The sequence below is a fragment of the Diadema antillarum genome, unplaced genomic scaffold (assembly GCF_040938485.1).
Source record: "Diadema antillarum isolate AM-2024a unplaced genomic scaffold, OU_Dant_1.0 seq00001289_RagTag, whole genome shotgun sequence".
NCBI classification, from domain to species: domain Eukaryota; kingdom Metazoa; phylum Echinodermata; class Echinoidea; order Diadematoida; family Diadematidae; genus Diadema; species Diadema antillarum.
This window is the reverse complement of record NW_027272068.1, coordinates 1-130,000: the sequence shown is the minus strand read 5'-3', so window position 1 is coordinate 130,000 and position 130,000 is coordinate 1. Positions and strand designations below refer to the sequence as shown.

The following is a 130,000-nucleotide window of genomic DNA, read 5'->3' as shown; positions in this document are numbered from 1 at the left end:
TTTCACAGTAATTATGTTATATAGTAATAATTATTATAAATATGGATGTGCTTGTGTGTGGGGATGTATATGATTTCTATGAATATACGAGCATATTTTTCTCTTATTTTTCATTTTTACTGTGCGGCTATGGGCTCATGCAGTCGAAGGATTGAATACATAATTACATTTGAAATACTAAATACACCCCTTCATCAGTGAACCTATCAAACTCTTCCTTCATATTATAGGGTATGCCCTTTTCCAGACCACATGTGCTTTGTGCCAGAATTTCATTTCAATAAAGTGCGCTGTGAAGACGGACTTCGCTCAAACTTTGGCCTAAAGCGCACATTGTGCCAACTTGACTGGTGACTTATTGTGTAGTAGGAAAAACATCAATAAAAGCCATGAGATTTCATCTCCTTATTACGAATCAGCACAATGTGACGTACCCTGCTGTACGTGACTGCATTCAGGATGATTAAAGTCGAAGACGATACACATGGACTTCGTTTCATAAAGTTCTTTGCAAAATTGTATAAAAGCAGTTTCTATGACAGCAGCCATGAAGCAACACTAATCAAATACTATAATGTGAGTGTTGGCGTCATTACTGAATGGATTATGAAATACAGTATTACAGTGACTTTAATTCAGTTATTGTAAACCCCTCTATAAAATCGGAACCACATTATTTTTTTCCTATAGGAGGGTGTTGCTGTTCTGTTTTCATGATCCTCAGGTTTAAACATGTTAGATAGGACTCCGTGCGAAGCTGTAGCAAATTAAGTTTGTGCCGTCATGTTGGATGTAATAATGTGTCAACGAGGCCGTACCCACAACTAATTATGTTTCAACGTAAATTAGCATTATTGTCTACCAACTCACACAACCATCGTACAATCAGTCTAAAATAGGCAACATCCAGGGTGTTCCCATGCGTATTGGGGTTAATGGTTTAACATTGCACGTTTATCGCTGAGAAAAAAAAATCAACACAGACAATGTCTTCTGCAAGGTCATCTCCCTACTACAAGCAAGTAGCAATGTGAGAAAAAAAAAATGTCTGCTGTCGAGATATCTGGCACGTCTGGGTTTCGTTTTTTTTTTTTCTCTCTCTCTCTTTCAGATGTGAATTTATGTTGAAATGCAAGGATGAGTGAATGATGTTGGTACCTGCAGTAGGCCCCATGTCAAACGAATTTCAGTTTAGCATGTATCATTACCAAAGAGGCAATGAACATCAACATTTACAAGAAGGAAAATAGGCAGACAGCCAGAAATGAAGAAAGTACCCCCTAACTCTTCATCATCGATAATGGTGTAACCCTTCACTCGCAAAGGTATCGTTGCAGCCAGAGAAAGACGAAATTGTGAATTTGAATGAGGAATCCAGCCATGACGCCAACAGTATCACAACATTGAGACATCATAATCTGCATTACACATCATAAATTTACCCTTTTGAACTTAAAGGCATGTGTGTATACAATCAAGAAGGCAGGACGTGCTTCAATATTCGTTCCTATGGCAACCCTCCTGAACACATTCATGCGTACTATAGCTGAAATTTGACACACCCAGAAAGCAACATGTATTGGAGAAGCAAATGCGACTTTTGTAGACAAAATACTAGCAAGTCAAGGAAGGGCTGGAAAAGGTATTGAGGGCTTACGATACCTTTACGATGTAAGCCTACATTATACACCACGATATGCACAGCCCCACATACATATACACGCACTCTATTTGTTTGTAGGCCTATTATGTACTTGTTTTTACTTATTTCGTTTGTACTATTGTATGTATTTGTTCCGATACTAGAATGTACAAATATTTTGTGTGCCAAATTAGCTGTAGCTCTATAGACATTGAAATGTTACCGAATACCCGTCAATCATTTTTAAAGCACATAATGCAGTCACAATGATTGCTTTAATAATAAAAGGTCGGAGAATCGGCTCATATCCCTATCATAATACGACTGAGGATGACCATGCGCGTCATTGTAGAATCATTCCCAGCAAAACGAGGTTATCAATTTCACTATTGTTTAATTATAATAGATACGCTTTAATGCAAATGCCTAACTAAAAATTCTGAAGGATGGTCCATACAGAGAGGGTATATTTAGTTTTATTTGCTGTCGCACTGAAACATGTAATAGGACTACAATGCAGCTAAAGAAATCAACCTTATACGTTTACAAAGGGAATGACTATTGTGTATGCGTCAGACGTTCTTTTGTGGGAGACAAGGGCAAAAGAGTTCTAATAATATTTCTATTCAGGATACATGAACCGTGCGGGAAAGGAATTTGGTGCTGAAAATATCGAGTCAACATGAGGGTAAAATTGAGTGAGTTCATTCCGGTGTCAAAAGTAGTTACACTTACAGCAGAAATTATGAACAGCCTTTCAAGTTACACTCATAATTCTCGCAGAACAGGCGAGTCCCAATACCCAATACCTCCTCGATCTGTAGTTCATATTCCACGGATACACCGATATCATTTGGTGGATATATTTCAGGACTTATGGCGTCCAACTCTTTAAGAAAAAGCCAAAACAATGGCAACAACGCACATGTCACGCTCACGTCACCAAGCCACTGTTTCACGACAAGATTCTCATGGTTCACGATACACAGGCCTACGATTTCCTTTCCAGTCAAACTCATTCAGGTTTAAAAATAAGACAAGTCTATTAACCAATTATGTTTGTGAAGAATATGTTAATCAATGAGCATGAGTACCCTTTACAAGGAGTCTACTTTATTTCATGTCATTTAGTTGTCTTGTGAACAATGTTACATTTCGCTAACCATCGTGCCTATTCAATTCAATTCAATTCAATTCAATTCAATTCAATTCAATTCAATTCAATTCAATTCAATTCAATTCAATTCAATTCAATAATGGTTCATAAGTTAAACATTTTAGCCTCTTGAGAAAGCTATATAAAATGGTAACGCCGTACGTTCATGTCAAGATACTATCACGTGGGTAACAAGAGAGAACATGCTATGAAATATAACCCGAAACTTACCTTTCCGAGTTTCCATGTTTGCTGTTCTCCGTTCGACTTGTTTCTAGAAGGCGGTTCGACAGAAGACGTTTTGCACGTATATCCAGGGCAAGGTGCGATACCCGTGTGAACCGAGACGCCGACAGGGCGATGTAATATCTATCAAAATATGAGCGTTGGAGTCACGTGACATCTAGACTTTTTTTCTGATTTATTGTTCCCACTTTTTTTTCAAACCATAGCTGAAGTCGACAGAACTCGAGAGGTAAAAGAACTCGAGAGTGCTCAAGCATATCTCCAAACAAAGAAGACGGAGAGACAACACACTTGTTTGACTGACGAGTTATGGGTGACCCGATAGCGCTAGGTCGACATAGGTGACGAGAGTAGTAAGCACCGGTATTGTATTTTGACCGGCCGATTGTTATGTCATTATCTTGAAGACTATACTGTTTGTACTCTTCTGAACGAATGTCAACGAAAGCAGTGTGAAGGAGTGACGTTGCCAAAGTTCGCGTTGTGAGTGCTCTGGAACACCATCGAGTCCCCGGATATCATCCATACACAGTATGATTGCCAATTTTGATGCCGACTCCGATTACCAGCGGGGCTTTCGTCAACTTTTCGCCCACTCGGACGTCTGCGAAGCAACCAAGCAAGCAAGAAAAAAAAGTGCTTCGCACGAACGTCTGGCAGCTAAAAAACAGAAACGCAAGGACAGTAACAAGAGCAGCCCTTATCTTGTGGGGCAGGAAATACTTTTTTTTTTCGAAATGAAATCTTTTTTCTAATAACACATTTCTGTTGTCGTACAAATTCAACGAAAACAAAACGTGCAATGTATTACAAAAATGGCATATATTATGGAACTAATAATAATTATTGTTCAAAATAATTACTTTCATGGAAAAGAGGAACCCACGTGAAAGACAAGACTAGCTCTATGGATGGGGTTTGAGAGAGAGGGGAGGGGCAGGAAAAGTACACTTTATACCAGGACTAAGAAAGTCGACGGATTTTGAAATGACATGGTTTTGCGAACAACGGCGAAGGGCGCGGCTGATTGCTCAAATCGTGACGTATAGCACGTAACAACATACATGACAGTATAGACATCATGAAATGTAACTCTAAAGAGACGAAACGGTTCCCGCAGACGAAATCTTATGTTGTGGGACGATCCTATCGTATAGTTTGCAGTGCACTTACCAATGTGACAAAGAATATAAGAAATACGATAGGCGAGAAATATTTTCATTTTCATGTTCATGTTGTCACTCACGCCACGTGACACAATAACAGTCACACCATCGAGGGGTAGTCATGGTGACAGTTATAATTGAGTATACACGATTGCTGTTGCGACGTTAGTCTCGCATGCATGAAAAAAAAAGTAAATTGCCAGGTCGATGACGCTCGAAGATGATGGCAAGTTCTTTAATGTTTTAATAGGCCAAGTGAAAATTTACCCCCTAATGTGTTTACCTGGCAAGATTTCACGGTGTGACGGTATTGTTGTTGTTGTTGTTGTTGTTGTTGTTGTTGTTGTGTGTGTGTGTGTGTGTGTGTGTGTGTGTGCTCTTTTTACATTAGATGTCTAGTTAGTTGACAAGTAAGTTTCAACAACTTGAGCGGAATTTCACTTTAAGGGGAAGTGGAAGATAGCACACACTCCGCCTTTATCGTCAGCACAGCTTCCTGAAGTATAGCACCATGTCACGAGACAGCGTTACTTTTCAGCGACAGAACGCCTTTTCCTGGTTCTCTTGTGAAAGACGGGATAAACAAAAAGATCAGGAAGCAGAACACACTGTCAGGATAGTCTTCTCATCTCCTGTTCTCACTCTTGTCTATCATGTAGAGAGGATTCCCGAGCAGGAAAATGTCGGAGAAGAGAAACGTGACAGATCAATCTGTCTCCACGGAGATACATGGGATTGATTTGAACCGTTGCCTCTAAGTGTATAAACATAATACAGGGTTTCAACACGCTTCCTCGTATTACTGTATAAGCCATGAGTTAGATTTCGGTGAATGTAAAAGGATGCGTGATAGCTGACTGTTGATAAATGTTCTTGTTGTCTGTCACGAACAGAAATCGCCTCGGAGGGCATAGAGGGAATAACAATTTTGGTTGTCACATGGGTTAAAGGACCCTTTTATCATTCGGTGTAGGGGCGGATTCAGGAATTCCGTAAAAAAGGGGGGCGTACGCACTCCCTCCATTTTTCTTTTTATTTCTCTTGTTTTAACAAAAAAGCTAAAAAAATAAAAAAAATAAATAAAGGGAGGGGCGCGCCCGGTACGCCCCATCTGTCGTCCGCCACTCCGGCGTCCCGCAGCGGCCTGTACAGACGAACCTCGACAGCACCAAGAATCATAACCCCCACTGTGTCGTTGGGGCAAATCAACATTAATGTGTTTGTATCGACAGCTTACTTTGCAACATACCGAGACTCTCAAAATACAGTTTAAAAAAGTAACAGAAACAGGCAGAAAGAGAGATAGAGAGAGAGAGACCGGGGGGGGGGGGGGGAGATTATCGTGAAAGTTTGAACCCTTTAATCGGCGCCCTACAATGAGCAGATTAATCACATTTTTCGATCTCCAAAGATGCAAGGCGCGATATGATTGAATTCCAAATCGCCCACACCTTTTGTAACAATAGGTCACCCACGACTATTAGCACAATGGCACAGCGGTGTAGATTTCTTCGTCTTCTCCCTTGTCTGACGGATCACGATCTAGAACAGAAATATCAATAAAGCTGTCCTCACGATATTCAACGATCTATGCTGAAATGAAGTTAGATGACTCATAATCACGTTGTGTGTGTGTGTGCGCGTGTGTGTGTGTGAATATATATGTATTATTGTATACATATGCCTCTAGGCATTATAATTACGTGTGTGCTAGTGGATTGTGCTTATAAGTTTGGTATATTAATTACGCATACGGATACATAACTTTTAGCGTATTACTTACAGTCCACAACATTAGAGGAGCTGCGCACTACATGCGTTGATGTTGATGTGAGATGCTTAACACACACAAAAAACCCACTAAAACTAAAACAACAACAACAACAACAACAACAACACCCCCCCCCCCCCAAAAAAAAAAAAAAAAAAAAAAAACCAGGGAATTTGACAATAGTCAGGAACAACTAATGTGATTGGTTGGTAACTGTGAATATCATAATATTTTGATCTATAGCTTCTCTTTTTCCCAACCTTATCCGTTCTCTGTCCCCCTTTTCCGCGTACATATAATAATTACAGCATGCGTGACAACATTGAGTAAATGATCACTAGGCAGCGATAAGCCCGTTGAGATACCATCGAATGATTCAGTTTGTCAACATTAGGACGAACCTTGTGACGCTACAGCATCTCATCATGACTAACAATGGACCTTTGACCATGCCAAGGCAAATCATACACGCGTTTTGGCCATAGTGTGCTTTAACCGCTATTAACCAAAGAAGTTCTGAGTGGAATATTGCTGCGGGCTTTAGTGCCTATCAGTTAGTTCTCTTTAAGTGATCAGTTATAACTGTATAGAGATTAGGAAGCTTTTGATACTTCTGCAACCGAAATAAAAAAATGACGTTTATTTCCAAACGTGGAGCTCAATGTATATTGAATATCATGTCAGAAAAGATACAGCACAAACATTGACAAAGCAACACGATGTGGTGTGGGGGTCTTGATGTGTTACGCAAGCGTTCGCAGGCTGACCTGGCTCTGCTTTATAAATTACGGTCAATCATTATCTTCAATGGTAAACAAAATGTAATCTATTACAGAGGTCATGATAATACTTCATACCGTGTATCGGCATCAGGAAAGAGACATTCTATGTATACTCCTCGAACATCCTATCGGTCAACATGCCGGTGTTGATAGCTATAGGCAGTATCTCGACTCTTCTTCTGTATACTAATGAAACTGCCTATAATACCTCAGTAAGTGTGGCAATTAAACTTTCATATAGTTGACACACTCAAGTCACGTAAAAAACCACGTGTAATGATTATAATGATAATAGTCATGGTAGTAATGATATAAAACTAATTAAACTACAATGATAATCAAAAGTGGTAATGATGGTGATGATGGCAATAATCATACTATCATCGCAAATATTTAGTACCACCATCATCACTATCATCACTGTCAAAATGATGAGTTAAAAATCACCTATCAAACGCACGTAATTTTTCCATCAAGATACTTAACCCTATAAAGCCCAAGGGGGGGGGGGGGGCACATTGTGCCCCCCACCAGATTTTCATTTGCCACTCTTTAGCCCTTTGATCCGATTTCAACCAAATTTGGTGACTCTTCCTATATTCTTATTGCAAACATTTTGATGTATAATTTAGCTATATTTGATGTTGCTGGTTGCCATGGCAACCATAAACTGATAACCATGTCAGTCAGATTTTGCATCTTTTTTCTGTTCCCATTTCATTTAACAGCATTACAGTGTATGAAATGGATATTTCTTGGCTGAAATTTGTTGAAGGAGCAAAATTTGAAGTAATTATGGACCTGGAAAGTTTTTCTTATTATTTCCTTTGTTTTTATGTGACAAAGGCATAAAACAATAGATATAGAAGAGATAATTGAAAACAACAATATTTTCTAAAGATTGCCCTTCTTTTTTGTGTGTTATTTTCATTCCTTCACCCAAGTTATGCCTCTAATATTATTAGTTTATCGTATTATTAATTGGCAATCTCAAAATTCCATTATTATGCAAATGTGAAATGTCTTAACTCAGAGCTACCAAGTCTCACGCATTCTGCGTGAGATTCAAGCATTTAGGGTCTGTCTCACGATCTCACGCATGGCACCCATTTTTCTCACGCATCTGGTGAAATCTGCAATTTGGGTCAAAAATAAGGAGCATAGCTCAAAGGATTAAAATGATAGTTGCAATTGAAGGTATATTTCCCTTTTGTCTTTCTAAATTAGTAAAAAATAGTCACTTAAGTATGCACCAGATCGCATCATTAAGAGTTAATAATTTAAAAAAGCTCCCTACCATGGGGGGGGGGGGGGGATACCCCCCTCGTTCGCGTGCGCATGCGCGCGAGCGCCGAGACGCCGAGTCATAGAAATCTCACTCATAAAAGTTTTTTGAACTTGGCATCTCTGCATAACTGCATGTACCCATCTCAAACATTTCATCTCAGGTCTCATAATGTATCCGATGTTGATATGAATAGTGCCCCCATGTGGTGACCGTGAGAAATTTCAAACATAACAAATAATAAAATTCCACTTGCTTATCATTTGTGGCAAATATGAAAATGATTGATCTATAATAAGACATATATAATGGGGATAAAGAAATTATAAAGAAAAATCATGTTTTTAGCATATTTCCTATGTATTTCTTTATATCTTGGTAAATAGCGCCCTCCATGGGTGACCTTGAGAAAGTTCAAATGTACGGTCATGTAGAGTATGAGTTACTCTACCCATGTACCAAATATGACGATGATACACCAAATAATAAAAAAAGTTATATCGGAGGGCACAATGTGCCCCCCCCCCCTCCCCCCCCCCCCCCTCCCCCCCCCCCCCCCCCCCCTTTGGGCCTGCGAGGGGTCAAAATAGCTTGGGCTTAATAGGGTTAAGCGAGCTAGGGATAGATAGATAGATAGATAGATAGATAGATAGATAGATAGATAAATAAATAAATAAATAGATAAATAGATAGATAGATCGAGAAAGAGAGAGAGGGAGAGAGAGAGAGAAGAAGGAAGGGGAGGGAGGGAGAGAGAAGAATCAGCATATACATTCGTGAAAGGTTTATAACACTACAGAACTACTGAAAATATATGAATGCTCAGAGACATGTTGATGCCTATACTAGACGCTGTGATGAGTGCAAAATTGTCATTAAATCGGTTGACTCAATGTTTGCTTACGAATCTTTAATCAACATTAAATTGTTACTACGTGATCTTACTACGTGAGTTTAAAGGAAATAGGAAGCCTGAACAGGTCTACCTTCATGTACACAATGTAGTTCTAGTCATGTCAGCTAAATTATCGTCTTGGCGGCCACCTTTTAACTATATCCTTCTCAGTTACCAACTATATCATAATTATGGAGCCGAACCAAGAGCCAAACGGTTTCATCACGTTTGACCAAGATGTGACTTCGCTGTCATTGTTATGAGCTGGCTATGACTTTAAGAGATTTCATAAGCTGTTATTTTCGCGTGCAGATATTTTCGCGAATGAGGAGGTCACAGACGTTTTCGCGAGATGTTGTTTTCGCGATGTGACACCGAGGCTATCATGAGTGCATTATTTTCATGGCGTATGGCGACATTTTGTGTGTTGTTATATTCGCGGTCCAACAGTGATTCTATAATAAATATACCCTCGCGAAAATTACGCCTTATACACGTAGCTGGCGGTTGAAAGCAATTTTCGCTTTAAATTGTCCCAGTCTATATTTGTCACTGCAGAGACTAACCCATTTGCCTTTGACATGGAGGGTAAAGGTACCTACTCAATCACTTTTATGTCAATAGAATATTTCTATATACAAGAAACTAGAAGAAGAGAAGGTGGGAAATCGATGACCAACAACACAAAGGACTTGTTAGCCGATTCAAAAAAAAAAATCTCATCGTTGTGAGGAGAAAGGAACAGAAGGACCAAATTTACTTTGAAGGAACAAAAACCATGTACTCTTTCCTTGCCACGGGGACCAGAATGAAGTGGTATATTGTGTCATTTATTTGTTGTAACTCTTGAGTGTATAATATTCTGTTTGAATATCGTATTTTCTCACGCTCAGTTTTTCACTCGCCATTCTCTCGTCTTGATCTACAATAATCTCATCCGCAACTTGTACGCGCTCTCGCAAAATAAATATAGGCGTCTTGTATAGTTTAAGAAGTGGTGCTTCAGGTGTACATTTATTTTGTGCTAAGCGTGTTGGTACATGTATTCAAGTTTAGTTGTGAAAGCAGACTCACGACTGTTTGAACATTCTTAGTCAAACATTGTGAGCAGGAAAGTGCAGTTTGTCAGTAACATTGTAAGAACTTTAAAGGGAAGGACGGTCTTTGATGCGTCTTGTGCTGCGCCTTTTGTCAGGTCTGTTGCCATGCAACTACACTAGTCTGCGATCAAGGCGTATTATGCAATTACTAACAGACACATTTACACACACGATTACGTCAATAGAATATCTATGTGTTAATCTATCTGTCTATGTAGGCTATATAATAGTATACCGATATCTACCTACGTACATGTATACCTATCCTCCAATTTCCCAAATATTTCCCAAATTTTTATGGCTTTTTCCCGGCAATATCTCATTCCTTCAATAGGGGACCTACTCCGCCCACTCTGGGGGCTGGTGGAGTAGTTTCCTTGTAACAAACAAAATAAAAGAAAGGGGAAAAAAACAGAAGACCGTTGCAATTTTTACATGCAAAGTGCAAATCGTATTAGCGATAGAAATGATGATCTACTCTATATCAGACAGACGAAACATGAACATTACACAGGATGTTGATATGCCCCGGTGTTTCGACTAAGGAAACTCAACACACCTGATCGAAAAAAAAGTCACCAATAAGAGCGGGACTAAAATCATTATATCCTACGCTGGAAAAACACAAATAAACTATAAAAACACGACATCTAAACACTTCATTAGATTTCCTTTCATTCAAGAAATCCGGGATTGATGGAGCAGGGAAATGCTTTGACATAATAGTGCTAAGCAAAACAATTTCCTTTTCTCACAATGACCCGTTTGAGATTTAACGAAAATTAGAATACGGCTGCAATGAATGGATTCTAGAAGTTGCACTTTAATACAAAAACAAATGAAAACACAATATAGAAAAGGAGGCCTACTTCTCTGCCCCAAATAGCGATTATGAGGCTCATAAATCATGAATCATATCTGAAAGTGAAGAGAGAGATTAAAAAAAAAAAAAAAACCCGGAGCGTAACAATATTGTAATGCTGCCACCGGGAGAAACCGTCAAACCTTTCACAAAATTGATGTTCATCGTAGATTGTTGGGTCATGTCCGATTAACTTTGTTATTCCTAGTCGTACATGGACTGAAATGAAGACCAGAAGTACAACGATGGGTTACCCATATAAATCCCAACAAGTTAAATCCAGTGTGATGTTATAATCTATTCACCTTCAGCTGTTTTGCCAAGTCCTGCGAGCACCGATTGCGACATCAGAATTTGTATCATAATATTGAAATATATATCAAAGTTCACTGCCCGATATAACTCAAGAAAAATGATATATTTGGCGTAGCTAGAGCTACGAGAACAAGGACAAAAAGAACAAGAAAAACAAGAACACAACACGCACACCACAATAATAACAAAGCCTTATGAAAATTCAGATGAGAACCACATGGGTGGGTTATTTTGTATATCAAAGGCAAGGTGATTGCGACCAAAACCCTAGGGAAAATATCAAGCAAAGTATTTCTTGAAAGTATACATGAATACCACAGGAGGGCGATAACATCTGCGAATAACATTACGTCACATTGCGATATTTACACGGCATCCATGACCAGATAAATCAGGTTTCCTACCCTTGTGAAGTACAGGCAGTTTGCTACCTTTGAACAGAATGATACCAAGGAGGTCGGTGTAGTAATCACTCTCTTTCAATTCATCCAAAACAAACTTCGCATGCATCCACACAAATCAAAGCAGAGCACAGCAAGCAAAACAGAAATCTTAGATACGGCTTGCACCTGCGACTCCACATTTTTTGAACGTACGTGTTCATACTGTCAGAAATTATTGTTCTCTGCTCTGGATTTAAGTCAAGAAATAGGAGAGGACCATTTAATAGATCTAAACCTGTGTATATACATGTATTACAAGGGGGCTCACATTGACCTTCAAACACAAGAAGGACACAAATGAGTTTGAGTATAATTTGAGCACTTGTTTTATTACAAGCATAAACTAATTCACCCCACGGACAATGACATAAATCCCATCACAAGCTAAAGAATAACAAAAGAAAACAAAAGAAAACAAAACTAAATCCCAAAACAACCACATGTGTATCTATTGCACATTTGAAAAATTACAATACAAATACTTTGTACCAACGTAACCATGACAACTGCTCTCACTTAAATACTCTGAACACCACTTGACTTCCTATAAGTTATTCAAAAAAAGAAGCATTATTATGACATTTCCATTTACTGCCAAGTACACGATACAATGATCGACCAACAAATATCTGGCTTCAGGGATTCTAAGTACACAATTACATACACAATAATTCCTCCACCATTCAAAACTACTTGGGAGTTTCTAACCACGGTATCGTAATGTGATGCATGCCATCGACCTTTCATCATACACAATCTATAATCACTAAATTGTACCGGGGCCTCCAGTACATTTTTGTGGTGAGTTGTAATTCATTTAATGCTTTAGCCAATTTGCTGGAGGGAGCCAATACACAATGCCTTTAGGTAACTTAGATAGATTCCATTAACACAGGTGGGTTCTTAACAATGCATTTCATTTCTCCTCCTCCTGTAGGCTATGTTGGTGTGCTGTGAGCACCTTGTCGTCTGTTATGTGTCTATTCTTGAAGAAAATACTGGACTTCCACCTGTACCTACTGTGACCCCTGTATTTATTAGAACCACATGCAGTATGTAGGGCTGCCAACCTCTGCACATCTAAAAAGACTACGGATGCACTATGACAAAAAAAGAAGGAAAAGAAATAAAAGCCAAAAATAATATTTTGTCGAAAAAGGGGAAAATTATGCACACTACGCATGCTAAATGGAATTACAGGAAGAACTATATTAACAAAACATTTACAAAATGAATAATATACCAAATAATATAAAATAGATAAATAAATACATGGAAAAGATATTAAATAATGTAAAAACATGCATGTTGGCTGATATGCTCTGCAGTCATGTATTGTGAAAAAAAGCACATTCAAAAAGTTAATCCCAACAACTGGTGCATTTCAGTCTATGAGTCGTGTCTGCTTTCTCTCTTCTCAGAAAACATTTTTAGTAGAAATGTTGTACACCCATTAACGTGCCACATTTAGCAACACATTTCGTGCCACAAAGGCTTACAAATCTACACATAGCCTGGGCATTCTGCTTAGTGACTGACTGACTGAATGAATACATACATTAATTCATACATAAATAAACGAATATAAACACCAATGAAGAAACTGCCTAGCACACTTTTTAATGACACACCAGCACCACAGATCCAATATGGCATGAACACGGCAATTAGGGACCTAACTGTTCAGCACATTAAATGCAATTCATTCATCATGCTCTGTAATTTAATTTGATGAATGGCATAAAACTTCAGAACAAGGACTTCTTAAGGGCATGGAGAGTGAAATTTATTACATAAAATAAAATGTTCTTCACACATCAACATTCATTACTTTCAATAGAATTGCATCATGATCTATTCAGATTTTATCAGCTCCTATATTAAATTTACAGCATACAGTGGAAATCAAGGCTAAAAGAGTTTGGATAGACAAATCCTGTTAGAGCAAGATAATTGGGACTGTAAGAATTTTCTCATTATATCAAAATCCCATTAAAAGTATTTAAGTGCGATGAAGACAGTGTTACTGGACAAATCCACTCATTATAACAGAATCTTGTATCCATTATACCAAGGTACACCTGTCATGAAATATCTCATACAAGAAAGTTTAGTTTTCTTTGCTCCTAATGGAACCAATTGATTCATCTCTTTCTGATTGGTGACTGAAATAACCAAATATCTGTTAAAATTAACAAATTAGCAAATTCCTAAAACCCCTTTACCCTGACATTCCACTGAAAACTATAACTCTAGAAAACACAGTCAAATGGACACATTAGAAAGATTTGGTGATACAATGTAGTGCACTATATTATAGCTCAAATTTAGAAAAAAAAAATAGAATACATTGTATGAACTTTTCTCTCATAATATATATATACAAACTTCATAACTTTCAAAAAAAACCCCAACAATTACACTACAAGCAATGCAATCTGAACAAAAATATCACACTAGTACTGCCATTAGTATTGTGTCTTTTATAAACAATTAAAATAACAGTTGATTATATTACATTGCACAAATATCAGAACAAAAATTGCAAATAATCTCATTATTTCCTTGCAAGTATTTATCTCAAGTGTTTGGAAAAAGGAGTCTGACACACTATATGCACTCTCTGTGGAATACAGTAAAGACAACAGAACAGCCAAATAAATGGATAGGAATGTATACACTTGCCATTTTTTTCTTAAAATGGTAAGACATACAATTTACCAATAACACACATGATACTTGCATTAATTTTACTGATCTTTAAGTCTAATTGATCATCTTGCTATGCACAATATGAAAGACACTTAGCAACTACAAGTACCACAAACTTGCAATACTTGTAAAGCACTAAACCTACAACACCCTCAAAAAATGCAGCTTCTTTAAATAAGAAATACTCAGTACTTTGATTGACACTGTCCATCATCTTTGACAGACACACATTTATTTTACAGTATTTTGTTTTGTTCAATGACATTATTCTCAATGCTTCACTGCACTACCCTTATCAGGGAATATCCTCAACATAAAGAGTCTTTAGTTTTCAACGCATAATGCCCCAAGTTCATGAATCTATTGAGAAAAACATAAATGAAACCAGTAATGCAGTAATATTTATACTAAGGATGAACTATGTTCCCCAGGCAACTTTTAATGGAAACAATCTTTGTCATATTTATCAGTAAATGTGGTATTGTGATGAGATTAAAATATTGTAGGAGACCTTAAATTCATAACAATTTCTTCTACTGCAATGAAAATATGTAGCTAGCAAAACACATGTTTATTCACAAGGATATATTCTAGTTCCTGGATTCTTCATTTGTCACTGATCGTCTTTAAATATCCCTTTCAACAAAGACATCGATAAAATCAGTATGAAACATATTCAGCAAATTATACAGCCAGTATCAAGTTACACAATGCAATTCCACTCAATGTACAGATATATAGTGCATTGTAGCATTTAGGTGAAAAGTACACATGTAATCAAAGGCTGCTGAAAGAGTACAAAATAAGTAAGAGCATGTGAAAATTTGGCACAATTAGTGAAAGCACACTAAAGTTAACACTTCTTTCTGCATGTGAGAAGGCAAGTTACTTATGTATATTATATACAATAATCATATGCCAACCTTGATGTCCATTATGTAATCAAAATCTACAAGAAAGTGACTTTACATGGTGCAAACAAGACATTATTCCTTGACCCTAAAAAGACTGGGGGGGGGGGGGGGCCTAAAAGCTCCCCCTCAACATTTCGCGCGATTACTCTGCAACATGCAATGCTCTCGCCGCGATGCTCCATAAGTTTCCCGCACATTTTGACACCAAATTTGTGACGCCCGGGGGTACGGTTCTAAAGTTACATAACATTTGTACATGCATGTGAGGCCGAAAATGGCTAAAAAATGTGATTTTGTGTACAAAGTCAATGCAAATTGAGTTTTTTCACATGGTTCATATAAATATACTTATTTTTACTCTCAATGGCTAAAATTAATTAGTTTTAGGAGTATTATGCTTCAAAAAGTGTCTGCCACAAATTTTTTTTTTTAAAAAGGTCGAAAAAACAAAGAAATACATAAGAAATTCATGAAACAATAAAATAAATAAGAAATTAATTTTGATACCAAATTTTTTTTTAAAAGTGCATTTGCTAAGAATGCCACATAGAATATTTAGACCAAAAAAGAGCACTTTTGGAGCTTTATTTACTGATTTAGATCAAAGAGTCTGATTTCTCGCATGAATTAGCATAATTAATCAAAATAAAATAAAAGAAGACTATTTTGGAAAATTTAAACATATGATCTTGTAGATTACATCGCACACTACCATTGTGCAAATTTTCGCGGCGATCGAGCGATCCACAGACGAGATCTTTGGGGGGGCCCTTTAGGTCCCCCCCCCCCCCCCCCAGTCTTTCGAGCTACTAAAATAGCCCAGTCTTTTTGATAACTTCCAGATATATCAAACCAAAACACACACACACATACACACATAAATAAAAACAAAAACAGAACATACATAAACCCAACACCTGATATAAAAAAACCAAAACAAACAAACAAACAAACAAACAAGAGAGCATTTATACAGTAAAGGTTTGGCTCATATGACCTTTAACCTCCTCTGAGCCACCATCTCAAAGAGGCACTGGGTTTCTACACAGAGAGGTTGCTACCGGTAATGATGAGCTTAATGTCAGAAGTACAAATCATTACAAGTGAGAAAAGTGTGCTGAATCAATGATACTAACTGAGATGGGGGAATGCCGATGTGAAACATACCAATGGTAATGTAGATCATGCACTCTACCATCCTACGAACTTGTTATTCGATGGTGGCATCAACATCCAACTCTGGTTGCCTAGACGACACCAGAGTCTGCTTTGGAAGAGGTTTCCTCCTCCTCCTCCTCTTCCTCATCCCCTGCATCCCCACCGCTCTTCTCTCTGACGACGGAGCTCCCTGCCTCCCCGTTAGCCCCCAAACTGTCCAGCTCCTCTGATGTGATCTTGGCACTCTCCAGACTAGACAAGGAATAGGGCACAAGACAATACAAGATGATCTAAGAACTTTACCAACAAAAATCTGAGAATGAAATTGGTAAAGCATTTCATTCTTCACTTAAGCTATACTTGCAAGCTTGTTTTGACATATCAAATATTCTACCTTTACTTCATAAGTGGAAATATGAATTACCCATGTATCAAACTACTTGATACTTCTTCTCTTTCATACATTTCTCTTTTCACTTGGCATACCTAATCTTGTATTGTAGTTCTCATTTCAATTGAGACATACTCTCATAGTCATAAAGACAGCAATTGGGAAAACTAATGGAATACAGAACAAAGTTCTATTAATGAGCACTGTGAAATTACTGCATTTGTATCACACATCTTTTCAAACAAATGGACAATATTCTCAAGAATGAAAATTACATTTAATGATGTTGCATGCATGGTGGAACATACTGAAGTGACACATGCTTTTTTTTATCAATCATTCCGTAAAAAGTCAGTCAATGTGATATGTGTATGTCAATACAAGAACATAATGTTCAATTATGCATCTTTAATAAAAAAAAAGAAATATTGCCATAGCACAGCAGCTCATTTCAAACCAGGGAAATATAATCTAGTGCAAACCCAATAAAGTTGAGTTCAGCCTCTCATACACCAGACAAAGCCTCGTGTGGACCGAATAGCGCCCTCTCTCTAGGTAAAACTCACACTTTCTCCTTCCAATGGTTGCATTCCATAGTGAGTTCATCGACCTGGTGCCTCAGCTGGTTCCTCTCAATGTTCATCTGGGCGAGGTGTTCAGTAAAGTCAGCAAACTGCGGGAAAGAAGGATATTTATATCATATACGGTGACCCAAACTTACGCCTTAGAAAACTGCTATGTGCTGGGCACCCAAATAAGGTCTACATAACTACAATGTTGCAACACTAAAGCATGGATCCTCCCTGACTAAACTTAGCTTTCAGCAACATTTTAAGTTGTAAAAGATCAAACTCAAGAGAAGAAATTGAAGTGAAAACTTTCCATCTAAATCTCATGTATTTCTTTCAGATGTATTAATTAAGTAAACTAAAAAAGTTTACAAACATCATCCACCTTGGGGAAAAAAATCATCATACACCTTTGGTAACTATATATATGTTTAGAGACAAGAGAAATCAAGTGACATTTTAAAGTCTAAAATATGTACACATAGATGTTTGAGTTGCTATCATTAGTCAACAGAAAAAGAACGTTTATGTCATTATGTTAAATAAAATGTACAACGAATATTAAGCTTCCTTTATCCCACATATACAATGGGCTTGAGATAAATTTGCCTTCATGCATATCCCAATGCTTATCAAAAATTCATGCCAGTGATTTGAACATGTGCTGGTATCAGCCTGGTGCTTCAAAAACAGACCTTGTAATGGGATCAAAAGTGCTTCAGCCTTTACATTAGGTATCTTTATCTTGGTACACTCTTGAGCCTTATGAGGCATCGACTGGCTAGTCTCTATTGACATTTGCTGCAGTACAGATGCCAGCATTAGCAAAAGAGTTAAGAGCTAAATCCTGCTTTGTAAAGGATTACAACCATTACTTCAAACATAATGCCGACTCGAATGAAATAAAAAAAAATGAAGAAATTGTCTCATTTACAAAGACAAGTCACAATGAAGTACTGAATGAATATAATAATGGCATAACAAATTGCATTCAAGTCCAAGAGCATATCATATTTCATGAACAATAAACCTACAAGAGTGTGCATGACCACAAATATCCACATACAATATTGCACCAATCATGCTTTTTGTTTATCACTAGGTAGAGATAGAAAGGAGATATATACCATAATGTAAATGAAAATAAAATGCAACAGACTAAACATATAAATATGAGAAGGTCTCCAAGTGGTGTGGGGACAGAGACTGAAGTTGAGAATCTAAGCAGGTGAAAATGTCTTCCTCATGACAACAGGCAACGTACAAAGACAGAGGTGAAATGGAATACTATGAATCACGGAAAAAGTTGAGCTCTCCATACAAATCTGCATTTGCACTGTTTGTGTTCTCACATGATTTAACACTTTCTGAAGAAAAAAAAGCTGAACTCACTTTATAATACAGGTGTTTTGAAATGGGATATCAACATTTTCTCTCGGACAAATCTTATTAATGGGTGCAGTTCTTAAGAATCCCCAAATATCTCTGTATCTATGCAAAATTGGAGCTCTTTAACATCCCAACATTTGAGGGTAGAACAATAAAAATATTGAACCACAAAAAAAAAAAAAATTACACAGGTTCAATTTCTTTCACTAGTCATAGTAAGCTGCTGCATAAATTCTTTCACATAGTTCACGTAATGGAGGAATCTAAAATTCAGTCAAATTATATGTCCTATGGAACTTTTTTCTGGGCCTATGTGCATAGTAAATTGAAGAGTCTAGCAGATACCCATGAACAGACAGCATGGACTGACACAGAGAAAGCATGCAAGATTGCCCAAACTCATGATTGGAAATATCATGATGCAGAAAAGATGGCAAGATAGAAGTCAAGGTTGCGAGTGGCGATATACTAGCTGCATCCAAGAAGTCAGCATGTATGTAACAGAGATAACAAAGTGTAACTGCAATGCAATATTATATGAAAATATGCATAATGACCGTAGGACACTGGCTTACAAGAGGACAAAAATCCGGGACAAAGTAACTTTTAAGAAACTTGTGTACCTCATGCCAAACAACACAACATGTGCTGTTTATGTTTTATAACAGGCTATGTTTTTCAGACATTTCCTAATGGAATCAGTGTAGTGGTGATCATACAAGGTCTGGTAGGAAAAATGATGCACTGCCAGAGATGTACATGTGTATCAAATTAATGACATATTTTATGACTTACTGAACAAGAATATTCCTTTTTCTCAATACCTGTTTGACATGCCCCCCCACCCACACACTCTTCATTTTGCTCCATTGTTTCATTCCAATTACTCAATCTTCAACTTGAATATAAAACAAATCAAACATAACAAAAACCAGACAGAGACTCAAACAGTGGCAGTAACTCACAGGATTATACATACAACTGTAAGTCCAGGGTTTCAGAAGAAATGAAAAAGAACCTATATGTGCTCCATCAACTCATTCAGTGTATGAATTGTACTAGTTGTAACAGCAGTAACATTTAAAGGGGGACATCAGTCTGCTAAATTGTGAACAAGGATTTATAAATTATAAACTCCATAACAATATGAGAGTTGTGAGGCAATAGTTAAATCTATCTCATCTCAGAGAGTCTGGATATATGACTGTGAGTAGCACCACTTTTGATTGAAAATTAATCAGAATTAAAATTCTCTCTTTTTTTTGAGGGGGTGGGGGGTGATTCAATTGTACAAAAAACTTATGATTTTGTTTATTTGACATTATTCCTTCTTAATTCAAGATGTCAGCTTGAGTATATTGTGGAGTCTCCCTTTGAGTAGGGTTGTGCAATCTTCAAATATTCAACAAAATATGAATATTCTATAATTGCATTCTTTAACAAATGGCATTCATCAACTCTGAATGAAGTGCAACGAATGAAACCAAAACCTTATTAACCACAGAATTGGTTGCACTCTCCACAGCCGATAAAGGCACGGCACATCTATGCTTGACATGAAGTTTGAGATACATCCTTCCTCTTTCACTTCCCAACAGAAGGACATCATGTGCTCTTGTCATAACAAACCACAAAGCGGCTCAATTTGTTGATAATGTTACATCTAGAGGAAGTGGTATCATATTATAATAGGCACAGTATGGTATCATATTATTATAGGCACAGTATTATTCCTTTTTATAGAATCAGGACAATGCCAAGTCTTAAAACCTGAAACTTAATCTACACTGGTAACATAGTGACACCACGAGGGACTTTCAAATTTGTGACAGTAGATGGCGTTCTGTGCTTTCATGTATACATCCATCTACTGATCTTACTAAGGGGGAGGGGGGCTGTTATTGCGTGTCTTACAATTCAAGAGTTATGTTTATGGTCCTTACATGTATTTTTGGAAGTAAGGGTGCTACTTGCAGAACCTTTAATTCTACAGAAATACAGTTGTATTGAATTATAATCTTAAATGTTTGACAATGCTCATTGTCAAAAATGAACTTCCAGTATGGAGTGGACCTTCCGTTAAATGTTCACATATGAATCAGCCAAAACTGGGGTGCTGAATACACCTGACTCTTTGCACGAAGTTTATAAAAGGATGTCATTTAAATCCATTACGAATAGCAAGTATTTTTTACAGTACATTGAATCCTTCTGGAATGCATGTACACATTCTGCTGGGCAAATCTTTGATATGTTGGGTTTCATTTGGCCCTCACTAATTTTTGTTTGCGGAGTGACATATCCTTTGCCAAAACTCCCCTATCCTAAAATTGTCCTGACCTCTTTTCTCAATAAATATGGATTTAATAATCTCTTTAATTCACAGGCACCACCACAATCTTTGTGCAGGACTGTCACATTTGACACATCGTAGAATGTTTGTTTGGTCTCATTTCATGTCCAAGCTAATAAGGAGGAAGGTATTTGAATGACAACCTAAATCTTGGCAGGTTATGCAAAAAAACAAAAAAAGACAAGAAAAAAGAAAGAAAAAAAACCTACACAAATGCATGAAAGATTAAGTTGCCATAACATGTTCATACAACCCATTCAATAGTCCTGTCCATTCACATAAGTCTTCCAAGACACACGATGCATTAAACAAATACTAACAGTGATGAATATTCAGAGGTTAATGTCAATAGAAAGTCAATGCATGCTCGATCCAGTAGCACATGAGATATATGACTGGAAAATAACTTAGAGCTGGGATTCCCCATAAATTTTTGAATGTTAGAGAAATAAGTTACAGAAGATAGAAAGAGGTATTAGGTCAGTAAACCAGTACACATGAAAGGGTGCTCTAAGTTAGATGCTGAATATTGCCATGGAAAGATGATACGTCATTCTAGAATAAAGTCATACTTGCATAGACTGTAATGAAACTAAAAAAAAGAAGATTTTATGTTCTAAATCAATGTTAACTCAAATATAATGTAGAGAAAAAGAGATATTGCAGCTACATTCCATATATGACATGCTTTGAGGTACAGCTCAATATAGGGTCTTGTGATGGGAGTGATACGGTAGATAATGGATGGAAAAGAACATACAATATAGTACTGTATAAGCTGTTATTTTTGTGTAAAGAATTTTTTCATGAATAAGGAGGTCAGAGACATTTTCGCCAGATGTTGTTTTCGCGAGATGTTGTTTTCGTGAATTGACACCAACTGTATTGCACATGCAGTATATCGTAACACGACATTTTCGCCTGTTGTTAAATTCGCGATCTGACCGACCAGTGTGATTCACAAGATTCACGAAAATTAAACCTTCGCAAAAATAACAGTTTATACAGTAATCTATTTGATTGGGGGGTACTAGGATTCTATTTATTAAAAGCCTTATATGGTTGTTGTTGTTTCTATTCGATTTATGGATATGGTTGTTGTTGTTTCTATTCGATTTAAGACCAGTAAACTGTGGGTTGGGGGGGGGGGGGGGGACACAAACACCCACAATGCTAAAAGGTAAAAAAAAAAAGGGGGGGGGGGCAAGGAGAACCGTTTGTAGACTTGTGTCAATTTATCAACCCAAAAATTGGATTATTGATAGATGGGTGCAAAAATATTCAGTCAGACAAACAATGATATCTGAGGCTGAGAAGTTATGATCACATAATAATTGTTGGACAAGTTATCAAGAGCATAATAATGGACTGTTGTTATCAGCATTTGTGTGTGTGTGTGTGTGTGTGTGTGTCAGGGGTGAGTCTTCTATCAAAGTTTTGGGGATTATTAATATTTTTTTTTTCAATCTACTCACTATCAAGCATACAGTTTGTAGAGTCCTTCATTTTTTAGTGATTTTGAATAGAAGACAAACTACATATTTTTTTTTTTCAATACTGAATAAAGTGTTGACTTTGTAACTGATCAATACCCTATATTGAGCTGTACTCTGTGTCTTAATATATTATCAGTTTACACACAAGCAGAAATTGATTTAAATATGAGTAGATAAAGGCAAACATTGTGATATAATTCAATATACAACATTGTTTAATATATAGATATAAGTATAGTAAATACAGAAAAATAAAAATCATTCATCATTTCTCAAGATGCTGAAAAAAAGAAATACAAGCTGTGTGACGAAATACCATGCTTCCACTAGCAGGAGAAATCAGGCAGAAAAGGCATTTTAAATCATCTCAGTCATAGGTAGAGTTAAAATGCTAGAATGGAACTTACAAGTGATTAAATGAGATGTAAGTGATCATCACAAGTCCAAAGGGTGAAAGAAATCGATTGAATACTGAATTATCTCTTGGTTAAGAATCACTATTATTCATGACATGAAGAAGTTATCCCGACAAACAATACAACTGTAGATAAGATGTATGTGTCAAAGAATTTCCAAAAAAAAAAAAAAAAAAAAAAAGAGGAAAAATATATATCTGTCAAATAAGAACTCACTAAAACTCGCAAATTTTTCAAGAAGTAAATATTGGTGTCATTATATCCTTCAACTATAACAGAACTGGCAAGTAACTGCAATACAATGAAAGGTGATAATTCCACATGAATCACAGGTGCACAATGCCGCTATAATCTGTATCTCGTGTACAGATGTAGCACTTGAAGCAAATTACCTGTACGTAGTGAGCACTATTCCCGTATGCAGAGTGCAACTCAATATAGCTAACATAACAATGACACCTCCTAATGAAATGTCAAGACTGCAATGGATTTCAGAGACCCAATCAACTACAAACATGCTAGAGTCAAGGAGGTGTTTAAGAGATTAAGGAAAAGAAAGAAGAATATCTCCTTTGTACCCATGCTCTGTGCCACAGACAAATTATGTTCTCTTTTGCAGGTATCAATAGACTGCTTTGACAAAAGACAGCTGAGGATTTAAAATGTTTAAGTATGCATCATTCCATTTCCAATAAAAATACCACATACTGTCAAAGACAAGTAACAATTATACTTGGGCAAGTGTCTACGGGGAAATGGTGTCATAACAAAATGAGCTTGTCCCCAACAGGTTCATGACAGACTTTATTCTTTAATGGGGACCTACACACAAAAAGAAAGAAAATGATTTTGATTATGACAATGAATAAATGAATAAATAATAATAATAATAATGATAATAATAATAATAATAATAATAACAATAACAATAATGATGATAATAATAATAATAACAATAATAAAAGAATTGTGAAATTTTAATAACATGACTGCTCCTGACTACAGCCATGAAATAAGATGGACTTCACATTATACTAAAATTCAATGGAGGCACTCTTTGTGATGTTTAAATTTTTGTACACGAAAATTGTGACTTAAACTGGAGGTTAGGACATACCTTTACAGATGTGTCCCACTTTCTTTAATCATCACACTTTAACAATTATTCCATTATTTAATTTAACTATTGTCACTATGTTGTTTATATTTCTACTATCATATTATCATCATCGTTCCCAACATCATTATCATCAGCATCAGGAAGGTCATCAACATCAATTACTGGACAGCACCAACCTAAATGATTAACCAGAAGGCATTTCATAACAATTCAAACTGAATGGTACATAGTAACAAAAACTCACCCAGCAAAACAAATAATTGAAGAAATTACAAGCAAACAAGAATGGTTGCACAGTGATTGTACATATTTCTGTCAATGTCAACGTTTAAATTCAAGATAATACACAAAATCATCTTTAAGCTGCTCATGACTATCATGTCAATATCCTAATTAGCATTTTCTTATATGGCAAGAAATGTTGACTGGGATGACATCACAATGACAGAACATGTATGATGACAACAATGACACAGAAACAACGTCACATAACAATACTGTAAAACAAGGAATTTTCGCGTGCACTTTAATTTCGCGAATTTCGCGAATTTCGCAAGCGCCAAGATTCGCGAAATTAAAATGCACGCGAAAGTCCATGTTTACATTATATGCATTGAATGCCAGTGGCACTTCGCGAAAATTTCATGCCACGAAAAAGGCTGTCGGCTCCAATTCGCGAAAAATTCATGCCGCGAATATATCATGTTTTACAGTATCACTCGGCACAATGCAACATGAGTGACATTACATGTATGTCAGTTCTGAAATTATTGCTGCAATTCATCGTCAGAGATGGATTTGCAGCATGTATTCCTTAGGATATCATTAAAGAGAGTTCTACTAGGGTGGAGCTTTACAGCATTAACGGTACCTTCTTTTTTTTTGACAGGGAAAATACCAATACTAACATTTGGGGATAGTATGTATCTGCCTAGCTTTATCAAATACTGAACTGCATGCCCAAAAGGGCATGGGTTTTGCTTGGATACTACGTGTGAATAAGCACAAACTACATCCTCATAACAGCTGCTACAGTAAGAATAGGAGAGTAATAACCAGAATACTTGTAGTTAGAACATGATGGCTGCAACAAAGATTACAGAGACAATAATAATAATAACAGCTCAAAAAGTTATCATAATATGTAGCCTAGCTTTATTGTTACTAAATTACATGGCCATAAAAGCTTGATTCTGGCTTGGATACTGATAAACATGTAAGCACAGATTACACCATAATTATAACAGCTGTTATGGTGAGAATACCAGGGTAATATCCGAATAATGGTAGTTACGTGATGGCTACAGCATAGATTATAGAGACAACAATAATCTAAGCTAATATGACTTAAAAGTTATTCAAATAATCTACGTTACCTAGGAGTAATCATTACTATTCTAAATTACATGCCTGCAGGGGCATAAATGAGAGTCTTACTTGGATATGAAACAATACACCATAATGAAAGCTGTTTTAGTAAGAATATGAGAGTAATATGAGAATACTGGTAGCTAAAACATGATAGCTACAACACAGATCAAAAATACAACTTACATTAATTACAGCTTAACAAGTCATTTAAATATGTCTTCCTTATCAGTGCAAGTTTTCCATAACATTTCTTTCTCACTTGATGGAGGCCCCTGATTTCCAAAGCTATGATACATTCTGAAAATATGGGATCACCCAAAACAAAAACAGAAACGAAAAAACGTTTGGAAAACACCACAAGGTACTCAATTCTACCTCTGGATCTAACTACAGTGTACAAGTATATGGGATGTGTGTTATATGTATCTATCTAAACTTGTCAATGACATTCTATGGTTGACATGGCAACAGAGTATACCACCAGGAATCCCACAAGAAAATTGGGAGAATGTGAATATAATGTTATCAGCTGGCACCGAATGGACTTACTTGAACTCCGCAGCTTCTCCTATCAGCTTTCAATTTATCCTGGATTCAATTGATTCATGATTTTTTTTTTTTTAGTTTGGAAAAGGATGGCAAGGGAAGTACAAAAGTAGAATTGCACCTTTAAAACAAATCATACACTCCAAAATCACATGTAAAAATACACACTATAATATAAAAAAATACTTTAAACATATGTAATTACCATGTACTATAATCATTGACAAGTGAATGATACTTGTAAAAATGGGTCAACAATAGAAATTATTATGGTAACAAGAGTTAGCTGGGGGTGGGGGGAACTGTTTATTCAAGAGCTCTATTAGACCTATGTTTTTACATGGCTCGTGGTCATAATCACTTAGCACATAAAACAGTACTTAGTTCTGACGCAGTATTTTGAGTAATTTTCCTAACATTTCTAGAACCTGCTGCTAGTACTCCAGCTAGTATCATTACAACCACCACCACTCCTAAATCACTACAGTTACTATTACTATCACTACCCCTTGTGCACTACCATCACCTACTACTACAAAACTACTACTACTACTACTACTACTACTACTACTACTACTACTACTACTACTACTACTACTACTACCTACTACCTACTACCTACTACTACTACTTCCACTACTTCTTCTTTTACTACTACTACTGCAACTACTTAATCTACTATTAATACTACTTCTACTTCTCCTACTACAAACTACTACAACTACTATTACTAGTACTACTACTGCTACTCTTATTGCTACTGCAACTACTACTACAAATTTACTGTAATTGCTGCAACTGTTACAACTATTATTGCTATTCTTGCTATTACAGTGGACCCAGCTTAATCTGGAGGGATCAGGAACACGCTATTCTCTTGTTGTAAACCACATCAATGGCAGAATCTATCTGGCAAGTTTGATTTGAAAAAAGCACTTCTGGTAATGGGCTTTAATCCCTGCAACTATTTCTCTGTATTCATTTATCAGTTTTTTGACATCAAGGACGGACGTCGGAAGTATTTCAGTCAAATATATCCCAAATAAGTGGATTCTGGTTTTGAACAAGCGGTGAAAAGAACACACAAAAAACACACTGAATTTATATTGCATTTCATTGCACTTATACAGTGTTCCTGCTAAAATGTGAGCATTATACCATAACCATTTCTACTACTACCCCTACTACTGTAACTACATCTACTGCTTATTCTATTTATTACTACTTCACTTTTTAGAAACTGCTTCAACTGCTGCCAGTTCTGCACCCACTATGATCCTCTCTACTTTTACTATCACCACTGCCACACTTCTTCTACTATCCAAATTTCTACTACAGTCACCACTTTGTCCAACACCAATGCCAACACCACCATCAGCATCACTACCACCATGACCATCACTGTTGCTACCACTATCACTATTGCTACCACTATCACCTTCACTATCTTATCACCACCACGACCATTACTACCAACACTTTTTCCAAAACTACCACTATAAACACCACCACTACAACTGCTTACGGTAACACTACCCAGGGCTGCACACTACCCATTTTTTTCTATTGGTCCAATCTGTCTGTTGGACCAGTAGGTATCCAGTTTTTCCATTTGTTACTGGTCCATTCCTGAAAAAGTTACTGGTCCGACAGGGATTTTTACTGGTCCCCGACCGTTGGACCAGTGCCAGTTTGCAGCATTGCATTACCACTTCAACCACCACCACTACAACTTCTCACACTACCACTATAACCACCACTACAACTTCTCACACTACCACTAAGAACTGCTTACAGGAACACTACCACTTTAACCACCACCACTACAACTTCTCACACTACCACTATAACCACCACTACAACTTCTCACACTACCACTAAGAACTGCTTACAGGAACACTACAACTTCTCACGCTACCACAATAACCACCACCACCACTGATGCAGAGTGTAAGTAAAGGAAGAGGAGACTGTGAGTACATACATGGATGGCCTGCCTGGCGCCCTGCTGAGCAGTGTCCTCCAGTCGCTGCAGCTGGTGTTCTTCCACACCGGTCTCCACCAAAGTCTCCTTGATGCGGTCCCTCTCCTGCTCGTAGTCCTGCGTCAGCTGCACCAACTCTTGCTTATGTCTGATGGTTGAAAATTTCAAGGTATTGTTCACCATCAGGAGCTATGATTTATAAAATTTTTGAGTTATCACATTTGATGCATATATGCACTGGTTAGTTGTATCCCAAAACATCCCACCATATATAAATTTCCCAATAATGCCTAAAATAGAAGGAGATAGCACTATTTTTCTCACTAAACCATACTGTAAAACACGATATATTCGCGGCATGAAAACTTTGCGAATTGGAGCTGACGGCCTTTCTCGCAGCATGAAATTTTCGCGACTTGCCACTGGCATCCAATGCAAATGGTGTAGGCAAGAACTTTCGCGTGAATTTTAATATTACGAATGTTGGCGCTCGCGAAATTAAAATGCACACGAACATTCCTCGTTTTACAGTAACTGTAGACAGTTTAGTCTAAAAACAGTTTTATTATAATACTATTGTTCACATCTTGTACTTAGCATTGATTACACTGATCTAACATTTGCACATTGATTATTTCTATCCCTGACTAACATTTTAGAACTATTGTGAAACTGCGTTTTGTTTCTTCTGCATAATAGTATGGTAAATAATGCCTTTAATTGCACACCTAGCAATGAGCTAATGAGAGATAGAGCGAAAAGCCAGTATGTTGTTTTGTAGCTCATGTGTATGTTGGAACAAACGACCTTTCTTTCTTTTCTCAGATGGTTTATAGGCACTTCACTTGTTTTCAAAGCGACACATAAGCTTGCCTAACATAATAATTTGTTGAATTCATGTTCAAACAAAGAATGAATTACTTGTGTAGGGCAGGTGACCAGAATGGGCAATCACTTAACACTTGGGGAAGTTCTCATTTCATTGCATTGAATGCATTAACAACCTTTTTCTATTGATATTGCCAAATACCAGTCTCGCTGCTAGGTGTTTTGCTAGCAAGCACCATGTATAAAGATCACATAAATACAATAATTATAATATCACACATACTTATCTCAGTGAATTAAAAAGCCAATATGCCAGATGGTACAAATTGGAATTACAAACTGGTCTATTCAAACCAAGAGAATGGTTGTGGTTTCATCAATATGGACTCACATTATTACAAAAAGAATGTAATGAAATTCTTAAGCTTCCACATGTCTTTATAGAATAGTCATATATTAGTCACATCATCCACTTGTGTAGTTCAAGATGATGATGTCACCAACTCACACCTCTCCCACTGGTTTGCACACAAAAAATATCATATAAACCCTAATTTCATGACAGTATGGCAATTATAACCCTTTTATGTGTGAAGGTCTTCACTGATTTGTTATCGAAACATAGAAAAAATCTGATGGCAAGGGATTTCATTTTCTTACAAAGGCCAACCAGCATGCGATAACACGATCATAACCTTAGTAAAAGACTGGCACCCATTTCCACAACTGTGCTGAAGGGGACATTGAGTACCTTCAGAGCCCTCTCGTCCAATAATGTACACGTTAGGCAGGATTTGAACCTTTGATTTCCTGATTAAGCGTCAAGAGCCTTATCCACTACACTAGGGAATGAACGCCATGTTAATCAAGACCAACTCACTGTTTCTCTATCTCATGGAGCTGCTCATACATCTCATCAGCCTTGGAGACAGCCTCATCCCTGACCCTCTCCGCCTCCCTCAGCTCCCGCTCCAGCCGACCAAGCTCCTCCAGGAAGGCATCGATGGCATCGGTGTCCTCGTCATCACTGGCTGATGATGCTCCGCTGTCGTGATCGCTGTCAGCGTGGTAGGAGCTGGAGCGTCCTGGCAGTCGTGACCCTGGAGCACCATTACTCTGAGATGGAAAAATTAAAATTGCATTTCCATATTGTTCATTTGCACAAACACACAAAGTAAAAAATTAAATGAGGGATAGTTAAGGAAAAAACCCAACAACCCAGAAATTGTCGCAGTCATGTTTCTGGGTGAACTACTGAATAGAACGAGTAAACATAAGAATCAATGGGATAGTTTAAGTCATTTCACTTTCAGGACACAATAAGAAGCACTTACTAGTGACTTTGAGAGCAAAGGGATTGTTAGTAGTTGTTCAAATTATTAATCAAAAACAGGATTTCTGAACACGTCTTGTAAAGCTGATACTTTTTTTCATCTATCTGTTTGCTTGAAATTGGAAATGAAGTGGTATTTTGTTTGAAGAGGTTGAAGTGAACAGTAATGGCCAGTGCCACCAAGGCCACTGTCAACATACTCAGCTCAACAATAAGGAGAAATAAGGTTGTATCAATGGAAGCATCAATAAGCAGTCTTTCTGAAGAATATATGATTCCTTTAATAGTAATAACACATTGCATTTGGCCAGTATCACTGTTATTCACATCAGTGCATTCTACAACAAGTAGGAATACACAACTTGCGCATTCCTTGTTTGCCATAATAATCTGGTAAGGAAATGTATCTAAACATTGAATGGTAGTCTTTCTACTGGATGACAGGTTACCACGTAGTAAATGTTTTGTGGAAAGTACTGGACAATCTTGAAGTGGGAATATTGATTGGTCAAGCTTTTATGTGTGATACTACATGTAGGATTTGGGAAATGATTTCATGATCTGGAGGATGTTCAATGGATGAAAAGGCTTTGTAGTGGAACATAGTGTGTGTAACCCAAGGTACCCCACCACACAAAGCACAGTACAGCTCCTCACATGAGCGAAGGAATGCCATTACATTACTACAGCGCTTTTGCAGACTGACATTAGACCTTTCCAATCACCCAGCTTCCCAAGGATGATTGGGGGGGGGGGGGGAGGTTGAGAGGTATGGATAACGGCTGGGGATTGGTGATAACTACCAGTTTAATTCCTCTTGCACATAACTACTGTATTTGACCTACTGTAATCATGACCTATTGTCAAGATTACCTATTGTCAACAAAGTTCTGCTACTCTAAAACCATGGAACAGACCCTCCTCATCTGCAATCTTTGTACAATTCACACAAAGTTTAAACATGTATATTAACCCTAACTAGGCCGGGCTATTTAGGTAGATGATAGAGCTGGCCGTCGACTGCGCGATTGCGACGAACATTGGCACACACATTACCTATGATGTAATCTAAAGTACCATGAAGTAATCTTTCAAAAAAATTATCATTTATGCTAAATTATGTTAACCTGTTGAGGACGAGTCCCGAGTATACTCGGGCAGGTGTCTATGGGAAATGCGTGTTGTAGCAAAATCAAACCGTCCTCAACGGCTTAATCTATGCATAGTGATGCATGAAATCAGACAATTTGGTGTGAATCGCTAAATAAAGCTCAAAACAGGCACATTTTTTGTGTAAATATTCATTTTAGTGTCCTTAACAAATGTATATAAGAGAAAAGAATTGTGCCTTCAGAAAAATTTCTTAGGTATTTGTTTTTTTTTTATTTCTTATGTATTTCGTTGTTTTTTCAACTTTATGCTTTTCATTGTTTTTTTTATGAAACTTGTCCGAGACATTGTTCCGAACAAGAAGATATGTTATTAATTGATTTTAATCAATAAAACCCTACAATAATCATGCGTTTATGAATTTGCCAGTAAGCACAGTTTGCATTGAAATTGTGCACGAATTCACATTTTTGAGCAATTTTCAGTCTGACATACACGTACATATTTATGCGCAACTTCAGAACCGCGCGCCCGGGCATCGCAAATTTGGTGTCAAAAGATGCGGGAGACTCGAAAGAAAAAAGTCATGAAACATTGGCGATTGCGATACATTGCGCGGAACGTCTAGCCCCCCCCCCCCCCCGGCCTAGTTAGAGTTAAAACCTAGTGGAAAAATGAGCAAAGAAAATGGGATTCCATCGAGATTCGAACCCGAGACCTCCGGATTGCTGGCCCTGTGCTCTACCAACTGAGCTATAGAAAGCCCTAGTTCAGTGTTCATCCCAGAAACCCTAAATTCTCAATGCTAACAGCATTAACCTCACAGAATCTCGTACACCTGTGTACCACAATGACAATGTATGTACCATGCTCTACAGGATATGAGTAACATCAAACAACATGACCACTGGGTCATGAAGGAAGGTGGTAGGATTATCACTGCAGAATCTTAACAATATCAGGGATCCATTTCGTGAAGTCATCACATAAAAGTGTTCACATAAATCTTGGAATAGCCAAAGTCTCTTTTAAGATTCTCATGAAACAGACCCCAGGTTGTCACATCAGCTCTTTTAATAATTCATTACAGATCACTAAACCCATGAAACACAGGACAGTTGTTCAGTTACAAGTGTTTGTTAAAGCACATTTGAGATTAGTTTAGCTTAGTTTTAGTGTTGACCATTTGCACCCCTTGACAAGCAAGATTAAATACTGACTGTTTAAAAAAAAAAAAGCACACATGAGCTTTGAGATATAATTACTAGAAATAAAAGGGACAGCCAAAATCCCAGAACACAAATAGTGCATTGTTGAGAATAGAAACATGATAACTTTTTGAATGTATTAATATGAAAAACACGTATAGGACCATTGCATTTTGCTTTTTCTCACCACTGCAGGCAATATCAATACAAATATATTGAGCATAAGGTATACAGCATGTTAAAGTTTTATAATTACAGTGTATGAATGGAATGTCAGGCACATAAGGTAGATTGGAAAAAAAGAAGAAATTTCTGTGTACTCCATTTTCAGGACAATGGTTCATTACTTGATCACTGTGAACCTAGGAGGTGCTAAAATAGCTACACAGTGAGGGAGGCATCATAGATCTGGAAGTACTCATCATTTACCAGAACTTGATAATTGAGATATTACATAATAAGATCAGTTTTCTGGCATCAAAAGATGAATATGGCATATCAATGACCACTGCCACTTCCTTGCAATCTGGTAAAAACTGTTATCTGTTAAGGTAGTATTAAAATACACTAATCTCGGCAACAGAGAGGGAAAAAGGAGAAAGAGAAAGAAGTCCATGGATAAAAAAATGGACATCTCAGCATCTTAGAGGGAAACAAATACTGTACACTCTCACCCTATGAAATACCTCCAGCCTAAACTGCTTCACTGATGTGCAGTTTGACTCTGTAATCGCTTTAGGACTATTTCTATGAAACTCAATGCAATGGGGGTATGATGACACAGTACACACAAAAAAGAATGCCCGGCATGAAGCTAGGTCACATATTGAGTAACTGAGCAATGTACATATTTGCTTTACTATGACAAAAGGGAACACATGACAGATTTGTTACAAATAACTGAAATTATTTTCTTTAATCAAATACACATTAGCACCAGTCTGCTTCCTCATTTTCAGTTATGATATTCACACATTTAGAAGAACATAAATTTGTTCGTTCTTTGCCAGACAAAGCGCAATCACTGATTGGAAAGTTTTTTAAATGGACTCAAAATCTGTAGTTTACTGTATTCTACTGTTACTTGCTCCCTTTTGTCACAGAAGAAAGGCACTTGGACCATATGACTCTATTATGACATATGTGTATTTGTAAGCTAAACTTGATGGAGCAGGAATTAGTTATCACTGCAAACAGAAGAAGATAAAAAGAAGGAACATTACCGAAACCTCAAACACTGCATTTCTCCTGCCTCTGTACTACATGGGTAAGAAAGTACATAAATGTGTGATGCATACGTATGTAGCATTTCATGAAATTCAGTGGTACAGTGGAATACAGAATCACACACATAAATATTCTAGCACAATGCATTCCTTGTGTGTGTGTGTGCGCAACTTTATAAAAGAGTTCATTATTCTCACTGTGTGCATCCGTTGCCCTGAAATACTGTAATTCCATGCACAGTTCATGCAATGCAAATCTGCTTCCTGGAAGTATATCCGTCTGTAGTAATCTGTCAAGCCTACACTTAAAATCACAATACCAGGCACAAACCTGAATGTTTTCAGTGGTTTCAGCCTGTGTGAAATACAGGCTCCTCAATGGATTGCTACAGGATGCAAAAGAAGCTCGTGGCAAATGGCCTTTACACACCAACAGTTGATGGGATAAGGGAGTGGACATCTCTACTAAAAACACTATGATACATCCATGGCATTGGTAAGAAGTTTATCTGAGGTTTTGTTTTGTTTTGTTTTGTCTTTTCTTCATTTTGCCATGGACTGTGGGCAAGGGTATACGAATTTGAACACATTTCCCAAGATATTTTTTTCCATACTATTTCAATGTACCTAGTACATTTGGCATTCTATTGAAGTGGAGATCATTTGAAGAAAAAGATATGCCATGATCTGAATGCTTGGACAAGGGCATGAAACAAATCACAACTTTGAATGATGGCTTATGTAAAGCACTAAAAATAATCTCATCCTGGAGATACAGGAAGATGCCTAAAGTTGCACTAAAAAAAAAAAATCACAAACATTCAAAGCAACAAAAGTATTTGGATGCCTTACTTATCATTGATAACATAAAGATAGAAATAACAGCACAAGAAAACATGAATATCTAATGCATGCTTGCAAACACACTGGCTCCCACATTAATGTTTAGATTAGGGATTTTTCTTACTCTGTCACCAGACCCGCTGGCAGAAACTGTGTTGAGAGTGGAGGATAGTCCTGGGATTCTCAGAGTCGACTGGCGGATATTGCGCTCTGGTCGGAACAGGACGATCCAGATCTTGGGTGCAAACATGCACATGATGCCTGGAAGAGAGGCAAAATTACTCTGAAAGTGAAAATCCACACCATGCTCAAGTTCCCTTACACAAACAGAGTAAATGTGACAACTTGGTCGGAGTTTCAACAAAGCGGATTCTATTCTAAGAAAGCTATGAATTCTTTCAGCCTAATACATTTTACTAAAAGGGAAACTGGTTGCAACTTAATATGCAAATCAGAGGAAGTGATGAAATCACTGGCTCACAAGGATAATGAAATACGCAACATTTTCACTAGAGTTCTTGTATGACCCGTAGAAGACGAGTCCCAAGAATATTTAGGCAGGTGTCTATGGGAAATGTGTGTTATAGCAAAATCAGTCCATCTTCAACGGGTTAAAGGGAAAAAATCCAAAAGGAATCTTTTTCCACACCATAAGATAACTGTAGAGTTGCAATATCTTAATGGCAATAAGTTTTAGGGGATAGACGGTTGTACCTGCTCAGGTTTCAACGTTTGTGTTCTAAGCCAATAAAGAGCAGTGACGCAATGACATTGTCACTAGTTTATAGCGTCATTTGTATTAACATGAAGCTTCAATCTTCAATGCTTTCCTTCATTCACACCAAAGTGCAATAACATCCCTCATGTCTGAGGGTCAATTTTTCTCCTAACTAAGCCCTATGAACATCATTGCTATGATGACACGTCACTAGCCCTTTTACACCTAGTTCCGTCAAAAACCAACTACTGCATTATAGTGGTGTGGTATTTTGTGAAGTTTGTGCTCTACAAAAACTAAAGAACTTACATATTTCTGAGTGATGTCAAAACATGTGTAAAAATACTTTCATCTTGAAAATCATAATCAACCAAAGTTCACTGTGATTCACTAAGTGCAGAAAACTTGTGTGAATGTATGCACTTATCCAGTTGAAGACTAGTCCCAAGTATAGTTAGGCAGGTGCCTATGTGGAAAATGTGTATTATAGCGAAATCAGCTCATTCTCAGTGGGTTAAACTACTAACCGGTTGAGGATAGGCTGATTTTGCTACAACATGCATTTCCCATTGACACTTGCCTGAGTATACTCGGCACTTGTCCTCAACGTATGAATGTGCTCTTACCTGAAAATCCACATGCCAGACAAGAGAGGGCACTAATCATAGACTTGGTCCTACCAGCAGTGGTGAAGGTAGTAGCAATGAAGATGAAGGCAAGTAGAGAGAAGGTGAGCATGGAGAAGCAGATGCCTCGGGAGTCATTGAACTGCCCCGGCAGCTTGCGGATGCGGAAAGCCTGGAAACTGCACAGGAGCGCCAGCAGGAGGTTGTAGACTAGGTGGCATGGAAGGAGAATCGTTATCAACTTTCATTTTGTATCTATCTTTCCTTTTTAAAATCTGAGAGATTGTTATTTTAGTGAGAAGCAACTTCATCATCACTTTCATCATCATCATCACCACCATCACTATTGGCTATAACTGACTGCCAAGATTAAAAAAAAAACTAGATATATCGCTACGGCTACTGATATGCCTCCGCCTTAATGCATGGTTCTCCTAATAGGTCTATAGTACAATGTCTTGACAATGTGTGATGACAGTTTCACACAATTGGCAAAATATTAAAATGACAGGTTTGACACAAATGTGCTGAATGTTCACTTTCCTAGAACTAGGTTCAATTGGATGAATGATTAAAATGTCAGAGTACAGGTATTTGGGGAACTGATGATTTTTACTTGACTTTTGACCCTTTTATAAGTTTATGCATTGAGTAATTTTCAAGGTATTGAGAAAAAGTATAATTTCAGTATCAAATGGGAAAATAGCATTATCTAAACCTGGCCTTTGACCTTTGACCTCACAGTTCCAAAGAGAATCACTGTTAGGTTGAACATGCATAAATATGTAAGTTTCATGATGATACCTTGACTTACTTTCGAGCTATGGAGGAAAAAGTGCAATTTAGCACTTTCACTTGACCTTTGACCTTTTGACCTTTGACCTTTTGGCAAGAAACTTCCCCAAAAATATCTATTGGGTAATACATGCCATACATCAAGTTTTAGAAAAAAAAAAAACCTTCAGGCATATTGCATTTTAAGGAAAGTAGTGATATTTTGAGGAGTTGACCTTGACCTTTGACCCCCCTGACCTTTGACCCATGACCCCCAACTTCCCTAGATAATCACTGCCCATCGGTACAAGCATATATACTAAGTTCCATGAAGATACCTTGAACCATTGCGAGATATGGAGAAAAACATGAAATTTCAATTTTTTTTTCACAAAATAAGCTGTGACCTTTGACCTTTGACCCTGTGACCCTAAAATCCATACAAAGTATTATCCCCCAAGGATATACCCTCATACCAAGTTTGTTGTAAAACCACCACACGGTTCTTGAGATATCGACAAAAACAAAACGGGACGGACGGACGTACGGATGGACGTACGTACAGACGTACGGACGGACGTACGTACAGACGTACGTACGGACGGACGGACGGACGGACGGACGGACGGACGGACGGACGGACGACCCGAAAACATAATGCCTCCGGCCACTTCGTTGCGGAGGCACAAAAACACCTCCACCTAACTGACAGCTTTAACTAAAGGAGTCCTCATGGAATTTGCTGAAGAAAATGTCGTCCTAAAATTGGCACATTTTAAATTTTTTTACCGCATAATGTATGGGCCTACTTGAGAAAGATAAGATGAAACTGGTTAAATCCATCACATAAGTGCAAAGTCGGAAATAGTAATACAAACATTTGCCCCTTTGAGAGAAATACACTTATTGTAGGCTTCTAAAATATGTTGCCGATTTGAGGGTCAGTTATATATTTAGCGATACAGTCTTTTAAAACTCTTCAACTGAAAGAAAGAAGGGTACATGAGCAAAATATGGCTTATATGAGGGGCTTTCTTGGGTTTGTTTGTTTTTTAAACTTAATTTACCTATTTCATTTCATTGGCTACCTTCACAACCTGTACAAGAAAATTTTCAACAAAAACAAGCAGTGAATAGTTGCTGGATTTACCTACAGTTATCAGTCATCACACAAGCAATACACTACAATGTCATCCAGTGACACTTCCAACATCTAAGAGTTGAACAAGACACTCACTGAAAGCGAGAATGGAGCTAAGGATTGAGTTCTGGCACACCAGGTTAGTGACATCGGGCGATGAGAAGTCATACACTGCCCTGGGGGGAAACAGCTGGATCAGCAATATCTGAAGGCAGGCTTGAACCAAGACTATCACCAGAACGAACATCACCTGATACTAAAGACATGATAGAAAAAGGAACAAATGAGTAACAAGAGCTGTTTCAAATTCTAAAATTTACATGCATGGTTGCTCATGTCTGAAATGTGCCATTCTTGGATTTATCCACACAGCATATAAAAAAAAAAGAATAACAGCTCACCTTTCAATACTGCTTGATGAAAATTTGCATGGATCAAAATGTATACCAGGTATGTCTGAATCTTACGTGCAAGGTACTTACGATGAAATTCATTTTCTGAGATAACTGAATGCTAATAATTATAATATTGTATGGCCTGTGCTTTCTATGACATATATAACATCTTTGATATCACTTGCACGTCACTGATTTCTCACATGTACTAGTAACCTAACATTCAAACTACATGCTCTTGGAAAATATCCCTTTGACTGATTCCTCCTAAAGCCCGCCGCACACAATATTATCCGACCGGTCGTACAACCATAGGACTGGAAGTGTGACGTCACAATCTTAGTGCCAGTCATACAGATTTGACATGTTGAATTTCTACGACCGGTCGTGGGCTTTCAGTCATTCACAATACAGTACAGTGTGCTTTAATACTCATTGGTAAAATGTACTGAAGACAGAACAGTCATGAGCCTACTCGTAAGGTCAGGTTGTATAGTGTGCGTTGGGAGGTCATATGACTGAGTCTTATGGTCTTAAGGTTGTATAGTGTGCGGCAGGCTTTAGGGTCAGCAAGATTTGTAACTTTAGGCCGTTAACTCACCTTGATGTTAAGAAACATGGATGGCCTGCCATCCGACAGCTTCCTGTTGAAGATTCTAGAAATCCTGTTGGTCTTGGTGAGTAGGGTGGCCACATAGAGGGCAAAACTGCACCCAAGAACACTAATCTGTAAAGGAATAGGATGGACAACCACAAAATTCCTAAACTACAAATGTTTATCCTTGCTTATGGCATGCATAGATCTCTTCTTAACCCATTGAGGACGAGCTAATTTTGCTATAACACGCATTTCTCACAGACAGACTAGTCTTCAAAGGATTAATGAAGTGAAGTGGATGACAGTCTCTCGTTCGAATGTTTTAAATATAATTGCCTCAAATGTGAATTTACCTGAAGACTGAAGCATTTCAAAGTTTTGCAAACCTTTGTACCTTGATGACTTTTGAACTGTGATTCTCTTCACAAACTGACCAAGAAGTTTTTACACCATACCAGTATATTGCCTTCCTTTATCATCCAGTAACAGTGGTACAAATACTGTAAAAGTTATTGCATGGATAGAGAGATGAAAATAACCCTCATATCTCTATCTTAACTTTGTTATTTTTTTCCCTGAGTCTGATCAATTATCCTTTCATTTTCCACTCCTGTACCACATAAATCTAAACTGTATATTTTTTGAAATCCATCTTCTGAAATGACTTGTCCATTTGACCCCTGACCTTTGATAGATACAGCCCAAAATCTATACTCAAAGTACAGACTCCAATAAAATCAGACTATGAACTTCACCCTCAACCTTTGACCTTTTACAGGATAAATTGAAATCCAATCGGTGACATGCCCTATCATGCTTGCATACAGTGTGACCAAAATCAACATGGATGTACAACTTGCACTTAGTCTCTTGCAAAAACCAACCACAAGCAAAATCTGAGAATGACATGACCACCAACTCACATAGTTAATGCTTCCAACATCCTTGCCAAAGAGGCATGAAATATTCATTTTCCATTATTTCAGCCAAAAACTAGAAATGTCGCTACAGCGACTGGTTATACCCCCGCCAAACAACATTTCATAAGCTTTGGTCAAAACAACATTTCATAAGCTTTGGTCAAAAAACTGAGGAAGTAGTTAAATCCGCAAGATCTTTCCTTGATCTTCTGCCATTAATATGCCGTTACCATGGCAACGTACTTTCAGGTACTGTCGAAAAATGCGTCTTGCACATCTACAACCAAAGGCACACATCTGTACCAAGTTTCATGGAAATTGGGCAAAAACTGAGGAAGTAGTTTGCAACACAAAATTTTCCATCATTTTGGCTCATAATATGTGAGCTGTTACCATGGCAACATACTTTTTGTCACTGTCAAGAAATGTGTCATGCTGACCTATATCCTAAGACAAACATTCAATATGAATTCCATGAGAATTGGAAGAACACTGATGAAGCAGTTTTGCCATGAAGCATTTTGCCCTATATTTTACCAATAACATGCCGTTACCATGGCAACGCACTTTTTGCCACTGTGGAAATATGTGTCTTGCACATTAACATATTCAGATGAACATCTGTACCTAATTTCCTAAAAATTGATCAAAAACTGTGGGAGGAGTTCGCGACGCAAGATTTGTACCCATTTTTGCCCATAATATGCCGTTACCATGGCAACGTACTTTTGGGTACTGTCAAAAAATACGTCTTGCACATCTACAACCCAAGGCACACATCTGTGCCAAGTTTTATGGGAATCGGTTGAAAACTGAGGAAGTAGTTCGCGACGCAAGATTTGCAACGGACCGACCGCCCGACCGCCCGACCGCCCGACCGTCCGCTGATTACTATATGTGACCCTGCACCTCAAAACAAACAAAAAGTCGCCAGACATGAATTTTTAGTTAAGACCATATTCTGAAAGAGCAGACTTTAAGCTTTAAAATGATGTATAACTCAAATCAAATGGACTCTCCTAACCTATCTAAATATTGGAAAGAAAGCACAAACTCAGGAAAAGTGTCAACTGAGAAAAGAGGCATTGAAGTACATTGTCTATTCAAGCGCTTAATCTTTACAAAACCGTGCTGGCTGTGCGATGAATGGGACAAAAAACAGGAAGTAAACCACCAGAGTAACAACAATGAAGGGATTATCAGATTAAAACTGAAATTAAGCATGCCTCATTAACACACTCTGTCCATAATTAATGCCAACTTTCAAAGCAGTAGCATTATCCTTTCAAAAGTTATTAGAGCTGAAAGTGAAGAGTGTGGACAAGGTTTTTCAGAAATAAAAAAGGGATTCTAAAGACACACCTAATCACACCATTCTACCAAAAATGTTGGAGATATGCTGCTAAAAAAACACACTTTCCTGCCCGTTTTATGATACCAAATTTTAGCATAATGTAAAAGATGACCCGCTCTTTCAGTAAATATGAAAAAGTCAAATTCGGCTAGGTTGACCCATTTCACTTATTTTCAGTCCTCACGCAAAATCAGTGTGTGCGACTTTATGTTCGTTTTGAGGTGCACTGTCACATATACCCCCTTCAAACTTCGTTTGGCGGGGGTATAATAAAAAGAATAATGAAGACATTTTCATAGTAATGCATCTTAGTTGCTGTTGCTGTTTTACCTGCAGGTTACACATGAGGTCAGTGGGCTTGGCCAGATAGAGGAAGCTGCAGATCAGCGTCATGACGATAGCTGTCAGGAGGATGTAGCTCAGCTCCGTACTCGTGGCCTTTATGGTGGGCGTGTGCCGGTAGCGCACATAGATGCCGAAGCAGAAGATGACACCGACGAAGGCTACCACGGCCAAGATGCTGATGGCGATGCTGAAGGGGTCCGTCCACTGCAGATACTGGACGGGTTTGACCACGCAGGTGGTCTGGGCTTCGTCGGTCCGTTCACCATCTTGGCAGGGCGAGCAGCTCTCCGAGTTGTTCCCTGCACTGATGTGTCCCTCTGAAGGTAAATAACAGTTCCTCTGATTGAGAAATGCTTTATATCACTTCACTGCTACATTGCCAGTCTCATTTATAAGATTCACATTATTGCATCTCACTGATTTGGGGCTGGTAATTCATTACATTCAGTGAAATTGCAAGCTAGAATCTAAGATGGTGCCTAACAGAAGCATGTGCCTACTGTAAAGCAAGATTTGTTTCTTTCTTTTTAATAGACATGAGTACCTTAAAACGAGGAATGTTTGTGTGCATTTGAATTTCACGAATATCGCAAGAGCCAAAATTCGTGAAATTAAAATGCACGTGAAAGTTCTTGTCTACACAATACACATTGAATGTTAGAGGCAACTCGCAAAAATTTCATGCCGCAAGAAAGGCTGTCGGCTCCAAATCGCGAAAATTTCCTAATGCAAAAATAGTGTTTTACAGTAATTCAATCTAATCATCATGCATGAATGCACTATGGAGGTATATCACAAAATGCATGTTGTTGTTTTTTCTACTAAACATTTCATCCAATTACTATAGAGTGACAAAGTGTGATGTCATAGCCATTCATCACCATGGAAACTGATCATAAACAATCTCACCTGGCCCCAAATATCTGTAAATACTGTTGTTGCTAACCATGCTTGCACCTGGTTCCATCTCAAGCTACAATGAAAGATTGTGATATCATTTCAGTACTCTAGTAACTAGAGAATGTGAGGGCTGCTACACATGATATCACCTTTTTCAGCAGACATTAATTTCCGAGTCTGATATCTCCATGCACAAAGCAAGCTGTAAAACTCTCTAAACCCCCTTGTCTCATGCTCAAGAAAAATACAAGTGCAAAATCATTTGCAAAAAAAAAAAAAAAAAAACATTAATGACTTGAGGATGACATCTACCCATTTAAATCATCATGCATAAGTTGGCTTTTTTATAATTTCCTTTTAAACCTTTCATGACTTGGATGGCAAAGATTGTAAATGTCTCTCACACTTGCGGCATACCCTTTGGGAAGGAAGACATGATAAAGGTCCTTGATTATTGACCTCTGACATTTGACCTTTCTTACTTTCGCATTTGGCACAATCCCAGCAGCATGTAACAGACTGCCGGATGAGGTATGAGCCTGGAGGACAGTCTGCCGAGCAGCGGGACACTGGTTCAACACCCCCATTGGGCCATACCACATCACCAGTCAACGTGAACTTCTGGTTTGGATCCCACACTCCCACTTCCTTGAACACATACTCCCCATCCACATCCTATATGAGATGACAAATATTGAATGATAGATGTGATAAGATATGAAAAGAGAAACATATCATTTCAGTCATATAAAAACAAAACCACACAAAACCAAAACCTTAAAAAAGATATTTCAAAAGATATCAAAGTTTAGAAGCTCCATTTTCCAATATATTCATAATTTTCTTATCATCAAATAATGCACTGATTCTTTTGCACAACAAACTGAACTGATACTGGAAATATTATACACAACTATGATAGACAATCTCACAATACCATGACACAGGGATAATGGTCTGTGAAAGTCAAAATATTTCTGATTTTAGAGGTCATACACACAATTAAGGTAGGCATTTTGAAGCTATTTCCTTTTCTAGACTCTGGACTTGCCAACACATTGTGCAAATGTGAAATAGACTGCGCATATCTGGTCACTGTAGAAAGAAATACCATGTGAACTGATATCTACAATTATTGTCGTCCATCAGCACTGTTCCATGCTACCAACTGCCTCTGACAGTGGAAGAAAACTTCTCAAGTATTCACAGGAGCTCATGCATCTATTGCATATATCACCTTCAAATAGTTTGGCAATAATATACACTCGCATGATGGGATACCTGGAGATTGAAGATGAAGTATTGTGCCATGGGGTCACCATTTTCATCGAAACGAAAAGATGGATTGGTGAGACCGTTGAAAGTCACATTCCTGACGTACTGGAAAAATTTGTCCGTGTCGATCGCAGATGTTGTGGAATTGACACACGAAGGGCCTAGTTTGGTATGAATGTGCAGAACATTGCAATAATCACCACTCATGTCAAGGATGTCATCATATCATTCCCTTTCATTTCATCATATTGTCACTTCAACTGCGTTAAACTTTACTTTGACTTTGATACTGAGAGTTAAATCAGTTTATACTCAAAACTAAAACACCAAAACAAGGCAAGTGCCAAATTGTGTCTCGCCCATTCGCGCATAAAAAATTAATATTTTTCTAGCTCCCAGAAATTCATTGACACGCCTATGACCTTTGACCTTGTGATGACCTTCAACTTCCCAAGGGACATTTACCATCCAAGTTTGGTCACAAACGGACATACACATGTAGGGATCAAAAGTTATGAGCCACAATCGAAACGCGCCATAACTTAACATTGGGCCCTAAAAGTTTGTTGACCCCTTTCTGCGACCTTTGACCTTGTGATGACCTTCAATTCCCCAAGGGACATCTACCGTCCAAGTTTGGTCACAAACGGACTTAGGGATCAAAAGTTATGAGCCACAATCGAAACGCGCCATAAAAACTTAACATTGGGCCCTAAAAGTTTGTTGACCCCTTTCTGTAACCTTTGACCTTGTGATGACCTTTAATTCCCCAAGGGACATCTACCGTCCAAGTTTGGTCACAAACGGACTTAGGGATCATAAGTTATGAGCCACAATCGAAACTCGCCATAAAAACTTAACATTGGGCCCTAAAAGTTTGTTGACCCCTTTCTGTGACCTTTGACCTTGTGATGACCTTCACCTCCCCAAGGGACATCTACCATCCAAGTTTGGTCACAAACGGACAAAGGGATCAAAAGTTATGAGCCACAATCGAAACGCGCCCTAAAAACTTAACATTGGGCCCTAAAAGTTTGTTGACCCCTGTCTGTGACCTTTGACCTTGTGGTAACCTTCAACTTCCCAAGGGACATCTACCATATAAGTTTGGTCACAAACAGACAGATCCATCAAAAGTTACGAGCCATAAACGAAACGCGCCCTAAAAACTTGACATTGGGCCCTAAAGTTCATTGACCTCTGCCTGTGACCTTTGACCTTGAGGTGCCCTTCATGTTTGGTAAAATGTGTAACTTTGTATAACCACTCTTCCCTCCAAGTTTAATTGAAATTGAAATCCTCAGTAGAGAGTTATTCAAGTTTTTGTAGCGTTACGGACAGACGACGGACGACGGACGGACAGACGCCGCAGGCGATCCCTTAGTCTCCCCACACCTCCGGTGGGCTCGACAAAAATGGCAACTTTGCTTTTAATACTCTCTATACAATGCAAATGACAATGTTGACACTGAAATTTGGCAGTTTCTTCTTGAAATCAATTGAAATTTGTATACATGACTCTAAACAATTTGGACTATCTATGATAAACATCTAAGGCTACATACATGAATATATTATATGACACTTTCGTGGAAAGAGAGATAAAAAAAAAGATTCTTGTTGATTTAGAGAGCCATTTTAAGCAATAACTGTAGAAGTTTGTGATTACCGCATATGCAATGACAAAATTAAAGCAACAGCAAATCTGCATGTGGAGTATGTTGGAGATATATGGTTGCAAAAATCTATGGAATACATGAATGTATCGGAAATCTGATATAGGGCTATTCAAAATTCATAGCCCTGCTGTTGGAAATAAGCTACCTACTTATAAACTTTAACAGAATGCATATACCGTACCTTGACATTCATACAGCATGTTGTGAAGGCCATAGGCCAGAGAGTGCACTGCATCAATGATGAAGGACGACCAGGCTCCCTCGCTCCTGGTATCCAGCATGTCGGCAAAGGTTTCATTGCCATGGCAAACAGGCACTCTCTCATCCTTTGCCTCCGTCGGGTCAAAGGTGCAGCCATGGCGAGCACCCAGGGTGAGTTGGTACCAGGGGTTGCGAGTGTTAGCACTGGGGTCAAGGGATGCCAAATACCTGATGGACCAATCAGAGCAATTCATAGTGTGGCATTACAGTGTAAGTACCCCTAATTTGAATAGCACACCAAACACTGTCTGACAAACAAAACCTTTACAACATTGATTATTTAAACTTTTACAACAGTACTAATGAAATCCTTGAACTCAGTTTCATACCAAACTGGAGAAGACCTGACACACTGTTTTACGATCTGGGGGGTGTTTCATCAACGTTTGTCAGCGCTGACAACTTGAATCACCATAGTAATAGTCAGTGACCAGAGCATCTTAGCCAATCAAACCCAAGGATTTTGCTGAAATTGTCAGTGCTGACAAACGTTGATGAAACACCCCCCAGGTTTCAACAAATGATATGATGCCACCCTAAAAGGAAAGAAGACATGTATGTTTGTCCATGAATGAATAAATGGAAGTGTTATGGAACTTAAATACTACAGGTTTTTATCTCCACTTGTCTTTTTCCCCATGACATGATGGACAGGTTATCTAATACTCCTTACTTGTTTCATCCAACTGATAAAACATTAAAAAACAGTACATATAAGATGTGAGTAATTGGAATTTCTACATTAATACATAAAATGAAGGAAAGATAAATGTAAGGAATTTGACCAAGAAAAATCTAGAACATTCAAACGCACTCAAGTGTCTGATTATCCATGCCTAAGGTTTCATTTTTTTTTTTCTGTAGAATGCATGTACAGCTGACATGCGCATGCACTCTTAGAATCACATACAATAGCAGGTCTTTGCATAGATTATTAGTAAGGCACCTGTCAATCACATTTTGTGCAATGGAGCAATTGAATAATTTGTAACTACGTAAACAAAATTATGCTCTCCTGGGAAGAACTGCTTGTGAAATTCCTTTCTCTCTCTTCTACTTCTCTCTCTCGCCCTCTCTTTCTCCCTCTCTCTCTGATTTAGTACAAATTGTATTACTCATCACTGATTTTAGAGACACTAAATAACTGTACTTTTCTCAATGAAGAGCAACTGAATCATGTGAACATAACTGAATCAACTAATTCCATCAGTAAAGATTGTAAGTACAGTGTAACACAGAGTAGAAGTGAGTATAACAGGTGTCTCTGTAAGTCAGCCATTCTCAAACTTGAGTTCTGCACTGAATGCAAACTGTAATCAAATAAAGCTCACAACTTAGTTAGCTTGGCAAGCGCCTTGCCAAGAGTGATTCTGAATCCAATTAAATTACATTGGAATGTAAGTGTGTGTAGTGAGATGACGTAAATATATTAAAGCACAAGATACACCAGAGGTTTTTTCTTAGATTCAATGTGTCTATTCTCTCTTGATATCTTTCTTTTTATTTTTCGTTCTCTAAGCAGGAACTCACTATGCCTGTATCATCACTTTTTTTTTTCTTTTGTGATCAACTCTATCTTTGGCTCTCCTCTCATTTCATTCCTGTCCTGCCTTTTTCCTTCTATGTCCTTACATTGAATTTTGATCCCTTTGCTCTCATCTTGTTGCCAAAGTGCATTCCTGACACAGTGTGTTCTTCTATCTATTGAATTCTACCTGGGCAAGATGAGAAATCTTTGGGCAGAGTGGAAGGTGATGTGTACAAGGAAGTTGATACTGTTATAACTGTAGCAGAGTAATGAACATAACATAGTAAGTACTCTTGGAGACTAGTGGAACTCCTATTATTGAGCAACAGAAGATAGAATGAAGTACTCTGTGGTTGCTAGGTAACAGATGGAGGGGGGGGGGGGGGGTGGGAGGAGAGAGAGAGAGGGAGATAAAAGGGCCTAAGTCTAATGGGAGAACAAATCATCAGTTGCTAGGAAATAGAGGAAGAGAGATAGCAAGAGGGGGGGGGGTAGAGGAAATTGAGAGAGAGGGAGAAAATGACTTGAGTTCCATGAGAGAACCCTATTGGATGCATCACCAACCACAATAAGCACAATCTCACTGTACAGTTATCTGTTATCCTTCAGACACATACACCTGTACCTTAACCTCTTGGATGCGGTAATCTATTTTCTGGCATGGAGACAAAAATTGAAGTACATTCCATGAATTCTCTCCATTGTGGCTCTCAACCTTACAGAGAAATACTGTGAGATTTTACAGTCTTGCTATGATTTTAAAAAACAAAAAACAAAAATAACTAGAACTATCACTCATTGTGATTAATATACCCCCACCCACAACTGTGGAAATTAGCTCAACCAGGATTTTTTTTTTTGCTTTTTAATGAGAAAAAAAAAAATACCATGGCAATGCACTGTCCAACAGTAAGCAAATGTATTGCTCACTGTTAGTCAAATATCCCACATCTCAAGTCAAGTGCTCAAAAACTGAGTGAGCAAGATAAATAAACTGACGATTTCTATGGTTATTATTAACAATTGTGTAACCATGGCAACACAATGTTGGATATTAAGAAAAAAATGAAGTATGCAGAACTATATATAATAGCCGTCACATGTGCCACATTTCAAGCCAAATGCTAACAGGATGAGGGGCTTAGTTGAATTCACAATATTAGTGTATCAGCTGAATTCACAATATTAGTGTATCATTTTCATTCAAAATATACTGTTACCATGGCAACACATTTTCCACACTGACAAAATAGTTTTTGCACATCTAGGTAATGTAGAGGTAACATGTGCCAAATACATATGAAGCCCAAATGCTCTAAACAGAGAGAGTTAGGATCTAATTGAAATGTTTATATGATTTTCATTCAAAATGCACTGTTACCATGGCAACACATTGTTCAACAACGAAGAAATACAAAGTTTGCATGGATCTCTGTACTACAATGGTTGCATGTGCCAAATTTCAAGCCAAATGCTCAAAGACTGAGGGAGTTACCTGAATCCACAATTATTATATGATTTTCATTCAAACTATGCTGTTACCATGGCAACACAATGATCAACAATGACGAAAGGTTAAGTTTGCACATCTACGTACCATAGTGGTCAGGTGTGCCAAATTTCAAGCTAAATGCTCAAAGACTGAGGGAGTTGGCGGAATCCACACGCTTTTTGGTGAAAAAAATGTTGTTACCATGGCAACGCATTGTTCACAAAAATGACAGATTATGCTTGAACATCTATATGCTATAGTGGTCACATGTGCCAAATTTCAAGCCAAATGCTCAAAGACTGAGGGAGATAACTGAATCACAATATTTTTGCATGATTTTCATTCAAAATATACTGTTCCCATGGCAACACATTGATCAACAATGACCAAAGACTATGTACAAGCTGTATGCTCATCTACGTACTATAGTGATCACATGTGCCAAATTTCAAGCTAAATGCTCAAAGACTGAGGTAGTTACCTGTATCCACAATATTTTTGTATGCATTTTAGTGAAAAGCTGCTGCTACCATGGCAACCCATTGTTCACCACTGACGAAAGATTAAGTTTGCACATCTATATGCTATAGTGGTTGCATGTGCCAAATTTCAAGCCAAATGCTCAAAGAGTGAGGGAGTTAACTGAATCCACAATATTTTTGTATGATTTTCATTCAAAATATGCCGTTACCATGGCAACGCATTGATCACCACTGAGGAAAGATTACCTTTGCACATCTACGTACCACAGTGGTCATGTGTGCCAAATTTCTAGCTAAATGCTCGAAGACTAAAGGAAGTTAGCTGAATCCACAATATTTTTGTATGTTTTTTGGTAAACAAAAGCTGTTACCATGGCAACGCATTGCTCACCACTCACTAAAGATTAAGTTTGCACATCTATATACTATAGTGGTCATGTGTGCCAAATTTCAAGTCAAATGCTCTAAGACTGATGGAGTTAACTGATTCCACAATATTTTTGTATGATTTTCATTCAAACTATGCTGTTGCCTTGGCAACACATTGATCAACAATGACGAAAGAGTTAGTATGCACATCTACTTACAATAGTGGTCACATGTGCCAATTTTTAAGCCAAATGCTTGAAAACTGAAGGAGTTAGGCTAATCCACACATTTTTGTATCATTGGTAAAAGAAAATACTGTTGCCATGGCAACAGATTCATTACCACACACATCGATTGTGTTTTGCACAAATATACATTACATTGATTGCATATCCCAAATTAAAACTGAATTGCTACAAAACTAAGAGAGTAGAGCAATCTACAACATTTTGTAAGATTTCTATGAAAATCTTCCGTTGCCATGGCAACGCATTATGAAATACTCATGAAAAAGGTCTCTTGCACATCTGCCTGTGATAGCGGTCACACATGCCAAATTTTAAGTTAATTGCTCAAAAAATAAGAAAGTTGTTCGATCCACAAGTTTCTATGAAAATATGTCGTTGCCATGGCAACGCATTATGCGATACTAATGAAAAAGGTGTCTTGCACATCTACCTTTAATAGCAGTCACACATGCCAAATTTGGGGTCAATTGCTCAAAAAATGAGAGAGGAGTTCGATCCACAACATTATGTTAGATTTTTTTTAAATTTGCCATTGCCATGGCAACTCATTATGCAATACTAACGAAAAAGGTGTCTTGCACATCTCCCTTTGACAGCAGTCACACATGCTAAATTTGGGGATAATTGCTCAAAAAATGAGAGAGTAGTTCGATCCACAAGTTTTTAAAGAAAATATGCCGTTGCCATGGCAACTCATTATGCAATACTAACGAAAAAGGTGTCTTGCACATCTACCTTTGATAGCGGTCACACATGCCAAATTTGGGGTCAATTGCTCAAAAAATGAGAGAGGAGTTCGACCCACAAGATTTTGCAACGGACCGACCGCCCGACCGCCCAACCGCCCGCCCGACCGACCGACCGACCGGCCACCCGACCTCAGGGTGATTCCTATATACCCCCCCTACACACTATGTGTCGGTGGGGGTATAAAAACATGAAAACTAGGACAAATACTAATTTTGTGCTCATTATCTCGCATTAGTTTCTCTGATTAAGCCAATAACAAGATATTTTGGTTGTATGAAATGCCATCAAGATTTTTTTTCTTTTCTGAGGAAATGCAATCTCTGGTAGTCAGCTAATAAAGCAAAGCTGTCCAGCAGATGTGCTGACCAACAAGCAGAGTAAAGCAAGTGTAGCTACAGGAAAACTTTTTAAAAACAATAATTTTGACCAAGTACCCACAATTATCATATGCATCACTTTGATTATACTGAACAAACTTCCAGTCAAGAATGCAATCCAAAACATCAAGTATCGACAAAATTACTGCTTCCCAAAACACAAAGAACAACCAACCAACCAACCAAACAAACAAACAAAAAGCAAAGAAGTCATTGTTAAATGAACTATATGGCAGGCTACTCACCCTTTAAGGTTTGGGTCAATGCTAGCCTTGGGGACAATGCCAATCATTCCCTGGACAATGGGCTCAAAACCAGACACCACAGCCATCGAGTCCCCCCAGGAGTCACTGGCAATCCAGGTCCGCCCAGTCAAGCCTTGGGTCCTGGCCTCGATGAGGGCACTGTTGATGTCAGTCTTGCTCATGAACGTAAAAATCACCTAAGGCAGAGAAGGAAGAGTTAAACAAAAATCATTAGGCACGAAAGAAGTGAGAAATTGACCCCCCCCCCCCCAAAAAAAAAAAAAAAAAAAAACTAGAGAAGCACTCTGAGAGCGCAGACCTCCACCAAGTATGCAGCTCATTTCCACCACTGATCTTGTTCTTCCATAGAGATTTCAGTGATTTCTACCCATACGTACTTATAGCATTGTGTGCTGAAAGTCGTCCGATTTCCCAATATAGAAGCCTTTGTTACGTAATAAACCCTCAGCTGCACTGCGCACCTCGCCCTAGTAGAAACTAGAGCACGCACTTTCGTGCATGCATGCGAGCCTCACATACACGCAGCCTGAACTCCTAAGTTCATTGACCCTACCTGCCAAAATATCAAAAATCCTTCATAAATTCCCCCAAAATTCTTGGATCACTACCAAAATTTAATCATCTGTTACTTGTATCATTCTAAACCTTTCCTGCAAGTTTCATCAAAATCCATTCACTACTTTTTGAGTTATTTTGCACAAGGACAAACAAACACACAAACCAACGGTACCGAAAACATAACCTCCTCCCTCGGCAGAGGTAAAAAAAGACGTAAAAGAATGGATGACATGTAGAAATTATAATAAACTTGATTCTAAGGGAAGTTTGACCCCACACTTGAATAAGCAGTCATAATGAGAAGTCAAACAAACACAACAGGAAAAATTTCATAGAATCTTGGAAGAACAAGGAAAAGTAGAAATTACGCGGTGCGTAATATATGTCCCCGCCGGAAGTAGCATTTTGTAGCAAAATGTACAATACAGGTCACAAATCAAGGTCAAAGGTCAAAGAAGTCAAAGGTCAAAATTCTGTGTAGAAGTTTTGAAGCCCTCACCTAGTGCCATCACATAAAGCAAACGGAATCGAAATCGGGTTAGAAATGGCGAAGGAGTAGCATTTTGTAGCAAAATGTACAATACAGGTCAAAAATCAAGGTCAAAGGTCAAAGAAGTCAAAGGTCAAAATTCTGTGTAGAACTTTTGAAGCCCTTACCTAGTGCCATCACATAAAGCAAACAGAATCGAAATCGGGTTAGAAATGGTGAAGGAGTAGCATTTTGTAGCCAATGTACAATATAGGTCAAAAATCAAGGTCAAAGGTCAAAGGTCAAAGAAGTCAAAGGTCAAAATTCTGTGTAGAAGTTTTGAAGCCCTCACCTAGTGCCATCACATAAAGCAAACGGAATCGAAATCGGGTTAGAAATGGCGAAGGAGTAGCATTTTGTAGCAAAATGTACAATAAAGGTAAAAAATCAAGGTCAAAGGTCAAAGAAGTCAAAGGTCAAAATTCTGTGTAGAAGTTTTGAAGCCCTCACCTAGTGCCATCATATAAAGCAAACGGAATCGAAATCGGGTTAGAAATGGCGAAGGAGTAGCATTTTGTAGCAAAATGTACAGTATAGGTCAAAGGTCAAGGTCAAAGGTCACGACTGAAATTCTGTGCAGAAGTTTCAAAGCTCCCATGTAGTGCTATCATATAAAGCAAACAGAATCAAAATTGGCTCATAAATGACAGAGAAGTAGCAAATTGAAGATTTTGATCACACACGGACGCACACACGGACACATGGACGGACACACGGACGGACGGACACACGGACACACACACGTACGGAGCCCGTTTCATAGTCCCCTGCTCGAACTCGTTCGGCGGGGACAAAAAAATGACAAACAAGATTACTGTATATTGAACTATTTACATTCCTTGACTTTGATTTTCAATCTTTGATACAGATCATTCTGTCAAAGTTTATTCTTTCTACTAAAGTTAATTTGTACATGGATCAGTCTTTCCCTCTTAGGGCAGAAAAAAATCATATTGATCTTGGAATGATTCCTCAGACTCTATCCTTTGAAATGTTCTCTCGCTCCATTCCTTCTACCTCCGCACTCCCCTCACACTGACAGTTGCTGGTATCAACACTGTTCACTTGCCTCAATCTTGGCATCGGCTTTTAAATTTGCGATGACGTCTTGTAACGATGTTGATGCAGCGCTCTCGCTACCAATGAAGTACTCTTGCACAACGCAGACATTCCTGGATGTAAGGTTGTCTTGGAGAGCATTCTTGCCAGGCACGCCGTAGGAATTCGCTGAGTAGAGGATGGCTACATAGTTCCAACGCATGACCTCAGCCAGGTCGGCCATGACTCTGGCCTGGTTCTCATCAGATGGTACGGTGCGCAAGAAGTACGGGTACTGCTGCTTGTCACTCAGGATGCGACTGGAGGCCGAGTAGCTGACCTGGGGGATGCTAAAGAGACCTGGGCATAGAGAGGTTGATGGTTGGTGAATGCATGGTGAAATTGTATGGTTGAGATATATGAGAATACTCACTCACTCTGAGTGAAGAGTTTACTGTCACTCAGCAAAGTCTCAATCAAGCTATACTATCATTGTAGAACAAAGTATGCAGGTTAAGCCATATCATTTTTTATATAGTATATGTGTAGCAACATCTATGGTCTATTTCATACAAAGGTTTTCAACCATTTCATGCTGTAACAATTGCAGATAATATACCAGCAGTTACATGTGTAGGACACAACCAATCACTGGTATGCATTTAAGTTGTGCCATGCTGTGACTGTGTTTATTGGAACTTCCAAATTACTGCAAACAGACCCATATGGAGAGATAGATTCTTACCTAGGAGGGTCGCAAGTCCAATTGAAGTCGAGCTGGATCCAGTTCCCACGACACCAATGGTCTGGCTTTCGGCTGATGGACATTCTGTACTTGGTTGGGAACTTTCAACAAAGTTCAGTGCTTCCTGTTGGGATGTGAATAAGAGTGACATTGATATAGAAATCAATTCAAAGTTAATTGTTTAGTGTTTCATTCATTACTTTTTGAGTATACATGCAAATGATAATTCACATTTGATGGCCTATGAGCTGTGTCCACTATTCTTCTGCAGATTTACACACACATTATAAATACACTGTTTAAACTATACAGTTCGACCTCGATTATCCGGGCATGTCGGGTTTGGAGCTCATCCGGATATTTATAAGCGAATTGGCCGGATATGGGAGACACAATGTTAATGTACTAATATAGCTGCCATCCAAGCTGCCATCCCAGTGCACTGGCAGCTACATGTACATTGTAGGCAGGTAGCGTACCCCGCAACGGTGGTGTATCTAACCTGCGCAAAATTGTAGTCCCTTCTTCACAAAAATAAAGTACCATAGTTATGGGTAAACTTGGCCTAGCGGGTAAAGTCGGCCCCCAGCGCGCGCAGTACACTAGGCCGAGTTTACCCATAACTATGGTATACTTTAAATGTGAAAATCATATGTTTTACCTCATTAGATATTGAGAAACCTATCACGTACATCTTATGAAATTAGTGAAATAGATCCGAGAAAAGATGTTAAAGTCACAGTTTTTTCTCAATTTTTGGACGAAAAAAAAAGTCCTTCACTGCGTGAACGCGTCCGGATAATAGAGATTTCTGGATAATAGGAGGCCGGATAATCGGGGTCGAACTGTAAATGTACACTCAGAAAATCATACATGTTCATATATTCTGATAAAATCAAGTGAAATAAACTCATGAAAAGCTGAACATTTAGAATATTTACACTTAGAGCATTGGTCATGGCTACCACAACCCATGCCCAATCATTCACCACACAGTGCAACACATGAATGAATATGAATACATCAAATGACGTGTAGTAACTGTAGACATCTGCCACTGCACTGTGCTTTGAATGAAAATATGCTGCCATGGCCCGTCTATGTCACGGCTTGCACATTCCTTCAGTAACAAGAAAACAACAATAATCATAACATTTGTCATTACAGCCATCGCAGCTTATCAGTATCAATACATCAATCACATTCAAGCCTACTAGGCTATAGCTATTTTGTCTGACATATGTACCACACGTTATCAAATATGACATAAATCTATTTTTGCTTCTGGCATCTGCACGATGTATCTCACTAATCTCTGTGATTTGGAAGATTCAACAAAAAAGAACAAACATATTTGATTAATAATGAACATGACAACAATTGTTGCATGAACAACAAGACAAAACAAATATATTATGTGTAGAATCTATTTATAAAAACTTGCTGCATTTCGTTTGCTGTATTCACAAACAGGGCATCTGAACTGATGACATACCGTCAAAGCTCGATTCGGATCCGAGCAATCATTTCTGATTTCAAAGCCAAGTTTGTGATGGGGCAGTGTTTCTGTGCTGTTGTTGATGACATCCACGGCATACATCATACTTTCTACCCACATCCCTGCCGGAGAGAGAACACGGCCGCATAAGGCTCCATCACCACCCCGAATGTTCACGGCGAACATCCCACCCAGCACAAAATCACCATCCTGTCTCGCAAAGGTCATCGCTGAGTCGGGCAATTCGAATTCAGACCCCCCATCGTCGCCTGCGTCGGTAGTGCGTCGAAAACGGGCTAGCGATGGTTGGTTTAGAATGTGAACATCGTGAAAGGGTTCATTTCCATCGGAAAAGAGATGAGCAAACGCTGGGTTGGGCAACCACCATTCTGTGGACGTTACTTGTGGATCTTCGCCCGACGATCGCGATCTGCTGCCTGCTGCTGCTGCATACGGATGCCTACTCTTCACTCGTGCCAGTGGTACCAATCTTTTCGAGGGCACACTGTTGTTGACAGATACAAATGACCCATTTAAATGCGCCTGAAAAAATTGACAGGCAATAAAATTCGGTAATATGACGGTGAAAAATACCGAGAAGAGACTGACGCTCAAGCCAAACTCCATGCTCTTTCTGGAACTACAAAGTCATAGTTGTAATTTGCCGATTTTTTTTCCGTGTAAACACCGCCCGAAACATCACAGCACCGTTGATCCTCGCTTGTGTGAGATATTTTATGAGGATGAGATGTGCTGGCCTATCTATATCGCACGTACGCGCGCATGCATCGTGCGCTGTGTACATGATTGTCCACACTTCCGGTTGCACCAAGGAGCTATTAAACACATAGCTCCTTGGTTGCACCAATTTGGCGTACAGTGCTCATCACCGTGATTTTTTATGTTGGTGGAAATCGATACAGCTTTAGCTGCATCTTGAGCACTGTAAAACAAGGGTTAGGGTTTAAAACACCATGTAGAGTGATCAAGTAGATTATGGTGAAAAGAAAAGGAAAACATTAGCAGCATGTCATTTAAAAATACACCCCTCTTGACAAAATCAGATGTTCCAAATTGGTGCACGCGCAGAATAATCATGTAATTTCGATAATCACACAGGTGGTGGGTGGTCGATTATCCTAATTTTATAGGAACGAAACTTGGTGATTTCTGTCTGAGTACAATGTACTTTGTTCTTCAATAAACCTGTAATATTTGTTGTAAACTATATGTAGGAATGTTGAAGACAGTAGGTATTTTCATTTGGATCTCTCTTTTAACCATCTAGGCCCTACATTTATTTATTTCAAAATCAACATACATGTATTTATTCTGGATTAAAAACGATCAGCTAAAAGCTGTTTTACATCGAAGTCCTGTGTGTGTCAATAATACTCCGGATCAGGGAGGTGTCTCTTTCCACACCCCATTGATACAGCCCTGAAACTACACGGCATAATAATCTCTCCGGCGTCACTGTTTGCATAAATATTCAAATATCACATGCTATTCAGGTTTGAAATTGTTGTTTAGTTGTTGTATCCTCGTTGTTTGTGTGATTCTTCTCCTTGGAGGAATTTGAATAAGGGTGAAATTCATTCTTTTTTCCTCTCTTCGTTATACATTATAGAAGTCGCGGAACATCTTTTTTTTTTTTTAAATTTACCTCTCATAGAGTCATATTCTTGTAAGTTTCATCAGGCCCTGTAGAACAACATGGAGGAAAGTGCAACATTCATCAGTTAGGTGTCACTTGCAATAATGTGACGAGCGCATTGTAAAACAGAAAGGTGTTTTTTGTTCCTCGATGCGCTCCCCAACAATGATCACTTTTTATAGCCATAGTCACCTATATGAAAGCCTGTAAATGTTGATTTGATGACGCGGTAGTGTTTCTATTTCAGATGATTTAAAAACACCGAATTATCACTATTTTTATCTTTATTAAATGGAGGGGGCTGCATCATGGTTTCAATTCAATTTCTTATCATTTCTAAAGAGCAACAGGTGATCCATAATACAAAGTATATAGTAAAACATGATCACCTTCCTACCTTCGAAAGAAAAGCCAGGACTTGCATGAGCAATTTTGTATCTTACAGAATATAACAGGCCTAGGTACCTATATCATATTCATTTCTTTCAGCATCCAAGTATACAAATAATGTTTTATAGGAAATTACGATTTTAATATCTCGAATTGTACATCAACTTGTCAAGTAAGTCTGCGATGTATAAGATTGATATCCACGACATACTGGCCTGTCATACTATGAGTACAACTGACTGACTGACTAACCGTGAGTGATAAACTTAGATACGGATCATTTTCCTCTGACGACCATTATGTTCATATTTATGTCGCGTTTCCATTCAGTCAAGACCCGAATCGTAGATCGTTCCCCTGGCCACCCCCCCCCCCCACACACACACAACCTCACAAATAATCCCACAAACACCCCCACAAAGAAACAACGAAACAAATATACATGCAAGCAAACACACACATCTCAATATCTCTCTAAAAAAAATCGAGTGAAAATTTTCACTCTAAAAAGAGTGAATACAAAAAAGAGTGAATTTCGAGTGAAATTGGAGTGAAATTGGAGTGAATTTTGAGTGAAAATGCTCATTTTCACTCATTTTGGAGTGACGTCAGGGATCACTCCAAAATCTTCGAGTGATCCCTGACGTCACTCCAAAATGAGTGAAAATGAGCATTTTCACTCAAAATTCACTCCAATTTCACTCGAAATTCACTCTTTTTTGTATTCACTCTTTTTAGAGTGAAAATTTTAACTCGATTTTTTTTAGAGAGTGCACACAAACAAACATATAAACAAACAAACAAACAAACAAACAAAAACACCCGCAAAGGCCACCATCTTATATTATTATACCTCATATAAAAATAAGCACAGAATGAACTGTTTTCCACGATCAGAGACTGGCGACCAATGGGCGTACATGGCTTGCACGTTCTGATGTGTGGTATACACAGGAGAAATATACTAGTAGCTGGCGCCGTGTAAATACGACGCACTCATGAAGAGAGCAGCATTTCGCCCCACATCTACTACAATGTATACAACACACTTTCAGCCTTCTGAGCTTGCACGCCATTCGAGGGCGAAAATACATGCGCAGTTAATTTCTTCCATATTCAGATATTCGCCAACGTTTGAAGGAGCGCAACACATTTTTTTTTCTTCTGTTGCCATCGCCGATAATACGAATCTCAGCTCGCTTTCGACCGCGATACTCAAGTAAACAAGCGGTCTCCTTGCTGTTTCTACAGGGACGCCGCACACGACAGCGGAGTTGTATACTATAGTACGCTGTACTAGTCACTCTCTCCACTCCCCCTCGCTTCTTACGATCTGGTGGCAGAGACTGCGTGGATGTTAGCTGCAGGATCTGTAACTTTCTACCTCCTATACTGCAATGTGGTGAAGGTATAGTATAGTTTGCCAATGCTGCATGTTCGCAGTGCTCGTAAAGATACAATGAAGTCCTATAGTCTAGATAAACTATGTCTTGTAGTGAAGAGCTGATGTAGGGATCGAGGCCATGCAAGGATTATGTCACTTTTCAAAAGGTATTAACCATAGTGCGCTTCATGGCTTATACCGTTACAGAATTAATCCCCTGGACAAAAAAAAAAAAAATAAATAAATAAACAAAAAATAAGAAAATGATACACTGAGTCAGTGTCATAACATCCCGTCCCTTATTCCCCATCATGCACATTACGAGTGATAATCACTGAAGCAACGCAAGACAGGTCCCTGTGGGTCCTGCAGTACAACTGTATGGAACAATCAAAGGGTCGCTGGTTTTTCTGCATAGCGTGTCTCTGAAGCGAAGGCTGGTGTATTGGTATTCATTGATATTCGGTATACACAGTCTCACCACAGTTTTGTGTTTGCAAACGCGTGTCTCTCCAGAGGAGTATAATACCAAGGAGCTCCTTGATGATACAATAATTATGATCTGCATTGATGCGTCCTTTATAAAGGGTCATCTGCAACCAGCTGTCTCTCAATCACACATGCCTATTCATTTCAATAATTATTATATATAACACTAGCCTTCAATCTGTCCGTATGCATGTTCTTACACTTATATAACGTTGTAATCATGATGTATGGTCCTACTATTTGATATGTTACAGTTGTGATATATCAATCAAGAGAGAGGGAGATCGAGAGTGTGAGAGATCCATAGGAAAATATATCATTTTGTTTTTTCGTGTGGTGGCTCCGTCTGACGGCTAACAAAACTTCAGGCTGGATCCCTATACACTCATCAATATGCCTTTTGTGTGTTGTCACGAACAACCTTATGCAATGACACTGAAAGAAATGCCTTATAATATTCTCTGACAGCATTGTTCACCTGAAAATTATGTCGAGTGCTCCTTGTTCGGAATATACAATGGAGTGGGCAACTATCAATAGAAAGGGATCCGTTGTTCGTGTGAGTATCAAATACGTGTAGCAGAATGAAAGAGGAAGAAAGCGAGAGAGAAAGAGGGAGAGAGATGGGGTGTTTGTGCGTGTTTGTGTCTCATCTACGTCTGTCAGAATGTTTACGCACCGCAAACTGGTCTTATAGAAATGACATGAATGGTAATATAAAACTGCACCAATTTCGACAACAGTTTGACCTATAAATGGTTTCCGGTTGCAAAAGGCAGCAGTGTAAGACTCTTTTCATCAAACTCACCGTCAATCTTCGTCTCACCTCCCTGTATAGCCTTCTGTAAATCTGTCGTTGATTGATATCATTGATAATCTGACAAGATTTTATCATTCTGTGTATAAATGACTGCGCAGCCAAAATGGATTGAAAATACGGTTGTTAATTTGTACTGTAGGTTTGATTGTTTTTGTTTTTGTGTTTTCTTAAGCAGCAAACTTGAAATAAATAGTGGCTTTTATCACCTGTCTTAGGATGACTTTTCGCATTTGACAGTTCAGCAACTTGTTCAGACGACTTAGATAGTATACTGAGTAATTAGGGGAACATTTTCTTGTGCATGTCTTCAAAGTAAAATAACATTCACAAAATCGACTATCTCCATATATTATGGTCGTCTTGCTTTGAAAGAAACTTTTTTACATTTAGGAAAAAAACACTCTCTGATATTTCAAAGTAATCCGTGTAGCAGAAACAAGACCTGCTGTATTTGCTATATAGTGACAAAAGGGAATGTGAAAAAAAAATTGTCACTCCCGATATCATTGCTGTGTTAATACATGGCACAGCGTAAACCCACAGTGTAAACTAATCAATACCCCATAATTATCATAAAGTGTGGAGAGTTGCGCTCGATTCGCACTTATTCTTAACATAGCTGCAATTCCTTCAATCATGGAATTAAGTGGCAATGACTAATATGGTATGCCGCTCGGCATCCTAAGTAACGAGTCTTGCATTCACACCAATGATACAGCGTGCACCCTGCCTACTTACTATTCCCCAGGTTGTTGATATCACCATAATCGATTTTATCTCAAGTATACAACGGTCTCGAAGCGGATGCTTTGAGGAGAGAGATCCCGTGATGTACGGTGAGCTTCGCCTCTAGCGGGACAGGGGAAGTGTGTGTGTGTGTATGTGCGTGTGTGTGTGCGCGCGCGCGCGCGTGTGTGTGTGTGTGTGTGTGTGTGCGTGTGTGTGTGTGTGTGTGCGTGTGTGTGTGTGTGTTTGAGCGGATCCAGCGGGGGTGCACCGCATCGGGCGTCCCTTTTTTTTTTCAATAAAAGAAATAAAAAAATTTACAGAGGGATGTTGCATGCCCCCTTTTTTGAGGGTGTCGATTGTGTCAGAAAAAATTCCTGGATCCGCCCCTGGTGTGTGTATTGGGGGGGGGGGGGTATGTGTGTGTTTGTGTGTGGGGTATAAATAGATGGATAGGCGTATGGATTGAATATGTTTGGGTATAGATAGAGAGATGGGCTATATTTTGTTCACCAGTGCATGTGGATGAATAAAATGGATGTTATTATTCATTGTAATAGTTAGATGGATAGATCGATATATTGATGGATAGATTGAATAGATTGATGGATAGATGGATAGATTGATGGGAAACATGTTTAAGATGGAGGGAGGAAGAGAGAAAGGGGGAGAGGTGGAGAAAAAGAGGGAGAGGAAAGATACTGTAGAACTTGATTAATATATAGAGATGGCATTTTGCTCAGCAAAATACAATACAACATAATGATTTGCTTGTAAATGTTTTAGAGTCCAATATTGTAAATAGGTAGGCCTATACAATGCAGTATACTGTTGTATATTCCAGTATCCACTTCAATGTCAATACATCCGAGTCGCTTCTGCTTTTGACTTTGGTCTGTGTAGTATATATTGTTAGTTCCTCATCTAAATAAGAATGAATCATGTATGTACTTAATATGTTTGTTTAGGCATTTCACTTTTTGTTGGTATTCTACAACTTGCAAAGCTCCGTTCGGAAAATCGTGGTAATAAAGCTTACAGTATACCTTATTGACATCATAATGATTATGATAGATATGCACGTTCAAATACTGTATACACAAAATACGAAATATTCTCAACAACGCAATAGCATTGCATGGTGTTTGTTCAACTCACAAACCTTCTCTGCTATACTATATGACATCATAATCATCCTACATGGCACTGTAGGCCATGTGAAAGTGTGAGGAAGAGCAATATCAAAACCTGTCATATTATGCCATCATGACCAAGTGCACCCTTACAAAGACCTGTAATGACCTATTCCAGGGCTCGACACTAACGGTGGCCCGGTGGCCCGGGGCCACCAAAAATGAAAGTCGGGCCACCAAAATTTTTTGAAAAGTATGTCAATAAATTCGTAACTTTTTGCGCCGGAAATTAGCACTTAAATTTGTGTAAAGGATGGATGAAAAGGACTGAATGAGTGCCCGAGAGTGAGTGTTGCAAGTTTGTTGAAGTTTATTTATGAGTAGATATGTCCAACTTCTAATTCTTACTATCATAAAACTTAAATATTTGACTCATTAAAAAAAAAGGACTTTAAATGTGTGGGGGTTTTTTTTCGGGACACCAAATTTTTCTCTCGGGCCACCAAACATTTGAAATTTAGGATTTTGGTGGCCCCATCGGGCCACCAAACAAAAAAGTTAGTGTCGAGCCATGCCTATTCAGAGAAAATTACAATAATGATCTCAATACCTTATAATGACATTGATTGGAACAGAGCATACCATTAGGTTTCCATTTTACGGTAAAGGAAACCCAAACCCAAAGAGAAATATGGATTGAGTGAAAGCAGCAACATTAGTAGAATACATCAGTGAAAGTTTGAGGAAAATCGGACAATTCGATGCAAAAGTTATGAATTTGTAAAGTTTGGTGTTGGAACCGCTGGCTGAGGAGCCTACTGGAGGTTATGCGTCATGTGTGGACAACAAAGTAAAGAAAATATAAAGGGAATTCCACAAAAATTCATTTTTCGTGAAAATTACACATTCCATCATCTTGATACTGCATGACATCTATACGTGTATACATAGCAATTATTCCCCCTGCTTTCTGAAAGCGGTTAGTCAAGTGCTCTTTCATTTTGCTAGAAAAGTGGATTGCCCTTTTACTTGTAAATAATAAATTATTGTCACTTAACATCTTTCATAAGGTTTCGCTATTTCTTGTCATACATATAGGGAGACTGTGGCTGGCAGTGCCAAAGTGGCGTCTGATGCATGCAGTGATAGAACCCTTGGCGAACCTCATGCACTTGAACCCCTGATTTTTTTACCGCGTTTCAGGGTAATTGGAAATGATATGTACGCTCCGTGCTGCCGTATGACCTCTCACCTTTCTTTTCATGACAAGCGAGAGAATTGTGAGAGAATTCAGGAACTAGGAATACCGTGTTGAACAGTGCAATATAATTTTCCTCAACAATATCACGTGGGTGCGTTTTTGCATTATAATGATGCATACATGCTCACCATGTGTGTATAGATGTGTTATTATAGTGTTGTCCACAGATGATGATTATAAAAATATGGTATAATCATACTCCCCAAGCTTCCTTTTCACGAAGGAAAGAGATGATATATGATGATACATTCATAACAAAGTCATTGTAGTGCCTTCCATGAATTACGAGTGCTGTGACCAAAAAGATATCGTAGCGTGCAGAAGTAGTATCATAATGTCATTTGGGATTTTTCGAAAATCATTTCCGCGCATAAATCGGTGCATTGCTTGGCACGGTGCGATGTTGTTTTGGGTACTAAATGTTAATGTTAAATTGCCACTGTACGAGGCCAGGCCTTCTCTCTTACAAGTTTTGTAGGGGAAATTCATTCAATTCTTATAAAGTATTTTCAGCAGCAACGGTATCAAGGAATGAACAAACTGCCAGCATCATCACGTCAAAAATCACCCACTAAACAGCGCCTTAATTAATCTTGTAATAAAGGTTCAATATGGTTCAGTCACGGATGACTGAAAAAGCGTGACCGGGATCGCTCAGTTGATAGCGTGTCTATCTATACCTTGCGATCAAAGAGCTCGGATTCGATTCCCATTGCAATGAGTTAATAGTTAAGCAATGTTGGATGTAAACATTCCGTCTCCTCCTTGTATAAGGAGGCAAAACACTGCTCTGCCCCTCGGAGAGGACAATAATTTGAGGACCCGGTGTGAGAGAGTTTCGACTCACGCATGCAGTGGAATGTAGGTATCAGATCCAATACTTTATTTTCTTGCAAAGAACAGGATGCAAATTTCTCGAGATGCGTCACCCCACATGCACACAAGAAACCAGGCAAATTTAATGATGTCGGCCCGTCTTGGTTTGTCTCATCAGGTGATAAGCAATATAGGCCTACAGTCGCTCAGACAGTATCAACGAGGCATGTAACTCGATGAAAAGGAGTGATGTGGACATCCAGTGGACCTCCCGCGGGTTCGTCCCGTCTTGCCTAATCTTCTCAGAACTCGGGAACTATCAACACCCACAGTATAGATCTAACATTGCATCAGTGCTGTTAGCATCCGAGGAGGAGGAGGAGGAGGAGGAGGAGGAGGAGGAAAGACACAAATGAGCTTCCTTCGCGGCATAAAAGGTTTTGATAGACAAAATACAATGACGCAAAGGGGAGGGATAACTTTGAAATAATATTATCATTTCTGCATCTTTAATGTTTCCTATACAGGAAGTAAACACCCTTGAACACCATCTTTGATGTGACCGAAGCAATGACCAGGAACCGGAAGTATCGCGTTGCCGAGTCGGACGATGCAGCTACCAGCAGCGGTTCGGATAGGAAGAGACCACCTTGTCACAGTTTTCCGCTCACCACGTGGCGATGGATCGTGTTGACTGGAGTCCACGTGTGCTACGTCTTTATGGACGGCATCCCTAACAGCGGGGGTGTCTTCCTTGTCCACTGGAAGGAGCAATTTGACGCCAGCACGGCCGAGCTGAGCTTAGTACTGAGCCTCCAGCTTGTGTGCTACCACTTAGCAGGTGGGTGAACATCCAGGATGGTAACCCAGGTAACCAGATAGAGCTTGTCTAGCATTTTGTTTTGTGTGATTACATTAACAAAGGGTTTATAGATGGCTCAGTCGAGGAGGTACTAGGCGAGTATAAGTACCGCCTTCCCGCAAAAGCCCGCAGTACGATATTAGATCACTCGAAGAGGGACATGTGTCATGTATAGGCCTACAGGAGATAATACTGTAGGTCAGACTGCGTTTTGTTTTGCAGGAAACAAGGTGAAAAAGGTCAATCAAAGTCACTTCTCGCGTCTTTCAGATCAAAACCAAAAATAAATATCCAGTCATAAATTCGTATGCCGCCTGCCTGGCAGAAGGACCCTAGCAAGTTTTAGAGCATGCAAGCCTTATAGGGCCCTGCCATAGCAAGTTTCAGAGCATGCAATCCCTAAGGCCCTTCTTCTGGGCGGACGCTACGATTTTTTTGTTTCGCGTGGGATTGTGACGATTTAATCATAAATCTGGTGTCATTGGTAATATTGAATCAAAATTAAATTTCTTATACCCAACCTTATTTGCATCAGAACGTGTTGTTGTTGTTGGGTTGTTGTTGTTGTTTTGTTGCTTCAATCCCTATCTTTTTGTTGTTACTCCTGTGAAATTTATGAATGCCAATTGCATTTACAAGTATATAAGTGAAAGCATAAACAAAATTTTACAGATGTTTTCAAGATAAAATGGTCAACACATTTTCACTTTTAGAGCCAAAATATTAATTTTGATAACTGAACTACAGCTGTAGAATTTTTTGATAGTACAGGCATCCTGATTTATATGATTGAACATATCTGTGACAATTCTCTTTTCTAATACAACTGCTTATTTACATCATGCATGTACACTTTATTACATAAAGATGTACAAATGTACATAATACACTTGAGTTTACTTCTGATGAATAGAAATAGGACTGCAAGGAGTATATTTGCGACACATGATTTTGTTATACTGATATTATCGTCAGCACTGCTCACTATGTAAGAGAAACTCAGTCGCTTTCTTGTAGTACAGCTCTGCTCCGTATTTTCTGTATTTACTGCAGGGGCTGTCGCAGGTGCGGCGGTGCACAGGTTTGGGAGTCGACCAGTCGTGATCGCAGCAGGTGTCACCAGCTTCACAGGCATATTTCTCAGCAGTCTAGCGCCCTCACCCTTGATGCTCTACATAACATCTGGTTTACTCGCCGGTATTATGATATGATATAATGATGTTTATCAATACTCCCATGCCCAAAGCATTACAACATAGACATATGCAGTACACAGAGGGTAACTTAAAATAAGTGCTGCTTTTTTTTTTAATCTGTAGTGACATGATTTAAAGACTTATCATCAGGCATATTTTATAAACATGTCAAAAGACATTTTGTTATCTAAAGTTCATGAAGTTTTAATTTTTTTTGTTGGATACCCATCCTCCCTGGATGGTCTTTCTTTGGTGATGTGCTCCGGGCCCTGAAGCTAGAGTGGATTAAACTTCTGGTGGTTGGTCGGTCCTTGGTGAGGGCTAGCTCTCTTGATGTCACTCCGCGACAGATTTCCTATTAGTTTAGCATTTAGTGATTGCACCGGCCTCTGAACCCTGTTGACGCCGTTTTCGTCATACTATCGACTGGTCCATCTGAGCAATCCTTTGCGCCGTTACGTTGCCATACTGAGAAATGAACAGGTGTTGTCAAAAAAGAGAAAGAAGCAAACAAACAAATCAAACAAATCAAAATGTTACCAATGGATGGAAACAAGTGAGAGTCCAGAATCTCCCTGTATTTGGTGCTATCAATGTCCCCGTCCACGACAAGATCGCCAACTTCCATAGACCCCCAGACCATTATTATGCGAGTTCGAAACGGGTCAGTCGCGCCTGACGCAGGGGGTACCGAATCGGATCTTTGTGGTCTTTCTGCCTCTTCCTAGTCTGGGTTGTTTGACACAAGCATATGCACTGTATGTTTCCCCGTGGTGTTTATAAAGTTATTTCACCGTTCGACGGCATGTATACTGAAGCACTCAGCAGCCTGAGCCACGGAAACCCTTTGATATCTCAGGCAACGATTTGCCCTGACGATTTGTCGGCGCCTCTCGTCAGATTACTTGCCTATCGCAACCATGGTGCCTAAGGAACTCAGAAGCCTTGGATGAGAATGTGAACAATATTTGCCTTCATTTTATACCAGAATATCGGTCACTATTCAATAACACTGCTAAAACACAGCTAATATTCACCACTCGTGCATGGCACGGGAGTATTATGTAAATGATTATAAAATTATACTGTAGATGAAGGTTTGAATGCAAAAGCAGATGAACGTAATTATCCAAAAAAAAAAAATCTTGCTAAAGTAAGGTCATCGTCAAATAGATAATAGTCCAATCTTTTTTTTTCTTTTTTTCAATGACACTGCACTCGTGAGCTTAATGTTCAAATCTGAATAATATTCTCGACATTATAAGTTGCCAGTTACGTGCGCCATGAAAATTCTTTCCTGTCGTCTTTTTGTGACGCGTTCTGCCTACAGGCTGTCATGTGTAGCGTGTCTGTTGCATGTATGAAATAGTGATGCATTTTGATGTACGCATGTTTCAAAGACACGTGCAGATGGCTAATTATGTTCAAGGTAAACGAAGACGTAACTCAACGTCACTATTTCTTCACTCACAGGATCGGGGTTCGGGTCAACTCTCAACGCTTGCACGGTCAGTCTAGCGGAATACTTCCCTGAAAATTATGGCTTTGCGCAGAGTGTGGCCAGCGGGGGATCCTCCGTTGGGATAGTCGCCCTCCCGCCTCTTACTCAGTATCTGGCATCGCAGTATGGGTGGCGGGGAACTTACCTCGTGTTAGCGGGATTAGCGGGAAATATTGTCGTCTGCGGAATGCTTCTCCGTCCAGTCGGCAGGTTCCTACCCAAGCACGATGCTCAGCTGGAAGAGCGGACGCAGTTGAAACAGAACGGTACCCAGAATGCATCCACGCAATTCGATGGGGACCAAGAGCTTGCTGATAATGGCCAGTGCCAAAATATAAACCCGGAGGAATGTGAAAAGGAACTTGCTATCGGGCAGGATCACATCGGCCAGAATCACAATCAAATTAGAAAGGCCAATGAAGAATATGGATCTGGCTCAGGCTATAAGAGTGGATTTATAAAGCTGACGAGTGCTCGTCAACCCAGCTTATTGCAAAGACTCGGCAACACGACTGGATTCTCATTCCTGTTTAGCCACTACCGATTCACCCTCATCGTCATCGTAATATTCTTCGTCGGCATCAGCTTCTCCGCCGTCGTCAACAGTTTCGTTCTCAGCGCCATCGACCGGGGAATCAGCGAGCAGGCTGCGTCCTTCCTCATGTCATTTTTTGGGATCGGAAGCTTTGGTGGGAAGATCGTCTCCGGAGTCGTCCTTGGAAAGAACCTAATGCGCATCACCACCATCTACATCCTGTCAGTCTTTGGGTGGGGTGTGTCGGTCATGCTGTTGAGGGCGCCCTCCAGCTACGGTGGGTTCATCGTCGTCGGTTTCTCCGTGGGGCTGTTCAGCGGCATCAACATTTGTACCTGTCCTGTCATCGTCAAGCACGTTGTCGGGGTCGACAAGCTTGGAAGGGCGTTTGGTGTCCTCATGGTGTTCGCAGGAACTGGCTGCCTAATTGGACCGGTGCTAGCAGGTGAGCTCTTTTTTCTTTTAAACTGTTTTTTTTCCTCCCTCTGTTCTTATCATTGATAGAAAACGTATTCATTCTTCTCTTCTTTTCATCACAAAATGCAGGGTAAAATAAATTGATGATTCGGCTTAACGTCAGAATTTCCCGTCACTTGCCAAATTTGCACGCGTGGGTGCATTTCTGAGTAAACCATCAAGGGTAGCGTAGTGTAAAAAAGAATGGTGTTACGACCAGAACACACGCCCGCCACGTTGTGATGGGGTACAAGTAATATTTCTGCAGACCCGAACATTTTTTGAAGAATTATTCATAGGGTATATTATTGAGGCATTGAGTTCTGGGTCATTTTCTATAACTAGGACCTGCTGCTGATTATGTATCTACCCCAGCTATCAACGCTGCAAGAACGACCATAATTGATAAATGTTGTTATTATCCTATCAACTTCACAGAGTCGACATCATAGTAGATCCGACCCCCCCCCCCCCAAAAAAAAAGAGGTGACATTGCAGAAGCGGGTTGTATCTATGATCGCTTCCTCACCCCCACTCCCACCAAATAAACAAAAGAAAATTTAAACTAGATGCACTATTTTGTTGCAAGTGGACTCATTTCGCTGTCCCTATCTGAAGCGCTCTTTCAATATTCTCTCTAATTCATGTACACTGACCTGTATCGCTTTTTTTTCAGGAGCAATCTTTGACGCCACAGCCAGTTTCGACATCCCCTTCTACTCTTTTGGTGCGGTCGTGACCCTCGGCGCATTCCCGCTCCTTTTCCTGGGCAAACTGAAGCGTCTGGAAGAACACCACCAGCGACAGAAAGATAGGAACTGCCATGGAGACGTCGCCGAAGGCGACGAACACCAAGGCACAGTCACAATTGACCCCAATGCGACGGACTCGCGGCCGAACGACCAAGTGACAACTGATGAAGAAGAGAAGTGGGAATCTGCGGTCTGAACCCACACTCACGGGCCACACAGTGATTTTTAGAGTTCATGTTGTAATATTCATTATGCTGCATGGAAAATGAATTCCCTTATACTGTTCGTTCCCCAGGCATTCCATCGCTACAAAGTTCATTCCATGATTCCGAGAATGTGCGAGTGTTGTGGCCCTGTTGATGACGCCCAGGACTCTTAAACAAGTGGGTCCTGGGTTCGAATGCATCCCAGAACGAGAGTTTTCATTCATGCCGTTCCTCTTGATTCCCTGGACGTATAGTAATGGGTACCTGGCAGTACTGGAGTAATGCAGTCCTATATATAGGGGGAGAACTGCTTACACAGAGTTCGCCTCTTTTTACTTAGTCGTCTTACTTTAATACGTTGTTCTGTCTGTTAAGCGCCCAATCCCAGTCTAGGCCGAGGATCTTTACAATTATAAATTTAGCATGCATTTTTATACTAAGGAGTAGCACTTAGACTTTATCCAAAATGAATGTTGCACGATAAGTGTCATCCGAAGTCTTATTCCTATCAATGTGAAAGACGTGTTCCTTATGATTAAAAAATGTTTTAAATGTTGAAGACATAAAGATAGGTCTTGTATTCTTATCACGGCATGTGATCAACGTGTAAGTCGGTCAAGAGATGCTGATAATTTGTCATCATTATACTGTATCTCCTCCAGTGTTTTGTCTTGCAGTTAACACAGAACGTCTCCCTACCTGAAATAGTTAGTGGATATAGCCCCACTGAAATATTCTACACTATCGTATCTTTCTATGGGACTTGAAGTCTTTGATTCCATCTTATTGTCATTGTTTCATTTTCAATGTTTCTGTATGTCATTACATCAGACGTGCTTTCCTGGTATTCCGATAAATTTTGTTATATGATTTGTTCAGAGTGTCGGAGATGTGAGATATTTTAGTATGATTGTATAAAAGTCTAAATTAGAATGAATGTATAAAACTAAAGTTAGAAAAAAAATGATCTGCGCTAAAATTACGATTGCCATAATCTGTGTGTGTATGAATGGATTGTTTCATTTTCAATGTTTCTGTATGTCATTACATCAGACGTGCTTTCCTGGTATTCCGATATATTTTGTTATATGATTTGTTCAGAGTGTCGGAGATGTGAGATATTTTAGTATGATTGTATAAAAGTCTAAATTAAAATGAATGTATAAAACTAAATTTAGAAAAAAATGATCTGCGCTGAAATTACGATTGCCATAATCTGTGTGTGTATGAATGGATTCATGCTCCTTTCATCATCATCATCATCATCTCCTTCTACGTATTCTTTCACAATTTCCGCACACAACTTTCTGCGTGAGAGCATGTTTACTAAACTATTCCTATATTATGTTACCGTTAAAAAAAAAATGTCAGATGTACCTCAAAATATGATTGGACTGCATATTTTGTTCACCATCTAAACAAGGTTTCAAAGTATAACATTTAGACCGTCCATTTTATATTTCCTATGCTTCTTCATGCACAACTTCGCGTATACTATGACGTAGCAACGTCATAGTTGTTATAATTGTATACAAACATTATGTTGTATTGGGGCGACGAATATACGAGAATTTCAGAAATTGTTTATTACGTTAGAGAACGTGACTTCAAAGTTGCAGAAATGTTGGATCGTAATATTGTTGTGTTTGAAATTTGCAAAGCGATAACCCATTGGGGGACATGGTTTATAATACCTGTACGTGCTGTACCTCTATAGTCTGACTCTGCCACTATTTTTGTGTCACAGGTTTTGATCAGTCAACTGTCATAATACACTTTTTAGGTTATTATTAAGCTGAATGTATCAACCAAGAAACAGGAATCAAAGGTCAAAAGATGTCAATATTGTAACTTAGCATTACCCCCCCCCCCCCCAAAAAAAGGGAAAAAAGGGGGAAAAAACAGTCATAAGACGTTTGGGAGACTACAGCTACAACCTGCTAACCGTTGCTCTTTACTGTTGCCGTGGCGATTAGCCACAGTTACCAAAAATATGAATTCTCTCCGTCGATGGGTATACGCGAGTGAGTTCTCGCTGTGGGTACATTTCCTCTTTCGTCTTTCGTCCGCGCTTTTCAAATTCTTCCTGATATTTTCGGTATAGTTCGATTCCGCATGTTCCACGTTTAGATGCGAATTGTCATGTGCAGAGTTTCATTATTTATTCCAAATCATTCACGTATGCTTCAAATTTATCTTTTTGATGGTTGCTAGATTTCGTAGAGATAGAAGATATAGCAGCATTTCAATAATATGTAACCTTCAACTATCATTCCATCCAGCCAATAATGATTTTATTGATCAGGTATATATAAAACAATTTGCTTTCAGGTTTAGTGAATACTTGTCGATAGTAATCGATGACGTCAGGATGGTGTTTACCAGAAAATCGCAGGAATGTCCAGTGCACGTCACAAGGAACCATTCTATAGACTCGAAAGGATAGGGCTAAGTAGTCCTACTATATACACAAAATGTGAAAAGTATGCTATCAGGATGCGAATCAGGATGTGATAAGATGTGCCAACGAATGCAATTACCAAGACATGGACGTTGCAGCATTTTTTTTTAAAAATTGATATCCAGGTGACCAAAACAAACAAACAAACATAACACCTAGCTTGGTATCTCGATGGAAATATCACGTTTCATTTCCAGATCAGCTATAAAACTCGTTAAGTTTACAACTTGTTTTTTTTTTGTGTGTGTGGGTGTGTGTGTGTGTGTGTGTGTGTGCGTGTGTGTGTGTGTGTGTGTGTGTGTGTGTGTGTGTGTGTGTTTTCGTCGTCCGCGTTACAAATGTATCATTTGCTCCCTTTCGGATATACTTGGTAGTAGCGGGTATACATTTATTTAACATTTAATGTGCCATCCGGGTATTTGCGTACAGTACAGTATTATGGCGAATGTACAGTCTATGTATTCACACATAATAGTGCCGTGTTATGCCATCAGCTCATAATGAATCGATCTTGCTCATACAGGTTTAGTGGTAGGGCCTAATAGTTTATTCACGATTATGTATGAATTCCACAACAGGGTTTGCTAGATCTGCTAGATTGTATTTTCGTGTTAATTCATCAATGTTTGTTTTTGCTGTACACCTAGCCATTGAAACCACGCATGTTTAAGGTGACTGTAATAAAAAGAATGAAATTAAACAACAGTGAAAGAAAATCCAAAATTTCTCACACACAAGGAACCAATATGGACTTCATTGGTTTTACTTGTATTCAGTGATTTTGTGTTATTTGCGCTTCCCCCGAAAAAGCATCATTTCCTTAGATTGGTCATTGTAACTCGAGAATGATGATGATGTACATTGTACGACGCATTTCTCTAATAAAATGCCATAAAAAGGAGAGCCAGCAAAGTTTTGTGTGCGAGTGAATTGTTCTTACAGACTCGATTGGAAGCTTTTGTGTGTACAAGACAGTTTTTGAATGCTATAGCAGGTCTTACAGGTACTCGATGGCACCACCATCGCTTATGTACTCTACATGACGTGTTTGAATGTGTCAGATACTCTATAGCTAGCAGTGTTCCGTAATAGCATCGTAAGGCCGTCTGCAGGTGGGACGATGACGTGATATTATGACGTTACGAGAATTCGATTCGCAGGTCCGGCGCTGCGTTTTTTCAAAGTGTGTGTGTGTGTGTGTGTGTGTACGTGTGTGTACGTGTGTGTTGGGGGAGGGGCAATTTAAATTTGTGGTGCCACTTCCGGGTTTAATCAGCTGACAAGCAATTAAAAAAAAAGTCTTCAGCGCAATTTTCTGATGTCACTTCCGGGGTTTATTGGCTGACAAGCCAAAAACAACAACAACAAAAACAAAACAAAACAAAACCCAAAACAAAACAAACAAAAACAAAAACAAAAAACCAACAGGTATTTACCAATAACAACACAAAAAAACCATAAAAGCTTGACAGCGGCTTCTGGTGTCATTTCCGGGTATGAAAAGTAGGGAGCCCAAGTGGTTAGATCCTATGTATTACCCCCCCCCCCCCCCAAAAAAAAAAAAAAAAAAAAAAAAATACAGCGGGACCCTCCGCAATGATTACTTTAAAAATAGCAAATCAATCATAATACAATTTCAGGGTATGAAAACATAACTTATTACCCACCTCTTACAGAAAACCCCATCTGATTTCTCTTCAGTGGTCAAAGAGAAATAGGGATCTTTGTAGAGTAGCCCTATGTCAGGAATCCTTTCCCTCCAAGTTCTGACCATTGTGTTCACACAGGCGATTCCAAGAGCATCCACAATACATGCTTAAGTTGGAAGAAACAGACCCATGACGTGCTTTACAAAAATCCACATTTCTCTGTGACCACTTATTTAAATGGAATAGTTTTCAGCAAAATATAGGTACACTGTTAGATGTTCTATTTTTAGACCCTGAAATAGCATTCAGACAGTTTAATCGTATCAAAAGTTATCAAAGCAGAAATCTGGCTGTATTTCTTTTCTTCTTTTTTTTTTTTTGGGGGGGGGGGGGGGGGGAGGGGGACATATACGGTCAACCTTACCGGAGAAGAAATAGCTTCGTCTTAGAAAGAAAATATGACTTATGAGGTATTATATTAAATCGATAGAATATAAAGAGACAAGGACTTAAAAAGACCTTCAACATAGGTGATTATTTGACTTATGCAAGGTTGACTGTAATTGAATCCCCCGATGAGACAGGCTGGTGCTTTCAGCTCATAAATAGCTGACCACTCTCAATGCTCACGATTACCTTAACCCTAACCAGGCCGGGCTTTTTTGCCTGTTCTGTGGCCGGGGGAGGGTTGATTCAACGCCCCCCCCCCGAGATCTCGGCTGTCCATTGCGCAATCGCCCTGAAAATTGGCACATACATTACCTGTCGCGAAATCTACCAAACTATAAAAGAAAAAATGAATTTTTCATTTTTTTTTTATAGTTTATATTAATTAATATGCGTGAAATCATAATTTTGTTATAATTCACAAAATAAAGCTAAAGGCATCCTAATTTTTGGTGACATTATTCCTTGTAGCATTCCTAACAATGTACTTGAAAAAAAAATTGGTATCGAAATTGATTTCTTATGTATTTTATTGTTTAATGAATTTCTTATGTATTTCGTCGTTTTTCCACCTTTTGTTTTTTCCGTTTTTTTCCACAAAATTTATTACAGAACCTATTGTAAGCATAATTATGCTAAAATTAATTGATTACAGCCATTGAAAGTGAACAAAATCATATCTTTTTGAATAAGGTGAGAAAACTCTATTTGCATAGACCTTGTATACAAAATCACGTTTTTGAGCCATTTTCAGTCGACAAGCATGTATAAAAGGTCGTGCAGCGTCGTAACGGTATGTCCGATTTTCGCGAAAATGGTGTTAAGAAGATGTGCGAGACTTGAAAGTAAAAAGTCAGCGAGCAGCGTGGTCAAAAAAATTCGCGTCGTGGAAAATGTTGGGGGGGGGGGGGGTTGATTCAACCCCTCGCCCGGCCCTTTTAGGGTCGATACAGGGTATAATCTCTCTGATATGCAACAATGAAGTATCCCCCCATGCAGGCCGGCCCCCATGTTGCTGTAGTTCCCTCCCTCCCTATTTATTTCACTCTCTACCCATCCATCTCTCTTTCTCCTTGCATGCATTGCTCTACCAACACGAATACACTGTAATATTCACTAATGTCGTATAGGAGCAGCTTGCCTTTAATCTAGTACATCTAAAATGTCACAATATAGAAGCAAAATAGTGTAAGTACAAGCATAATATACAGACTTCTTCAATATTTTCTCTAATAGACACACACAAACAGTATTTTATTGTAACAGCAAATTGTATATTGCAGTCAGCATACAATGTACTAATTAATAGTCATATATCAAGCAACATATCTGAAACAAAAAAGAAGGTAAGATTAGTGATCATTTCATCTGTTTTTTTTTTCTTCCAAGGCAAGGAAAAATAATTCATACAGAAAACAAAACAGAATACAATATGTGCCAAATAATACTGGAAATTACTGTTTAATTCCGAAGAATTTCCATAATCTGAATGATCATACACAGGTATCACTGCCATGGCATCTATTGGTTGTAATTATGTTACATTGCCATTGGTAGGATGAATGTCAATTCCATATTATATGGAGGCTTTTGATGCCCTACTTTGAACATTGCAAGTTTATCTACGATGTACATCATGGCTGTGGATTACTGTTCTATACCTTTTTGTGCCAGGGATATTTGACAGTGTGTACAATGCTATGGGGTTTTCTGTGCCAATCAGCTCTCAAAGCATACAAAGGGTTAATGTCCCTCATCATCAGTAAGACATGGGAAAAAAATGTGATCATCTTCTGATTGCCATAATAATGTTGTGTTTGTGAACCTTACTTTCTAATTCATCTCACTTAATACACAACTGACCCAAGGGTCCAGCGCCCTGACCTAAACAAGCACACTTCTCCTTCTTGGCACTCCACTTGAGGCAAGCTACATTACACATCTTGAAATCCTGGCATTGCTGTCAGCCCCTTGGGCGACATCCTCCTAATCTTTGGTATTTATGATTAAGATAGGTACAATCTATTGAACAATTTGGGATTGTGATCATATTGACATTCAGAGCAGGTCAGCTAAAACATAAGTCTTCCACAAACTTTTATAGACATGCATGGCAAACACCATGGGAAGCTGATAAGTCTCATGCATTGAGAGTATAATTCTCTGATTGATCTCCAAAAATTTCACACTGGAGAGGGGGAAAAATATTACTCAATATATTGAACATCAACACCTGATCAAGGCCTGTTCTTTTTTGCTTACAATCCCAGAAGGAATACAATGTACAATGTTCTTTAATTTAGCTCTGTCGCAATTCTTTGTCAAAGAAATTGAATCCTTATACAGACTGGAATAAATCTACATATGTGTATACAGAAAATGTACTCACTAAAACACTGCACTTGCCAGCAATATTTTATGACCAAAAAAAATAATTATTATAATAAAATTAACACTCCACTTCGCTTCCTCACGTCTCACTCATATCTCCTGTTTAATGGTGGCAGCCTTGTGAACCTGTATTCTGAAAATCACATCTTTTGATTGTGAGAAGCACTCATAAATTTTTTTGATCACTGCTCACAAAATCAGATTTAGGATAACCGTAGGTTAGGTTGTATACCACTTAAACTGAATGCATGGGTGTATTCTACAAGAGAGGTTTCTTGTTCTGAGTAAAACTCTAAAAACTCTGTAGAAGAAAATGGGCAAGATAAAGGAAACAAATACCAATACGCACAGTCATGTCAGTAACATAGAGTCATATGTGTCTAAATTCAAATGGCAGGAAGGAGTAAACAAATATGTGTAACATGTTATACAGCAATATCATTATGAATGCAGATTCAATATAGCTGACACAAACACAAATAAAATACAGTTTGAAACGCTTGGAAATCTTTTGCTGAACAAATTATAAAAATGTGATACTTGAAGATGTGATTCTAACATCTGGTTCCATTTGTGTGAGGTATGTAAGAACAGCTCTACCGACTTTGGCTACAATTTTAATGCATGCACATTGTTATGCATCTCATGTCTGAACTTTGGATTGCGCTCAACAATTATTGTATTACTGACTCAGATAGGTTTTTCTTTCCTTGCCGCACATTGTACTTACAGTCCATTGCATTTCTACCCAGGCAACTGGCATTGCTGAAATGAGTTTATGATATGTACCTCAAATACATGCATCCTGCGATGCTTTTCCAATGATTCAATTGCACAAAAGTAAAATCTTCATATCTTCCTAAAAACACCCAGTTCAAATAGTTATGCCCATCTTTTCTTCTACTAATATTATCTCTGACTACACACCAAGAAAGAACAACAATATATTTCATTGTGTCAGAATTCATGTACAGAAACAATATATTTTGAAGCAAACACTCACCAAAATACTTCTCTCTACTTTCCAGCTATTATAGAATACTCTTTTATTTCATACCGTTGCAGAATTAAACCAACAATTACTTGTTGACCGACAGACTATTATTGCTGAAAGGCAATACTGATTGATCAAAACTTAGGTTCATGAACACAATTGAGATCGGCTATAGCAAAAGATACTACTTTACTCCAAGAGGCTATCTACCTCCAAACAAAGAGGATGCTTGAAATAAATTGCACATTGTGAGCACCCAACAGCAACTTGGCGATCCCTTTTTTTTCTCTCTCTCTCTCTCTCTCGACAACACAAGCAGCCTCATTTAGATACATAATATGTGAATAGCAACTCAGGGTTAACACCCAGACAAAAGTATAAGTATTAGATTTTTCAACCTGAAATCAATTCACACCATACTGCATACTACATAATTATGTATATCAATGAGACCACCCCCAACCCCCCCCCCCCCCAAAAAAAAAAAAGAGAAAAAAAAATATATATATATTACCAACTCAATGAATGATTGAACACAAGATTTCATAAACATTTGAATGTAACTACAAGGCAATTCCAATTATAGTCACATGTAAGTTGTAGACAGTCATAATGCAAAGTTATTTAAAGTGCAGCATTTTGTGGGTTTTTGTGTCACTATAACTTTTTTTAGAAGATGATATAGAACTTATTTTCACTCATACTATAATAACCTCTCTTTCAAATTGGACTGATGACGGAGAAGTAATACATTGAATGCAAGGAGTCAAGTGGCCGATTTCAGGAAAAGAACCAAGCTAATCAAACCACCATGAACTTTTGCTATGAAAAATCATGGGAATGGCATGCCAGCTGAAACGCATATTTAAAATATTTTCATAGCAGAAATTATAATCCTCTGTATCCCTGAGGAATAAGTGTTTTTTTTTTTCACAGGTTTTGGGAAAGTATTATATTGATATATTCTTCTACAATGTGAAAACGAAAGCAACAAGGTGAAGGTGTCACTTGAACTATTGATAAAAACAAGAGCTCTGCAGACTTGATGGTCACTTGAGCTTCAACTCAATTTCAAATCTGATGCCAGTACTTGGCTCAATTAGAGAGCTATAAAAAAGTATAAAGAGAAATAGATAAGAAAACTGCTGTACAGTCAGCAAATGTTTATGAATTTACTAAAAAGATACAAACATGATGATACATGTTGCAATATATCTTTAAGTCAAGCCAATCAAATATAAACTGTATCAGTATGGAAATACAACAGAGCAAATTTAAGAGAAAGTTCAAATATCTTAGACCTAATCATAAATACAATACGACCAATTCGCTAAACCTCAACAATCAAAATGAGTTTATATCATTGAAACAGTACAGAAACTAAGAAATTACTGTAATATCTATAAAATATCCATTGAATTCTAACTTGAGTGCTAGATATTTGGGTTTTTTCCCCTTTTTAGATATATATTCCTATCATCCTCTAAAATGTTTATGTATGACTTATACAGTAACTTGAATATGAACTCTACAAAAGATCAAAACCTTTTGACTTTCAAATCATAAATCAAAATATGCCAACAACCTCTCACATTTTGGTAAATTCACCATTTGTTTTTAAATTTGTTTGCACAAATGAAGTAAATTACCAGTATTTCAAGGACAGGAATGCAGTCCATCATAAACACATTTTGTCATGGAAACTACAACCCACTCGAGACCACATCACACAAATTAAATAAACAAATATTACACTTGAAATATGTATACTTTCATTCACGTTATCTTAAGTACGCACTTTTGAATATATGTAAGACTATGTTTATAGTGTTTATATTCTTTACCATAATTACAGTTACAATCACACTTTGGCATAAAATTTTTGTTTGCCATTTCTACAGAAATGCTGGAATGCTATGACAAGGAATGGATCACTATCCAATGAGGAAAGGGGAGCAAACTGGAAATAATGGATGCAAGTCTAAGGCAATTCTTTTGCAGAGCAAAGAAGCAGGCATCTTATTGCTTCTTTTCTCCTTCTGGGTTCAATACTTAAATCATTAAGTGCAGCACATTAATGGTTATTGGTCCACTCCAAAAAAAAAATCCTGTAATGAAATGCTATTATATCCCATCATTTTCTGGGCACTTGCATCTTTGTTATTACCCCAATATACAGTTTTGAATTTCATCTCAGCTAGCTTCATGATGGTCATATTTTTAATAATGCATGTCACATTTAAACAGTTTATTTTAGACAAAAAACACATGCATTTTGAATGCATGGTGACAGGTGCTAAAAGAGCCAAAGTCAAAATGTATTTGTCAGGGCCGTATTCTATAAACAGACACCATAATAAAATACACAGTGTCCACCTGTATATTCATGCAAATGTCGTTTAAAAGAGTTCTACTTGTAGACATGTGCAATTCCAGACTACACAAAGATAAAAAAAAGGCAGACATAATCAAGAAATAAACATAAACAAGATATCAAATCACTGATTAATGAGCAGTTCCCAAAAAAATTATCAAGAAAAACAGGAAACTCCCACTGAAACAAGGGCTGGCAATGCTGAAAATTCAGATTCTTTCCTCCAAGTTCAGAATGTTTTGGAGGTCTGACTTCTACTTTTTATGGCTTGGCTGACTCTTGATACATCCAGTGAAGATTGGTATCATATCACTATTACGCATGTACATATGTATGTATGCATTTGTGCGTGTGTGTATGTTGGTATGTCTATTTGTACATAAGTATGTATGTGTATCATCTATTCACATATGAATATCATGTACTGATAAAAATTCCAGAATATAGCAAACTGAAATGAGAGAAATTTGAATATGCATTATGCGTATGTACATGTTTATTATGTATACATACATGTGTGCATGTGTTGTGTCTTTATCACACTATGTATTTTTAGGTGATGTACCCTGTGAGGTGAAATCTTTTACAGCTTTTCTGTCATTTTTTCCTCTATACCAGGGTGCTACGTAATTTTTTTTTTCCTACCACTTTTTTCCCTAACAGTCGGGCAAGCAGATTTTAGAATTGTTGCAGAACATTTGCCAGAACATGAATTTTACTCAACCGAAAATGAAAGCATACAAACTTAAGAAAATGACAGAAAAAATAACTTGTTAGTCAAGGGCTTGATAAAAAACTATCATCTAAATAAACAGCACACATTGAGTCATACGCTTAAAAACATTAGGGTAACAAACTCAGATTGATCAAGCGTTGGTGTTGTACTGCATTGGGACTTCTTCACGCAAGTATTGGAAAGTTGCTGAAATGAAATTAAAGCATGTTGCATCACTACACAGGTTTCATTTTGGGGCTTCAGCATGGTTGCCTTTGTGAGTTTGAAGGCGGAAAGTGAAAAAAGGTGGCTTCAAAACTGTTTTGCTTTGGGCGAGCATTTTTTTCCTCATTGTTCCAAAACACTTGCCCGACTCTGATTTTCACTTTCCCCAAGCAATAGGGTAAGCGCTTATGTAGCACCTTGTCTATACAAGGAACCAGTATATCTCCTCAATATGAGAAAGTAATGAACAGACATAAAGCTAGTCCTGAGATATGTCTCCTACAATGATCCCAAATGGGAATAACACACAACAGTGCAGAGACACTATACATCTCTATCTCATGTAACACAAAGTTACTTCAACTGTAATTTCATCTAAAAAAAAAAAAAAAAAAAAAAATTATAAAAAGAGAAATTACTCGCACAGCACATATAATAATTCTTCCCCCCTTATAATCTAGAAAATTCCAGGAAACATTCAGCAAAAGAAAATAATTGCATTTCCCTCATTCTACACGACATGAAAGATGATATCATCAGCTAATATCATGTCAAGTAAGGTTTGGCCAAAAAACTACCAGATAATCAGACTTTCAACTCTGATCTATCTGACCACATACTTTGTGAACACAAAAAGTGCAATCCTTTTTAATAGTCTCATGCACATAAAATCTGCCTTGCTTCATTAAAAGAAACCTTGTCTCCAATAGATGCTTGCAGTCTCATGCAAACTTTGCTGATCCACATCACAAGAAAATAAATATATATCATCTCACATTCAAATTTTCCTCTGTGTTATCTTTTACTAAATTTGCAATCATCCTATTCTCTTTCCTTCCTCTCTAGCGATTCTGTGAGAGGCATAACATGTAATGTGTCTTTGGTTCTTTTCTTGAGCAAAGCTATGTTCTCAAAACTTTCTGGCAAGAAAAAAACCACAAAAAAGTCACACATTTTAAAATAAGATTAGGAGCAAAGGAGTAGGCCTGCTCACTTTGCTGTCACTGCTATTCATTCATCTTTATCATTTCTCTTCAGAATGAACATAGAGTCTTTAAAGTCGAAATGAATGTATTGGGTGTTTAGACATTGCAAAAGAAAAGAGAGAAGACTTTCATACATGGAAAACAGTCATTATGCCTTTGTCATTCTCATCTTTGTTCTTCATGTCTTTGTGCACACAGTCTAGTCACTGATCGTGTCATCAATGAGGTATATTTCATTTTCCACCAGTTAAATGATAGCTGGAGGATATAAAGACTTTTTCTTTTCATCTTTTTAAATGTAGTCTTTATCCTTGTTTTTCCCCTTCTCTAACTATGTATACAATGCAGTAAATCACTGTTAAAACTCTCACTCTCTGATAATACTACACTGACCCTAATCCTGGCATCTCAAGGATAGTTTTAGTACCAGGCAAAACAAGCTTTCATACTTCAAATTCTTTGTGAGGTGCCCTTAAAGGCCAATAATTAGTGTAGTATGAGCTTAGAGAACTGTAGTTACTGGTTGTTGTAAGTTTGTGCTCAGCTATGTAAACAGGGTATATCGATATACTGTTATATTTTGTTGTTCTATATTTTGCCTTTGGTTGTTTTTCTTTCCTCAGTCATTGGTCTACATTACCAAAGTGTTATAGTTTAAAAAATCATAAATCATGAAGTCGTAAATTCTGAATCAGTTTTTGAAATGAATCGCTGTCATAAATCAAGCACACTCATATTGTCGTAAAGATACAAAACTATTCTTTATGATCACATGAATTCTGATTAGCATTTCATAAACATTAATCAACATCAATCTTTTCTTCACCTTTCATCATTTTTTTACCGATCAGCAAAAATTAGAATCTTTTAGAATGAGATTTGTAAGTGATGCTAATTCCTACTGCTCTGTTTATAGCTCCCAAAATCTAGTACCAGCTAAGGAACACTATCACAGATCTCTCAATCAGCTATATTCCTCACCAATGAAAATCATTCCTCTCGGTATTGCTTCGTTATTCCTCGGCTTTGGAAAGTTGGTGAAGATGTGCAGTCAGCAAAATGTTACCAGCAAATGTATCAAACTTTACAAATGTAAACTCCATCCATTGATATGCCTTCACTGTGAAAAGAATATACCATATGAAACATAAATTCCTACTTTGTAGAGAGGATATATATCCCAAAAAGTGAGGTGTTTTAATTACTACATGGTGAATAGCAAAGGATGCCAACAATGTACAAGGTTGTTAGAATCCACTCCTTGTTGCTTTTTCAAATGTAGACCATAAGAACCCCTGTCAGCCTAAAACTCTCCACCACTACTAAACAATGAGAATCTTGTTCAATGCACCCTGCTTGGAATCCTCTAGGGTCATCAAATGTTCGGCGACCCAGTAATTATATCATAATATACAACAGTGTTCCCTTGTTCAATATAACATCATGTCATACCCAGTATTGTGCAGACAGCCAGCTACACCTGCCCTGTTGACAGTTCAGCCTTTGAAGTCTTCCTCTTCCCAATCTTCCCTCCTTCACTTGTCCTTCTTGACGACCTCACCGTTCCAGCTTTCTGAGTCGGTGTGAATCAGCGACTTCACGATGTACGTGTAGACCTTTACATGGAGCGGAAAGAGGGCGTGCTGGTGGAAGAAGGCGCAGACGCGGTAGAAGGGGCCGTGGAACGGGTCACTGACTGCCGGGCACACCATGTTGTTCAGGTTAGTCTGTGTCAACTGTTACAGAGTGTGCAAACGAAGGAAGACATAAAAGAACTCTATGAATCTTCTGGACTCGATAGCATATTTCAAAGACTGCTGAGCTTCCGATCCAGCATGCATTTTGCAGCTGTTTGCTTAAAACTTTGTGTTGGCATTTTATTGAGTACACTTTATATAGTAAGTAGGAGCATTATCTGATGGCTTTGACAGTGAATTGTATATTTGGCTATTATATTTCCCTCTCTATGTATTTTTTAAAACTTGACTATGACAACTGCTTACAAACATTCTCTGGCATCCTCTGGAAGAAGACAAACTGTGATAAAAGCTACCAATAACATTGATGAATCGCAATTTTCAGTGTGGTGAGGTATGATCACATTTCTCAGAGGCAACATTGAGATGAAAAATGACTTTCTCTCTGGTTTCCACAGAGAATAACTTTATTGCTACTTTACATTCTCCCTTCAGTGCCGATTGTGCATTAGCATAACATGGCCTGTATCAAGCACATTTCTGCTATGAAATATAATATAAAAATGATACTCTGAAAAAAAAAATGCTACAACTGGCACTTTTGCACACGGTTGGCATGTTTTGCTTTTATTCTTGTGGTGTATATCTTATTTACATGATTCCATAACCACTGTAAATTACCAGTTTGAAATTTCAGTTACACTTTGATTTAATGTATGACTTGCTCACTTGTGTTTCTTTTTGACATGTATGTTTTCCATCAAGTCCTCAAATGGGGGCCAGCACTGAATTGAGAGGTCAGCCGTAAAATCATAAGGTCATTACCTGGACTGCCTCTTCCACTTGGAAACAAGTGTAAGCAGAGATAAGTACTCAACACAGAGAACACGTGTGATGTCATTTTCAGAGTAAAACATACTCCATTGTTGATAAGGACAATGATAAAATAGAATGCACAAACTGCCTCAAATCGAGCTCCAAGACCGAAGGTCAGATTGAAGCAAGCAATTACAATCATAGTTATTGATCCTCAACACTAGTGTTATCTCCAAACCACAGCATAGTAGTGCAGGAATTGCACAATGAAAATAAAAGTGACTGCCCTTGGTTCAAGTCAAATGTCCGAAGCTGCAGCCATGAATGCTTTGTCTTGCAAATGATATCACCAACACCGCAACTGCATCAAAATTATGAGGTAAACCTGCTAACACCAACCGCTTTCAAGTTCAGGATCAGTACTGGTGCTAATATTGAGATTGCACTAACACCAGCACTAGCACCAAACTAGAAACACCCAATGTATGAAGGGATGTGAGGGTGTTTCCAATCTTGGGATTACGAATAGGAAGTGACCCCATGGAATGATAGGAGTAACAGCTGGATGGTCACATGTCGTTGTAAGTGTTGTAACAGTGGAGATTGAAATTAGAAACACACCTTCCACATTATTGCCACTGACCTTTGATATAAAATCTACCCAAAGGGTTGAATGCAAACACTTCTACACAACATGCTGGAGTCTACTGGTTAATTATTGCAGTCCATAATGACAATGGCATCATGGCTGCTTCCAAGACAGGAAACCATTATGCCATCTAGAGTAAATATGGAGGTAATGTGGGCATTTAATGATGTTTCAGTTCAAGCAAACCTCAGCCACTTGATACGGGTATAGTATAATGGTCCTAGAAATTGGTTTGATGGGTGACAGCAACTATCAGCAATGTTAGGAAGCTTGCTTGGGTCTCCTCAAAAATAAAATTTGCCAGGTTTGTGTGTGTGTGTGTGTGTGTGTGTGTGCACTTAATGCTCTCATACAACGAAAGGAAAAGTATGATTAATGTATCTGGATGTGAAAAGGTAAGCTATTGATTAAGATGCCTCGACATGTTATAGCCAAGAGCACTGGCACATTTAATACAGTAGTTATGGGGTGGGGGGGGGGGGGGGGGGGCACACTCACGACTCCAATGATCTGTAGGACGACGACGTGGTAGAGGAAGAGAAAGCCTAGGGTGAAAGTGCACCAGGAGAAGTCCCACATTCCCTCCGTCTTGTACACACCTGTAATTAGGATTGAGAAGGATAATATGCCATCTGTGAATGGATTTATTTATAAAACAATCCATCTTTGAATGCAAAGAGGTCCATCATTACCTGGTGCTATCAATCACGCACTTGACATCTGGAATTGATGTTTTCCCAATATCAGGGCTGCCAACATTTGCACATGAAACTCGAGGAGGTTCCAAAGGGCACTCTGGCAGATACATACTGTCTTTCACGCCCCTCAGTAGATAAACTATTAGATTTCAAAACCAGGGAGGTTTTATATCCTTATGTTAAAGGAATGTTCAAAGAGAGTTTAAAATTTCTAGAGAACCTCCAGGAGAATCGAGGATATTTGGCAGTTCTGTCTGATCATGCACTGATGGACACATGATTTTATTTATTTCTTTAACTTTAATATTCATCTATTCATTCCTTAATTCAAGATGATAGTCTGCTTGGTATGTTTTCAAGTGAAATCTTGAAATATACAATGGAGCCGTGCTTCATTGTTGCATTTGCTCACATACAGAAATTAGTACACTGATTTCCATTGCTACAGCAATGACTAAACTATTCAAACCTGGGGTTGTTGCCTCTAAACAGAATAAATTACTATAATGAGATAGATTGGACAGGGCATTTGTTCAATATATCTGTTACTTAATAAGAATACATTTTGCGTTAAATAAAAAACAACTTTACTTTTGTGATGACATATCTTTTCCAGTATTCCAGTATGTACACTGTATTGCAAAATGCCACATAATAGCAATGGTTATTTTCATGAAATTGCAAGACCACTGATATCCACAAAATTACTAACATGTAAAATGTTGCCTCTGGCAGCACAAATGAAACGTATAATCTCCAAGATTGCATTTTGTAAACTTTGCTTCCTCAAAGGGAGAAACATGCATTTCTTATTCCATCACTGTACACCCCTTTATATCGCAAAATGAACCACTTGCGATACTAGATACTATCTCACCAAGTCCAAATATAATGTATGCCAACTACAAATTATGCCTACAACCATTGTATAAAATATGGCATGCACAGCATTATTTATGATAAAGGAGACAGAAAATTTAAAACATTTCTACATGCTTTTTGAGAGGGAAATGAGAGGAATTACAAGACATGTTTGTTATGCAAGTACAAATACCTTTGAAAAGAAATCAGACAGCATTTAGTGAAGCTGTGGATTAAGATTTCAAAGGATTTTTTTTTCAAAGAAATGTAAGGAAATACAAAACATAATGCAATGTAAGTTGATATTTTATGTCACCAGTGCAAATTCCAATGAAAAGAAATCATACAGCATTTAGGGATGCACTATGGATTAAGATTTCAAGCAATTGCAAGCTCTACTGACCTCCAAGGCTCATGAGGTATGGCGGAATGACAATGTAAATGAGAAGGTGTTGAATCCAATATAATTCTGGCTCGAATGGTAGCTGTTGGAGAGAAAAAGACAGGGAAACTTTGTCAGAACTTGAACCCCCTTTGATTTATAAATCATTTCTGGCACTAACACTGTTCACTCACATTTTTCCAACTCGCCAGGACTGATATTTGGGCAAGAGCCCCATACTTTGGACAGACAAATGCCTACGATAGTCATATTACTTGCCCAAGTGTGAGTTTTGTACCATAAAGGTATAAATTTTCAAGGTACATTAATATTTGTGTATTTTGCGCCACAATACTTACTTCTGGCTAGTGCAAATTCTCAAACCCTCAAAAATATCTTCAAAATTTTCTCTGCACATTTTGAATGAAATGACAATTTGGTAGTTTAATGCGAATTCAAGAACCCACAAATAAGTTTTTGAGCCACTCAGTGGGAAAAATTAATCACGCAAAAATATTGTTGTTTACAGTAGTTGTCCCAGACAAGCAGACTTTGTGAGTTTGTAGCATACTGCAACATCTGCAATCTGAAAATCTTGTGGTAGCAACAATATTGTCATCATCATCATCATCATGATTAATACCTCCACCAAGGAAGGAAGTTATGTTTTCATCAGTGTTGGTTTGTTTGTTTGTTTGTTTGTTTGTTTGTTTGTCTGTGCACAAAATAACTGAAAAGTTGAGAACAGATTCGGATAAAACTTACAGGAAAGGTTGAAAATAACACATGGAACAGATGTTTATTTTTTTTTTTTTCAGAGATCCTATAATTTGTACGGATTTTATGAAGGATTTTCATTAATTGTCAGGTAGGGTCAATGAACTTGGGAGTTCAAGCTGTGCATTTTTTGAGGTTTGCATACACGTACTAAAGTGCGAGCTCTAGTTTCTGCTAAGGTGAGGCAAGCCGCACAGCTGGAAGACGATGACATAACAAAAGGCTTCTGCATTGGGAAATCGGGCAATTTTCAGCATGGATACCAGTCGTATGGGTGGAAAACACTGATCTCTATGGAAGAACAAGATCAGTGGTGGAAATGAGCTGCTTGGCAGAGGTCTGCGCTCTCAGAGTGCTTCTCTAGTGATCACTATTACTGTTCTTATTGCAATATAACATAGTCGTACAGGCATGTAATTGCATGGCAGCTCCTGGGTAGAAAACTATCAACTGTGTCAGCATGTGAGCCTTTCGGGTGTTGCCATGGCAACTAGCATTATCAGAGCAAGTTCATACAATGTAGTTGCATCTCTCTTTATGAGGTCGCATCTATAGGTCATGAAATGTTAGTGCAAACCAGTCAGCCAACCAAAGTAAAGACCCATACAACAAAACCAAAGGATTTAAAGTTCATCCAATGCCATGCTCTCAAAGACCAGATAGAACACAATGAATGATCCTTGAGAGAGTGTACATGGTGTCTTCTTTTACCTCTGCAGAAAACTGTTTTTTTTTTTTTTTGTGGTGACAATTCCGTCTGGCCACGACAACTAGACAATATACAAAATGAACACAAAATGCAGTTTTACTGCTGCATTCCCCCAATCCATGTACAAGTATACAGGCTGTACTGTGTTTAGGCTTCACTCCCCTTTAAGCTTCACATGATATATAACAATTAATGCTTCCAATTCTGTGTTCAAAGCAGACACTTCTGAGAGATTTATTGCTGACATTACATGCCTATACCGGGTGTCCCAAAAAAAGCGGAACGGTGGATTTTCAGTACCTTGCGGTCTAAAAGTTATATATCTTTTGACATCATTAGAAAGAGCATCTTCAGCAGAAGACTATGATACCAAAATCATCAAATTTGGTTCATTACTTTTTATTCTACGCCAATTTCTGAAAATGCAGTCATTGCCAAATTTCGCCGGATTTTTGCGACTTATGACATAATAATTTGAGTGCGACACGCGATCCATACGGTGAATATTGTGTAAGCTCGGTGATCCATGTCAACAAAAGATACAGCATTTCACATTAGGCACGGGCCAGGAAAAAACCGTGGGTGTGTCTGTCTGTGTGTGTGTGTGCGCGCTCCCAATATGAAAGCGTTATCTTTTGTTGACATGGATCAATGAGCTTACACAATTCACCGTATGGAACGCGCGTCGCGCCCAAATTATTATCTCATAAGTCGCAAAAAATTGAAAATGACTGCATTTACAGAAATTGGCGTAGAATAAAAAGTACTGAACCAAATTTAATGATTTTGGTATCATGGTCTTCTGCGGAAGATGCTCTTTCTAATAATGTCAAAAAATATATCACTTTTAGAACGCAAGGTACTGAAAATCCACCGTTCCGCTTTTTTTGGGACACCCGGTATAGTTCTGTTCCTTACCCATGATTAATGAGGCTATTGTCACCATTTGTTGTAGGAATCGATACTTCATCACGATATGAGAGCGATATGTCAGATGATATTTCACTGTGTAGATATAGTGAATGCATTTATTATCCATGGCACATGGGATCTTCTTTCATATCCAATTAATCTCATTGCTAATGAAGGGCCATTGTTCATGTTAGCAACCCATGTTACAGCTGTATGTAGGTTTTGAACATTTTCTCCTTCGCACAAGACAGGATGGCCTTTTCATGGATCACGGAAGTGTGTTAATTTATGTTTTATATGGTACATGTGTCTGCAATATCACACACATAACATGAACACCCAATTTGTATGCAAATGAGCTTTGATAGGCTTGACAAAAGACATCTGCTGTGACACGCATAGTTGTGCTTCAAATATTCAGTATTTTTCCAAATGCCTGCAAATCAAGTACCATTAAAGGGGACCTCACGATGATTTTCAGACTTTTACATTTGAACAAAATAAATTGGTTAAACTGAGTACAGAGTTTCAGAATTTATAGTGATTGGGATAAGGAATGAGAATGTTTTCAAAATTTGTAACAAATTTCAATGAACAAGGATGATGACATGGCAGCCTCGCCATAAGAATGCATGAGTTGCGGCTCAAGGAAGCAGAACAAAATACAGTACATGTACATGTAAGGTACACTGTACATGTGCATGTACCTTCAGAATATAGATTCTTCACAGGTGAACTTGTTATGCAGGCGGTACTGTAACGGAATTACACTACCTACAATTCTGAAATCTGTAAGGCTCTAAAGTCATCAACACTGTTTAGTGTAATTTGTTTTAGATTTTCAGTTTATTGGTTTCTCTGCTCTTTGAAAGGACAACAACAAATTCCACAAATCTATACATGTACATGGAGCTGTCGATTTATGTACTACAATGTACATGATGTGAAATTATGAAAATCGTCTGGAATACCCCTTTAAAAAGTATTTAGCCATGTGTCTACTGCTCATCAAAGGAATGTATATGATAGAGTACCCATGGATTTAATCAAAAATTGTCACTGATCGATCCTTACAACAATGTACAAAGCAAAGTACAATGTATGGACATTGTAAATTACATTGTATATGCACCAGTGTACAAACGTACATACAAGTACAAATAATGTGATGGGAATATCAGAGAGTACACTTGTACCATAAAGATGGATACACATGTGTACTAAAATTGCCTTAAATTATTAATGCAAGCATTTCCCAGTCTTTTAGAAATGGAGACTTACACCATTGTATCTTACTGGAAGATACCGGTACGCATAAACATGCTTTTAGAGCAACAGCATGGGGATCATTCTTTTTATTGTTCTTGCAAATTTTCCTCTTTTATTTATTTAAATTTTTTTTTGGCGGGGCATTGGTTGGGCATACAATATTTGAGCACATACACTGTACATATACAACTGTACCACATTGTAAATAAAAAAAAAGCACTTCACAAGCACCAAGTGTTTTCAATGCATCATAGTACATGTATAAACATTAATAGTAGTCTGTTGAAATTGAAACAAGGAAAAGTCGAAATTACGCGGTGCGTATATACAATTGTATGTCCCCGCCGGAAGTAGCATTTTGTAGCAAAATGTCAATATAGGTAAAAAATCAAGGTCAAAGGTCAAAGAAGTCAAAGGTCAAAATTCTGTGTAGCAGTTTTGAAGCCCTCACCTAGAGCCATCACATAAAGCAAACGGAATCGAAATCGGGTTAGAAATGGCGAAGGAGTAGCATTTTGTAGCAAAATGTACAATATAGGTCAAAAATCAAGGTTAAAGGTCAAAGAAGTCAAAGGTCAAAATTCTGTGTACAAGTTTTGATGCCCTCACCTAGTGCCATCACATAAAGCAAACGGAATCGAAATCGGATTAGAAATGGCGAAGGAGTAGCATGTTGTAGCAAAATGTACAATATAGGTCAAAGGTCAAGGTCAAAGGTCACAACTGAAATTCTGTGAAGAAGTTTCAAAGCTCCCATGTAGTGCTATCATATAAAGCAAACAGAACCAAAATTGGCTCATAAATGACAGAGAAGTAGCAAATTGAACATTTTGATCACACACGGATGCACACACACACATACACACACACACACAGACACACACACGTACGGAGCCCGTTTCATAGTCCCCTGCTCGAACTCGCTCGGCGGGGACAATTAAGCAAGGCCTATGAGGGACACGTTACACTCAGCCTATAAAATACACATCACAGACTTCTCAGATGCCATGCTACCATTAAACCATCCCTCTCCACTATCAGCCAGGAGTGCAACATAATAAATGGAATTTCAATCATTTCATTATCACAACACTTCAAAAGTCTCTTCATAAGTCTTATCTCTATGATACCTGATGTATGTTGAAAAAAACCCAAAAGATTCATATTAATTCATGGCTACCATGAAAAAGGTTGATCTGGAAGGTTACCATAATGTCTTTTTATAGTAAAGCATCAAATATTTTTCACTGTTTGTGAACTGTGTCACGTGGGAATGAAACAGAATTTTTAATTTGACTATCAATGAAGAGCCGCTTCAACTGAAAAAAAAAATAAATAAATACAGTAATTGTAAATAAAAAATGACATGGCCTGCAGCATTTGAACTGAATACAATGTACTATCTTATGCACAGGCTAGTAGACCCCTATATTCTTACCATTCTTGTGACTGGGGAAGAGTCTAGGCAAAAACACCTAGTTTAGACTCCAGTTGACAAGCAGAATTCTATTCTCCCCATTGATGCCCTATTGATTAGCATTCTATTTTTGACTTGTCATACTTTCACTAAGTGTAGCACACACAACAGGTAATGCTCATTACACACACACAAACAACAAGCATCTCCTTGTTTGTACATCCAATACCGGTACCTCACAAGTTGCCGGTATGTCTATTATCATCACATGTATTATTCAAAGCTAAGCATCAGCTGAAGATATTATACATGTAGCATACTGTAAACACAGAAATTTTTGCAGTACATTTATTTTTGCGTGATTGGCGCTACTTTGGGCCAGCGCAAATTCTAAATCCCACAAAAATTTATTCACAATATTATCTGTTCCTTTTGTAGAGGTTGAAAATTGTGCAGTGCAAATTCAAGAAAATGCAAATTATATGTTTTTGAGCTACCCAGTGCAAAAACTTAATTGCACAAAAATATTGACGTCTACCCTTTTCAAAACTTCCATAGGAATTTTGATGTAAAGAAACGCTAGATGTGCTTTTGCAGGTCACATATGGATGTTGTAAACATCAATATTACTATTCAATTTATTACTATTATTAGCAGCAGACAGATTACATTCTTTACAATTTGCAATATGAGAAGAGCCATTCTTCTTAAAATTGCAGTACAGCCTCCCTGGCCTATTGACAAGACACAGAGAATGTGTGACTGAAAAGACTGATACCACTATCTCAGTGAATTGAGGAAGTAAACTCATGGAAAACATATATTTTTCAGTATTAAAGGGTGTGTGTCATTTGCTTACAAGTTCTGCTTAGACGATACTACTGACAAAAATAACACTGGACAGCATGTTAGTCCCATTCACAATGTAGACTGACTGGCTTAGGCAGGCTGTTTAATGCAGCACTGCTATAAAACCAGAAACATTCGCAGCATGAAACTTCAGCAAATTGTCACTAGTGTTCTATGTATTGTGGGGGGAAAAAAAAGCCTTTTGTATACATTTTAATGGGAATCTTGGTACCTCGCAAAATTTTCATGCACACTACAGAAAAATTTCTGATTTTACAGTAAGCTACACACTGTAATGAATGAAGTCATAGAAACCACACACTGCGATTTTGTGCTGTTTATCTTTGTGTGTGAGTGTGTGTGTGACATTTACTAGTCATGTTTGGTGTGTGTGCTTTTTTAAAGGGAAAGGAAAACATTAATCTTTCATTTGTGTTCCTTGTCATTCATATCTACCTGCTAGTATTGTTTCAAAAACATATTGTTTAAAAGAATAGATTACATGACCAATTCTAAACAATAGGCCTACAATCTAGGAGATTCCTAATTCTTGTTCCTCTCTCAAGTTGGTGAACTTACAAATATTCAATTTCCTTTTAATTTTGAGCAAATTTAATCAATCAAAATCAATTCTTAGTAATCTTGCTCCAATATTCATAACATTATACCATATGCAGTAAAATTCAAAGGTTGCATGTACAATTAGAGATTGTAGTTTCAGCAAGCAAAATTCTCAAAGGGTTTGATCCGAGGATTACAGAGAGTAATCTAAATGAGGCTAATTGTTTCTAATGAGAAAACAACGATAATCTGTACAGCAGTCACCAGCCACAGCTGAGCAAAGATCTGTGATGGGCACTTACCACTCTTGTGTTGAGTACAGGCAAGACTATGGCAAGCAGAGGGCAGCTGAGAGCAGAAATCTGCATTCTGAAGATGACTGTGACAAGCTTGCTGGGCGGCGCTGCTAGGAGGTAGATCTGGAAAGAGTTTTTGCCAACAAAGAAAGCTTCCATTTTCAATTTCATTTGATTAAAAAAAAAAGGAGTCGAACAATACGGCAATAATTGCCAACATCCATGAAATGTTTTATGGGAGAAGGGTGAAAACAGCAAACGGCACAATGCATCATATTGCTTGCAGACTCATGGTCCTGTTAAAAAGGACAATGGTAACTAGTAAAAGACATCAATGTTGCTCAAAGCACAGCTGTTATACGGACAGCAGTCTACATACCTCACTGAAATTTATATCACGGAATTTTGTTCAACCCTGATTCATACACTGTAGTAATGCCATGCACATACACTTGTACAACAACCAATCTACAGGACATGTTATCATGACCGCTCCAGTGTAGCCTACAGACCTATTTGGTTTTAAGACACTGTAGCTTTTGTCAGGCATAACTGATGGGGAGCTTTCAAAATAAAGATGATGATAATTCACTTGGTTATGCATTGTGTCAGGTGCATCACTATGTTAGTGCATACATGTACATGTAAATTGTCTAACTGTTAGGCATACTGAAGCCCCCCAGTTATGGCTGAAATATGAAGCATAAATTTTGATTTTGATTTTGATTTTGATTGCTTTTTTCCAACCCGGCTCGTTAGGGAAGCTCAACAGGGAAAGCCTGACACTTTGTTTTCTTGTGTTTTGTCTGTTTATTTTGTTTCTCTGTTATCACTTGTATTGTTTTGCAAATGCCGAATAAATAATAATAATAAAGGAAAGCACCCAAACCAAGCAGTTCAATACAATTTCCGAAATGCCAACTTCTTTCATATTGTTGTCATTATAGTGGGCACCTCCCCCTGCTCCTCCTCACCCCCCCCCCCCCCAAAAAAAAAAAAACACACACACACAAAAAAACTGTCTACAGCAAATAACAAAACTCCCTTGTTTGGAATATCACTGATACCATGACCTTCGATCACTGGGATTAAAGGTACAGTGTACTGGTATCAAGGTATTAACAGGTACTGGTATGCTCAATGGATGCTATCAAGGCATTAACAGGTACCGGTATGCTCAATGGATGCTTTTGCAAAGTACACAAGTGAATAAATCTGTGTATCCAGATTTCCTTAGTACTTATTAACTCTAGAAATCTAATGGAGCTAGGGAGCTACTAAAAAATGGCAATGTGGTACTGTGCATGCTAACCTCTGAAATGTGACTTGTTCACAAGTGTAGTACCTACAAGGAATACAATAGGTTTGGGTTCAGTCTATTTCCCCCTTTTTTTCACCTGTGACAAGGACTTCCTTTTCAACTCCAGGAAGTCATAAAAGTTCTATAATTGCAACTTGTACTGAGCCAAGAAGAAATAAAGGGCATCTCTTTGTAATGCTACACAAGACCATCACAGAGACCAGTTTTATCAAGACTCTTTGCCACATAACAATTTTCACTGAAAGAACAAGCAATGTGACAAGAGGCTGCATTTTGAAATGGACTTGCCAATGACTCTGTTTACAATCGATGGGGAAGTATTTGCCACCAGAACAACAGACAGATTGTTAATATTATGAAGGGTAATTGCATAATATTGTGTAACCGCTAGTACAATGTGGTATTCTGTTCAACAGTCCAGCAGAATGAGTGCACTTGGTGAATTACATTTTTTTTTTTTTTTTTTTTTTTTGGGGGGGGGGGGGGATTTACCTCTTTCAGAGTACATTGTATGCTGTATAGAAATAATGTACATGTACAGCATGTGTAAAGATGTGTGTTTGTTAAGGAAATGATGAAATTACTGTGCTCCCAAACCAGTTTAGTAACTAATAGTATAGTGCCTGCATAAATACTTTAACAGACACTTTTGATCAAAATGGTATATATTGACTTCATTTTAGTTGTCTGTTTTACATACACGTAGGATGGAGAATAAATATGAGACTGCCTTGTGCCCAGTGAATAACAACACAACATTTTATAGTGGTTGAGAAGTGGTCATTTAAAAGTGTATACAGTGTATGGGGAGGCCAGTAACTACTCAATAACCTCAGTCTATTGTCTTCTAAATATGACCGAAGTTGTTTGCACTTGGATAAAAATAGCGGTTACTTCATGGTAACAGTGAATGTGTACAGAATGCAGCCCCAGGAAATTCCATTAACTACAGGAAACTGAGTTGCAATGCAAAGGCCTCAGCCTATATTGACAATCCTTAGCTGAATCTACCAGAATGACTTCCAAAACATATATCATTTCCACCTGAGTTACTTGCACTTCTAGAACTAAATGAAATATTAACAGTAAAAGAAATCACAAAACAAAAATATAAAGTACTGTTTCACAGGAGTATTGGACAAATGACTGATAAACAGAAGTTTCATAAAAATTGGACTTGTTAGAATGTCAAGGACATGGTCATGTTTTGATACATGAAACACATAATCTTCATTAAATTCCCTGTTTTTAAGGAGGTAACAATGAACACCAAAATTATACCTTTCAGATGAGGTCATTGGTAGAGTTGACAAAACATAGCAATTGTGACTTTTATGGGTTATAGAGCTGAAGTTGCTGTAAATCATCCCTCAACAACATGACTTCTAGAATATTTTGCAAACAATCCAACTGGAGGATTGAAAACTGGGCCCCGTTTTATCAAAAGATAAAATCGATTATAAATTTCCTCAACACACAGGCTGCCATAGACTTATAATAGAAATCAACTATACGTTGTATAATCAGTAAATAACTCTTCATAAAACAGGGCCCTGGTGACATATAACTGCCTCATAATACTGTGAAAGTTGAAATTTTTGCGGTGTTGAAATTTTTGTGCATTTCACGCAACCAGAGACTAGTGCGAAAATAAAAGCACGCAAATATTTTTACACAGCGTGCCATAATGTTCCAGTAGTTGATGTCTTGATTCCATGGAATTAAAAACATGCGAAACTCATCTTACCTGGCCGAGCAGGAAAAATTAGTCACGTGAAAATATCCACTAAATTACAATACATGTACCTGTATGCCTGGAGAAGTGGTTACAGCTGACATCACTGCATGAGTGAAAACATTTCATTTCATAAACTTTCTAATATTTCATGAGTGATTTGTAATGAAACTGCTCTGTTTGATTGAATCACCAACCTCCACTTGAACATTTATCAAATTTTCACCTAAATCCCAATGGACCGTCACCTACAAGTGTATGGACATTATTACTGTACAACTACGACAAAACATGTTAACTGGATGATAATATTCTTCAGGGGTACAGTATTAGGACACAAAAATCCAATTCAATAGCTGTCAAAACCTGGAGGTGACATTACGATGTACAGAATTCATGGTCCATGTCTGTAGAACACTGTAGTATGGTAGAAAAGAAGTTAACAAAAATAATAATAAATTAAAATAAAACCATGTCTGCAATACACTGTAGTATGATAGAAAAGAAGTACAAAAAATGATAATGAAAACCAGTCAAAGAGTTACAAGTACAACTGTACTTTGCAAAGAAAACATCATTTAAGCTAATCAAGTTCCTCCAGATGACATATTTGTCGTTTGGTGCTGTATATCAGTTTTCACAATTCAATGTTAGTGTTTCCTCATGGTCTGAAAAACAAAAACAAAAAAACCTTGAGCCCTTTGTTGCTCAAAAATGCTTTTCAGTTTTAAAATTCTGAATTGCTATTTAAGCTTTCATATGACTCCTATCAAAATTGGCATCACATTTTAGAGGATATAAGGCCAAGTAAAAAAAGAAAGTAGTTTCTCGTCCGGGTTTTTTGAGCAAGGCGATGAGGGAGGTCCTTACTATTTGATATCTTACTATTTTTTCAAGGATCGTCAAAATGAAAGTAATATGTGTTTCTCGTCCGGTAATTCTGAGAAAGGTAACGAGAGAGGGCTTTACAATTTCCTATATTCAATTTATGAAATGAAACATCACTCTGGTAGCTGTGTTATGAGACCAGGTCCCAAGTGTACGTCTTGCCTGCACTCTGTGCATTTTCAAACAAATAGATATATGTGCCATACTTGAAATGAAACTTCATGCATGCAGAAATACATTTGCTTTTTCTTTCCACTACAGATGTCAAGGGAAAATGACCATCTTAATACTGGTATTTAGTGTTGTAATGGCTTTTCTGATACCAGTGTACTTGCAATTCTGATGTATTGTGCTATTAATTGAAACAGGTATAAAACATGTCTTTCAACAAATGTACGACTGAAATAAATTCCATGATATTCAAAACACTAGCTTTATTTATTGGTGTTTGTGACTTTTTGTGTCCACACAGCTGGTATGTATATCTGCAGTTCTTCACAGTACAATTGTAGCACATTCAACTGGAAACTGGCTTGTACAATTGCAGATGGATGTCAAAATGATACTGATATGGCATTCTAGCATTAAACGTTTAAAGATGTTTCTTCATGTTCTAAAAAGACATTTGATAATCACTCATTATTTGGATGATGAATGATTGTATAACAGTACACACTACAGATGATACCACTCACGGCTGTGTCCGTGAATTTACATCGTGAAGAAAAGTATCCCGCAGAAATACGAGACAAACCAGAATCCGTGGAAAAGTTATTTATTTTGTAGATACACCCATTTAATAATTCTACATTTGCTGGAAAAGCGCATTCATTTTCTCTGCAAAATAGAATGTATCGCCGTGACAGACCAGGGGATGGGGACCCTGGACAGCTACAAAACACGCACACTTTGCCGATATACGGTGCGGCACGGCCACTGCACTGGCACCAGGGAGTCCTGCTGGCACCGTACCTTCCGACACTGCACACACATGCACATAGTCACAATGACATGAAAATGTATACAAACTCGATACCGTACAATCCTCACAAGCATTTGTACAGTACAATTCATCCGCTTAAAATATCAGAAACGGGGAAAAATACGAACAACGCGCGAAATAACAGCGATTGTTCGCAAAAATGTTGCCGCTATCGCGTTCACGACGTACCGAGTGCGCTGTACATCACAGCCCAGTAGGCCGGCCCGCCGCGCCGCCCATCCAACTACAGTGCAGTTCGACTGCTTTGTGGGTCATTCCTTCTTGCCGATCGGCCGAGCTCGCAGTGTGAAATGCATGCGTTATTACACATACGCACTACACACAGAAGCTACAGCTGTACTACAGTCTACAGCTAAGTAGAGGACGCAAGGCGTAAAAATTAGAAATGAGACGTCACGATTGGTAGGTGAATTGTCGATCTTTTTTTTTTCGGCGGCCGAAAAAATAGTAAATATCAAAAAAGTCGATGCGGCAACTGAAAATCGATGCGGGCGGGGAGCGGGCTGGGACGAGAATTATGAATTTCTTGGTATTTTCAGCGCCATTTTGAAAATAGTAAATAGTAAAAAAATCGATGCGGCGGCCAAAATCGATGCGCGCGAGGACGAGAAACTGGTTTCTTTTTTTACTTGGCCTAACAGTTCCAGATACTCCCTCAATTTTTAATTTTGCAGATTTCTGTGTGCTACTGCAAAGATTCAATCAACTTTTAAAACCAGTTTTGTGTAATCTTTCTCCATTGTTAATTGAGCAGTAAAATTCAGAGGTGCCAATTCAATAATGAAGAGATGATAAGTTCTACAGCAAAGTCCCCCCTGGACTTGATACGGGGACAGTTACAATCGTACCTATTATGCTCACCTGTACAATTGTCAGCATGTGACATGGGTTCAACAGAAAAATCACAGTTTTATTGGCAAGCTTGAATCCCACTTCAATTCCAAATGTCAGGCACAGGACCACCAGCAAAAAGCGCTTGCCGAAACATTCTGCCTGGCTCTTGCTCTCCGCGGTGTAGTCCGGTACCTCCTTGAGCCATCGCCATGACAACCAGACCTCAAGGGAGCACAGCAGGACAAAGATGGAGCTCTCCACCACGCGCTGCCTGCGGGTGAGGAAGTCAACGCAATCTTGGCCACCATTTCCAGCGATAGTTGGGTCCACGCCCCCGTAGAGCCAGTCAAGAGATGTCAGGCTCCACATGACTACCGACTCAGTTGAGTTCATTTGTGTTCAGTTCGGTGAGGGACGGTTCAAAATGCTCCTCTCCTTTCAACATCACACTTCGATGCTCTTTTTGTGTAGATTGTATGCGACAATTATCGTCAGGGTAGAAATGTCGTGCTCAAGGAAGAGATGACAGGTTTACAGCAGATCAAAGAGATGTAATGTCAACTGCTGTGTTTAAAACTCTGTGCCAATGTGAATCCATAACTTATAGTACGTATACATTTTCAATGTTCAAACATTTTCAAACATTGTTGTAACGGAGGCAAGGATAGTGAAAACTTATCCAAGAATATCCAAATATTCAGTTCAGAGCTGAATGCATTGCTGTCCAAACTGCCTCTGTGTTCAACCATTAAACTGTCAACAGTGTCTGATCCTTGAAAGCAGTTGCTCATTTAAAATACCAGCATATTGATGTAAAATGTCATCTTGAAATGTACCAGTCTTGAATTTCTTACAGATCACACGTTGATACAATGTTCAAACAGGGGCTTGCATGCTACCAGATAGACTGTGGAATTGCTCAGTCGCCATCAGGTGACACTCTGTCAGCATGCCATGTGCGGAGATGCTTCTGTGTGTGTACGGAGCATGACACATCGGTTTTCTTGCAGTTCCAAGATGACCTGCAGAGAAGGAGTCCATCTAAAGCTCACTTCCAGTCCTGTCAATCAAAGAGAAAAAGCAATCGGTATGACTATATATTCTACCATTAAAGAGGGATGTACTTTATTGGAAGAAGAAGAATCAATACATCATACAGCTATACAGGGGAGGTACAGTTTGGGCCGAGATGGGGTTTGAAATTTGATAATTTTTTTGAGATAATGACAAACTTTTTATAAAATATGAAAGAACATACAATTTCATATGATTATGACAAGATCAATGTTCCCCATTCAGATGACCTGCCCAGTTTCCAATGTCTATGATATAATAAATGACCTATTGCTTGGATATCCTTTAACTTGCTCTTTGTTCAAGAGGAGTTTCGATGCACTTTATAACCTAGACAAGTTTTGCCTGCGAATGTTATAAGACCAGCCAAGTCAAACTACAATAATTCCGCTGTAAAAGTGGATATTTTTGCGATGTGGAAATTTTCACATTTCACTCAATTGATCAGAAGGTTGTAGCGCAAAAATAAAAGCACACAAATATCATTGTATGCCATATATGTTCCGCAAATAATGTCCTGATTCTGCAGAATTAAAAACACATGAAATTTAGCTTACCCAGGTGAACGTGAAAAACTACTTGTGAACTCGAAAACATCCACTGTATTTGGCCAAGTATTTGGCGAAATATCTTTGCATTGAAAGCATTCAAAGCTCTGGCACCCTTTAATAAAATGTACCCATTCTGCTGACATGATGAACTTCTCAGCAGAGGGCCTCTGGCTTTGCGGTCATTCTGCACCTGGTCTCAATAAATCCACTAACATGCTTTCTGTGTGCAAATTCTCCCTTCAAATCCAACAAACACCATGGCGGACAACAAACTCAAGGAGCTTCAAACACAGCTCCTTGGGCAGACATGGCTGCTACATAGCACATGTGGTGGTGAGTCATCTGAACATGGCATCTTGTAGGAACTGCAAAGCTTTTACAGTATGACAGTTTTACCATCAAATGTGTGTTCAAAATGTTGTGTGCGTAGGATGCCACTAAGTAATATTTGTAATTGCTAGATTTTCTTCATGAGTTTGCTTGTGTCAAGGACAGATTTTTTTTTTTTAAGTTCATCAATGGACTGTATCATCTTGAAAAAAAAACAATAAAAACCCACCTCAAAATCTTTAAACAAAATGCAGTAAACTATTTCTTTTTAACAAAGTAATATGAAGAAGTCATAGAAAAGCCATCCCCTCAACCCTTAACAGCAACAAAATAAACTAGAAATGTCACTACAGCGACTGGTTATACCCCTGCCAAACAACATTTCATAAGCTTTGGTCAAAACAACATTGATAAGCTTTGGTCAAAAAACTGAGGAAGTAGTTAAATCCGCAAGATCTTTCCTTGATCTTCTGCCATTAATATGCCGTTACCATGGCAACGTACTTTCGGGTACTGTCGAAAAATGCGTCTTCCACATCTACAACCAAAGGCACACATCTGTACCAAGTTTCATGGAAATTGGGCAAAAACTGAGGAAGTAGTTTGCAACACAAAATTTTCCATCATTTTGGCTCATACATGTAATATGTGAGCTGTTACCATGGCAACATACTTTTTGTCACTGTCAAGAAATGTGTCATGCTGACCTATATCCTAAGACAAACATTCAATATGAATTCCATGAGAATTGGAAGAACACTGATGAAGCAGTTTTGCCATGAAGCATTTTGCCCTATATTTTACCAATAACATGCCGTTACCATGGCAACGCACTTTTTGCCACTGCGGAAATATGTGTCTTGCACATTAACATATTCAGATGAACATCTGTACCTAATTTCATAAAAATTGATCAAAAACTGTGGGAGGAGTTCGCGACGCAAGATTTGTATTCATTTTTGCCCATAATATGCCGTTACCATGGCAACGTACTTTTGGGTACTGTCAAAAAATACGTCTGGCACATCTACAACCCAAGGCACACATCTGTGCCAAGTTTTATGGGAATCGGTTGAAAACTGAGGAAGTAGTTCGCGACGCAAGATTTGTACCCATTTTTGCCCATAATATGCCGTTACCATGGCAACGTACTTTTGGGTACTGTCAAAAACTACGTCTTGCACATCTACAACCCAAGGCACACATCTGTGCCAAGTTTTATGGGAATCGGTTGAAAACTGAGGAAGTAGTTCGCGACGCAAGATTTGCAACGGACCGACCGCCCGACCGCCCGCCCGACCGCCCGACCGCCCGACCGCCCGACCGACCGCCCGTCCGCTGATTTCTATATACCCCCTTCAAACTTCGTTTGGCGGGGGTATAAACATACTGTAAAACGAGGAATTTTCGCGTGCATTGTAATTTCGCAAATTTCGAGAGCGCCAAAATTTGCGAAATTACAATGCACGCGAAAGTTTTTGTCTACACTACATGCATTGAACACCAGTGGCAATTCGCGAAAATTTCATGCCACGAAAAGGGCTGTCGGCTCCAATTCGCGAAAATGTCATGCCGTGAATATATCATGTTTTACAGTAATGCCTCCGGCGACACTTCGTGGCGGAGGCATAAAAAGGTAATGAAGATTGCATGTAAGAGAGATGTAGAGTCATTTCCTATTTCTACTCTGGTTGTAAACTCATTAGTAGTTGTTTTTATAACACTAGTTGTTGTTGTTTGACTTTTTCTTTAAAAGGAACAAATTCCAAGGAAGAAAACTCCATCTTATAGATGATCTTACACATACAACTGTAGTCATTTTATGCATCTACATATAAACTCACAGGCACAAATTCTAGAACCACTTTCTTCTGAAACTGTTTGACACCGAAATAAAGGAGAGTCTTCCATTCCAACACTAAAATTGGACAATCAGATTGTTTGACTTTTTCAAAAATTTTGATGGACAAAAATCAACTGGAGCTTTTACAAAGAAAATAACAGAGTTAGGCTACTTCTTGGTGATACAAGTGTACATCTAGGTATCAGTTTTGGGTCATGAGTGATGCAAAATTAATAATATCTTTAATTTGGTCCCAGGGAAGTACATTAGTATCCTCTGACATATACTTTTGTGACCATTTCTTTATCCTGTTTTTTTTCTTTGTCCTTTTTTTGTTTTCTTTTTTTGTGTGTAATGATGAGTGTCTGCACTGGCCATATCGACATACAAACTTTGCACAGTTGCCAACCTGAATGTGTGTGCACGTTCAAGTGTATGACCCTGTAATAGCACATCTACATTGTCGTGCATGTGCACTCGTTTGTGAACATGCTTACATTTTTGTATGAAGTAGCCATTTGCATATCATGTCAAATCCCCTATGTACATGTACTTACAAATTATGTACATTGTACAGGGCAAGTCCAAGATACCGCGCGCGTTACGTATGGGACATTCAGAGACTTTTATGACCTGAAAAATAGTGTTAATGGCCTTTGATCAAATTGAACTTTTTCATGGTGATTGATATCTAGGAAGAAGTATAATCATGTAAAAAATGGAGAAAAATGACCTTCACAATTATATTCTAGAAGAGAAAATATGTGCCTGTTACGTATGGGACCAGAAAAATTTTGTTTTTTTTGAACATTTTTTTCAACCTCAAAACTCTCTGAAAGTATTTTATTCTACAACTTGTAACTCACTGTGATGAAAGCCACAACACTCGAGATTATGAGAGGTAAGTTTCATGTCATGAGGCAAAAAGCTCTAATTACAGGTTCTAATTAAAGACAGACATGACGTGTTACGTATGGGACAGTTACGTATGGGACACTTTGTCCCCCATTCGTTTAGTGTGGGGAAAACCATGTTTATGGGTATTTTGCATAATTATTGAAGTAAAATCAGTTGAAACTACTCAAATACTGATCCAGATTGTCAAGGAAACGATATTCCCCAAATATTTACCATCATAATCATCTTGTAAAATGTTGAAAACTGAATCTGCATTTCTACAAAAACTATACCATCCTTTTAATGCTGATTTTCATTGTGTATTTTGCCAACACGTATTGTTTCAAGTGTCTATAACTCAAAAGTGGCTGCAAAGTTGGGATGCTTTCTTCAGGATGATTGACCATTTGTGTACTGAGAGACCCTCCCAGCTAGCTACTGTACATGCATTCACATGCAATACATTTGTACATGTATGTATTTCAGAGGATGTCCCATACGTAACGCATTTGTCCCATACGAAACATTATTTATTTTTCCCTAATAAAAAATATTTCTTTTACTATTTTTTCTTCTTTCTATGGTATTTAACTGTAAACTCTAAACAATAAATTAGAACTTTCCAAAAGGGCATTCAAATAACCTTAAACATTTCAGAGAAAACCTAAAAAGATGACCTCAATTTGTTACGTATGGATGATGGGACATCTCATGATAGGACACGAGCTAATTTGCATAATCATTTGCATAATCCCTAAAATTTTTATACCAAGATTAAACTACTTGATGAACTTCTTCTGACCACATATTAATCAAATATCATTTGCTTTCCTTTGAATAAATATGAATTTTTATAAATGTCCCATACATAACGCTGTATTTCACATTCATGCAAATGAAGCCCATGAAAATTTGCATAGATTTACATAATATCCTTTTTTTCCTCCATGGAAATCAAAACTTCAACTCACAAGCTTCAAAATGATACCAAACATGTCAATATTGAGCAAAGATGAAATTTTCCCTTCTGAGGGGACCTTACAACTGTATCTTGGACTTGCCCTACACTGTTTGCGGGTATACTTGGCCACATCATGTGTGTGTACTCCATAAAGAGTGTGATTACAAAGTGAAGGTGCAAACATCAATCAGCTTGCATTCTATCTACTTGCAGAGACTCCAACTCTCCCGTTTTCGACGGGAGATGCCGAAAGCCCAGCACAATAGATTTGATTTCTCCCGCCCTGGCTCTGTGTCTCCCGGTGGAAAGCATTTCTTACTTATTTCTATCGTATGTTGTAAGCCTTAGATAGCACCAGAGAACATCTAGAATCCCTTCGCGCTTCGCACACATCAACTTGGAGTCTCCCGTTTGCTAGGGGTTTCGGGCGGGAGAATCTCCAGATCAGAAGGTGCTTGGGGTTGGAGTCTCTGTACTTGTTTGTGTAGAATTACCCTTTTGCGATGGTTATGCCATGCAATGCAGAGGATGTGTTATATTTGTTCGTGTCGGTGTATGGAAAATACCCTATTCAATAATGTGATTTTGAAATTGTATCTATAATACAAACATGTAATGCATGTGCCGAGTATAATACATTGTATCAATAGGGGGTACATAGGCTGTGTGTAGGCCTACACATGTACGTATTTAAACATATTTACAATGTATGTCCTGGTATTTTTAATAATGGGAGGGGGAAAAGTGCCAAGTGTGTGCAAGTTTGTACATGTACAGCGGACCCTTGTAATATTTGATCTGCATCAATATTGTAATATTTATTATATGAATCAACTATTTAAATATGCCCATCCCTTTATGCCTATATCTGTATTTTGTGAATTGAGTTGTAAAATCTATGGTAATCATGCTATCAATATGTATCATGTATGTGATTTTATAATGTTATCTATTTTGTAAGCAAATTGAATGTGATATTTATTATGATACAAATTTTGTATATTTTGTCACAGAAAACAACAGAAGTGTACAAGTGTACCTCAATTTGGCCATGGGCTGCAATGCATAGTTGTCTTTTAAACAATTTAAACAATGAATAATATTTGCTAAATTAAAAAATGGAATTTTTTGATCATCACAATAGGCCTATACATCATATTCATACATCATTACACATGAATCATGATCAATGCAGTTTGACTAAAAATCCCAATCACTTGATAATAGAGTAGACTGCATTGTCGTGATGTGTAGCAAGACCTTCCGTCAATCATGCCATGTTACTATAAAATCACATTCAATTTGATTTGAGCAGCGTCGATAATTCACATAAAATTAAAAACACAGTTATACCACTACCAGGTCGCAGTTATAGGTAGACTCAACGTTAAACAGATCTAGCTCTACACATCCATGAGGCAATTTAGGGTCTAGACCTTTGTTGGCTTTGAAACTGAGAGATCCTACTAGTACTGTACTACCGGTACTACTAACTAGTACTAGTAGTTAGTACTACTACTAGTACAACTTGTAAGACTCTAGATTTCTACCTCTAAACCAGATCTAACTGTTTAGACTCATTGTGGGACAAGTCTTGTTTTGCATTTGTTTCAAAGCAAATCAATTCAGCTTAACCATGTTAGAACTTTCTAAGTTATCCCATTATGGTATTCGCGGAAAAGCCTTGCAATGGTTTACGAGTTATTTATCTGACAGATTTCAATATGTACATGTGAACAGTTTTGATTCTTCTATGAAGAAAATAGAATGTGGTGTTCCGCAAGGAAGTTTGTTAGGCCCACTGTTATTTATAGTTTACATTAATGATTTTTATAGATCTTCAGATAAACTCTCTTTCATATTATTCGCGGATGATTCCAATCTTTTTTATTCCCACCCTGACCCTAATACTTTGATTAGTACAGTGAATGATGAATTGAAGAATGTCTCACAATGGATATATGCAAATAAATTGTCACTGAATATTGAGAAGACAAAGTATATGTTTTTCAGTAATTCTTTAGATAGATTACCAGGTAATGTTATATTTGACACTACTCCCCTAGAAGAGGTTTCGTCTATTAAATTCTTAGGTGTTTGTGTTGATAATAAGTTATCATGGAAGTGTCACATAAACAATATTTGTAAAGTAATTGCACGTAACATAGGCATAATGAATAGATTGAAATATTATCTTCCTTCTTCGGCTTTGATTACGCTTTATTCAAGTTTGGTATTGCCGTACTTGAATTACGGAATTCTTGCTTGGGGGAATACATATATTCGACATTGTTAGATAAACTTTTTCTTCTGCAAAAGATGGCGCTCAGAATCGTTTTTAACCTTCATATCCGAGCACATACTGACAAGCTTTTCCTCGAGCACAAAATTCTGAAAATAAAAGAGTTGTATTTGTTTCAACTTGGTCAATTTATGTTTAATTACAACTGCAATCATCTACCCAAAATATTTTATTCTTTATTTCACCGTAACAGCCACGTACATAACTATCCCACTAGACAATCTAAAGAATTTCATCTTCCCTTAGTTAGAACTGTACACACTCAAAATACATTTGTTTATACCGGACCCAGATTTTGGAATAGCTTAGATAATGATCTAAAAGAATCTGTGAAGTTAATTACATTTAGGTATAAACTCAAAAAATATTTGTTTTCTAAATATACCAGTTAATTCTGTTCAATGAAAAAACCCGTCATGTTTCACTTTTCCTTGAGATTTTGTAGTGTGTCCACAGACCTTTTCCATCCCTCTCCTTTTCCTTCTCTATTCTTCCCTGCTCCTTTTTCCTCGTTCTTCGTTGTCCAGTATCTGTCTGAGTGCATTTCCTCGAATTCTGTTGTTTCTGTGTATTGTGTTATTGTTGTTGTTGTTGTCGTCGTTATGTTTTTTTGTGGCCGATTGCATATCTTCCTTTCAGTTCAATTTTCCTGGCACACCTGGCCCCATAGTGTCTGTGCCACAAATGTGATATGTTATATAGTTTATACGTTTGCATCCTAAAATCCTAGTAAGTATTGTTCATAGTATCAACATCATTATATCAATGAGTAAAATGTACAATAGTATATAGAAGAATTTAAAATGAATATGTCTTATTGGTATAACAAATTGGTGCTGTTGTTGTTTTGTTCCAGTGTTCCACGTTTTACAAGCGTGGCTTTTTTAGTGGAACACTGTTTTCCATCATTGTGATTATTTACTATTTTTGTTGCCATGACAAAGTGCATTGTTTCTTTTTTACGCCATCATTCGTGTATAATTTATATTGTATTGAAAAAAAAATCCTTTATCGGACGAGTGTAAGAGAAATGAAAAAAAAAATTGTATCACTTTGGATTATGTCAACTTTTTCTTTTCTTTTCTTTGTGATGATGGAAATAAATAAACTATTGAATTGAATTGAAAAAAAGAACTGTTGAATCACATTTACTCATATTCTAGTCCTGCATGTGAGGAGCATTAAAGTACGACGATACACCTCATTGGTGGACTGTACTGGAAAGGAAGAAGAAGAAGAAAAAAAAAAAGGGTTTGAAAGTTGAATTGCATAATACAAATGTTTATAATCATTTGTTTCCCTGATAATTCCTGCCTTACCACCGTTTTAATCCTGATGTACTCAATTGCATGCTTTTTGCCTTTGACAATACACTCGTCACATCAACTCATCTTGAGTTTTTTGGTAGAGTCTGGGTGGACTCTAAACCCGGGGCGTTCCTTGTTTGTACACAGTTACAAAATTTGTATAACACTACCAGGTCGCAGTTATATAGGTAGACTCTATCATTCTAACGTTAAAGGGGAATACTAAAGAAATAAAATTATATATGAAGTCAAAGAGTAGAACACATAGAACAATTTGTCGTTTACATCGTTTAGAATGGCCTTTTTGAAGTGTAGTTTAGAGGATATTGAAAATTTACACCTGTCGCCCCCCTGAAATCTAGGTCACAGCGTAAATTTCGAGGCTTTGCTGATGACGTCATGGGATGAAAGGAATCGCGCAAGGTCTCATCGAGCGCCGCAGGCCCCCGCGCACATAATGCATGCATTGTATCAAACAAGTATTTGCATACAAAGTTTTGGAGAGCTTGTTTTTCGATAATGCACGACATCGTACGTTAAGGCCATGCAGTGATGATCAGAATGATTTCTTGGTGGAATTTGAATGTGGGAGCGATGATGAACTGAGTGATACAGTACACACTAGTGATGATAACGATGATGAAACTAGTGGTGAAGTTGGAGAGATAGATGTTGCTGACGAGCCGCACGGCGGGGCGCAGGAGGGAGACGCTATGGGCGAGCTAGTGGGGAAGGCCCAGGGCGGTGCGGTTGAAGCGGACGTGGAGATTGGCAGTACGACTGTACGAGCCCTTGCCACACGGCAGGCCAGGGGACAATGTTGGTGACGCAGGACCAATGCCAGGTAGACTTCAAAATTTAGATGGGTAAGAGTTTTTTTTTTAATTCTGAACTGAAAATGAACCGAGCTTAGTGCTGACGTGATCTCGTACTTCAGAGCAGCAGTAGGCCTAATTGAACACAGCCCAGTCGCTGTAAGTAGCGCAGCGTCTGGTCGGGCTACGTATTTATCTTATCACATCACACTCACTCCTAACTATACACAAGCCCAGTCGCTGTACGTAGAACGTCGCGACAGGTATTTGCACAGCGTACTTACAGCATCTGGTCGGGCTAACTCACTCCGTACCCCGTTCACAGCTCATCAGCATTCTGTCTAGCTACGGAGAGCTACAAAAGGTACCCTCACAAATTCACTGAACGATCCATTCATTGCTTCACCGAGTCCATCAAAGTTTTATCACTATCGATGAAAATCGCAGTGCTCTGTATCGTTTATTTTATCACCAGATAGGCCGGTCGGCCCAGTCAAGACTTTGACTAGCCGATGCCCGCACATTGATTGCGTGGTATCTAGTATTAGCGATCCACATACGCCGAATGTTTCGCGAGTTTTTTTAATTATTATTATTTTCGCCAATTTCACGAACCTGGTGCTTTTTGCGAATTTAAAAACACTAGAAAAACTCTCTTTCCGTATATATTTCCCCCTTCCGTAGTGTACTCCACAACCATGAATTTAAGCACTCGCGAAATTATTGGCAAGTCCTGATTCGCGAAAAATAGACTCGCTAAATACATGTACACTGTATATGGCGTACACAGCTGTAGTACAGTGACTACCGAGGAACTGCTGATATAATACATTGTACGTACCAAAGAGGTACGCGGAGGCTACTGCACTGCGACATACGCGGCCGGTGCGATGGGCGCATGCATGTGACTGATCGACTACGAAGCACCATCGTACAGGCACTAGGCCTGACAACTTCTGTATTCGTGGCCTAAATAACACGTAACAGACTCTATTTAAACGACGAAATGTGTGATTTCACAGGAGACTTGAAGTGGAAAACAAATTTATTTCATTCTTTGTGACATTCTGATAAAAAATGTCTTGGGATTTCGGGGTATGAGCCTCGACATCACGCTCTCATTGAGAGCATACATAGGTAAGCTTAGGCTGTTGTGTGATACTTCCGGGTTTGTCCTTCATCACATGACGTCATGGACACGCCCCCCCAAAATAACAACGAATCTTCCGATTGAGCATGATTCAGGACACAATTTTTCCAATCAGCCGTTCTCCAAAACGCAATTTTCTAAATGGATGAATTAAAGGCCGCTGTGTTTAACATGCTCTATGCTTAAATTGGGGGAATAATCCAACAAAATATGCGTTTCCTTTAGTATTCTGCTTTAAACAGATCTCGCTCTGGGAAGAGTTCCTATTGTACCCCCCCCCCCCCCCACCCCCCGATAAATTGAAGAAAAAAAAATAAGAAGAAAATATATTTTGTTACAAAACACATTTACTGTAAAACGAGGAATTTTCGCGTGCACTTTAATTTTGCGAATTTCGCAAGCGCCAAGATTCGCGAAATTAAAATGCACGCGAAAGTCCTTGTTTACACTATTATGCATTGAACGTCAGTGGCACTTCGCAAAAATTTCATGCCACGAAAAAGGCTGCCGGTACCAATTCGCGAAAAATTCATGCCGCGAATATATCATGTTTTACAGTATATAGGTAGAAATAGTGGCAAGATTAATAAAATCCTACAAAAATGTAATAATAGTGATAATTTACTCACCAACTTCATTTCACGTAGGTGGGACTAACATTATGTATGCTGCTAGAGTGCTAGCGATTAATCCTAACTTTTGTGCACACTTTACAGCCAATTCGTTGTCGTGATCAAGTTAAAGCGATAATGCCACCTAATTTCCTGAATTAAGCTCCTGGTGGACAGTAGTTTAAAAAAGAAAGATGAATTCTGATGTTAAACCAGATCGAGTCGTATTGCTAGCGAAATGCAATGGATGGACACCGTTCCACTGTACTGTGCCTACTGCTGCATACTGTGTGCGCCTGCATGCACGCATTGTGCACGACCTACATCGCTCGTTTGAAGGTACTGTAATTAGCTCGCCCTTCACTCGCCACAAATATTAGACAACTCGGCTGTGACCATGTGGGCAAGTCCAAGATAAGGTCCCCTCAGAAGGCAAAATTTCATCTATGCTCAATGTTGACATGTTTGGTATCATTTTGAAGCTTATGAGTTGAAGTTTTGATTTCTATGGAGGAAAAAATGATATTATGTAAATTTATGCAAATCTCAAGGGCTTCATTTGCATAAATGTGAAACACAGCGTTACGTATGGGACATTTATAAAAATTCATATTAATTCAAAGGAAAGCAAATGATATTTGATTAATATGTGGACATAAGAAGTTCATCACATAGTTTAACTTTGTATGAAAATGTAGGGATTATGCAAATGATTATGCAAATTAGCTCGTGTCCTATCATGAGATGTCCCATACGTAACAAAATGAGGTCATTTTTTTAGGTTTTTTCTGAAATTGCTATGGTTATTTTAATGCCCTTTTGGAAAGTTCTAATTTATTGTTTAGAGAAATCAAATACCAGAAAAAAAAGAAAAAAAAGTAAAAGAAATATTTTTTATTAGGCATTAAAATAATGTTACGTATGGGAAAAATACGTTACGTATGGGACATCCTCATACATATTGCATGTGAATGCATGTAGCAAGCTGGGAAGGTCTCTCAGTACACAAATGGTCTATCATCCTGAAGAAAGCATCCCAACATTGTAGCTACTTTTTGAGTTATAGACACTTGAAACAATACATGAACTTGACTGAACAATTTTCAGAAAGGGGGAGGGGAAAATGGCAAAATACACAATGAAAAATCAACATTAAAGGGATGGTATAGTTTTTTGTAGAAATGGGGATTCAGTTTTCAACATTTAAAGAGATGATTGGAAACCAATTACTGAATTACTTAAGAGCATAAAATCCTAAGACTAGAGGAATTCAAAGTTTATGTGATGGAGATCCAATTTGAAATGGTTGTGATATATATAGAAAAAAAAAAGTAAAATGATTTTTTTTTTTTATTGCAAGTGATACACAAATTGTCCTTATTCAGTTTTCAGTAGTAGCCACAACAAAATTCATGGGTATACAATACATACTGAGGTGTGACTCGAATCAATGACCTGACTGCTAGACAGCCATCATATATCTCCTCGATCACTGGGGTTCCACGCAGCAGGTATTGCTTATTTATTAAACTTAATATTTCTTGTGTCAAGTTGTTTTTCATTGAAACTAAATGGCAAACTGCCCTTCATCAATGGAAGTAAACACTTTATTAAACTATTCAGTTTTTTCAGTAGTAACTATCCTGATAAAAATAGGGCATACATACTCAGGTTGGTCATAAAAAATATAGAATATGATTGAATGTGATTATGATGGTAAATATCTGGGGAATATTGTTCCCTTGTCAATCTGGATCAGTATTTGAGTAATTTCAACTGATTCCACCTCAATAATTATGCAAAAATTTGTTTATGGGTATTTTGCAAAATTATTTTGCAAAATACCCATAAACATGGTTCCCCACACACTAAACGAATGGGGGACAAAGGGCATGCATACCCAGGTTGGTCATGAAAATATAAAAATATGATTGAATATGATTATGATGGTGAATATTTGGGGAATATTGTTTCCTTGACAATCTGGATCGGTATTTGAGTAGTTTCAACTGATTTTACTTCAATAATTATGCAAAATACCCATAAACATGGTTCTTCACACACTAAATGAATGGGGGACAAACTGTCCCATACGTAACTGTCCCATACGTAACACGTCATGTCTGTCTTTGATTAGAACCTGTCATTAGAGCTTTTTGCCTAATGACATGAAACTTACCTGTGATAATCTTGAGTGTTGTGACTTTCATCACAGTGAGTTACAAGTTGTAGAATGATATACTTTCAGAGAGTTTTGAGGTTGAAAAAAATGTTCAAAAAAACAAAATTTTTCTGGTCCCATACGTAACGGCACATATTTTCTCTTCTAGAATATAATTGTCAAGGTCATTTGTTCCAATTTTTTACATGATTATACTTCTTCTAGATATCAATCACCAGGATGAAGTTCAATATGATCAAAGGCCATTAACACTATTTTTCAGGTCATAAAAGTCTCTGAATGTCCCATACGTAACGTGCGCGTTATCTTGGACTTGCCCATGTACAAGTTGACAGTCAGGATGTAAAAATGTTATTTCGATGGTTACGTGTACATTAGAGCTAACAATTAGGGTTTAATAGTGTTAGGGTAACGTTGATCGCAGAGTCCTATGGTGACGCGGACCCGAAGTCCTAGGGTTAGGGTTAGGGTTAGTGTTAGGGTAACGTTGACCTCGGTGTCCTAGGGCGACGCGGATCCCGGTGTCCTAGGGTGACGCGGACCCCGGTGTCCTAGGGTGACGCGGACCCCAGTGTCCTAGGGTGACGCGGACCCGAAGTCCTAGGGTTAGGGTTAGGGTAACGTTGACCTCGGTGTCCTAGGGTGACGCGGACCCCGGTGTCCTAGGGTGACGCGGACCCCGGTGTCCTAGGGTGATGCGGACCATGTACAGTTTGCGCAGAATGTGTATAGACCCTATTACAATTTTTTTTTGCTGGTGGTAAACTAAATAAAGGTTATGGAAAGTCTTTCCATAAAAGGCATAACCTTTATTTAGTTTAATGTTGGTGAAAGGGAATAGTAATTTGTTGGATTAGGGCTAGGGTATAGCGATTTAGATGCTGCTGTCTCGTCAGACATCTTGTACCAGACTGAAATTGACTGAGGACGTGCGTGCGTACAGTACACACGTGTACTTTTAGACCAGACTACGTAAATGTCAAGTAGCACCATCTACGACGAGCATAGTTACAGTTTTGATGCATTGTTTATTTGCCACGAATCACCTCCGCCTCGCAACTCATCATGCAGCACGATCGTGAACGCACTGGGCTCAGATACTCATGATAGTGAGTTCGAGTCCCAGACCCGGCACTTAATTTCAGCAAAATGTTTTCTCTTTCTTATTATGTCATATTTATCTTTACAGGTTCATGCAGGAAGTCAACTGGAGATGGCAATCGTCAAACGGAGAGAAGGAGAAAGGGGAAAGAGAGGGAAGAGAGAGAGGGAAGAAAGAGAACAGAATAAGGGAGACATGAGAGCGGAGAGAAAACATTTTTTCGATGTTTTTTTTTCTTTTAATAATGACTCCCCAAAAATTCCACGCCCCATTTTTACTCAACCCCCATCAAAATGTCGCCCTCTTTTAGACAGTTAGGTAGAGCTCAAAATATGCAATCTTATCGGGGGGGGGGGGGGGGGGGGGTACAAAAGGAACTCTAGGAAAGAGTTCCTTTTGTACCCCCCCCCCCCCCCCCAATAAGATTGCATATTTTGAGCTCTACCTAACTGTCTAAAAGAGGGCGACATTTTGATGGGGGTTGAGTAAAAATGGGGCGTGGAATTTTTGGGGAGTCATTAGAGCTAGGGAAAGAGTTCCTTTTGTAAAAGAGTTCCTTTTTTTTCTTTTAATAATGACTCCCCAAAAATTCCACGCCCCATTTTTACTCAACCCCCATCAAAATGTCGCCATCTTTTAGACAGTTAGGTAGAGCTCAAAATATGCAATCTTATCGGGGGGGGGGGGGGGGGTGGTACAAAAGGAACTCTTTCCCTAGCTCTAAACATCCATGAGGCAATTTAGGGTCTAGACCTTTGTTGGCTTCGAAACTGAAAGATCCTACTAGTTATAACATTTACTACTACTACTAACTAGTATTAGTACTAGTTAGTATTACTACTAGTACTACTTAAGACTCTAGATTTCTACCTCTAAACCAGATCTAACTGTTTAGACTCATTGTGGGACAAGTCTTGTTTTGCATTTGTTTCAAAGCAAATCAATTCAGCTTAACCATGTTAGAACTGCACAGTTAACAATTTGGTCCATAACGTTGAATCACATTTACTCATATTCTAGTCCTGTATGTGAGGAGCATTAATCCACGCTATTAAAGGCAGCCCAGTTTGATTCTTGAAGGACAAAGCTGAATAGCACAACACGGATGTTCTTTGTTCTGAGCCTTTTCCACTGCCAATCGACAATCCCGATATACCGGTACCCTTTGCATTGACAATACACAATTTACCTAACGTTACACATTATTGAAATCATTCCATTTGAGACAGAAGTCACGATCATTCATATTCCGATCTCAAAAGAAAACCAGAGAGGGAACTCCAAAAGAGAAGGAATCATCGCAGAGAATGCTTACTCATCGAGTCACTTATAATGACAACAAAGAGGACTTACCTGGCCTGTGTGAAAGCAGTTCTTCTCTGCTTGCCGTGAGCCGTGGCGTTAGCCAGCTCCAGCCAGCTACGCACGAGCGAGGGCCGGACGGACGGATCAGGGAGGTTTGGAGACGGAGAAGGATGGACTGGAGCTCGGAGGGCGGAGGAGGCAGCTGGCGCAGGCAGCACGCCAAACAAAGCATAGACCGCTACGCGCTACCTAGTAGTATTGCAGCTATACTGAATTATTATTCAGCTACTTAGACCGGGCTGCTGAGTGGAAATAAATGGTGATTATATAGCTGGCAACCATGTACTTTCGCACCTAAGAACAGCCAGGTGCCATCCAGGATTTGGCAAAGCTGCATACAGACTGCGAGCAGAAGCCGGATGAGTCGAGTGTGTGCACCAAAAAGACTAAGATTTGGTGTGCACTGCCTGTACTGTACCACCAAAGAGCGCGCGTGCGCCTCTACACACTCTTTGCTGGATGTCTACTTCTCTCTGTTTTGCGTTGTATGCGTAGTCTGCGCAAGGGCAAGTTCAGGCGCCATTTTAGGAAGCAAAGCAAGCGATAGCGGTGACCCATAAAAATGGAGAGGCATTTAATATAAGGCCTATCTGCCTTCCTTTCATTTCTTCTTCTTCTTCTGATTAAGTCTGCCTCCTTCAATAGACTGAAGATTCTGAAGATCCTATTAGGGAGGCATACAGGGTAAAAGAGTACTTCGGACCTCATTACAACATTTAGAAGTATCATTTCCTCCTAAGAACGAAATATGAATAAAGAAATTCAATTTATTATCAAATCTGCTGTCCCTCAAAATTCGAGCTATAAAACCATGGTGTTAGATGAGAGTGCCCACAGCTTCAGAGCTCTCCCTCTCTCTCTCTCTCCCTCTCTCCCAACTCTTCTCCTGGTTAACAATGTAGGGCAATACATGAATATGCTATGATTTCCCCAGAACAACCGATAAAAATCATTGTATAATAATGTACGCGGTCGATGAATTATCACCTTTTTATACAGTCTTTAACAGAAAAGCTGAACACTCATTTCTTCTTTTGGGGTTATCTTTATTCTTATTTAGGCCCCCTATTTATTTTTTGGTGGGGGTACCGTGGATGGGGTGACCTCTTGATTGTGTGAAATTTCACAGTGTGTTGGCACTTTTAAAATGTTATAAATCAGGTCCTTTTTTATGTGCTGAACATGTTGTTATCCTTGGGTTGCTGTGTATAGTTTCAACGACACGCATGCCAAATTTCACGCATTTTTTGTACATTCTGTTGAAAAAAAGTGAAAATAAAATTTGAATTTGAATTTGAATTAACATAATATGACCAAACGGACGAGTGGTATTACTTTTATCATGTATTGTTTAATAATGATGCACGGACATGGGCAGAACCATCCCCTCAGTGGCTGAATCATGTGCCGTCCTGAAGTTATCAACATTCTTCTTTTTAGATCTTCTTAGTATAATCTTCTTAGTATCTACTAGTAACTGACCTGATCTCATCGAAACCCAGACCGGCTACACGCATGGACCTCAGATTATCATCTATATAGCTCAGCTCAAACTTGGCCCTCGCACCAACAACCGTTATGGTGAATGCGCTTTCTCCGTTTGTTCCCCCCCCCCCCACTTTTGAACAACCTCCCCACCATTGGCGTCACGGGGGGGGGGGGGGGGGGTGGTGCGTTGGGTGCGGACGCACCCCCATTCAATTCAATTCAATTCAATTTTATTTCCATTTCCATTGAATAAACAGAAAAAATATATACAATATATTTACAGAACAAATTTATAACAATTTCAAAGAAAACGTACAAATGGTCACGAGTAACAACAGAATTTCGTTTCTAAGGTATATACCTAATACAAAGATTAGAATGGAAATGGAGGGTCCCACTTAAAAAGCAAAGCTTGTAGGGTATGGGACCCTCAAAAAATACGTACACAAGGTCAAAGAAACCAATGTCAACTGACATGAAATTAACTTAGGAAGGGGAAAAAAAGAAGAAGAAAAAAAAAAGAACAAAAAAGGGGGAAATAAGACTATGGTACAACACGCGCCATCGTGGACACAAGCATACTGTACTTCATGATTAAAATGCAATAACAAAACAATACAACGCTCCCTGGTTTGAAATTGCGATTGATTGGGTGCATATGCCGGTATGAATGCATAGGAACGGATATAAGAAAAAAGAGAAAGAGAATAGACTCACTGTTACTGGTACAATAAAATAAATATCTGAGGTAAACTTATGTTAGACAGATTGTTTTCCTTAAAAGATGATTTCTGCGTGATATCTTAATACTTGTAAAAACAAACAAACAAACAAACAAACGACTTGATTGAGAGAATGAAACCGAAGCTAATTTGGTTGTATATCATAAGATTTCAACAGAAAGAATTTTAATTTATTCTTAAAAGAATTCAAAGTTTGTGCTGTTATTATGTCGTTGGGAAGTGAGTTCCAATACTTAGGCCCCTCGTAGATGAAGGTTTGCTGAGCCAGCAAAGTCCTAAAAAATGGTAAATGAAATTCATTGGATTGCCTTGTAGGATAATTATGAACAGATTGATTTTTTGAAAACATTGATTCAAATATATATGGAAGATTATTTTTATTGTAATTATACATAAATTGTCCTAAATTAAACAAATACAAATCTTTAATTTTAAATATTTTATTTTCAAAAAATAACGGATCAGTATGAGACAAATATGCAGTGTGACATATAATACGCAGTGACTTCTTTTGTAGCAGAAGTAATTTATCCAAAAGAGTTTGATATGTATTTCCCCATACAAGAAGACCGTAATTTAAATAAGGCAATATGAGGGATGAATATAATGTAAGCAGGGACGACAAAGGAAGACAGAATTTAATCTTGTTGATTATACCGATGTTTCGAGAAATAATCTTACATATACTATCAATATGAAATTTCCATGAAAGCTTATTATCAACTGTTATACCCAGAAATTTGATATAAGAAACATTTTCCAGTGGTGTGCCATCAAAAATAATATCAGCAGGTAGTGCCTCAATGGAGTTGCTGAAAAGCATATATTTTGTTTTTTGGAGATTGAGAGATAATTTATTAGCTTTTATCCATTGAGCAACTTTTTCTAATTCAAAATTTAATGTCTTTACTAGGGTAAAAGGATTATTATGCGAAAAAAACAAATTTGAATCATCCGCAAAGAGAATGAAAGAAAGAATATCTGATGATTTACAGAAATCATTCATATAAATAAGAAACAGAAGCGGACCTAATAAACTTCCCTGTGGGACCCCACATTTAACATTTAACATTTGTGAATTGCAACCATTTAAAGAGACATATTGCTTCCTGTTCGAGAGGTAGCTCCTGAACCACTCCAAGGCCTTCCCACGGACTCCGTAATGTTGTAGTTTATTAAGTAAAATGTCATGATTAATGGTGTCAAAGGCCTTGGAGAAGTCCAGGAACAAACCTATGAGATGTGAAGATTTGTCGATAGCATGTGCTACTTTTTCAACAAAACTCAATAATGCATGTGAGGTGCTATGTTTTTCTCTAAAACCAAACTGAGTATTTGAGAGTATATTATTGAATTTCAAAAAAGTAAGAATTCTTTTGTAAACAATTTTTTCAAGAATTTTGGACAATGTACATAACAAAGAAATTGGTCTATAATTATTAACATCTAATTTGTCACCTTTTTTAAACAAAGGGATGACTTTTGCTATTTTCATACTTTCAGGAACAATACCATAAAAAAGAGATAAATTGAATATATGAGATAAAGGATCCGCAATTGAAGATATTACCCCCTTCAGCAAAAAATTACTGATGTCATCGTGCCCAGCACTTTTTTTGGAACGAAAATCAGAAACAATATTGATTATCTCCTGACTATATGTTGGACTAAAAAATATTGAGTTTAAATTTGGTGGACCTAAAAATTCAGAAAAATGTTTATTTGAAGATGGAATTTTGCTTGCAAGATTTTCCCCAATGGAAGAAAAATGATTATTTAGAATATTACAAACATAATGAGGATCTTCATGAATTTTATCATCAGATCTAATTTTGGTAATATTCAACTTGTTATTTGATATATTTATTGCTTGCTTTAAAACTTTCCATGTATTTTGCATATCATGCTTATAAAATTGTAACTGCTTAGTATAATATTTTTTCTTTTCAATACGTATAATTTTCGTCAAAGTATTTTTATAACTAGTATATTTCAGTTTTGATTGCTCAGTAGGTTTCATTTTAAATTTGTAATATAAATTATTCTTTCTATTTATTGAACGCAAAAGTGACTTAGAAATCCAAGGTAACCTGGGTACCTTTTTATAATTGGATGACTTTTCTCTTCGTTTTGGAATATGAATGTCCAAGAGTTGAGTAAAAATATGCATAAAATATTCAAATGACAAATTCACATCATTTGAGTCAAAAATAGACGACCAGTCTGTCCTGTCTAAACTAGCACCCAGACTGGCTACATTTTCATGTGTAATTCTTCGTCTAAATAAAGAACTAGATTTATTATCAATGATATCATTTAAAAAGAAACTAGTCGAAATGGGGAAGTGATCTGTAATATCTGAAAGTAATATAAGAGAATCAGGAGACGGCAGAATATTAGAAAATATATTATCAATAAGGGAGGCGGATTCATTAACTATACGCGTGGGCTTAGATATCAAAGGTAAGAAAGAAGCAGATAGAAATATTTCCATAAAATCTTGGGAGATTGTATTTTGTTTCAGTAAATCTATATTAAAATCTCCCATTATGAAACATTTTTTATGAATAAAAACTGGATCCTTCATTAGATTCGCAAAATATTCCAAAAATGATTTCATATTCGCACTGGGTGGTCTATACATTACACCTATGATTATATTTCTACTGCCAGGGACTGTAATTTCAATGAAAAGAGATTCAATAACTTCAGTCATACAGTTGAGCTCTTCACGAACTATATAATCATACTTTTGTGAAACATATAAAGCAACGCCCCCACCCGCCCTAATTTGCCTGTTATTAACTACAAAATCATATCCGTCGAGGGCGAAAGGAAGACTTAAATCATTGGAAAGCCAGGTTTCGGTTAAACCTATTATCGAAATTTTTTTCCTGATGGGATCATCTAAAAGTAACCTCAGTTCCTCAAAATGTTTATTAATACTCCTAATATTAAGATGTATGAGTGAAAAAATGGTGTGATCATATTCCTTGACAACATTATTAAACTGGTTGAGAGTAAGATATTCCGAAGATGGGCTTTGCAATTGGTTTTCTATATCAAAGTCATAATGAAATTCTTTCGACGATGTATTAAAACTATCTGAAACACAATTATCGAAAAACATATTATTTTGATCAATATTTACTTCTCTTTCTGCCAAAGAAGGTCCTACCGTATCGAAAAAATCATCATCAGTAATTGAATTGAATGCAGTGTCTATTGGATTGTGTAGTACAGGGTGAGCGTGATTGCCATTGCTTGTGTCCACGAGGGCACCTGTCGAGTGCAGCACAGGGGATTTTGACATCTAGAATGTCTGTGATGTACGAGACTAAAAAGAAAGAAAATGCTACATCTTAGTTGGAAACAGAATCAATGTAACATTAATCCCATACACGAGGTACCACATAATATATTACAGAATAACGTATTAACAATTATCAAAGAGCGTCTTCAGCCTTGCTCTACTATATAATAGGAATTAGAATACACCAGTTAAGAAATCAGGTTACAGAAGGAAAAAGAAAAAAAAAACAAACTAGGTAAAATGTCCCTTGACATTTATGAGTATTACATTAACCATTTTCAGAGAGTGATAGAAAAAAAAAGAGGAAAAAAATAAAACACCTCTCCTATACCAGATGCAGACATCTTGAATTGAATGATTTACATTCACAAATTTATGTACATGGGATGACATATATACAACACTGGTTGAATGCGAATGGGTGAATGCCCACCATTGTATGGTCACAGCGCGAACGGTCAATAACCACCAGCATGGCGCCTCCTGCCACGCCCCGCCGATGAGGCAAGGGATCGCCAAGCAGTACCTCAATGAAGGCGCCAACAAACAACCACGTGACGGGGAGGCGCCATGCTTCGGACTGCAATGTACAATGAAACAATAGAACGCAATCATCACCTGTGTATTACACTTGGGTGTCACAAATATAGCATATTCAGCTTTGTGTACACAGTATAAACGCGCAGATGAAGGAATGAGAAAAAGGTGAGTTAATTGTATAGGGAAACGTAGGTCAGTAACCACCAGCATGGTGCCCTCTGCCACGCCCCGCCGATGAGGCAGGAGACCGCCAAGCAGTACCTCAATAAAGGCGCCAACAAACAACCACGTGACAGGGAGGCGCCATGCTTCGGACTGCATTAATGAAACAATAGAACACAATCATTACCTATGTATTACACCTAGGTGTCACAAGTACCATAATATGCAGCTCTGTGTGCACCGTATAAACACGTATGTTTTAAATCATCCTACTTGGCAGACTATCATAATAAATCATTGATAAGTCAACCTTAATACGGAGCGGTCGTACATTCATAACACGTCTGAGAAGAAATTAGTCTCAACGTGAGAAAATCAAATGAAAAGGAAAAAATATATATATTCTTCGTAACTTTGCAATATTGAGAGTGGCTCGTTCAGTTTGAATGAACAGCAACACAGGAATATTAATCAAAATAAGCTTTATCTTAGCATAATAGCATCATATTACAATTCTTTTTTTTCTTTTTTTTTCAAGTACCGGTTATCTCTTGTAATCAGTAGAAACAATAACCAATCTACCATTAACATCCATGAAATTACGTACTGAGGTGATGAAGCGTTCCACCAGTATGTGTGACGTGCACAGTCACCACATGTGTATTACACTACCTTGGGTGTCACAATGTAGCATAAACAGTTTTGTGTACACAGTGCAAACACAGTCATGAGCAATTCAATCCATGGAGAAAGGCTGACTGACATCACGAGGAATTTACACAGTATAACACCATAATGTTTCACATACAGGTGAAGGTATGAAAAAAAGAAGAGAACTTAATTGAGTATGAAAAAAAAAGAAGAGAACTTAATTGAGTATGGGGAAATAACTTGCGATATTGAGAGCGGCTCGGTCAGAGCGTAGTTTGAACTCGAGTCTAAGCACACACCTGAAAATGATATCCAAACAGGAAAAGAAAAAAGAAAAAAAAGGAGTTACATACTTGTTTTCCGTGGGCAAACTCTGTGTGCAGCTGCCTTGCCCGTTTTCATGGGCAAACTCTGTGTATATGCAGGTAATTGCTTTTTGTTGTGAATGTTTAAGCGCTGACTTTGATCATGAACAGTAGGCAAAAATCTGTGCCAAAACACACACCAGTTACAACGTAACATGATACTGATTGAATGTTTTAAAATATCCTACTATCATGACTATCCTGATGATAGGATCATGTTTCAAATTTAGAATACCGGTTATCTCTTGTAAGTACACATCAGAAAAGGAAATTAATCTCGACGTGAGTTAATCAAATGAAAAGAAAAAAAAAACTAGAGACTTCATAACTTGCAATATTGAGAGAGGCTCGTCCAGTTTGACAGAACAACAACACATGTATATCAATCAAATGAGCTTCATCTTTAATAGCAAATGAGCGGGGTTTGAAGTCTAATCTAAGCACACGTTTGTAAATGATATTCTAGCAGGAAAGAGAAAGAAAAAAGTTATATACTTATTTCCCGTGGGCAAACTCTGTGTGCAGCTACTTCGCCCGTTTACATGGGCAAGCCCATTATCATAATGTTGATACAACATAGTACTGATTGAATGTTTTAAAATATCCTACTATCCTATTAACAACATTATGTTGAATATTTTTTTTTAAATACCGGTTATCTCTTGTAATCAGTCGAAACGATATCCAATCTACCATTAGCATCCATGAAATTTCGTACTGAGTTGATGAAGCCTTCCACTGGTATGTGTGACGTACCCAGTCACCACATGTGTATATTACACTTGGATGTCACAATGTAGCATAAACAGTTTTGTGTACACAGTGCAAACACGGTCATGGGCAATTCAATCTATGGATAAAGGCTGACTGACATCACGAGGAATTTATACAGTATAACAACCATAATGTTTCACATACAGGTGAAGGTATGAAAAAAAAAGAAAAGAACTTAATTGAGTATGGGGAAATAACTTGCGATATTGAGAGCGGCTCGGTCAGAGCGTAGTTTGAACTCGAGTCTAAGCACACACCTGAATATGATATCCAAACAGGAAAAGAAAAAAGGAGTTACATACTTGTTTTCTGTGGGCAAATTCTGTGTGCAGCTGCTTTGCCCGTTTTCATGGGCAATTTCTTTATCATATGCAGGTAACTGCTTTTGTTGTGAATGTTTAAGCGCTGACTTTGATCATGAAAAGTAGGCAAAAATCTGTGCCAAAACACACACCAGTTACAACGTAACATGATACTGATTGAATGTTTTAAAATATCCTACTTTGTTTATCCTAGTAATAGGATCATGTTACAAATTTTGAATACCGATTATCTCTTGTAAATACACATCTAGAAAGGAAATTAATCTCGACGTGTGTTAATCAATGAAAAGAAAAAAAAATAGAGACTTCATAACTTGCAGTATTGAGAGTGGCTCGTTCAGTTTGACAGAGCAACAACACAGGTATATTAATCCAATGAGCTTCTTCTTAGCAACTATATGTAAGCGTAGTTTGAAGTCTAATCTGAGCACACGTTTGTAAATGATGTTTTAGCAGGAAGGGGAAAGAAAAGAGTTATATACTTATTTCCCATGGGCAAACTCTGTGTGCAGCTGCTTTGCCCGTCTTCATGGGCAAGCCCATTATCATAATATTGATAAATGCTTTACTTTAATGTATGTATTAGCGCCGGGTTTATGCCCATGAAAAGTGGGCAAACCATTCGCCAACACACACACGGTCACAACGTGGTACTGATTGAATGTTTTAAAATATCCTACTACAGTCCTTCCACTGGTATGTGTGACGTACCCAGTCACCACATGTGTATATTACACTTGGTTGTCACAATGTAGCATTGTAAACAGATTTGTGTACACAGTGCAAACACGGTCATGGGTGATTAAATCCATGGAGAAAGGCTGACTGACTTCACGAGGGATTTACACAGTATAACACCATAATGTTTCACATACAGGTGAAGGGATGAAGAAAGAAAAAAAGGAATAAAAGAGACTCAATTGAGTACGGGAAAATATCTTGCGGCTCGGTCAGTTTGAAGAAAAACAACACGGTATATCAATCAGATGAGCTGTATAGCAAGTGAGCGTATAGATTGAACTCGAGTCTAAGCTCACACTTGAAAATGATAATTCTAACAGGAAAAAGAAAAAAGAAGTTACCTATTTATTTTCTGTGGGCAAATTTTGTGTGCAGTTTCTTTGTGTGATTTTCATAGGCAAACTCTCAGGCAACTGCTTTATGCTAGGTATGAATTAAGGCTGAATTTGCCCTTGAAACGGGCAAACTCTACACCAACACATTCACACACAAGTTACATCGTAACATGATACTGATGAATGTTTTAAAACATCCTACTGTCCTATTATTAAACATCATATTACAAAATTTAAACACCGGTTATCTCTTATGATAAGGACAAATAATATCCAATCTACTATCGCCATCTTATGAAATTTCGTACTGAGGTGGAGGTATATACTGGTATGTATGAAAATAACATGCATAATTGAAAACGTACCATTTCTGTTACCTTACTGAATTCTAAAGAATAATTATTAACTTGCCTAAAGCTCGTCTAGTGGTGATGAATGAGTTTCCTATTCTGAATCTGTCCAGGTGGTCCATGGCGCACGCTGATTTCCATCTCTGCTGAATTCTCTGGTTTGGAGTGTCATCTTTGCCCCGACTAATCGGAGTCTTGTAGCAACTTTTTGATCCCGGCGTAGTTTATAAGCAATGGATGCCAGATGACCCCTCTCCCTCTTAAGAGCCGGCGGAAGATCGGTCCGAATGGTGACTCGGGCGAAGTCGCGTACCGCGAGGTTGGTCATGACAACGGTCCGCCAGGATGGCTGAGAGGCTCCAGGAACATCGTTTTGGGCACCTAGGGTCGTCGATTCGTCGGTGGAGTCCATGGCCTCGTTGGATTGAGCGCCGGTATCAGCACTGGGTGCGGTGGAAGTTGTGGGTTTAGGGATTGACAGTTCAGCTGGTATACGGCCTTCACTATGAGTTATGTTGGCTTGTCGGGGACGGCTTTCGAAGGCATTGAGGAGGCGGTCACGGTCGGTCATTCAGACCCCCCCCCCCCCCCCCCCAAAAAAAAAAAAAAAAAAAAAATCACCACTTCAGTCTGCGAGCGACCTCAACGCCGGACTCTAAATGATTATTCTTGTATTTTATTTTTCTTTTATTTTGCACCAGGGACAACAAAATCGTGGGCAAAAACGATTCTCATCCTGGGCTCTGTCAGCACTGATTTTCTACATAGTAATATCTACGAGTATTCTACAGTGTTTACTATTTATCGACTAGTGTACATCCGTACGGTACGGAGCACGTACACGTTTGCATGTATATACGTGTGCTTCTTAATATGTATAAAGGTCTACAGCACGTTATACTTCTGACCAATCCATATACGATAATGTGAGCCCAAGTGCAAGCCTTAGCCTCATTAAAAAAAAAAAAAAAAAAAATGGAGGGGCAAGTAAATAATTTTGCCCACCCCCCGCCCCCATAATTCTCGAGACGAGAACATTCTCTTGCTTTTTTGCCAAAAAAAGAAGTTAACCCCCATAAAAACATTGGAAGGGCAAGCATAATTATTATCATTTTGCCCTCCCCCCCCCCTATTTAATTATTAGTGAGATGAGAAGAGTTTCTTGGCTTCTGACAGAAAAAAATTTGCCTCCTTAAAATGTTCGAGGGGCAAGCGCACCATCACATCAAAATCTTACTGCTACTTTAAACAAGTGGGACTGTTTCAAGAGTCGATAAAACACGCAAAAACATGCATCAAATTGTACCATTTACAACATCAATATGCAAAAACTTCTCACAATGGGAGGGGACACCCCCACCCTCCCCTTTGCTCCTATTCCGCTCGCTCTTTCTTGGTCGCGTTCATGATACTCAGTGTAAATATTAAAACAGGAAATTTATTTGGATGATACTATTTTATAGGCAAATCGTTCAATAATATTTCTACATCAAAATATACTACTATCCCTCAAACAAGTGGGACTGTTTCAAGTCGATAAAACAGGCCAAATCTGCATCAAATTGCACCATTTACAACATCAAAATGCAAAAAGTTATAACCGTGGGAGAGGGGACAAGGGGGGGGGGGGGGACAAAATGCAATTTCAGTTCTCATCGTGCTGGGGGACGACCCCCTCCCACACCCATGGGCATCACCAGGGGGGTGCGTTGGGTGCGAACACACCCCCCCCTTCAGACCCTAAAAATAAAAAAAAAAGAACTTCAGTCTGCGGGCGACCTCAACGCCGGACCCTAATGACTATTATTTTTTGTCTATTTTTTTTTTTGAAATTTTGCATCGGGGACAAAAAAAAAGAAAAAAAAAAGAAAAATCGTAGGCAAAAAACAATTCGCACCCCTGGTTCTGGCAGCACTGATTTTATACATATCTATAGTACACCTGTACAAGAGTAATCTACAGTGTTTACTATTTAGATAGATTTTGGACATCCTTCCCATGCTTGGTCACTTCGACGCCACCTCGCTGGTCATACCTCCCCCAGTCATGAACATAAACCGACACCCTTGACTACCAGTGGCGGATCCAGGGGGAGGGGCGCACCGGACTTCCCGCCCCCTCTTCATTTCCAAAGCGAAAAAGTATAGCTACAAACGGCAGTTTTTGGACTGTAAAATGTCAAAATTTTCAAGCTCGCTCGCTCCGCTCGCTGGCATTTAGTCGTAATGCCATTCTCCTGAAGTTGCTGCCAGTAATTGCCGGCAGTTCCACCCGGTGCGCCCCCCCCCCCCTTACTGCAAATATATATATATATATATATATAGCTACAAACGGCAGTTTTTGGACTGTAAAATATCACAATTTTCAAGCTCGCTCGCTCCGCTCGCTCGCATTTTTATAAATTCCCCTGATATTGCTGCCAGTAATTGCCAGCAGTTGCGTCCGGTGCGCCCCCCCCCTTAATTTCGAAAGCAAAAAAGATATAGCTTCAAACGGCAGTTTTTTGACTGTAAACTGTCAACATTTTCAAGCTCGCTCGCATTTAATATTTATGCAATTCCCCTGATGTTACTGCCAGTGATTGTCTGCAATTGCGCCCGGTGAGCCTCCCCCCCCCCTCTTAATTTCCAAAGCGAAAAATATAGCTACAAACGTCAGTTTTTCTACGGTAAAATGTCAACATTTTCAAGCTCGCTCTCTTCGCTCGCTCGCATTTAATTGATATGCAATTCACCTGATGTTGCTTCCAGTAATTGCCAGCAGTTGCGCCCGGTGGCATGCGCTCCACCCCCCTTAATTTCCAAAGCGAAAAAATATGGCTAAGAACGGCAGTTTTTGGACTGTAAAATGTAAAATTTTCAAGCTCGCTCGCATTTAATCGTTATGCAATTCACCTGATGTTACTGCCAGTAATTGCCAGCAGTTGCGCCCGGTGCGCCCCTCCCTTAATTTCTAAAGCGAAAAAATATGGCTAAGAACGGCAGTTTTTGGACTGTAAAATGTAAAATTTTCAAGCTCGCTCTCTTCGCTCGCTCGCATTTAATCGTTATGCAATATTCACCTGATGTTGCTGCCAGTAATTGCCAGCAGTTCCGCCCAGTGCGCCCCCCCCTTGATTTCCAAAGCAAAAAAAACAAATATGGCTAAGAACCTAAGAACGGCAGCTTTTGGACTGCAAAATGTAAAATTTTCAAGCTCGCTCTCTTCGCTCGCTCGCATTTAATCGTTATGCAATTCACCTGATGTTGCTGCCAGTAATTGCCAGCAGTTCCGCCCGGTGCGCCCCCCTCCCTTGATTTCCAAAGCGAAAAAATATGGCTAAGAACGGTAGCTTTTGGACTGTAAAATGTAAAATTTTCAAGCTCGCTCGCTCCGCTTGCTCGCATGTAATCGTTATGCTCTCCTGATATTGCTGCCAGTAATTGATAGGAGTTGCGCCTGATGCGCCCCCCCCCCTTAAATTCCAAAGCGAAAAAATATAGCAACAAACGGCAGGGGTTTTTTTACTGTAAAATGTCAAAATATTCAAGCTCGCTCGCTCCGCTCGCTCGCATTATTTTAATTGTTATGCATTTCTCCTGATGTTGCTGCCAGTAATTGCCGGCAGTTGCGCCGGGTGCGCCCTCCCCCTTTATTAATTTTCCAAAGCGAAAAAAACTACCAAATGGTAGTTTTTTTACTGTAAAATGTCAAAATTTTCAAGCTCGCTCTCTTCGCTTACTCGCATTTAATCGTTATGCCATTCACCTGATGTTGCTGCCAGTAATTGCCAGCAGTTGTGCCCGGTGCTCCCCCTTAATTTCCAAAGCAAAAAAATATGGTTACAAACGGCAGTTTTGGGACTGTAAAATGTCAGATTTTTAAAGCTCGCTCGCTCCGCTCGCTCACATGTAATCGTCAAGCCATTCTCCCGATATTGCTGCCAGTAATTTGTCGTTTCACACCGTCATTCGTAATCCATTTATAGGGGGACAACCCCCTCCACAACCTCCCCCCTTGCTTGTTCCGCTTGTTCGGGCTTGGTCGCGTTCATGACATCAGTGTAAGAATTATTACTAGAAGTTTATTGAACTATACCATTTATAGGCAAATTGTTCAATAACAATTTACTTCAAAATGTACTGCTACC

General features: G+C 38.3%; 4 protein-coding genes across 4 annotated transcripts in view; 1 reads left to right on the top strand and 3 right to left on the bottom strand.

Annotated features, from left to right (window-relative positions):
- Positions 1–3,165, bottom strand: part of LOC139707956 (uncharacterized) — a 31,807-nt gene extending 28,642 nt beyond the window's left edge. The window contains exon 1 of the mRNA XM_071619946.1: positions 3,030–3,165. The gene's annotated coding sequence lies outside the window, so the exon portion shown is untranslated. The remainder of the gene's footprint in view (positions 1–3,029) is intronic.
- Positions 3,166–16,087: 12,922 nt separating this feature from the next.
- LOC139707959 (metabotropic glutamate receptor 3-like) lies at positions 16,088–56,123 on the bottom strand. Its single transcript, XM_071619949.1, has 18 exons — positions 55,494–56,123; positions 53,999–54,122; positions 53,285–53,613; positions 51,108–51,304; positions 45,537–45,784; positions 43,683–43,837; positions 42,884–43,076; positions 41,487–41,818; positions 38,886–39,011; positions 37,986–38,145; positions 35,975–36,184; positions 34,755–34,891; positions 33,785–33,820; positions 29,791–30,026; positions 28,083–28,230; positions 26,102–26,140; positions 17,405–17,511; positions 16,088–16,699 (listed from the first exon to the last, which is right to left on the bottom strand). Exons 1-18 carry the CDS (start codon positions 56,121–56,123, stop codon positions 16,537–16,539), a joined length of 3,570 nt encoding a protein of 1,189 aa, XP_071476050.1. The 3' UTR covers positions 16,088–16,536.
- Positions 56,124–64,742: 8,619 nt separating this feature from the next.
- On the top strand, positions 64,743–69,670 carry LOC139707958 (monocarboxylate transporter 9-like). Its single transcript, XM_071619948.1, has 4 exons — positions 64,743–65,013; positions 66,088–66,231; positions 67,704–68,711; positions 69,399–69,670. The coding sequence occupies exons 1-4, from the start codon at positions 64,743–64,745 to the stop codon at positions 69,668–69,670; spliced, it is 1,695 nt and encodes a 564-aa protein (XP_071476049.1).
- Positions 69,671–80,327: 10,657 nt separating this feature from the next.
- LOC139707955 (transmembrane protein 164-like) lies at positions 80,328–116,456 on the bottom strand. Its single transcript, XM_071619945.1, has 6 exons — positions 116,075–116,456; positions 99,624–100,656; positions 93,822–93,938; positions 87,047–87,128; positions 85,583–85,683; positions 80,328–83,658 (listed from the first exon to the last, which is right to left on the bottom strand). The coding sequence occupies exons 2-6, from the start codon at positions 99,987–99,989 to the stop codon at positions 83,458–83,460; spliced, it is 867 nt and encodes a 288-aa protein (XP_071476046.1). The 5' UTR covers positions 99,990–100,656; positions 116,075–116,456; the 3' UTR covers positions 80,328–83,457.
- Between the last annotated feature and the right edge of the window lie 13,544 nt (positions 116,457–130,000).

What these genes read in the sequence shown, in the direction of transcription:
- LOC139707958 (XM_071619948.1), top strand. Translation starts at nt 64,743, where the DNA reads ATGACCAGGAACCGGAAGTATCGCGTTGCCGAGTCGGACGATGCAGCT. An exon ending in AACATCTGGTTTACTCGCCG is followed by an intron (nt 66,232 to 67,703) that starts GTATTATGATAT and finishes CTTCACTCACAG; the next exon opens with GATCGGGGTTCGGGTCAACT. An exon ending in AATTGGACCGGTGCTAGCAG is followed by an intron (nt 68,712 to 69,398) that starts GTGAGCTCTTTT and finishes CTTTTTTTTCAG; the next exon opens with GAGCAATCTTTGACGCCACA.
- LOC139707955 (XM_071619945.1), bottom strand. Translation starts at nt 99,989, where the DNA reads ATGAACTCAACTGAGTCGGTAGTCATGTGGAGCCTGACATCTCTTGAC. An exon ending in ACATGCTGACAATTGTACAG is followed by an intron (nt 93,939 to 99,623) that starts GTGAGCATAATA and finishes AACTCTTTCCAG; the next exon opens with ATCTACCTCCTAGCAGCGCC. An exon ending in ATACCTCATGAGCCTTGGAG is followed by an intron (nt 85,684 to 87,046) that starts GTCAGTAGAGCT and finishes TCCTAATTACAG; the next exon opens with GTGTGTACAAGACGGAGGGA.
- LOC139707959 (XM_071619949.1), bottom strand. Translation starts at nt 56,123, where the DNA reads ATGGAGTTTGGCTTGAGCGTCAGTCTCTTCTCGGTATTTTTCACCGTC. An exon ending in ACCTCATGTGTAACCTGCAG is followed by an intron (nt 39,012 to 41,486) that starts GTAAAACAGCAA and finishes ATTCCTTTACAG; the next exon opens with ATTAGTGTTCTTGGGTGCAG. An exon ending in GCGCCAGGCAGGCCATCCAT is followed by an intron (nt 26,141 to 28,082) that starts GTATGTACTCAC and finishes AATTGAATCCAG; the next exon opens with GATAAATTGAAAGCTGATAG.